Source organism: Trifolium pratense, linkage group LG6, assembly GCF_020283565.1.
Source record: "Trifolium pratense cultivar HEN17-A07 linkage group LG6, ARS_RC_1.1, whole genome shotgun sequence".
NCBI classification, from domain to species: Eukaryota; Viridiplantae; Streptophyta; class Magnoliopsida; order Fabales; family Fabaceae; genus Trifolium; species Trifolium pratense.
This window is the reverse complement of record NC_060064.1, coordinates 29,372,969-29,490,984: the sequence shown is the minus strand read 5'-3', so window position 1 is coordinate 29,490,984 and position 118,016 is coordinate 29,372,969. Positions and strand designations below refer to the sequence as shown.

Sequence of the window (118,016 nt, the reverse complement as noted above, 5' to 3'; positions counted from 1 at the left end):
AATGTCGCTAAAAACATAAAGGATGAATCTGCGAACAAACTCACAGCATCAGTTAATAACATAAAACGGCATACTCAAGCTTACAAATAATGTGACAAAATAAAAGTAACCGAAATACATGTCTCCGGATCTTCATCCTTGAATACCTTGTCATTAATTAAATCAGTAGTTGATGAAAGATGATTGTCAATCTGAAACAAATGAACGCCGCAAAAAACAGGAAAGCAAATGAACACCGCATATAGACCGGAAATCAAACAAACACCGCACGAAGACGAGACACACTGAGACGAAGAAATCACGAAATAAAACAATAAAACTCTAATCTACGTGAAAACCACTTATCTATATATATAATTCCTAAATAGTTCTCCTAACCCTAATCCACTTAGACCAATCAAATTGTTTCATTTAGCCACATCATCTATATTATTATTATTATTATTATTATTATTATTAGTTATTATTATAATTATTATTGTCATCTCTATACTTTTCATATTCTACATTTATATACTTATGCCTTTTTAATATACACTCACTCAAGCTTTTACTTAGCCTTTACTTTTTTTGGTGAATATAATAATTTTTGCTTACTATATTATAATAAGGAGAATACAAAAATACACACTAATTAACTTTGTAACTCACGGTAATATATTTTTCATCTCTTAAGTCACAATTCAATTTTCATCTCTTGGACTCTTCTACCAATATTTTAATATATAGCTTACAACTGTTTTAATTTGTATCCTATTCATATTTTCCTAACTAACCATTACGAATGTTAGAAACAAATATTTTCATCCCCTGGTGCTCAATCATGTGCTTAATAAGATTACCATTTGTTTTTCCGGTTGAATGTGAGAATAGATTTTTCCATATCTTATAATGTGCAATTTCTCTTTCCATTATCTTGCCTCTTCATCTTTTGTGCATCAGGTATAAATACTTATGTTATTTTCTAAAACCATGATTTGTTGTAGTTATTTTATTTTTTGCAAAAATTAACTTTTTGCATAACAAATAAAATTAAGAGAATTTGACATTTTTTGTTTCTTGCAGATCATACATTCAACTTTTGTGTTGCACATCATTTATAGGTTTAGTTAATTGTTACTGTATATGTGTATTTATATTCTATTATGATACAAATTAAATAATATATACTTTATTTTTAATTGAATTATGTAATAGTTGTTTTACTTTCCTTTTCTTTATTTTTTTATTTATTCATTTTTTTTATTGATATACTTATTTTTATAATTTTTGATTTTAGGCTTTGGGTCATCATCTCTTACTCAAACGAACTGAACTGTGAGGTTGATGCTCTTCACATATGTCCCTTTGGAATATTTTTAAAAGGTATGTACCCTTTAATTTTATTACTCCTGTATATATAAATTTTAGATAGTCATTTTGTTACTCATGTAAAGTAAATCATAATCCTTAAACCAATAATATTTCTTCATTTAACCACTCACTTACAATGCCACACCACTTCTCCTTAGAAAATAAATCTTTTGAATTTCGGATTCTCTATTTTATTATTATTATTATTTTGATAATATGTAATGTTTCAGTTTTATGCAATTGTAAAATAAAAATAATTTCATCACACCCGTGCATCGCACGGGTAAGGGTCTAGTTTCAAATAAAACATCAAATAACGACCCAAAACCCCTCTTTTTTTAAAACAAGAAGAATAAAACTCTTTAGGAGAAAATTAGGGCCGACTGTGTTTCACCCAAAACCACCCATCGTAATTAACACAATCTATAGTTATATCTTGTAAAAAAAAAACTTGCCTTCAGCAACACAAGTACTACATCTTTTATATCATAAAACAGTTTATGGAAAGCTTTAATTTAACAAAACATTATTGAAATATGTGTGTAAATCCTATTGGTTATTTACTTATTTTAATGATTTTTTTTTTGTGTTACTATTGGTTTAGTGGTAAAAAGGTTATTGAATCCAGATGTTTCAGTTTCGATTCCCTATTTTAAACTATTTTAAACCGAGACATCATCCATTCATGTTAAATTTTATGAAACCAAAAAAAAAAAAGAATTGTTAGGCCAGACAATACCTTTTAAATTAAAAATGTAGCTAAAATCTTATATATTTGCTTATTCTTTAAAAATGTTCTTTAAAATCTGATTTTCTAACTTAACCTTGTAAGAATTAATTCTATTTGACATTGAGTCTTGTAATTGTTTTTTAGTGCATTGTCCAATTTTGTTGTTTTGGTATTTTCCTTTACCATGGTCATTTTTAATAGATTCATAAGATCTATCTTCTTTTATACGTGTCATTAATTAATTTCAAGAGGTGATAATCTGAATGATGTATTTAAAAATTTGATACAATTCATGATTTGTCTGATTATAACAACTGGGGTATCCTAGTTATTGATAAAGGAGACACCATCTCTTGTGATTGATAAGTCAATAGATTTTTCTTGGACCTTATCTGCATCATTCTTAATCATTTTGGTTGAATCATTGGAGTCTTTCCTTAATAATATTGTTCATGTAATTGATTTTTTTTTTCCCTTAATATTGGAGTCTTTTTTTCTATTAATAAGAAAAAGGTTTGACCATAGGAATATATATAGATCCAAATACCTTGTAGTTTAAGGATAGAATGATTTTTTTTGTTGGATTATAATTGAACAACTTATGTTTTGACTTCACCGAATCGACTTTAAACATATTTGAAATACAGAGTATGAGCTATTTGATCTTTATCAAATGTGTGAGATTTATGACTACTCCTCTAATTTGTGATAGGAGAGAATTTAATTGCATAATTTTATTTATTGGACGTGTTTATAGTTCCATGACTCCATCTATATCTTTTGACATATGTAGCATCGATATTTTAGGTTAAAAGTATGTTTCATATCTGACACTGACACAATACCGATACATGTAGTTACATTCAATTACTTTAATATTTTAAAATTATTACCGGTATCTTGAAGAAAACAAATTGCAGGTCTTATATTGATTATATCTCTTTTGGTTAGTAAATCTCAAAGTTTTTGGTTGCTTTCTTTCTCATTTGATTTATTGCATCAATACTCAAAAGACCTAACTTTGCCAAATTGTATAAATATTGATGGAAAGTGTATTATAGAACAAGAAATGGTGAAGACATGAGACATGTCTCATAATACCATCAAGCCAACTATATAATAGAGGTGGCTAAATTGAGTGCATCCCAACCCATAAATTCATTTGTGGGTCCCACAACAAACCAAACATCCCTAGTTATATTCTCTGAGTTAAAGTTGGTTGTTGTATGGTCATTTTCTATTAGCAAGATTAATTAGTGTTTGTCTTCAAAACTTGATTCCAAGCTTAGTTCATGAATTTGGGTCCACTGTTTTATTGAAAAGATCATTTACCAAATTCATACAGTTTTGAGGTCGGAGGGTCCATTAAATGATATGTTTTTAGCTAATTGATATGGAAACCGAATATATTCAATGTACAACTGTGGCGATTAGTCTTTAGAGTTTTGTGTAATTTAAATGAACGGTAAATTCTGACTTTTAACGTTTTTGTATACGTAAACTCAAAATTGAATTTGGGACCTAGGTTATATTATAAGAGTCATGTGTCATTTCATCGGAGTGTTTTTTGATTGATACGGATAATTTTGACTAAACAACAAAAAGAAATATTCGCTACTATTTTTTCAACTTCTAATATCAATCAATGTATTCATTCCATAATACCATCAAGTTGTGCAGTTTGGATGCATATATTTTTGAATGATGTTTTCTCTCCCAACCCCCCTCAATTCTTTTTTACCTCCTGAATTTCCGTTTTTGTCCTTGGGGGTACTGCGGTTTATACGAACCGAAATAATATGACATGCTGATAAATTTCGGTAACCACTTACCGAAATTTGGGACATTTTGGTTCGCAGGTACCGAAACAATTATTTCGGTAAACTGCTACCGAAAATGGCCTAATTCCAGCGACCAACGTACCGAAATCTATCACATTTCGGTTCGCAGGTACCGAACAAGCTGATGTTCATTTTCGGTGTACCGTACCGAAAACGCTAATGTTCGGTTCGCAGTTACCGAAATGGTCTAATATTTGTCTTCGGTGAATATAAACCGAAGTTTTTTTGGCAAAAACGTTTCAAACCGCAAGGGGCAAAATTGGATTTTTGAGAGGTATAAAAGAAATGAGGGGGTTGGAAGAGAAAACATCTTTTTGAATAACTTGTGCAGTTTATATGCACAACACACTTCCATAAAAATGGAGGATATTTTAATAGTGATGGAAGACTCTGTGCCCAAAAATGGAATACAGTTACACGTACGTTCTTTTGAATCACAACCACTTAGGCGAAATTGGACGGTTCAAATTACACACCTATATATAAAATCAATTATGTACAATTTTAAATGTCAATTTTGGATTAAATATTTAGGACCAGTAATTGTGTGACGAGTTACAATGTCAAATTCAAATTCAATTGCATACGGTTAACTACATCTAAATTGTCCTAGCGGACTATACAATGTATATTTTGACTTTATAAAAAGTTAAATTTTCTAACTTAAAATAAGAATCACCTCGTTCTGATCCAAATGTGACTAATTGCATGCAAATATAGAATTTTACTGCACACAATTTTTATTTTATTTTTATTTTTTGCGGCTGTATAGGGATCCAAGATATGGAGCATTGTGATTTTCCCTTTATTGGTTTGCAAATTTTGCTATTTCATTTTGATGTTCACATGTTTATGTTGCTTTCTAGTACAATTTTGGACTAAATATTTTTTGGCAAATGCTAAATAGTGTCCCCGGGGCACTCTTTAAGCCCTTAAATAATAAGTTTTTTATAGAATTTTTATGGAAATGCGTAAAGTCAACGCATTGAAAATTGGAGTGTTTAATTTTTTAAATAAATTTTTTTTTTTAATGGAATGCTTAAAGAGTGCCCCAGGGACACTCGTTAGCAAGACCCATATTTTTTTCCTATAGTTGATGAGTGTGGCAACTCCACGTGAAATTGAGCTTAGGATTTGGGTATTGCCGAGGATGATCACAAAAGTGATTTGTTACATTTCTTTTCTAAATCATGATTATGATTGATTTAAGATTCTCAACTCCTTTAAGCAAACTATCACTTGGAATCGGAATTGGAATTGCACTTTACCTAGTTGATTTATTATTTTTTTTTTCAAATATGATTTTAGTAAAAATACATACTCCTATGTTTTTTATATTTCTATAAGTGTGTCAATGGTAACTCGATTTTGACTAATTAAGAGAGGCGAAAACTTACTCGTAGAGTATCTCGATTTTGAACACACTAAGCTTTAAGTTCGATTCGTCCACATCAGTTCATAGAACATGGATTCTTGTAAAATTATATTCTATACTGTTACGGAGTTAGTTTTCAAAAAATGTACTATGATTTTCACCGTATTATGAAATGCTAATTAAAATGTCAAATTTTCTACAAATATTTTCAAAAATATATTTGTCTCTAGTTAGAGTGTGAGTTAGGTCTACTATTAGCTGATCGCTTACCAAAAACAATTTGATCGTTGATGTACTAGCACAAGGATCTACAACTTTGCACTATAAATGAGATCCTTTTTTTTTTTTTTTTTGATATCGTTGATGTACTTTCCGTCATAAAAAAAATCGTTGATATACTAGCACTTTGATCTATAACCAGGAACGGATCCAGAAATTGATGAGACAGGGGGCCGAAAAATATAATATTAAATGTTAAATAAGTAAAGTCTAAATTTAGTAGCAAGATGATTAAGTAATGTTTGACAAAAAAATTTCCTTCAAAAAATTGATAGTATAATTTTAAAAGTAGTGTATTCCATTTTTATTTCCTTAATCATTGCTACCGACCTTAAATATGACTAAGAAAGGAGGGAGTATAATCTTTTATTCAATATGACTACACATATATTATTAGTATTGTAAGACAATGAACAAGAGGGGGGGAGGGGCCCAAGCCCCTGCTTGCCCCTGCCCAAGTCCGTCCCTGTCTATAACTATAATTACTATAGTATATTAGCTTTGTATCAATTTTTTTTCACTTAACTTTTGCTTCCATACACATAAATATATTTAAATGCGATTTTAAAACATTTAAATATGTCAACAAATGTTAGTCAAATTTTAAATGCGATTTTTAAAAAATTTAAATATGTCAACAAATGTTAGTCAAATTGTTAAAAGGTTCAACTCATATGTAGTACAACTCAAGACATAAGTAAATTTAAATGCAATTTGAGTCTTAACTCTAATGAGCAGTTGGGATCCAACTATTCAAATTTATTACATTAAAAAAATATTCAAATACATACATAACGTTCTACCATTTTAACATTTTAGTTTTATATTGCAAAAAAAAATATTAAAAATATTAGTTTTACGTTTAATACAAAAATAAATTATTTCGATTTAGATTGTAGTATATCATTCAACTGCAGAGACTATTGGAATCCAAATGGATGAGAAACTCTCTCTAAGATATTTAACATTGTTGCATATCCAAATCAATTTCAAACTCGGAAACTTGATTAAGCTATAAAAGATCAAATCATCTCGTGTTCTTAAATACTAAACTATATATATATTATATTATTATAGAAAAGAAAGGAATAGAAGAAAAAAGCAGTGCAAATAATGAATGAAAATAGGATGCGAGATCCATGGGATATGCAAAAAAAGAAAGTAAAAGAAAAGTTATTATCTCACTCACATCACACTCTCATCATCATCATAGCATGATCCATTCCCACCATACAAACAATTAACTTCTCTTTCACTCTCACCATCTTTCCTTTTCCATTCTCATAAAGTTAGTTTAGTTTAGTTTCCTCTTCTTCTCTCAAACAACAACAAGATCTCAAATCAATTTACAACAAAACAACATAGAAATAGAAACACTTTGTGTTCAAGTGTTGTGTTTGAGTGTTTATGAGTGATGGGTGGTGTAACTTCATCAATGGCAGCAAAATTTGCATTTTTTCCACCAAACCCATCATCATACAAGCTTATCAAAGATGAACTAACTGGTCTTCTTCTTCTAACTCCTTTCCCTCACCGTGAAAACGTTGAAATTCTTAAACTTCCTACACGCCGTGGAACTGAGATTGTAGCTGTTTATGTTCGTCATCCAATGGCTAGTTCTACTCTCCTTTACTCTCATGGAAACGCTGCTGATCTGGGTCAGATGTATGAGCTTTTCATTGAGCTTAGCATCCACTTGCGTGTTAATCTCATGGGGTATTTACCTTACCTCTTTTCACTGCTTTTTGGAATTTCAAGTTTTGATGATTTTTTTGTGTGTTCTTTTTCTGTTTTTGGCTTCTGGGTTTGTGCAAATTTTACTTCTTTTTGGTTTTTAGCTTCTGGGTTTGTGTAAATTTTGCTTCTTTTTAGTTTTTGGCTTCTGGGTTTGTGTAAATTTTGCTTGTTTTTGGTTTTTGGGTTTTTCTAAGACTAAGGGTGTGTTTGTTTCATGGATTCTAAACATATTCCTGGGAATCTAAGGCTGAAAATAAAATTACCCGTGTTTGTTAAAATGGAACCAACAATAGTTCCAAGGAAATAATTATTCCAGGGAAATGGTTTTTTCCCACGTTGCCAGGATTATTAATCCCTTCTAATAGACGCAGGAATATTTTATTCCCAAGGAACAAAATCAGTTATGTATAAAACTACCAGCCTACACCACTATCTACCCACGATTTCACAAATGTTCCCTCTTTCTTTCTTTTATTTTTTTCAAAAATAAAATATATTAATTATTTTAAGAAAAATTAAATAAAAGATTCCTGGGAATTAATAATGTATCCAAACACTTTTTTGAAAAATTTATTCCTTGGAAAGTCATGCCAGGGAAAGTTGTTCCTGGGATTAATTTTTGTAACCATGAAACAAACGCACCCTAAGTATGTAACCTAAGGACCGACTAATTCGAGGGCACTTATCCCACCGTCCACTAGTGGGGGGCCAATTAAAGTCTTGCTGTGTATGGACTAGTCCAACAAAGTGGCACCGGGAGGATTCGAACATGACAGGTTTTTGTTTGGTTTAAGTGGGAAATGAGGATTCATGGGTGATTTGGAGATTTGAGAAATGATTTCTATCGTCTATGTGTTTGGCAGTTAGAAATTTATGGTGAGGTGTATGTTTGGAAAAACAATTTAATTAAGTGGCTATAGTACTATTATTTAAGCTATTTTATAACAAAAGATGTAATAAAGTCAAACTGTTTGTTTTGATATAAGTTGTGATCTGTTTTCATAAGCTTGTTAAGACTGAAGAGCTCATGAAAATAAGCTGAAATCATCTTATGAATGTGTAATAAGCTGTTTCAAGAAGGTCTGCCAAATAGTTTTTACAGTAGATAAAAGCTTAAATAAGTTGATCCAAACAAAATTAGAAAATGGGGTTGGTTTGGTTTTTAATTACTATTTTGGGTGTTTTGTTATTGATTATATATATATATATATATATATATATATATATATATATATATATATATATATATATGATTTTGGAAAGTATGGGGTTCGTCATAAGTTGTCTTTGTATGAATTATGTTGTTGGATTTCATGGATGTGCATGATTAATCCTTGTAATACTATCAATCACTTGTTCTTAATCCTTCATGTGCATGATTATTTGTATATTCTTAATTTTACACACATCTTCAATTTTGTTTTCTGTTTAAGTTTATGTTCATGACACATTAAGAACAAACAAGAGGGATAGTAAAATTGTTCGAAGTTTTTGAGTCTTGACTCTTGATTACCTTGTGTGACGAAAAGTTCTGGAAGCGTTCATATTTTATCTGTATAGTTGACTAGTGGTATTGTTTAGAGTACATATTTGTTGAGCTCGACTTCAAAAGAGTGAAAAATGGTATTTTGTTTCTCACTCGTAAGTTATAATTTCTTGCAGGTATGATTATTCTGGGTACGGACAGTCATCGGGAAAGGTTTGTTTTTAAAAACAATAACATGAATTGCTTGTTCATGTTGCATTGTGCATACATAAATCTGATCGATGAACATTGTTTTGCGTGAAATGTAGCCAAGTGAACAGAATACATATTCAGATATTGAAGCTGTATACAAGTGTCTCGAAGAAAGTTATGGGGCTAAGCAAGAAGATATAATCCTTTACGGACAATCCGTTGGAAGTGGTCCAACTTTGGATCTTGCAGCTAGGTTGCCTCAATTACGAGCTGTTGTTTTGCACAGTCCAATACTTTCTGGCTTAAGGGTCATGTATCCAGTTAAGCGTTCATACTGGTTTGACATCTATAAGGTTAGTATATTGCTTCGATTTCTATTCATATTCATATTTATGAATGCCTTAGTCTAATGAGATGCTACGTTTTGTTTGTGTATGCAGAATATCGACAAAATTCCACTAGTTAATTGTCCAGTTCTCATAGTTCATGTAAGTATGCTTCAAATATGTTGTTTAACCGAAATGGATAAGAGCGAAATGAACAGGAGCATTTGAAGTTGAAACAATGACGCAGATAATTAGTCAAAAAATTAACGGCGACTCTTTTAAAGATCTTACAATTGCAATTATCAACTAAAACCTTCATGTCATTTGTAGGGTACTTCAGATGAAGTTGTAGATTGTTCTCATGGTAAGCAACTCTGGGAACTATGTAAAGAGAAATATGAACCATTATGGCTCAAAGGAGGTAACCACTGCGATTTGGAGCTCTTTCCCGAGTACATCAGGCATCTGAAGAAGTTCATAACAACAGTTGAGAAGTCTCTGTCACAACGATACAGTTTCCGTAGGAGTACAGACCAGCAATTTGAGCAGCCTCGAAAGAGTACAGATGTTTTTGAAGTGACTAGAAAGAGCACTGATCGTAGAGAAAAGCCAAGGAAGAGCACCGACAAACCAGAGAAGGTGAAAAATATGTCTAGTAATGGCGGGGATATGTTGGAGAAATTGAGAATGACATTTGATCATAAGGAGAGGTCTCGTAGAAGTGTTGACTGTCATGAGAAGTCTCGAAAAAGCGTTGATCATCAATTGGAAAAAGGAAGGAAGAGCGTTGACCGACTCGACAGAATAAGGACCGGTTAATTCTAATATTGAAATTATATTCGTGCACACGGGATTGGTCTTTTTTTACTTATTTTTTTTATATTGGTCTAATGGTTGTGTAGCTATACTTTGGCTTATGTCGGATATGATAACTCTTGGCATTGAAGAAAAGGTTTGATGTTACAATGGGTTTAGTTTTCATTCAAATGATATAGCTTCTTTATGTGTTTTGCTCCCCCGTCTCTCCCTCTCCCCCTCTCTATCTATCTATCTGTGTGTGTGCGCGCGCGCGCTTTCTAAACAAAATGGTGGTAAAATCACATTGTCACTTTCATTTCTTCCTTTTATTTTTCTTTCTTAAAAAAGTGAAAAATGGACTTATTGTTAGTTGAGGTACTAAATATGCAACTGCTTATTGTTCAGTACTTTAAAATACTGTATATTTTAAGGTACCAAATATGCAACTGCTTATTGATTGGATGGTTATATATTAAGGTACTGAACAATAAGCATAAAGTGTTTACTGTAATCATTATGGGTTGTGTTGTGACAGATGGTTTATATTTTAAGGTACTAAATATGCAACTGCTTGTAGTTCAGTACTTTAAAATATAAACCTAACCACAAACAAAGTCCACAGGTTATGTCAGAACTTGTGATTTAGTATCATTTAAATAATAAAGTTTTATGTACCACCCTTCTTAAAACAAAATACTAGGATTAAATTGAGGATTTAATTTTGATACACTGATTGTAAAAACGAGTAAAAACTATGATTAAAGTTAAATATTTTTAATAATATGACGATTATGATTGATTAACTGTGTAAAAAATCTTTACATTACTGATATAAATGAAGTAAATCCTTAAATTAATGTGAACATTATCATTACAAAGCATGTAACTTACACAATCTCAAAAAAGTTGCTTTACATTCTCTAACTCAGAACAATAATGTAACTTGCACAATCTCAAAAAAGTTACACTACATTGGGTATCAAAATAAATAATTTGGTTAACATTTTCAAAAATGGGAAATAATCAATGGAGAGATCCAAATGATTGTTTCCTGTATCTAAGTCTATATTGCATCTGTTAGTTACTTGCAGTTGAAAATGTGTGACTTGACATGAACTTCAAATAACAAGAATTGATTTCCTCTGAGCCCGAGTCGCCACAACGTTCTAGGCTTCGACAGATGATTATGATGATTGACGGACATCTATAGCCTGCTTTGTACACGGTTGTGACTGTTATTGCTGAATTCAACTATAGCTGATGGTGGAAGGAGACCTGAGCTGATTTTATACACTGCTGTTATGAGAGGAAACATCTCTACCCATCCACGAGCGGTTAGAACCTCGTAAACCTCTTTCACAGTTAACACGCCCTTCATACAAGAAAATTAGATGAATGAGTAACATAAATGCTATTAGATTTTTATCAATGCAAATTGAACCTATTTATATGTGATTCATTATTTGTGTGTCAAGAAATGTTACCTGCAATTTCTGGCCTTTAAGCATCTCTGCTTCAAGTTCATCGAAAGACCTGTAGAGAAAAGAAACACAGAAATCAAATAGAATTACATCAACTGCATTTCCGTTTATTCATCGAAGCAATGTTTTTAAAACTAGACCGGAGATTGAACCGGTGAGTCCTCAGGGTCATGGTTCAATCGGTTGGACCAACTGCGGTTCAACCTGGTCCAAAATTGATTCAACTAGGTTGTAGTATAACCAGAATCAAAACAAACTAACGAACTAGCCAGTTCTCAATTAAATTGGTCGAACGGTTTGGCTCGGATTTTAAAACACTGCACCCAAGTATTGGGGATGAGAGAGAGAAAAGCAAACCTCTTTCCCCTATTTTTTGCATAAGCCTCAGCAACTTTCCTATTTCTTCCACCCACTGTCACAAATAAGTCATTATTTTAGTCCAACCAAGATAATCAATGAGAAAAAAAAGAAGTAGGATTATGTAAATCATTGTCCTTACTGCATGTTGTGATAAGGTCAGCTACACCACAACTCTCAAAAAAGGTACTGTCCTTAACAGATGGAAATAACAATTTTGAAAATGCTATCATCTCTTTCAAACCAATTCTCATGATTGCAGCCTAAGCATAGTAGAGAACCAAAAATAAGAAACAAAATGAAAGGTGAGAAAATCAAGGACTTTCTTAAATATGATTTTTCTATAAACTTACTTTTGTGTTATTTCCCATTTCCAAGCCATCAATAAAACCTGTCCAATTTGTGTGCAATTTGTCAATCCTATTCATAAAGACTACTCCCTCCGGTCTCCCAGAGATTCTTTTTTCAGGTTCACTAAATAACTATTGTATCCGGTCTATAATATGAACCGGATACATCAGTTATTCACTGAACCTAATAAAAAAATCTTTGCTTATATATGAGATCAGAAATATTATAAAAGAGAGGAGATAGAGAACAAAGTGAAGATAATGTATTACAAACCTGCAGCTACAGCTACTATATTTTTCAAGGTTCCACACATTTCTACTCCTTCAACATCCTGAACCTATATTAAATAATAATGCAAAAATCATAAACATAAAGTGCATCTCAACATTTTACCAAAAACAAAACTACTAAATTATGATTGTATGGTTTTTTATATGTCAGGCGGTGTCACTATAGTTCTTAAATGTGTCGAAAATCCTCGAATGCAGTCATTTGCTAATCAATTTGGTTCTTGAATGTGTTTTTTGTTAGTTTGGTCGTCCAATGTGTCTTATGTTTCTCAGTTTGGTACACAAAATTTCTAAGATGCTCAACGATATTTATGAATTTCGATACATTGGAGGACTAAGATGCTCAAGAAAGGATATGCTACACTCACAGATGTCACATTAAAATAAGGAGTATTGAACAACTGAACCCATTTCTCTGCAGCTTCTTTGTTTTGCCTGTATCCAACTGTTGCCTCACTAAAATTCTCCATGGCAATCTGTTCAAAACAATGTAAAATTAAACAACCAATATTTGAATATAAGGTCTAGATAATTACCCCCTCCGTGATAAAATATAAGCAAAATTGACCTTTTTAGATTCATTGCATAATTAGTATATCTGTTATATTAATTATGCAATGAACCTAAAAAGGTGAATTTTGTTTATATTTTGTCACGGAGGGAGTACATTAAAAAAAAAAAAAAATGTTTGTGTAGTGTCCTCTAGCTACCTCATTAGCTATATTGGCTCCCATTAAAACAGAACAATTGATTCTCAATTGATTGGATATTAAAGTAGATATCAAGCATGGACCTTCCTTTTTAACCTCCATGCCTTTTACAAGGGAAATCCCCTCTGCATCTGTCCTTATTTTCCCAACAAGCCTTTTGCATATTCCTTCCATGAATTGATGTGGTGATACAAATACCAACATATTTGCATCCTTAACTGCATAAATAAATTCACCAATCAAAAGTTTATCACAAATATCTCTCTTAAAACTAAATGTGAACGTCCTCGTGAGCTTAGCTCAGTTGATAGGGACATCGTTTTTTATATGCAGGGGCCGGGGTTCGAACCCCGGACACCCCACTTATCGACCTTGAGTGTAGAATTTCTAGCTAGTTGGTAGGTAAATGTGAACATTAACAAATGTTTTTGGAGTTTTAAAGAATTTAATTGATATAAATATATATACCTGCTCTTTCAAGGTTTGGATCTGCAACAACATTTTTACCAAGCTTTACACCTGGAAGATACTTAACATTTTCCTGTCATGAGGAACATTTTTATTATATAATATTCATTGAAGGAAAAAAAAGAAGAATATATTTCATATGAAATTTTGGAATGAAAGTATATGGTTAGTCCTTACATTTGTTTTGTTGATGACATCTGTGAGTTTCTCCCCACTTGGTAAAGTTTCTTCAAATACCCACATCCTCACTTCATCTGATTAACAAAAACATGCATGAATATGATTAAAATTGATACTGAAAAGATAAATTATAATGGGATTTGAATATGTATCCTTCAAGATGCTTAATGAATCAATTCTCATATCAGAAATTTACTCCATGCAAATAACTATCAATGTTAAGACATCGGATGTTAAAAGGCCTGAACATGCAGTTTTATATATAGAGATAGTTCTTGTCTTAAAAGCTGGTTTTGTAAGGGTGAATTATGAATAATATTAAAATCTAAGATGGTATTAGACTCGGCTTCAGAGATCCATTTGGCTATCTACTATCAAAATTTCCGGTCATGCTCTAGATGTCAGTCCTAGGCGTGAAGGTTGTGTGTTAAGAGTCAAACATTAGATGAGATATGTTTGAACATATATATTTATAAGTGGAGACAATCTTCATCTTACAAACTAATTTTGTAAGGTAGAGTTAGGTCAAACTAAAATTCTAAGACTAATTGGATCTCTAACATTTCAAGTCGAATTGGTATCCATATAAATTGCCAAAACTCTGACAACAACTATTTAAACATTACTTATAGAGGACCAAACTCCTCACCATTTGAACCAACATGAATAGTGCTAAATAGTACGAACTATTTTAACACGAATATGCGAATGCCAATGTATTTTTTGTTATAACTAATCAACAAATACTATGATTTCTTTTACGGAAATCTCACATCGATAAAAATCGTGAGCAGCAACCAATCACATTTATCCCGATTGTTTTTGTGACGAGTTTTCATAATACCTAGTATTTCCTAGCCCGCGCAAAGAAGAAACAAACAATTTCTAAGCACTACATACGGTGATCACTCTTCTCCCCTCCCACATTGTTCACACAGAAAAAAATACACTAACAGAAGATATCTTCCGATAGAATTTTAAGCAATGGCCCGGCACAAAAAAAGTAAAAGAAAAATTACCATGGAAGTTACTCAGCTTGATGGCGTTGGATGCAATAAGCTTTGCCGCAACACTGCCCCAATTGCCACTACCAACAATGGTGACCTTATTCATTATGTTGTTATGGGGGCAGATTTGGACAAGAGCAGCAGAGAGGTACAAAAATGTGTTGCAAAAGAGAAATAACAAAGGGAAAAAAAAAAGCAATTGAAAAATAAATAAACATATATATATTTATTTATATAACGGAGGAAATTATATGTTGCTAGTAATTAAGACTTACACCCATACACGTTTCATTAGAAACAATATTCATGGAGTTAAATGCGGCGGTTCCATAAATCTTTGATGCCCTAGAGCTTGGACAGGATTACGTGGTTTCTGGTTTGTAATAAACCTACCTAATTAATTGTAAATTAAGTATTATTATTTTATCTAATTGTAATTTCCTTATTATTATTTGTACCGGGCCATGGACCAAAAGGTGATTTGTTAAGGCCCAATACAAAGAAAGCCCAATGGGAGCATCTAAAGGAGAAGCGTGAAAACAACCATGAAAAACACATGATGATCCACCATGCCTTGGAGAAGAAGGAAGAAGCTTGGAGAAGAAGGAAAAGAAACCGCCCACTACCCATGAATTCCTCTCCAAGCAAGGCAGTTACTTAAGAAGCAAGAAGAGATTTTTTGCCTATAAATAGGGTCTGTTTCAAGAGAAGAAGGGGGGATTTTTCACTGATTCTAGAGAGGCTCTCATTCTGAGAAACCACCATACTTTCATTCTTGTACAGACACAATTCTTTCAATCTTGTAAAGAGAAAATATTTTTTCCTCTAATCATACTTGTATCCATTATCAATCTTGAATAATACAAACCCCTATGTTCTGATCGAATTCTGACTTATAAAACTCCCAGGGTTGTTGGGATTGAACTGAGTGTAATCACACCATTTAATCAATAATACAAACCCCCTTGTTTTTTACCAGAACATTTTGACGCCCACCGTGGGGCTGCGGTAAAATTATTGTTTCCCAGCCTACCACTCTCTTTTTGAATAAACACGGTGATATTGCTTTGCCGTCATACCAACCTTTCCATTTGAGTTCTGACGATGTCACCGCCGTCGTTGGTTCGTTTGGGAAGTCATAGTTGATTCAACAAATTCTTGTCCTCATGCTGTTCTCTGGAAGCCATCATAGAGATAAAGAAAGACGCCCACAGCGGTAATCGATTGACTCGTTTTTCTGTTAAAAGCTAAGTTTTCTCAACTGTGTACTCTTGATTTCATGGAATCCTCTCAATAATTTTCGGTACCTGTTAATATAATATAACCCCTTTTGCCACGGTAATTGCCTGTGCTTATATTCTATTTAATTTAATTTGATTTGATTTATATATTTTCAATTGATGACCTTAGTATAATTCATGAGTATAATTCATGAGTGGAAATCGATGAGTATAACTTAAATCTAACAGACTAACACAATTATGAAGCCTTTAACAATTTTCCGTCATGGTATATTTTATTGATTTGATTTGTGCTAATTGGCTACAACGGAGCATAGCACTGTGTCTTGTTGCTTCAAAATAAACTATCAACATGTAACTGCCCTTTGTTTTGTCGCTATAATGTTTGTGTACTGGCGTACTTGTTCGTTGATGACTAACTCACTTTAATTTGGTTCATCATCTATTGTTTCTATTTTACTTTGTTTCTTTTATGTTTGGTTTCATGAATCTAAACTCGCCGTCTCGCCAAATTGTTGTCGTCGTCCAATATCGCCATCCTGCTACCAATTGCCTGATGGCGCAACTTCGCTTATCGATTGTTTCAAACGTGGACATCGTCGCCGTCAAAATCATGTAACTGTTTTGTGGAAACTGGAGCAAATTTTGGAACTATGGCGATTTAAGGATGAATACGATGCAATGTAGACCACAACGTGAGAGGTAAAGAGACGTGAGGAGGACAAGTACAATGGTAAACGATTCAAGTTATAAAGCGAACATATACAGATCATCTGCCGGCTTGAACGACCATAATCCAGGTGCCTTCAATCCTTTACTTTCTGTTTTCGACAACTTACAACTATTTTGACGGATATTTGGATTTGTTTTATCTCATTTTAGTATTTTTATCAAAGGAATGATGATAACTTAGAATACCCATTGCTATTGAGCATATGATGATCCATTACTTTAGATTAATATTCATCTATTTATTATTTGTATAATAATGTGCTTACTGTTATTATTATTAATGTCTATTGAGTGTTCTCACTCTTTCAAAATGTCCCAAAATAAGTTTCATGCTCAGGTGCTGCATTTTGTATTTGATGAGATATAAATTTCACCACAAATCTGCGCAATCAAGCCTTACACACACATACAACCAAGTTAAGCATCAGCATTGTCTGTACTTTTCTTATATGGTCAAAATTATCAACACCCTCTCAAGCGGCGATCTTAAAACACAAGCAGTTGGTCATTGTTGCCACTCGGCGAGAAAGAAGCCGCCAACTAATATTTCAGGTTGAAGCATATTCCGCGATAACTACCGCAATGGAGCTCAGTCTTGCCACGTCAAAACATAATTGCTTTTCTTACTAGGCGAGGAGCGCCGCGACAAACCGCCCATGGCGGTATCATTTTCGTTTATTTTATTTTTCATATATTATTATTGTTGAACCTCTAATGTATCAAAGCTTATTTGCAGTAATCATGATTAAGCTGCGGACTCTGAACAAAAAATTATTCAAGATCAACTCATATGAAAGCTCTGAACCAAATGTAAGGTTGAAAGGCCTTGGCGTTACCTGTAAGTCTTACGAGTTGGGTACGTCAGAAAAAGAAAAATTAAACAAGGTTGCAAGGCCTTGGCGTTACCTGTAAGTCTTACGAGTTGGGTACGTCAGAAAAAGAAAAATTAAACAAGGTTGCAAGGCCTTGGCGTTACCTGTAAGTCTTACGAGTTGGGTACGTCAGAAAAAGAAAAATTAAACAAGGTTGCAAGGCCTTGGCGTTACCTGTAAGTCTTACGAGTTGGGTACGTCAGAAAAAGAAAAATTAAACAAGGTTGCAAGGCCTTGGCGTTACCTGTAAGTCTTACGAGTGGGGTACGTCAGAAAAAGAAAAATTAAACAAGGTTGCAAGGCCTTGGCGTTACCTGTAAGTCTTACGAGTTGGGTACGTCAGAAAAAGAAAAATTAAACAAGGTTGCAAGACCTTGGCGTTACCTGTAAGTCTTACGAGTTGGGTACGTCAGAAAAAGAAAAATTAAACAAGGTTGCAAGGCCTTGGCGTTACCTGTAAGTCTTACGAGTTGGGTACGTCAGAAAAAGAAAAATTAAACAAGGTTGCGAGGCCTTGGCGTTACCTGTAAGTCTTACGAGTTGGGTGCGTCAGAAAAAGATACATTAAACAAGGTTGCAAGACCTTGGCGTTACCTGTAAGTCTTACGAGTTGGGTACGTCAGAAAAAGAAAAATTAAACAAGGTTGCAAGGCCTTGGCGTTACCTGTAAGTCTTACGAGTTGGGTACGTCAGAAAAAGAAAAATTAAACAAGGTTGCGAGGCCTTGGCGTTACCTGTAAGTCTTACGAGTTGGGTGCGTCAGAAAAAGATACAACAAAGAAAGGCGAGATTATCAACACCGCCAGAAAAAGCTTACACACAACCAAAGCAAGGCGATTCATTATAACGCCAAATGACAACAGGTATAAAGTTATTCATAAATGATATATAATTATATTTAAAGAGCTAAAGACATTGCAGGTGCAAAGTTAAAAATTTTCAAAGGCGAGATTATTGTCAACACCAGACACAAAGTATAGTGGAAGTACGACTCCGAGCAGCGCCAATTCTTTTTAAATTGCCAAGAAGTCACAAAATAAGGCGTGCAAGCCTGGCAGTACAAAAATCAACTACAACAAAGAAGGGCGAGTCATAATGACGCCGAATCATTTACAATCGCCAAAAAGGCAACAGGCGAGATTGTTGTCAACGCCAACGTAAAAATGCAAATACAACGGAACAGGCGAGACGAATCGCGAAAGACGAAGAGGCGAGATTGGTGACAACGCTAGCTTGAAAATGCAAATACAATGAAAAAAGAGGAAGGGCGACTCGCTAACTTGCTCAAAGTCGCCAAGAAACAATGACAACAATATTCAAAGCCACAAATGGCGTACATCAAGATATTCAAAAGTCATAGAAGGGCGTACAAATTAGCTAAGAAATATCAACAACAAAAGGAAGGATAAGGCGACAAGCAAACGAAGAATATAAGTCGGCAACAAATAGGCGACATAGAACAACGCCGAGGCATAATAATCGCCAAGTGATTTCAATTAAAAGCACTTCGCCTTCCCGAAGCCTCGTGCTTGGGGGGCTGTGTACCGGGCCATGGACCAAAAGGTGATTTGTTAAGGCCCAATACAAAGAAAGCCCAATGGGAGCATCTAAAGGAGAAGCGTGAAAACAACCATGAAAAACACATGATGATCCACCATGCCTTGGAGAAGAAGGAAGAAGCTTGGAGAAGAAGGAAAAGAAACCGCCCACTACCCATGAATTCCTCTCCAAGCAAGGCAGTTACTTAAGAAGCAAGAAGAGATTTTTTGCCTATAAATAGGGTCTGTTTCAAGAGAAGAAGGGGGGATTTTTCACTGATTCTAGAGAGGCTCTCATTCTGAGAAACCACCATACTTTCATTCTTGTACAGACACAATTCTTTCAATCTTGTAAAGAGAAAATATTTTTTCCTCTAATCATACTTGTATCCATTATCAATCTTGAATAATACAAACCCCTATGTTCTGATCGAATTTGAAATTCTGGCACACTAGTATTAAGATGTTGTACTCAACGCTTCACCACTATAGTACACTTTTAATGCGTGAATCAATGATCCAACATCCAACCGCGCATACACAAGGAATAATAAATTAAACAAACTGAAAGTAAATTAACACAGTAATTTGTTAACCCAGTTCAGCATAAGCCTACTCTGGGGGATACCAATCCAGGAGTGAATCCACTATGATAGTATTAGTTTGAAGCCCTCAATAAACCTCCCGTTTATGACTTCTCACCTAATCACCACCCGTGCTATATCCTACCTAAGACACACCTAGGTATGAGAACCTCCGCTCACCTCCTCTTGACCACAGCCACTGTGATCGTACAATACTAGATTTAATATGTGAAGACACACTTCATAAAACACTCACACCACTTCCGTGCTTAAAAGCTTTGGAATGGTATACACACACTATCTCCTTGCTTAGAAGCTCCAGAGATATTACAATGCACAAACACACAGTTCCTAGTCTAGTGGAAAATCAACACAAGACTTAGAACACAATAAACACAATACTAAAACCTAAACTCACGCTTTGTAAGACTCAATTCTGGTTTCAGTGAGTTGAACAAAGGAGTCAACCTTCTTTAAATAACCTTCACGAGCTCAGGCTAGGTCTTCAATTAGGCTTCAATAGCTCAGCATGATTAATGGTTCCTTTCAAGAAATAATCTTTAATTCAAATGTTTTGTTTCCTTAACTTGAAGATCTGATTAACAAGCAACACTTGATCACGAGATCCATTAATAATTATGCGTGACCACGCTCCTTATCACAAACGACCATTTATTGTGGATTCCATATTTAGAACTTAGGCGCGAGATCTCAACATACACAGGCCCGGCCTACTGGATGTGGTATCCAATGTTGAAGCATTGTACCGAACATCTTGCTTATACTGGATGGTGGAAGCATGTAGTTCCACATCAGAAAAGATCACATGTTTTAGCAAAATGAGGCCAACCATACAACGCCAACAATCTCCCCCTTTGGCAATTTTTGGCTAAAACATCCTAAGATTATTTCAACCGTTCTAGAGAGATACACAAACTACCTTTTCTTCAACTCAACGTAGGCACACAGTCATGAAGTAAAGTAGAATAGTTTAACATGCTTGTTTTAATAACCCCTCATATAAAAATAGCATATTTAATATGTATCAATTTAGAACTTCAGAGGCATGCAACAGCGGAATAGTGAACACAACTCGCCTCACAGGAATTTGCCAGTAGAGAGTATAAGATTCTCATAAAAGAAACACTGGGGAAAAATAAATTCCCTCAAAGCTGAGAAAAATAAATTCTCAGGAACAGAAGATGCTTCAACATGAAGTAGCACATTGTGTGCTAAATATTGCTCCCCCTCAAAGGTAGAGTCGAGTACCAAGTTCATCTTACTCCCCCTTAATTCATGCATAGGGATTATTCAGATGATCCAGCATCTGGTGGCACATCTATTGAAGCTGAATAACTACTCCCCCTTTTTAGCCACAAAATAGACAAAATGGGAACTGCATAAAATAGTATCCAAGAGCAGTGCAGATAGTAGCAGAACATAAAGTGCAGACAAAATATTACAAACCATGCACACTAGGTGCTAAAATCAGGGCTCAGCCCACAGACATGCAAAACAACAAAAGTCCAAACAAGGAAACATCAAAGTTACACAGAAGCACTTGGAGATGAATCATTTTCTTCTCCTTCAACATCTGTGTCAGCTTCTTCTTCACCACTAGAGCCATCATCATCTGCATCAGCTGCTTGAGCTGCAGCCTCTTCAACCCTGAGAGCATGTATCATCCTTTCAAACTGCAACTTCTTTTCATCTAGCTCCTTACAGTTAGCTTCCAGCATAGCAATCATCTCCTTCCTTGTCATAGGAGTGTCAGCAGCAGCATTGGATGGTCCAACAATATCTGGCGCATGCTGTTTACTGTACAGCTTCTGATGAATGGCCAGAGGAGTTGCCCTTTTCTTAGCAGACTCATCCTCATGCCTTATATTCGGATGTTGGGACAAGATGATGTCACAGATTAGGGTTGGAAATGCAATGGGTTGCTTGGTGACAGAGGTCTTGGCATGCTGCACAACTTGATTGAAAATATATAGACCAGCATTAAACTTAGTACCAGTACCAATCATATAAATGAGCTTACCCAGATTTGTTGCAATGTCGGATGCATGTGTAGTAGGGACCCAGTTGACAGAAGCAATGCGATTCAAGATGGCATACTTTTGGGTTAGCTTGACAGCTGGTACCTTCTTCTTCTTGGGCCAGGTTTTCACTTTATCAGCTGTGATGGTTCTGCAGACCACATTATCAGACACATCTATATCAGGGTGTGGCTCATCAGAGTTACCCAGGAACCTGTTTATCACACTTGGGGAGAAAGTAACACATTTTCCTCGAACAAAGACTTTCTGAAACTCCTTATCCAAGGGATTGTCACAACCTATAGGAATGTTGACAACAAACTCCCTAACCAGCTTTTCATAGCAGGAGCCTAAGCCCCACACAGTTTTGATCAATCCAGCATCATTGATCAAACTTACAATCTCTTCACATTCCAGAATATCTTTGCCTAGTTCCCTTTCCAGAGTCAATCTTCTTTTGCAAATGATTCCCCATCGTTGAGCATAAGATGGAAGATGAAATGAAACATTGTCACAAGGAAAGTCTTCAATGTCAGGAGCAACAAATTGAGGCATGGCCTTCTTAGCAGACATAGCCTTCTTAGCAGGAGGCTTGATGCTTGAGGCATCCTTTTCAGCTTCAAATTCAGAGTCACTTGATGGTGCACTCTTCCTTTTCAGCACACCCTTATTCTTTTCAGGAGGAGGTATAGGCTTGCTCCATCCTTTCTTAGGACCATACTTGACAGGCTTCAGAGTAGTGTCCTTTGAGTTCTTGGTGACAACAGGGGTAGTGGTAACAGCAGGTGCAGGTGTAGTGGTCCTGCTTCTCAGTCTTCTCCCAATTCCTTTCTGAGTAGGTGGAGGTTGCAGATCTTCTTCAGAGGGGACTTCATCAACATCCACTATGTCCTGTTCTTCATTTGTGGTTTTCTCAGATTCCTCACCAGCTTCATTCTCTGGCTCAGAATCAGCCACATCCTCAGGGGTACTTTCTTTGTTTACTTCCTCTTCAGTGGAAGCTTCAGTATTAGATCCACTGCCAAACGACCCAGTGGCAGTGTTAGCATGTGGGCTAGATCCTCCTTTGGATGCTTCAACATCCTTCTCAGCATCAGTTGGTATAGAGGATGGTTCAACACCGGTTGGAGCATCGGTTACAACAGCCTTTTCTTGAGATTTTTCAGTAACATCCGTTATGACATTCGTGAGAACTGTCATATTCTCAGGAACACTCGGATTATTGTTCACACCAACATTCTCAGCAATATTTTGAGTTTTTCCTAGGGTTTCAACAAAACTAGGGTTTTCCTCTACAGTAGGGTTTTCTTGATTCACCTTTTCAGACACAGACTTAACAGACGATTCAACATTCGCATTTTTGCCGGAGGCAACATCATGCGATTCCACATTCGCCGTTTCAGAAAAGTTCTTACTTAAATACAGATCAGACATGCTTAAACCCCTTTTTACAGGAGATTGGGGTTTCTTCTTCTTAGGCTTAATAGAATCAGACTTAATAGAGGGAGACGATTCACTTACTTTCTTAGACGATTTTGCAGATTTCTTCTTTTTAGAAGTAGTTGCAGGAATACTTGATAAAGGCATCGCATCTACCACAACAGTTGTTCCTTCCTTCTTAGACTTTGATCTTGTTTTCACAGTATCAGCAATTTTGTTTTTGATCTGAGCGGAACCGGAAGATTGAGACATTTTCTCAAAGAATTTGTTGGAGTTTTTAAAGTTTTTGATGATTTGAGATGATGGTTTGTGTTTGCGGATCGCAGCAGGAAGTTCAGAGGAAGTTAAGAGATTTTGAACGAAATAATGAAGATATGAGAGTTGATAGCGTGTAGTAGAGCAGTTATGGAAAGTATTTTTTGTCTTCCCTTGATTTACGTGCGCCAATTGATGAAATTTGGAGAGCAAAACGGTTGCGCGCACATAATGCCTTAACTGCTATAATTCCTCATATAGGCAAATTCCTAATTTGCCCCTAAGCCTTTCAAACTGATTTGCATCTAAAGCTTTGGTAAAAATATCAGCTACCTGTTCTTCAGTTGCAACATGCTCCAACTTCACAATATTCTCTTCCACCAAATCCCTGATGAAGTGATGACGAATGTCAATATGCTTTGTTCTACTGTGCTGAATAGGATTTTTTGAAATATTTATGGCGCTTAAATTGTCACAGTACAATGTTAGAGCATCCTGTTCAACATTGTATTCCTTAAGCATCTGCTTCATCCACAATAATTGAGAACAGCTACTCCCAGCTGCAATGTACTCAGCCTCTGCAGTGGATAGAGAAACACAGTTTTGTTTCTTGCTAAACCATGAGATAAGATTTTCTCCTAGATAAAAACATCCTCCAGAGGTGCTTTTCCTGTCATCTGCACATCCAGCCCAATCTGCATCACAGTATCCCATCAACCTAGCATTGTTGGTGTGGGAATACATTATTCCATAATCAGAAGTTGCATTGACATACTTCAAAATTCTTTTCACTTGTGTAAGATGGCTCATCTTTGGCTCAGCTTGGTACCTAGCACATACACCCACTGCAAAGGTGATGTCAGGCCTGCTTGCTGTGAGGTACAATAGGCTCCCTATCATGCTTCTGTACAGGCTTTGGTCTACATCTACACCTTTCTCATCCTTGGTTAATTTCAGATGTGTGGCGGCTGGTGTTCTTTTGTGTGCAGCATTTTCCATACCAAATTTCTTTATGATATTTTTGGCATACTTGCTTTGAGACACAAATATTGTGTCTTCCATCTGTTTCACCTGTAATCCAAGAAAATATGTTAATTCACCTACCAAGCTCATCTCAAATTCAGATTGCATCTGTCTCACAAAGTGTTGGACCATCGGTTCCGCCATCCCTCCAAAGACTATGTCATCAACATATATCTGTGCTATCAACAAGTTTCCATTCATTTCTTTGACAAATAAGGTCTTGTCATTTCCACCTTTCTTGTAACCTTGGTTAATCAGGAATTCAGTTAACCTTTCATACCAAGCCCTTGGTGCTTGTTTCAAGCCATACAAAGCCTTTTTCAGTTTGTAGACATGATCCGGATGATTTGGATCTATGAAACCTTTGGGCTGTTCAACAAATACTTCTTCATGAAGATACCCATTTAGAAAGGCGCTCTTGACATCCATTTGGTAGAGTTTGAGTTTGAGGATGCAAGCTACACCAAGAAGCAGCCTTATGGATTCTAGTCTTGCCACGGGAGCAAAGGTCTCATCAAAGTCAATTCCCTCCACCTGAGTGTAGCCTTGAGCTACCAGTCTTGCCTTATTCCTTGTTACTGTACCCTTCTCATCAGACTTATTCTTGTATATCCATTTAGTGCCTATGACATTTACTCCATGTGGTCTTGGAACAAGGTCCCAGACTTCATTTCTCTTGAATTGATTCAATTCCTCTTGCATTGCTTCAATCCAGAACTCATCAGTAAGAGCCTCTTTTATGTTTTTAGGCTCAAATTTTGATACAAAACAAGTGTTTGAGATAGCATCAATCTTTCTTCTGGTAGCAATGCCCTGGTCTGGATCACCTATGATTAGATCTTTAGGGTGATTCTTCTGTGTCCTAATAGATGGTGCTTTTGCTGGGGCAGGTGCAGAGTCTTGATCAGATTCATCACCTTTTAATTCAGACTTTTCACTTTGTGTCATCTCATCTGAGTTGTCAGGAGATGGTTCAACATCAGTTTCCACATCCGATGGTTGAGTGGATGGTGCATCATCAATCACAACATTGATCGTTTCCATAATGACTTTGGTTTTTGTGTTATAGACCCTGTAGGCTCTGCTATTCAAGGAATATCCCAGAAATATACCTTCTTCACTTTTAGGATCAAGTTTTCGTCTTGGTTCTCTGTCAGCAAGAATGTAGCATTTACTCCCAAAAATGTGAAAGTGTTTCACAGTTGGCTTTCTTCCCTTCCATAATTCATACAAGGTTGCAGATGTTCCCTTTTTGAGTGTTACACGGTTGTGTATGTAGCAGGCTGTACTCATAGCCTCTGCCCAGAACTGATATGGAAGACCCTTGGCATGAAGCATTACCCTAGCAGACTCTTGAATGGTTCTATTCTTTCTCTCTACTACACCATTTTGTTGTGGTGTTATGGGAGCAGAGAATTCATGTTGGATACCTTCTGCTGCACAGAAATCATAGAATTTGCTATTCTCAAATTCCTTTCCATGATCACTTCTGACCCTTATGATGACAGACCCCTTTTCTCTTTGAAGTTGTACACATAAGTTTCTAAATGTTTCAAAACTGTCTGATTTTTCTCTAAGGAAGTCTATCCATGTAAATCTAGAGAAATCATCCACCATAACAAAAGCATACCTTTTTCCTCCAAGACTTTCAGTCTGCATAGGTCCCATCAAATCCATGTGTAACAATTCAAGTGTTCTGGTAGTAGATTGATGTTGAAGCCTTGGGTGCGCCACCTTGGTTTGTTTGCCTATCTGACATTCTCCACATATTGTTCCTTCGTCTATCTTTAGCTTGGGTAATCCTCTGATTGCTTCTTCAGCTATGGCCTTTTTCATTCCTCTCAGGTGTAGATGACCCAACTTTTGATGCCAGAGTTTGACTTCCTCATTTTTGCTTATGAGGCAGGTAGACATATAATTTCCTTCTTCAGACACCCACAAGTAACAATTGTCTTTGGACCTTACTCCCTTCATTATCAGTTTTCCTTCTTCATCTGTAACAAGACATTCAGATTGTGTGAAGTTCACCTTCATGCCTTGGTCACATAGTTGACTGATGCTAATCAAATTTGCTGTAAGTCCTTTTACTAACAGAACATTGTCTAAGTTTGGTAACCCATTATCAATTAGGTTTCCAATTCCTTTTATTTCTCCCTTAGCTCCATCTCCGAATGTTACAAAGCTTGTAGCATAGGACCTTAGGTTGGCTAGATACCCTTCCACTCCAGTCATGTGTCTAGAGCATCCACTGTCAAAATACCAATCTTGTCTAGATGATGCCCGCAGTGATGTATGAGCTATCAAGCTTACACCATCTTCCTTCTTCTTCCATTCTTTCTTGACATTCACGTTCTCAGATTTGGGTTCAAGTGGCCATGAATTCTGTGGATAGCCGTACAGTTTGTAGCAATAAGGTCTAATGTGCCCTTTCCTACCACAATAATGACACCTCCAATTCCTTCTTTTAGTCCTAGATCTTGACCTGTTGTATTGATGGTGAGGCGGGTGTTGAGGCATCGAGTTAGTCTGGACATGCTGCTTGGGTTTTAACCATGTGTCAGTTCCCTGATGTGTGGGAGGATGAGGAGGTAGTAACCCACCACTAACAGGAAAAGTTTTATTAATGGGGGTAGTGATTGTAGCTTTGTTGTAACCCATTTCTTGATCCACTATCTCGTAATCAAAGCCAATAGGTTTCTTACCAGCACTTTGTTTTAGCAGCATGGCTTGAAACTTTTCTTCTCCTGATGCAAAAACTCTAACTTGTTTTCTAGCATGCTCCAAGTCTTCATTCAGCTTTTCAATCTCTTTGTTGAGAGTCTTAATTATATCCAGACATTCATTCTTCTCAGCCTGAAGTTGACAATTTGTCTCCTTTTGTTTTTCCAAGGCTTTGCAGAATTCATTGCTCCTGATGAATAAGTCCTTATAGGTAGCCAGAAGTTCTTCATATGATGTTTCATCGCATGATTCAGCATCAGATTCATAGACACCTGTCAATGCATTGACAAGTTTAGCAGATTCACCTTCATCTTCTTCTGAATCATCCTCATCTGACCAAGTAACAGCAAGACTCTTCTTCTTCTTCAGAAAAGTAGGGCATTCAGATTTGATATGACCAAATCCTTCGCACTCATGACACTGAACTCCTCTAGATGAAGTACTTTTGTCATCACTTCTGGTCCTCCTTTGACTAGATACAGGTTTGTTGAAGTCAGATTTGGTGCTTGGACCATTGAACTTATTGTTGAAGTCAGATTTGGTGCTTGGACCATTGAATTTATTTCTTTTATCCATCCTCTTCATGATACGGTTGAACTGTCTTCCAAGTAACACCATGGCTTCAGATAAACTTTCATCACTCTCCATATCTATCTCATCATCTTCTGCAGTATTAGAAGTAAAAGCCAAACTTTTGGTTTTCTTCTCTTTTCTTTGGTTTATGCTCATCTCATAGGTTTGAAGTGAGCCTATTAGTTCATCCACTTGAATGTTGGCCAGATCCTGAGATTCTTCTATTGCTGTTACTTTCATGTCAAACCTGTTAGGTAGAGATCTGAGGATTTTGCTCACCAGTTTTTCATCTGATATGGGTTCTCCCAAGGCATCAAATGAATTTGCAAATTCTAAAATATTCATGTGAAAGTCATGAATAGTCTCTTCTTCCTTCATACTCAGATTTTCAAAATTTGTGCGAAGCATCTGAAGTTTGGACAGCTTTACCTTGTTGGTTCCTTCATGTGCTTTCCTGAGTATTTCCCACGCCTGTTTGGCTACAGTGCATCGTTTAACAAGTCTGAACATGTTGATGTCCACCCCATTGAATATGGCATTCAAGGCTTTTGAATTTCCCAGAGCTAGGTCATCCTCGTCTTTGGAATAGTCTTTATTAGGCTTGATTTCACCTGTTACCTTTCCATCCTTATCAATGACCATAGGGGGTTCCCATCCATTTTCTACAGCTTTCCATGTTCTGCTATCAATGGATTTAAGAAATACCATCATCTTAGCTTTCCAGTAGTCATAGTTCTCAGGCCCAGTTAGCAGTGGTGGTTTAGAAACCGTTCCTCCTTCCTTGTCCATCTCACCAGAAATTTCTGTCCCTGAAGCTCACCCTGAGTTTCGAGCAGGGTGCCTGCTCTGATGCCAATTGAAATTCTGGCACACTAGTATTAAGATGTTGTACTCAACGCTTCACCACTATAGTACACTTTTAATGCGTGAATCAATGATCCAACATCCAACCGCGCATACACAAGGAATAATAAATTAAACAAACTGAAAGTAAATTAACACAGTAATTTGTTAACCCAGTTCAGCATAAGCCTACTCTGGGGGATACCAATCCAGGAGTGAATCCACTATGATAGTATTAGTTTGAAGCCCTCAATAAACCTCCCGTTTATGACTTCTCACCTAATCACCACCCGTGCTATATCCTACCTAAGACACACCTAGGTATGAGAACCTCCGCTCACCTCCTCTTGACCACAGCCACTGTGATCGTACAATACTAGATTTAATATGTGAAGACACACTTCATAAAACACTCACACCACTTCCGTGCTTAAAAGCTTTGGAATGGTATACACACACTATCTCCTTGCTTAGAAGCTCCAGAGATATTACAATGCACAAACACACAGTTCCTAGTCTAGTGGAAAATCAACACAAGACTTAGAACACAATAAACACAATACTAAAACCTAAACTCACGCTTTGTAAGACTCAATTCTGGTTTCAGTGAGTTGAACAAAGGAGTCAACCTTCTTTAAATAACCTTCACGAGCTCAGGCTAGGTCTTCAATTAGGCTTCAATAGCTCAGCATGATTAATGGTTCCTTTCAAGAAATAATCTTTAATTCAAATGTTTTGTTTCCTTAACTTGAAGATCTGATTAACAAGCAACACTTGATCACGAGATCCATTAATAATTATGCGTGACCACGCTCCTTATCACAAACGACCATTTATTGTGGATTCCATATTTAGAACTTAGGCGCGAGATCTCAACATACACAGGCCCGGCCTACTGGATGTGGTATCCAATGTTGAAGCATTGTACCGAACATCTTGCTTATACTGGATGGTGGAAGCATGTAGTTCCACATCAGAAAAGATCACATGTTTTAGCAAAATGAGGCCAACCATACAACGCCAACAGAATTCTGACTTATAAAACTCCCAGGGTTGTTGGGATTGAACTGAGTGTAATCACACCATTTAATCAATAATACAAACCCCCTTGTTTTTTACCAGAACATTATTAATAATTAGTTGCAACTTTAGAATTTTGTATTTTTTTTTTGGTTTTCCATAAATTGTCTCTCGGAAGGATCATTGGATTCAAAGTATTCAAATGTTACTCCCTCCGTCCCAAAATATAAGAACTCTTTGACCATTGTACGTATGTCAATACATAAATTTGATTACGAATATCTTTAATTGTGCATTAGTAAAAATTATAGAAATTATATGATAATATTTACATTTATATACTCTTTGAAAAATACGGTCAAAACAAGACATATGAATAATACATTTAGTCAAAAAATATCTTATAAAATGGGACGGTGTGGTCGATAAAAAGTTGGCTCATATTATACAAAAACGTGTGATTAATTTCGTCCGCTTATGCGAGAATTCTTTAGTAGGTAATTTGTAAGTACTTTTGTAAACATCTTTTGAACCTTAAACCACCATGTATTGACCATTATGAGCACTGGAATCGCATAAAATTTTCAAAACAGCACCGCTATATCACACGACAACTAATTTCACGAAAACAAAGAAATTATGTGCGTTCAATATTTTTCCTTTATTGGTGTGGGCCAATATGTAAATTAATCCTACTTTTTTACTGATTTGCGAGTTGACTCGGTGACCGACTCACCGCCTTAATTCTCATTCGCCTATTTTGGTGTCATCGTCACTACCTCTATCTATGCTTACTGTTTAATCTGCTCTAACAACCAGCTTATCATCATCAGTAAGCGTTATGTTGTCCTCAACAGTCAGCAATCCCAATCCATCAACCCATCATTCCTCTGTTTCATCCTGTTTTTGATCTTTTTTTAAAAATATTATGAACTTTTGGATATGTTCCTCCACGAGATCTTTCAAAGTAAGTTCAGAACTTGACTCTGGCTTGTTCTTAATCATTTCCATGACCTCTTGCAACGACACTTGTCTTTGATTCTGGGAAAAACTTCTACCGTTGATTTTACTCTTTGTTGTCCTTGTTGTCCATAAAAGAAGAGAACATATATATAACTCATCTTCATATTCCCTGTTGTCTCAGAATTCAAAACTCAACAAAAGAAAGAGATTAAGACGATGGTGAAGCCAAGGAGAATATGAGTGGAATTGTGGAAGAGAAAGAGATTAAGACGACGGTGAAGCCAAGGAAAAAAAGAGGGTTGATCAAGGTTTTACACTTTGAATGTCTCTTTTCAAAATGCAAAAACAAAAGACTTTTGTTGTATTCATTTTTTGGGTGTAAATCATATATTATTTGAGCGCAACTACAGATATTAACCTCTCGAGTTTTGTGGGATTCAAATGGATGACAAATTCTCCATAAAAGTTTTAACGCAACTGCATGTCCAAACCAGATATCGAACCCAAAATCTTGATTAAGCTAAAAGAGATCTGTATCATCTCATCTAAACACTCTCGGATTGTATTCATTTTTCTTTACAAGATAAATATTTGAAACTTTTGCACAATTTTTAACAAAAGTAAGAGTATAGAGAAAAATACACAAAGATTTATTTAGGCAATTCTCCAATCTAGTCCTCGCTTGTGGGTACGTACATCTGCCCCAATCTTCGAAAAAGATCAAGATATAATTGTATTGATTTTGCAAAAAGTTAAGAAGAAAAGTTTAATACAATACTATACAAACCAATATTGAAAATTTTCACCCAAGTTCTTCAAGATATTTGAATGTAGAAGTGCTCCTTCTTCTTTCTTTGATCCTTGAGCCTACAAGAATCAAATCCCCAACTACATATTATTCTTTGTTACTCCCTTGACATACCCACTTTTCTTGAAACTCCTCTTGGTACTTGCTCTTCAATGCATAGCTTGAACCTTTCGCCAAGAAAACCTCTTGGTACTTATTCGTTGATGCCAATGAACAAGCCTTTTCACATAGACCCGCTTCCTACTTTGTTTTTCAAGACTTTCACCAAAAGACGAAATCTTGATTGCGAGATCTTGTCAAAAACCCCAATTCTTTAATTGAGGTGAAAACCCTAGAGGATTTTGCTCAGAAATTTCCCAAACTCTAGGCCTTATAAATTACGAAACAATTTTTAAAAAAAATTTGGACGTTATCAATCTACAATGAAAGCTAAGCACCCATATGGAATGAAGAAGAAAAGAGTTAATTTGTACATTTGTGAGTTCCTTAATGAAAAATATGCTTGAAAGGTCTATATAATATAAAATACTCTACATCAATGTGAAATATATCAACCATAATATAAAATTCAAAAAAACACACACACACACACACTTGGAGGCAATGCAAACCAATAGAAAGTATATACTACTAGAACATGCACTCACATTGATTTAGAATGCCAAAACATAAATAATGGCAACCTTTTAGAACAAACAAACAAGCATGATGGCTAAAAGGTTGCCATTGTAAACTTAAAGGGTTGTGAACAATTAAACTTAAAGGGTTGCCACTTGTGATACGCCACTACATGCAGCCAAAACGCCAAAAAGAGGATGAACCAGAAAAATATAGTTCGAAAACAACAACACTAGCTACTTCATAATTACATTAATGAAGTCACCTCTATCAAGGATATTGAAAAGGGGCATGATGAAGATTTGGCTACTGCAAAAGGATGAACTTGGTGGCTATGTGGCAGTGATGTTCAATAATGGTGATACACACTTGTCATTGCATCATCACCATTATTGAACATCATTGCCACATAGCCATCAAATTCATCCTTTTGCTCAAGTCAAACCAATCTAGATGAGAAAATGTCAAACCAGTCTATCGGGGTTTATAGTCTAACTTACTTATGCTCACAAGTTAGGTTAGACTATTTTTATAAAGAGAGAAGGGCAAAAAAAAAAATTTATAATCCAATAAAATAAAATTCTTGTGTTTAATGCTGCAAAAATTGATGGAAGCCTATGCTGCACAACTGAATCAAGTGGAGCTCGGATGAAGCGACGAAAAATGTGTGGCTCAAAGCTATTTGTGGTCACATTTTTAAAGACATTTTAGCGGATCATATTGTGTGTGTTTTGCAACTCATTCAATATGGTCTATTAAGGTGTCTTTAAAAATACAACCACAAGTTGCTTTGCGCAACACATCTTTAACCGCTTCATCCGAGTTGCACTTGATTTAGTTGTGCGGCAAAGGCTTCCAATCATTTTTATTAGATTAAGCACAAGAACTTTGAGTATTAGTAAAATGAAAACAATTTGAGAACTTCGAACGATTGAAAAATGAAACAAAATGGATTCTGAAAGCAGAAGACATTGGAATTTATAAATCATAGATAGAAATTATAGCCTATAGTCATAACAAGATTTGATCATGAATGATGTACCTATTAGAAATCTAGAGACAACCGGCGAGAGAGCACAAATGAGAGGGTGACTATTCTCATCGCCGTTAACATTTTATGAATTAGGTTTTTAGTCAAGTGTTAACTGTCTGATAGGATGACCATTATATAGCAAAATGGTTGATAGCGAAGACATCTCATTGGGCTTAACTAAATGACCCAACCATCACGGCCCATTGAAAAACAAATTAAAGCCCAACTAATAATTCATCATCAATATAAGATAGTTTAATCGACAATTTAATTAATTGAATAAGTAATCCAATATAAGATACCATGGGCATAATTCACATTCAGAATTTGAGGAAGAACAAATTAAGGGCAAATTGGCTTAGGATTTTCAAATATTGGGAGGTAAATTATAAAGAGAAACTGCTACAATAATATATTAAAATTGGCGTAGGGCCGTTTTAAAACAAATTGAGGGTTTTCAAATATTGAAGAAGAAAAATTATTAGAATTTTATTTCATCTGGCCTTATTTATAAACAAAAGTTACTTTTTAGATTCATTGAATAACTGATGTATTTAGCTTAAATATGATAAGAGGCAGCGACATTTGGTATGGCAGCAGTTCAATTATGTCGGATCGGATCTAACAATAGAGATGGAGGCGGTCCAACGTTATAGTGAGGACAATCTTCAAATAGCGCTCTAACAATGTTTGGAAGTATCGTGGCCTTAGAAATGTAGTATCGCAGCAGGCAAAAATACTTATAGCCCTTATGGTTATCATAATGGAGTAGTGTTCTTTGCAATCCACACATGTATTAATTGTGCCTCGAGAATTAGCAAAGTCATGCAAGGTTTAGTCTAAATTCACGCAAGGCAATTAAAACTTCAACGGAAATATTTGTACAATCGTAGTCATAGTTAGGTTATGGCCTTATGGGAAGAAGTAAAGATGGTTAATGCATGATAATGGGACTTTCGGGTTAAGACATTTGGGTTATGAGTCGTTTTGCTTAACAATGTTGAATCCTCGCCGAAAATAACAAAAAGGAAGGTACTCTTTTAGATTCATTGAATAACAGATGTATCTAGTCTGTATTATAGTCCAGATACATCTGTTATTTAATAAATTTAAAAAACGCACTTTTTCTTATATTTGTGTACGGAAGTCTCAATTGAAATATCAATTATCAAAACAGTGGATGCACATTAGAACATAAAAATGATGATTGCCTTGGAAAATAGCTTGAATTTAATTAAATAAAGGCAATCGACAACTTCAAGCGAAAGGATCTGTGGTTATTAATACGAAAGGATTTGTGGTTATTAATTATTATTAGTATGTACAAACCGGTAAGTTCAATAAGCTAGCTTATACTCCCTCCGGTTTTATATATACAAGGAATATTTTGGAAGAAAAAAAATTGATACTTTTTATAAGAAACACTTTTTAAATTTATTTTTTTATTAAATAGATAATCTATTTTATACTCTTATTAAATTGTATAAAATGCAATTTATTCCAATATTATGCATTAATTACACAGACACATTCTCAAGGTTAGTTTTGGAATAACACATACATTTTAAAAAATTTAATAAAAAATAAAAATAAAAATTTCTTTGATTTGTGTGTTTTTCTCGATGTGTTCCTTATATATAGGACCGGGGGAAATAGTTTATTGGACTACCTTATAAACTTGTTTTATCTTATGAATCAAGATGTCGTAGTAATATCTTTTGAATTAAGATATTATAGATCCTACTTCATGATTTCTTTGGCTTCCGCTTCCACACTAAAATATGATTATAGTTTTTTTTTTTACTAAAAAACATGATTATAGTTACTAAAAAACATGATCTTCCACCACTATATGATTCACAGCTAGCTCCACCGCGCAAAGGATGCATCTTCTTCTCTTTTAACTTTCACTCTTGTGGTTGGAATCACAAAGTAATGGTACTTCTTTGTCCGTTAGATGTTATTAGTCCTAGTATTAATTTGCTTTTTGATAAAGACTTAAGGGAAGTTTGTTCCTCTATAGTCGGTCCTTAGTTTTTTTATATTCCTTATCTTATAAAAAAAAATGATACTTCTTTGTCAATTAAAAACGATGGTGAAATTGATTATTGACGCTTTCCAATTCCGCAAACGGAGAGTTGTAACACCGTTAACTTGCAAGGGATGTATGTTTCAATAGGAGAATTAAATAAGAGAGATTATTGTTATTTATTAAACTAGAGAGGGGTGTGCATGTCATTTAAAGAAATCTTACGGGAGGTCATTGTAACTTTCCCTATAATCTATTATTCCAACATGTCTTATATTCATTGATTACTACATTAATTCTAATATAAATGATATATGAGCTTGGGGGCTTCGTGTTTTTTTTTGAAGCACGTGTCTTCGTGTTTGATTTTTAAATTAATCCCTTTTGTAGGCTTGGTTAGTATTTGTTACGTATAGTTATAGTTTTTTTTTTTACAAGAATGTATAGTTATAGTTATTTTCATGAGGAATGTTCTTGTTTTATAATTATTATCTCATTAATAATAATAATAATAATAATAATAATAAGGGTCTTGCTAACGAGTGTCCCCGGGGCACTCTTTAAGCATTCCATTTAAAGAAATTTTTTATTCAAAAAGTTAAACATTACAATTTCCAATGCATTAACTTTACGCATTCCGATAAAAATTCTATAAAAAACTTACTATTTAAGGGCTTAAAGAGTGCCCGGAGCGGGGGCACTATTTAGCATTTGCCTAATAATAATAATAATAATAATAATAATAATAATAATAATAATAATAATAATAATAATAATAATAATAATAATAATTCATTTTATGAAAACATCTATCTATCATTGGGATCTACTTCTTTTTTTGGCAAAATATTAAAGGGACAACTTGATCCCACCTTTTGTGTAAAAAAAAAAAACTTGATCCCTCCTTGATTTGCAATTTTGTAAAAAATTGAAAGCCACAATTAGCAATGAATAAGTCAAAAGATCTAAATTAAATTATATCTTCTCATTGGCTCCAATTAAAGCCATTCATAACCACTAATTTGAGGCAAACTCCCAAATTAAGCTTAATTTTTATCTCTCTAATATCTTGCACCACAATTTCCCCTAACTTCCCTCAAAACCCTAACCATATAAAATGATCTTCCCCCACTCAAACTCATTACCACATTCATTTGTTAGTATTTTCTCTAATACATTGTTCATTAGAGAAGTACTAACAACACAAACACAACCGCAATAACAACAATAACAACAAAAACAACAACAAAACAAAACAATGGCTCGTAACTTGTTCGTTCTCGCACTCATCTTTGTAGCCGTTGTTGGCGTGGCCATGGCCGCTGAAGCCCCATCTTCATCACCAAAATCATCACCATCTTCACCAAAGTCATCAGCACCTTCACCAAAGTCATCAACACCCGCAACCGCATCACCAAAAAGCTCACCAAAAACCTCACCGGCTCCTCCTACCTCATCTGAATCACCTGCCGCTTCCCCATCTGACGACGAAGAAGACATCAATTTGGATGCTCCTGTGCCTGGACCTAGCGAAGAGTTCGGTGAGGAGGAGCCCTCAGTCGCGGATGATGAGCCCACTAGTGGAGCTTCATCTCTTAAAGTCTCAGCTGTTGTCGTCGCCGTCGCAGCTGGCTTCTTTGCCTTTTAAGTTGTTAATGAGCTTTTGAAGAAACAAATGTGTTGTTGTAATATTGCTGCACCATGTGCTATGTTGTGCTTGTGTAATGTGCATGATCATATTTATTTAATAATACACGTCAAGAAATTTATAACGTTGAATACGATTTCCATCTATGTTAGTAATACTTTTTTCTTTTCTTCATGTTGTCGCTTTCCATGTCTCTTCCTTCTCATTCTCTTCTTATTCATAAATTAATTGATTAATAATTAAAACTGATAAAGAAAGCTAGAGAAGGTGAGAAGTTTGAAAGCTATAGGTGGGAACCTTCAGTTTAACAAGAAGAAGAAATCATAACTTAAAGCCATTTTTCAATTTTTGTGATATATACTTTTGTTTACCGGAAAACATAACTTAAAGTTTTCCAAAAAATTTACATACCGGAACCGTTCGTCGGGTGAGAAGCCAAATGATAAAAGGGGTAAACTTGGAATTTTTAATGTTTTAAGGGGTAAAGATATAATTGTTGGGGTAGAAAAAAAATTCTTTATTTTATGATGAACATTTGCAAATTGCAAGTAATATATTTGGGTAACCCACTATTCAACCCAATCCAACTCAACCAAATCCGGAAATTAGTGGGTTCATTCAATTCGACTCAATGTTGTAACAGATGATTGTTTTCCTGGACCCAATCTGGAGTGCCCTATGTAATTCGGATTTTAGTTTGGGCTAAATTCACCTCAATTCGGCCCACATACACACCTAAATAGGATGAGGAGTAAATGAAAACCAAGATGAATACTACGGGGATTATAATATTTAGATATTTATATTTTGTTGAATCTATTTTACTGTATTTTTAAATTTGTAATATTTAAATATTTTATGTGTTATGACATTTATCTATCTTAGTTTTTTTTTTTTGACATAACATTTATCTATCTTAGTTGTTTTATTATGTTTATGTTTTATTTATTAATTATTTTTATATTAAATTTAAATTCTTTTATTTAGTTAAATATCATTTTAAAAACAAAAAAAAATGTTTTTTTATATAGATGAATTTACTGCGGTTTTAATCGCCAATAAATATTGTGTGTCAAATTAAAAATGAAAAATAGCTACCGGTGGAAATTTCCGCCACAAACTAGTGTTTAACATACTGTCAAAAAAAAAACTAGCGTTTAACAAAAAATAGATAAACTTATTGACAGATTTTTCTGCCATTAAGTTCCATTACACTTTTCACTTTCGGGCGGATTATTCTACATTATTCCACCAATAAGTTGGCAGATTCTTATGACGAGTTTTGTGGTGCAAATTTCCGCCAATAAACTTATTGGCGTGCAATTTATTAACAAACTAATTCTACCAATAAGTTTGAAGTTATTGGTGAATTTGGCCACTTTTTTAGGGTAAAATTCCGCCCAAAAATGTTGTTTTTATTGTAGCGAAGACACATTTAAATTTATTATATAAAAAACAATTAAGACAAATTTTAAAAAAAATTATTCTTGTAGCGAAGACACATTTAAGAAAGAGATACTGTGAATTTATGTGCACATATAGTAGAATATAGTAGAATATAGTGTTGGTTAGAAGTTGCCTATACTCATGATGTGTGATGTACTCAAGTTCATAATTTTTCAAAGTTCGAATATAGTTCTAATGAAAAACATATACTATAGTATGTTAGTTTACGACGAGTTAGTTTTATCCATATGTTTTAATTTTGTTTGAAATATTTGCGCAATTAATATTTCTCGTTTCTATTCACTTGGTATCTTATGCTCTTGCCGAGCCACCCCTTTCTTTTCATTTTTTTCATCATATTCACAAGTTGCATAACGTATATTCCCAGTTATATGTAGATCTCTCCAAGAGTTTCGTCTTTTCAGTAGGCCCCTACCGGTCATTATTTTGCGACTGTATGATGTAGCTATTATGATTAGGAGTTGTTCGAATAGTTTGGGTTGTATACTTGTATATAGAAGTACGCATGTTGAAGTGCTACTTGTGTAGCCACTATCCTTTCGATTACATGAAAAACTTGGCCTATGATTAATGTTATTACTGTCGGACGTATGTGTATTTCTATGTCAGGATTGCCAGACTTATTATATATCAAGTGAATGTTAGCCAGTGTGACTTAGAAAGAGTCGTGACACTGACACGGACACGTAGCTTTCACAGGTAGCATGTTAGCGACTGCCTTAGTATCGCGTATCCTATACATAGATAAAGCTATGTCAATTGTTATGAACTCGTGGATATGTATATGAATTGAGAAACTTCATCCATATATACATAACATATGAATCATACTTACACAAGTATAGCTCACTAGGTAAAATCAAAATTTCATTGCTTAATCAGGTTGCGGATAACATAGGGAAGAATACCACCATGATCAATATATGCCAGCTCCACCTATAAATTGGGATTTGATCCTTCTAAATAAGTAAAAAAGTGAAGCTAATGTGTAAATTCAATGTAATGTATCTTTAGCTTCTTGTTTAGGATATCTGGATGTATCCTATCAAAATTAAGGTAAACAAAAAATGTAAATGGTTTATGTACCTTTGTGTCAAGGCAAAGCTTGCATGTAAAAGATTTCCCCGTGTCTGTTGCGACATTAACATCTTGACTAGGTTCTATGTCATTAACATTTTCTGGAAGATCAACTGTGAAATGCTCGTGACCTGTCAATTGTAGTGTTTCTGCATCATCGCCAGACTTGAAGCAAAGAGGAACGATCCCCATGCCAACAAGATTACTGCGATGAATTCTCTCAAAGCTCTTAGCAATGACCGCTTTCACCCCCTAAATGGAATATCGAGTCAAAAGAATTTGTAAAACACAAAAGAAATGCAATACATAAAGAGATTAGTAACTAATATAGTTAAACAAATAAACGTTGATTAGTAATATAGACATGTTAGTATAGAATCATTAAACTCATAATTAAATGTAACAGCAAAAATGTCCACAAATCCTAGCTCAAACTGGCAATATGCTAAAATTGCTAGGTCGGACGCCATGACCGGGTTTGAACCCCGGTCTCTCCACTTATTATGTGTTGAATTTTCAATGGCTTGTAATTTCGTCTATCTACCCAAAAAAATATAACAAAAAAATAGTACTATTTTGTAAGGTGTGAGCTCACAAGTAGGAGAGGACCCTTGGCCGCCCAATCTCTAGAGCTTCCAGTTCCATAGTCAGCCCCAGCCAAGATAATGGTGTCCTGATTAGCTTCCTTATACCTCTATAAGTTTTAAAAAAAGAGTTTTTCTAAGTATTCATTTGAACATTAAAACTTGTAAAAACTGAATTTTCATAATGCTTATCATTTATTAAATTAATATAATACTAACCATTGCTGCATCATAGACTGTCAATTTTTCTCCTGATGGAATGTGAACTGTTTTTGGACCAACTTCTCCATTCAGAAGTTTGTTCGTAAGTCGGATATTGGCAAATGTACCTCTTACCATCACTTGATCATTTCCGCGACGACTACCATAAGAATTGAAGTTATTGTGATCTACACCATGCTCAAGCAAGTATTTTGCAGCAGGGCTATCCTTGTGAATACTCCCCGGGGGAGAAATATGATCTGTCGTAACACCATCTCCAAACATGAGCAAGCAATAACAATCCTTTATCTTACGAAGACCTGGTGGCTCCATTGTCATGTTCTTAAAATACGGAGGCTCGTGAATGTAGGTGGAGTTTGGATCCCACGAATAGAGAATTGAACTGGGAACCGAAAGCTTATCCCACATAGGATTGCCTTTTGTAATAGCCTCGTAAATGCTCTTGAACATTTCAGGCAATACATAAGTTTGACGAGCCTATAAGCGCGTAAAAATAAATATACATGTCAAAGTCTAATTATCATTAGATAATATTCAAAGTAAATTAACAATTATTATATTGATCTTGTAACTTAAATATTCTGATTTTTATTTTTTCTACCTCTGAGACCTCTTCATTACTTGGCCAGATATCTGTTAGGTACACATTTGTTCCATTCTTTCCTTTTCCTATTGGCTCTTCATAGAAGTCAATGTCAACCTGAAATGTAAATTTTGTTGAGCTAAAATTTAAAAATAAGCGTTGAGATGATTCAGAAAAAAGAAGTAAGATGTTTTTAAATCAAATTATCATGGAAGAAAAAAGAAGACAAACCGTTCCAGCAAGGGCATAGGCAACTACTAATGGAGGAGAAGCAAGGTAGTTTGCTCTTGTTAATGGATGAACACGGCCTTCAAAATTTCGGTTTCCAGAAAGAACAGAAGCAGCAATAATGTCTGCAAAAGTTTGAAAAAGGAAGATTGGACCAGGGTAGTAGTGATTAGGATAGAAAGTTTAATATATATGTATTATCTTAATGTGTACCATTTTCTGAAATTGCAGATGCCACTGACTTATCAAGTTCTCCGGAGTTTCCAATACATGTTGTGCAACCATAGCCAACAGTGTGAAAGCCAAGCTGATTTAGGTATTTTTGCAGGCCACTAAATAAATTATATGCATAATAATCAAGGTGTGTTCTTAAATATAAATTTGTGCAATGAAAACCGTAGAAAAATGAGTCGGTGTATCAAAAACCTCTGGATAAAATATTCAGTGACAACCCTCGAGCCAGGAGCAAGACTTGTTTTAATCCATGGCTTGACCTGATAAAATATCACATGGAAACAACATATCTAAATGATTGATATATAGTTAGATTATCTAGTCAATCAGAAGATAACGATTGCAGCCAACTGTCGGGTTGAATTTACATTTATTTGTTGAGCTATGAAATACGAACATGGACACGGACACGTTGACACTGATAATTATTTGAGAAAATGACATAATTCAATGTACTCATAAGTGTCGGTGTCGGACACCGACGCGTGTCTGACACCAGAAACCACCTAATCCAAGGAGTGTCCGTGCTTCATAGGTGTTGATTTGAGACTAACCTCTAAACCTAGTTCACAAGCTTTCTTCGCAACAAGGCCAGCCCCAAGCATTACACTAGGGTTAGATGTATTAGTGCAGCTTGTAATGGCTGCAATGACAACACTTCCGTGCTTAAGCTCAGCAGGATGTCCTTGGAAAGAAAACTTTACCACTTTATCCTTTTCTCCTTTTGATATCTCATATCCCTGCTAAAAATTAAATACGAAAAAACTGAGAGAAAAATCAGTTTAACATAAGCAAAAATAAACAACATGGTGGCACATTACACATAGTCCAAAGTATTCAGCCAGTGAACCTCTATGTCAAGACATCACTGTGACTTACAATTTTGCAAAGGCTGCACTCAGAGCTTAACAAAATCACAGTACCACGGTGATTTTGTCAAATCCACCGTGATTCCAAACATGAACTGATATTGATGTTGTTTACAAGATATCAAAATTTTGGATAGGCTCAATATCAACTAACTGAATAGTGAGTTGTTATGGAAGATGATAGTTTATATTGTATATTGAAAGTTCAAAGTCATCTACAAGCTCTATGTTACCTTGAATCCGACTTTGTTGTGAAGACATGCATGCCAATCCGCCTTCATGTCTTTCAAGCAAACTCGATCGTGAGGCCTTTCAGAAAGTATAAAAGTTTGTAATGGGACAAGAAAGAGAAATTACAACAATATAAAGGAATAAACAAGTGGTAAACTCGGTTTAATTTTCCGTTATCATACCTTTTAGGCCCTGAAACACATGATTCAATATCTGCCAAGTCTAACTGCAAATAAGATGTGTATATTCTTTCCTGGTGAGCCTGGATGACAAAAATATTTACATGACTGAAGATCCATAACTTCCATCGTATCATATACTTTTTATCGATACAGAAGATGTTACCTCCTTATAGTCAATAAACAATCTATTTGCACATAAATATGATTTTATCATCGAAATCTGTAAGCAAGCAAACATGGTCAACTAATTAATTATGTGATGGTTTATATAATGAGAAAGGAAAACCATTTTCAAGGAGAAAAAAAAAGTAAAAGAAAGATTGTCTCACTGTCTCTTCACATCTTCCAGTCAATCTAAGATATTCCAATGTGACATCATCTACAGGGAAGAAGGCCATTGTTGCTCCGTATTCCGGACACATGTTTGCAATTGTAGCTCTATCAGGTAACGACAGTTGGCTGACGCCTTCACCTTAAGGCATATTTAAATAGGTTCACTCATATGTGAAAATTGTTAATAGGTTCACTCATATGTGAAAATTGTTAATAGAATCTATCCTATGAAGTCTCATTATTAATTAACTTACCATAAAATTCAATGAACTTGCCAACAACGCCATGGTTGCGCAACATTTGAGTCACAGTCAAAACCAAATCAGTAGCTGTGACACCATCATTCAATTTCCCAAACAACTTGAATCCAACAACACATGGCAATATCATACACATCGGCTGTCATTCAAAAATATATAAGTATGTCAACGCCTTAAGATAAAGCCAAGTTTCGCGGTAGACCACAATCACATGGTGGAAAAACAATTTTCCCACTATGTGTTACTGTGGTTCCATTCTATAACAAAAGATAAAATAAAGTCATTTTTTTCATATAAGTTGTAAGGTGTTTTCATAAACTATTTTCAATAGTTCTCTTAAACAGTCTCAGAAGTGTTTGTGCTTGTAGATAAGCTCAAATAATCTAATCGATTAAGTATTTTGAAACAAACATCATTTCCATACTCTACCTGGCCAAGCATGGCTGCCTCTGCTTCAATCCCTCCAACTCCCCATCCAGCAATTCCCAATCCATCAATCATCGGTGTATGCGAGTCAGTACCAATGACACTATCAGGGTATAGAATGCCACCAGTGTTGAAAACTACTCTTCCAAGGTATTCTAGGTTTACCTACAAATTAAATTTAGAATGCTATATTTTAAGTCCATTTATTTATAACTTAAATTTTGTATTAGTGCAAAGTTCATGAGAAAGATTTTCATTGAAATTCATAAATTCAAAATATTTACTTGGTGGACTATTCCAGATCCAGGAGGAACAACAAGCACGTTATCGAAAGCTGATGATCCCCATTTGAGGAAACCAAATCTCTCTTTATTCCTTTGGAACTCAAATTCTATATTTGCTTGCATTGCATTCTCTGATCTGGCTACATCAACCTGAACTGAATGATCAATAACAAGTTCCCCAGGAATCTGCAATGTAATAAGTCCGCAACAATATTCAATATAACGAAAGTTCAAAATAATATCTGAAATTGAATATTTCCTATCACATTAGTCCTTTTTTGAGTCCATCAAATCATTCTCTAATGTTGGTTTTCGATCACGTTAGTCCTTTTGAGTCGATCAATTCATTCTCTAAAATGTTAATGCATATAACATGAAGAAATTTTTTAAAAAGTAAGTAGGTTGATAAATTGGTTACAAACCAAAGGGCTAATCTTGTTAGGATCACCACCAAGATTCTTCATGGCATCTCTCATAGAAGCCAGATCAACAAGAACAGGAACTCCAGTAGCATCCTTGACAAAACAATCAAATCACTTAGTAATAAAAAAAAATTAAGATTTTTCTTTTCAAATAAAAAAAGACCAACTACTCATGAAAATGGATAAAACCTGCAGCAGAACACGAGCAGGCATGAAAGGAATTTCAGTTTGGTTTTGAGATTTGTTCTCCCAATTAATAATATTTTCAACATCTTTCTGAGTCACTTTAAAGTTGTCACAATTACGTATGGCAGATTCTAGAAGTATGCTTATGGAGTATGGAAGCCTCTCTTCAAAATGCCAAATAAACAACAATTGATCAGCCACACCAAGTTATTCATTAAACACTAAATCTAAGTACTCAGTGTAGTGTAGCAATGACACCACGTCTGAAAACATGTCCGGTGTCTGACACTAACAAGAATCGATAGATATGGTTAAGAAACACTGTTACATATGTTTAATTATTCCATTTTCTAATATTAATTACTACTATGAGTGTCAACATGTCAGTATCGTACGATACTTTTGTTGAGCCATGAGAGGGAGTCTCATTGTGTTGGATCAATACATTGGGCAATGAGCAATTATACAAGTGAGTTGGACACCACATCTTCACCCATAACCTTAAGGCATAGGGTTTATGGGTGCTGCTCTCATTGATATATCTCAACATCCGCATCTGTGATCCAACACCGTGAATTTCTCCCACTCCCCCATCAAGTCGAACCGGGCTCGGATACCACTGTGGGCAATGAGAGGGAGTCTCACTGAGTTGGATCAACACATTGACAAAGAACTCACAAGTGAGTTGGACAATACATCTTAACCCAAAATTTTAAGACATTGAGTTTATGAATTCTCTCACTTATATGTAGTCAGTGTAGCACCAACACCTGAAGGCATGTCTGGTGTCTGATACTAACAAGACACCGATGCATATTAAGAAACACAATTACATATGGTTCAATTGTTCCATATTCTAAGATTGAGTTAAGATCCTCTCTCTTTTCTCTCTCCATTTTCCCTCTCCATTACTAAAGTTTTGAGAGAGGCTCTTGATTCTCTAGGATTGTTTTGGGTGTTGACGTGTCAGTATATCATGTATTTGTGTAAGTGATTCATAGGTCAGTAGAAAGCAAGAGTTCTTAGTTCTTACCAATTCTAGGATCATTTAGTGCAGGCAAACTATAAAATCTTCCATATTCACCACCTCCAGGCTTGGGAAGACTTGTCAATATTCCTTTAAACACATTTTCAGAAGCTAAAAAGGTGGAGAGGATAATTAAACAGGTTAGTATAATACTTGAAAAGATTTGATTTGAACCATGTTAAAAAATTAAAAGTTTTTGAAGCAAATGGACATGTAGAAAGTATGTATAATAATATTATGCCAAGATCATTGTCATACCAAATGTAGCCATCTTTCTACTAAGAGGAGGGGAAATTGAAGAGAGGCAAAAACAACTCAACAAAGAGTAACTATTAAGGAAAAAGGCTTTCATAGATTGAATTTAGAATATATTTTGTCATAGGAGAGAAAGTTATACTACTGCAGAAAAATTATGAGTTTCTATAATTCAATCTTTGACTGAATAATAAAGATTATTACACTCATTCTTGTATACTTGACACCTTGCTATAATCCAAAATAGAGGTTCTCTAAAGTCAACACGTAGTATTGTACTTTTGTTTTTTAAGAATTACACCTATCAGTCCAACAAAGTCATTTTATAAAAAGACTCTTACATTATTAATAGTAGGTGGTCCAACAGATTTTCAAGAAGTACCAATATAATCTTAGAATTTGGGTCGAGTCTAACGCAATTCAATAAAACTGACATGTAATGTGAAGATTGTCGCCACTTATATCTTTAGGTCTTCTTTCATCCAATATGAGACTTTTAACTAGAGCCGTCAAATTTTTCAGTTTGAATCCAATGAATATAATCTACATTCAACAAGAATTTTTCTTGCATGTCCCCTACAACTACAAGTATACTAAAGATCTCATAAGAAAATAACACATAACAAAGCAGCATATATAGTGACATTGAGAGGACAACTTGAGGGCTCAAATAATCAAGTTCAATGTACCAATTTCTATACTAACTCCATGTGCTGTATAATAATGAAATTCTGCTTCACAAGTTCCCTTCCCATGGTAAGTCACTGATTTCATATCTTCATCTCGTTGCTTAATCTGTCTAAAACCAATACAAGTTCTTTCATGGGAAGTTCAGAAGACCCTCCAACCGAAAATTCTTGAACCACTCCATTGATTTCAATCATGCTGCAGCCCGGGACCTTTGTTTCAATTCCTCTTTCTTTCATTAAATTCCTAATTCTTTTGGCCGCATCGAACTTACCAGCTTTGGCATATATATCACATAAATTCATATAGAAAGCATGATTATGAGGCTCCAAATCTATCAAATGATGAGCTACCTTTTCTCCTAACTCTATATTTCCATGCATCTGACAACCACCAAGTAATGCACCCCATACATAAACATCTGGCTTCATTGGCATGCTTCTTATGAGAATCATTGATTCATCGAAGAGCCTAGCTCGACTAAGAATATCAACCATGCAAGCATAGTGATAAATTTGTGGTTCAATCAGGTAATCATGTTTCATTACATCAAAACACCACCTACCTTGCTCAACCAAACCGGAATGAGAACAAGCCGACAATAGTCCAACAAATGTTACATGATTAGGCTTTACTCCAGCTCTTTCCATCTCTAAAAAGCAATCAAAGGCTTTCTTTCCTAATCCGTGAAGAGCAAACACCGATATCATTGCTGTCCAAGCCGAGGCATCCTTCTCAGGCATGTCGTTGAAGATCTCAAGAGCTTGCAGCACATTCCCACATTTGCCGTACATATTGACAAGTGCTGTTCCAATTACCACATCACATTCTATATTGTTTTTTCTTAAATATGCATGCACCCATCTCCCATGGTCTATAGAACCTAGTTGAGAACAAGCTGAAAGGACACTAGCTATTGTAATCTTATCCGGTTTAACAACATCATCGCCACTCAAAAACTGCATTTCATGGAAAAGTTCCAGTGACTCCTTCGCATGGCCGGCTTGAACCAACCCTGTAATAATCGAATTCCAAGTTATAATATTTCTTCTACTCATCTTTCTAAACAAATCCAATGCCATGTCAACTGCTCCGTTTCTCAAATATCCAACAACCATCGAGTTCCAACTGACAATATCTCTATGAAACATTTCATCAAACAACTTCCGTGCATTATTCAACAACCCGAAATTCATAAACAAACTAATCAAAGAATTCCCAACAAAAACATCATTCAAAAATCCAAACTTTAACACTTGGCCATGAATAACTTGGCCAGTAGTAGCACCACCACATTGCCACCTATTGCAACCCTTTACAAGGAAAGGGAAAGTGAGGCTATTCGGCGCAATTCCATTGTTAAGCATTTGCTTATACAACACCAAAGCCTTAAAATAATGTGTATCATCACCTCCTTCTAAGGATCCATATGCTCTGATCATAATATTATACGCGCGAAGATCGGGGTTATTGATCATGTAAAAGACATTGTTGGCATAGGTGAAAGAACTATAATTCGAGAAAGAAGAAAAGAAAAGTAAACGGGTAATAAGATAATATTGGTCATTGGTATATAAATTTGGAGACTTTAGGATTTTGGTATGAATAATTTTGATTTGTCTAAGGTTCTTGCATTGTTGAATCAAACTAGAGAGTTTATCTTTGAGATTGAGGCTTTTAGATTCCCTCAAAATTTTGACATCAAATAATGTAACCATAACAATGCAACAAACATGTAAAACGAAAGTAATGTTGTGTTGTGTTGTGTTGTGTCTAACAATGTAGTGCTTGTGTTTGTTCAAAATTCAAATACAAATCAAACATTCCTCATAAGTTATAAAATTAAAAACTCTAAACAAACCATCTGAACAGAAAAAAAAAAAAAAAAAAAAAAAAAAAAAAAAAAAAGAAGAAGAAGAGGGAAATACTGTTTTTGTGATGAAGGTTTTAAATAGCAGAGACGGTCAAAATTGTTTTGCAATTTTGGTTGTTACCGTACCGCGTTACGGTATGTACAAATTTTATTAAAATTATATGTACTATAATAGAGTATGTACAAAACAACTTAAATTAGAGATAAATTTGAAGTTTTAAAATAGGTAAGAAGCTAAAATGAGATTGTATTCTCTAATTTATGTTTGGAGTTGTACTAAAATTGTGATTTTTCACCACCAATATAAAAAAATCTGACGCTGTGAGAATATGGAGATGAAAACATGCGATTTTATTTTATAGAGATGAAAATTAAAATCCACTAATTTTACTGAAACGAAAGTGTCTTTTAACACTTATAAAAATAGTGATTGGTTCAAGATATGTTTTTTTATATGTAGTATTCCTGAAGTACTTGTTAAACATACTAAGACCATCTCTAATGGTGGGTACTTATTTTTTTAAGTACTAGTACCTAATAAGTACTCTCATTGGAGCAAAACACAAAGAGTACCTAATAGGTACTGGTTCTACAATAAGAAGTGATACCTATTTTATTTTTGTGGGTCCCATTTATAATGATGCATAATTATTGGTGGAATGTGTTATTGGTGGGACCTATTTAAAACTTTTTAAGAGATTTGGGTTGGAGGGATTGAGTACTTATTAGGTACCATTATTAAAAAATTATAAATATGTGATGTGTACATGTGGGGTCCAGTTAAGTACTCAAAAATGAGTATCTTCATTGTGGATGCTCTAAAAAATGAATAAATGACAAAATTAATTGTGTTAAGACAATTTTTTACACTTTTAGGGCCTTGAATGAACCATTTTGAAAACAAAATTTTCATATTAACATGTTTAACGATCACTCTTCAACATTTTCCTTTTTTTTTTGTTAGTGATGTTACATGTCTATGGCTCACCAAATTTTGAGCTCATAGTCTATAGCTTATAAGTTTATATGACAAAAAATACATTTTTGGTAAATGTTTTTCAAAAAAAACTTATAGTTTATTTTAGTAGATTATAGCTTATTTTTTAAATATTATTTCAAGTAGCTTATAATTATAAATTATTATTTTTTCTTCCAATTTTATCTCTGTCATCTTACTTATTTTTCATATCTTTTTTATTTCATTTCATACTTATAAGTTAGTTCAACTGTTAATTTTATCAAACAATACAAATTCAATCAGTTAGTTTATTCGCTATAAGATAAAAACTAATTTATTTCGTTATAAGTTCTTTCGCTATATACAAACTTATCAATTATTCGCTATTTTTTATCAAATTAAATTAAAACTTTAGTTAAATTAAAATAGATACAGTATGTCATCTCATCTAAATACAATACTATTTAATATTTTTTTTAATTCTTTCTTTAAACAATGTTGGGAGTCCCTAGTTAAATAATTGCAACACATGGCAATTAGGGCTGGGCATCGGTTCGGTTCGGTTCGGTTTCGGGCTCAAACCTTAGAACCAGTCGGACCGATGGGTGACATATGCATAACCATATCGAACCAATTAAATACTCGGTTTGGTCGGTTTATGGTTTCTCGGATTGACTCGGTTTCGGTTCGGTTCAACGGTTTAAACCATTTTTTAAAAATTTTGTTTTTCTCAAATTTTTAATTAAAATTGGCCCAATATAATTGCCGGTTACTTGTGTCATTTTTTGTCCAAACGTTTTTTCCCCAATTTCAGGGCCTTTAAACTTAGCCATATTGTTAGCCCATTATTTTCTATTTTTTTATCCAAATATCTTGTCTAAATCTTTGGTCTAAATTTTTAATTACTTATTTTTTTTAAATGATTATGCTGTTAGTAGCTATATGCTTGATAATAATTAATAATAATAATAAATTAATAACGGTTCGGTTTCGGTTTGCGATGGTCTGAAACCTTCCAACCGTAAACCACCCATTCAATGCCTTAATATCCACGGTTTACACAATTCCAATCCGCAGTTCCACAGAAATCAACCCGAATACTCTGTTTCGGTTTGGGTCAAACGGTTTCAATCGGATTGGGTCGGTTGTGCCCAGCCCTAATGGCAATGTGTTGTTTGTACTGACGCAGCTGGGTTCACACGGATAGTTGAAAAAGGTTAAAGAAAAAGTGATAAAGGGGGGACCAAGCATGCAGACAAATTCATCTATCAATATTCAATCTTGTGATATTCTTGTGAATTGTCCCCTTCAATAATACTGTACTTATCAAAAATTAATGTCACTAATAATAAAAGGGTCATGCTAACTAGTGCCCCCGGGACACTAGTTAAGGATACCAAAAGTAGTAATTTTTTCATTGAAAAAATTATTTTTTATACTTATAAAAAGTAGAATACACAAGTTCCAATGAATTTATACCTTATTTAGCTTCTTAACTAGTGCCCTAGGGGCACTAGTTAGCATTTTCCATAATAAAATAATTCTTGCATAGTCACATAGGAAAAATAATTACATTGAGAAAATAATTAAACAATATTTATTTTTCAAAATATTAAATAATACTTCATTCGTCTCAAAATAAATGACCTAATATTAACGTATTATTCATATAATTTACTTTCACATATTTTTCAATAAATATATACATGCAAATATAAGCATATGAGATAGATATTATTTGATTTGTCTCGATGAATATTTTTAAAATATATAATTTTTATAATTTTTAAGGATAAATAACTTAAAATATTATTAATTAAGGTTTCACATTGACAAACATGAATGCAGTCAACTAGATCATTTATCTTAGAGCGGATGGAGTATGAGTGATTATATTTTTATGACCACATAAAAATTATCCTTAATATAATATGCTAATAGATAGATGTGAACATAATTCAATTAAGAGGACATTACTTTTACACGCAGAGTAAAAGTTTGAATTTCAGAGATTTAGTTTGAATTTCAAACACTTCATTTATTTGCTTTAAAAAAAAGTAGAATTTTAGCTACTAAGATACTTAAAAAAAATACTAATAGCTAGGGCTGAAAATCAGTCGAGCTGAGCCGAACTCGACTCGATAGGAATTGGTTCAGCTCAAAACTCGACTCAAGTTCAACACGAACTCTTTTTTCAGCTCGAGCTCGGCTCGTTTAAAGTTCACGAACAGTTCAATTCGACTTGTTAGGTTCAACTCATTAACTTAAATCACACGATTTCAAGTCAATTTTTTTGTCAAAATTTCAAAATTTGATCTTTAACCTTTTAGACTATTTTTTGTTTAAAAGAAAAGACAAATATTAAATTAAAATAAAAGTCATCCCAAATGTATAATAAAAAGTCTTTTGAGAAAAAGAGAGTTTAAAGGAGTAAATTGTTTTTTTGGGTAAAAGGAGAGTGGGTAATAGCCATACATAGGAAACTGAAAAGTTAATTGATATGTACAGTTAATTTGTATAAGTTCTTGTGTTTGATTGCAGGCTAGTTTTATATCCTCGTCATTCTTTATGTTTGTTGTTGGACTATTTGACTCGAAAGAGTAGTTTTGCTTACTACCGCTGCAAGGAGTTGTTGGTTCGTGGATCTATTGTGTGTTGTCAGTTCATACGTTAGTCTTTAAAACCTCTTGGTTAGTCCTTCAAATGTTCATGTATCATCTTTTTTTGCAACTTAGTTTCGAGCTCTTGTGATTGCTTTTTGTTTGTTATAATGAACTAGGGGTTTAATCCACTAGTGCTGTTTTAAATGTAATAATTATCTGATTGGGCTGATTTACACTTTTTATGTGGACTTACTAGAGAGAGAGGGTCTTGTAAAATATTTAAATTAGTTAAAGAAAGAGTGAGAAAGAGAATTATAGAGGGAGAAATAGAGAAATATATATGGGGAGAGAAAAAGCTCAAATTGGTCTTCGAGAAGAAAAAAACATGAAACTTATTTGGTCTTTTATCCATAATCTAAAATGTTAATTAAATTAGTCATTTTTATGATAGTTTGTAGGGACATTTCAATCCCAATTAAGGCCTATTTTGATTAACATTTTAGATTTTGGAGGATTTTTCATTTCTTAAGAACCATTTTGGTATCCGTGATTTTTCTCACGACCACTTGGAGTATGTACTCTATAATAAAAATCTACAAACAATTGTATCTTTTGGTTATTTAGATACTCTCTCCGTCCTAAAATATAAGTAAAAGTTGGTCAACACAAGTGAATGTATTTGGTCTAAATCTTTAACTAAATACATCAAGTTTTTTGACTCATTTTTCCTTATATTTTGAGACGGAAGGAACATGTGTTTAACATATTTTCATAAAAATTAAGTTTTGTGTAACGGAAACTTCTCAACAACTACGATAACTTTTATCCTACTAGATCATTTTTAATGGGTAATTTGTCTATAATATGAAAATTTTAGGGTGCATTTTACTTTTGGATCTTGCTAATGTGTGCTCTAAAAACACATGTTAAAAATCTAAAAATATAATTTTTGTATTGAAAAATACAGCACTTTGACTTTTGAAAAGTGAAATGCATAACTTTTAAGAAGAACCTTTTTATATTAAGTTTCTTACTGTATCATGTTCCCTTACGGCACATTTTAACTTTTGTCTTTACCTTTTAGTTCACCCCAGTCCCCACCCACATACCCCCACCCAATTTAAGAGATTAGAACAATTTAACATATGCCACTCAATTTAAGAGAATTATTTGCTAGATACCTTTGTCCCTAAATATAGGACTTCAATGATAAAACACAAAGATTAAGAAAATCAATTGTAGTATTAAATATGTTGATAATTGATATTCTTTTTTACAATTTTATTCTTTAAAGAAGAGGATGAGTTAATATTTTTTTAGAATATTTATTACAAATTGTAGAAAAATATATTCTATAATTAAATGTATGTTGATGAAGAAATAATTAATGCCTTTAAAAAATTATGTTATAAAAAGAGACAAAGAAAAATCTCAAAATAATCTTATCTTATATTTAAGGAAGAAGATAATATTTTGAAAAAAAAATAAATAAACAATTAACAATTTTTGCAATTTAAAAAAAAAATAAATACTCCCTCCGTTCTTTTTTAAGCGTCGCTTTTGACCATTACACATATGTCAATGCACAACTTTGATCACTAATATGTTTAATTATCTATTATAAAAATAAAAAAAAAATTATATTTTAAAAACATTCGTGAGACAAATTGAACAATATTTATTTACTAATATTTAATTTTATATAATAATAAAAATTTATAGTCAAAATAAATTACTCCATCCGTACGATAATATATGTTACTTTGGGAAAAAAATTTGTACCACAATATATGTCATTTTATATTACGAATCAAGCATTTAATGCTATTTTTTCTATTATACTTTTAACTATTTATTACTCTTTCTTCTTTCAATTTTTCAATTTATTTTTTCCATACCATAAATAAAGGACAATTTTGTAAATCAACTCATAATCACTTTTTTCCATATAACATTAATTATTTTTTTTAATATGTATAAAAATGTCAAAACGACATATATCATGATACGAAAGGAGTACATAAATAGTAATACACAATAGTCAAAACCAACACTTAAACAAATAGAATATTTAACTATTCAATCAATCAATAGAATATAATAAATAGAACAAACTCAAAGTTCAAAATTTGACATTACCAAATAAATCATATTCATAGGTTAGACCCATGATTTTGTTAATTGAAACCATGATTTATTATTATTATTATTAGTAAGAAACTACTTCTTCCGTACCACAATATATGTCGCTTTGACAGTTTTACACATATTAAGAAAATAAGACATATATTATGACACGAAAGAAGTACATAAATAGTAATACACAATAGTCAAAACCAACACTTAAACAAATAGAATATTTAACTATTCAATCAATCAATAGAATATAATAAATAGAACAAACTCAAAGTTCAAAATTTGACATTACCAAATAAATCATATTCATAGGTTAGACCCATGATTTTGTTAATTGAAACCATGATTTATTATTATTATTATTAGTAAGAAACTACTCCTTCCGTACCACAATATATGTCGCTTTGACAGTTTTACACATATTAAGAAAATAATTAATGTTGTATGAAAAAGAGAAATTATGAGTTGATTTATAAAATTGTCTTTTATTTATGGTATGAAAAAAACAAATTGAAGAATCGAAAGAAGAATAATAAATAGTTAATGATATAATAGAAAAATAACATTAAATATTTTATTGGTAATATAAAACGACATACATTGTGGTATAATTTTTTTCTCAAAAATAACATATATTATGATACGGTGGGAGTAATAAATATAAAGGTCTTGCTAACCAGTGCCCCCGGGGCATTAGTTAAGGAACCAAAAGAAGAAATAAAATAAAAGTTGTGCATCGAAAACATCAAAATATAAATTTTTGTTGTATTGACTACACTATTTCCAAGTAAATATTTCTAAATTTGAATCTTTAACAAGTGCCCCTGAGACACTATTTAGCATTTGCCTAAATATAAATAATTTAACACAAGAGTAAGAAGATGATGAGAGTAATCTAGACTACCATTGAGGGATTGCCAATATATCACCTCACCTCATCTCTTCCATAAACGAAATCCAGATAACAACATAGAATCCACTCTTCTACCCAATCACAACATCACACGTGTCAAACAAACCACCCATCACATCATCACCTCATAGGTCAGTGTCCCTCCCAACAAAAGTCACTCCTCCCTTTTTCCTCACTTTTCTCTCCCCTCCCCCCCTCCATTATTATTCCACTCTCTTCCTTTCTCTTCTCTTCTCTCTCTCTCACACACACAAAAAAAAAAATACTAGTAGTAATTGTTGTGTTTGAAAGAAACTAACTTTGTTAAATTCATATAGTGTTTGTGTTTTTGTTTAAGTGAGTGATGTGTAACAAAAATAGTACTACTACTCTTTCTACAATAAAAACAAGATCAGTTACTATGAAGAAAAAAAAGAAACAAATTCATACAAATTCATCTTCTGTTTCTCCATCTTCATCTTCTTCTTCATCTTCTCTTAAACCAAACAAAAGAAAAAACAGAACAAAAAGAAAAAAACCAAAATATCTTAGTCTCAGATTACAGCTTTCACAACAACAAACACAAAAAAGTGAAAAAAACCAAAAACCAAAAAAAACCAACAAAAAAACCCAACACCAACAAAAGCAACAACCTCAATTGAATCATCATGTTTTCAATGATGATCTACAAACAGAGCAAGACATGCAAGAAGAAAACAACGTGGCTTTACTTTTCACATCTGACGGTGGAGCAACATTAAATGGACTACTAGAAGACGAATCAACGACATTAACGGCGGTGACAACAACGGAGGAAGAGGAAGAGTCTTTATCAGTGATGAGGTGTCCAGAGATGGAAGGGTTAGTGAAGAAAGCTATGAGGAAGAGAAATGATGAAGAAGAGAGTGAAGAAAGATGGGTTAGTTATTCAGAAGTTGTTGAAGAGACGAAGAAGGAAATGATGGAAGAAGTGAATAGTTGTATTGGGATTGAAACGATGTCGTTTTTGGGGTCTTTGTCTTTGAAATTGGATCATGATGGTATATTGAATGCTTGGTCTGATAAAGGTTCTCTTTATGTTGTTGATGCTGCTGCTGATGATGCCCCACAGACTGTTCCTGATTTGTTCAATGCTTCCTCCATCCTTCCCAATGTAAGTAATTTTCTTATCTTCTTTTCAATTTTGAGATTTGTTTAGTTAGTGTATGTTTCGATCCACGGTGAATTTGACGAAATCACATTGCGATAGAACTAGAATGAACAATCTTGTGGTATAGTTGTTGATCATCGTCATTTTGTTAAACTCGTCACAAATTGAAACAATACACTCATTTGTTAATTTTATGGTAAATTTTTAGGTGTAGTGTAGCCTTATGACTTCATGAAAACTTTGTTTTGGTGGAAATGAATTTTCATGAATTAATTTGTTTCCAACATTTTTTAGTTAATGTTGACTTTAATTCTTTAATTTTCCTTAGAAAAAATTAATTAATCACTATGAAGACAAATCATTGTTTTGTGAGTATTTTATTAAGTTATGAGTATGGACCAAAATTAGATTGTGTCATAGAGTTCTTTAATATTTTGTGATTGTGCATGTGACATGTATTTTATTTCTTTATTCACTCTTTTGTGCATATTTTTAGCTTGAATATCTCTATTTAGTATAATGTTGTGGTGAATAGGGGTCCTTTCATTTTGTCACCGACAACTTTTATTTTCTAGGTAGTAACTTTTTGGCATGGGGTCTGTTTGATTGGGATCTTTATTACATAACACGAGGGAGCCTTCTACTTTTTTATGCCCTTATTTCAATGGGGCCATTTGGTTGTGATGATACTTGTGACCTCTCTTTATCTTTGAGTAGGAGCCAACCAGCTCAGAATTTTGGGTTGGTCCTAAATCGACCTTAAAAAACCGGTTTATCAGGTGAAAATTGCCTTCACATAGTAAATATATTTTCAGGTTATCTCTCGATCAATGTGAGACTCTTAATGTGACCCATGTTGGCATGGTTGGGTATTGTTATGTTTTTAGCTATTCATTGTTACTAATTAACAATTAGTGTTGAGTCTCATATATAATTGAGGGACATCCATCATGTTCTAAGTTGATTTTATAGGATTGAGTTATGTCTAGACCAAATTCTAGGAGAAGCAATTCAATAGTCAGGGCAAGAAATTTATGGATTTAATTTGATTTTCTAAAACTAATTAGTGCGAGACAGATGATGATAGATATTTGAGTCTTTTAATGATTTTGACAGGTTTTTATTATTGGTTCATGCGATAAATTGAATTGCTATAGACTAGTGAAATTCTATTAGGTGGTGGTTTTGCATCAATTTAGGAATATATATATAGACTACATGTTATTATCTAATAGTAATAGTGTTTGATGAAGCTGTTTGGTTTTAATTTGGACAGGCAATGTGGGATGGTTATGGGTGTGATGTTAATGGGAACACATGGAAAGTTCCTGATGGGGTTGGAGCTAGCAATAACAATATGAAGGTGAAGGAAGAAATGGGTTGGAAGCTTGGTCAAAGAGAGGCAAGTTTGTTGAGATACAAAGAAAAGAGGCAAAGTAGACTCTTCGCTAAGAGGATCCGTTATGAAGTTCGCAAGTTGAATGCTGAAAAACGGCCTAGAATGAAGGTACTATTCTAAACTTCTATTGCTACTCTATTAGAATTTCGATCCAATTCTAAGATCTGATGAAAAGAGTTTATAAAGAGTAACATCTCATGCATTAATGAGACTAGTGTGATTGTTCTTTGAGTTGAAAAAGATTATTTAGTTCTTTGTTGTTGTAGACAAAAGTACAAAACATGTGATCTTCTTTCCCATCTTTTGAATTTTAGAGGTTAAGTTCATAGTACATTTAATTCAATCAATGTGGTATATTCCTTACTATGTGATACAAAGGAGGGTAGATGGGAGGTAGTGGTTTTAGAGGGTAAGATCATAGTACATTTAATTCAATCAATGTGGTATATTCTTTGATGTCATGTGTTGTTTGCCGGATAACCAATGTTAGTAGTTAGTAATTACTACACTAGATACATCAGATAGTAAACATTTTCTTATATTAAGGACCGGAGAGAGTAGCATTGTTAGTTTTTGCTAAAAGTGGAAATGGAACCCCCGACCTCCTTATTACTCCACTCTCCATCTTATCCACCCCAACCACAAAGCATCATTATAACTCCCGACTAAGTCACCATTCTACTAGTACTAGACATGATAGTATCAGGATTGATACACAATTTTTACATGAGTTTCTTTTGCCACCCTATGAGTTTCTCGCGCACAACTTAAGCAGCGGGTGATGTTTGAGAAAATGGTAGGGCGGCAAAAGAACCTCTCTTTTTACATTAGTATATTTTACTAGTCTTTAATGACCCTGACCCCATTGATTACACAAAAAAATGGGTCATCTCCTGTCTTTTTGGGCTGAGTTGGCCATCCTCTTTTTTGTGGGCCCGTTGGTTCTTGGTTCCAATGTCCAATTGTAGGCAAAATAGTAGTAAAAATTAAATGTAGAAGTGTGGCACATGTAACATGTGGTTGATTTAGTAGTAAAAAAGTGGTGTTTGATTATTGAGTATTGACAATGTATGAAAGAATTATGATTGTGAAAAAGAGCACATGTCATGTTGGTACATTTTGCAATGTATGATCAAAACAATTTTTTGAATTGAAAGTATTCTTGTTGGTACATTTTGCAGGGACGATTTGTGAAGAGGGAATGAAAAAGTGTAGAGCGCAATGGACTGTTGTTTACGACGTTTATAATGTTGGAGGGACTGGAGTTAGAACCCTGAACCCGGATCATACCTCCAACTTCAACACATTGGGAAACTCATGTAGGTAGTGAGTTGTGTGACAATATTAGACACTGGAAAACAAAAAGTGTAATTAAAATAATTTAAATGAATGAAACATTCTTTATCCTCTTGTTCTATTCTAATATTGTAAATAAAATTAGTTTTAATCAATCTTATATAACTCCAAATTTTGTTTGTGAAAAAAATGAGCACCAAATATGTAAAATTAGTTTTCATTGATGCTCGTTATCTATTTATTTTGGTCAGTTGCTATTTATTTTATTTGTTTGTCGTTTATTTTTTATCAAGTAGCATAAGTGAGATGACTGAGGTTGGAACCCCGGCTCCATGCATATAATATATAATGCAATGTCTCTGCTAACTAAGCTAAGTTCATGAGACTATTTGTTTGCCGTTTTAAATTATTTCTTAAGGATATATATGTTGTAATTGTGCTTGTACTGCTGTTTGATTTATAAAAATTTAATCAGATGTTTATGTCCAAAATTAATTTGAGTACTGTTTCAAATAAGATTATCTATGGTAAAAGAAATTTAAGGGAAAAAACAAAATGTGACCGAGAAATATACTGTGTAAAAAACTAAAAAAAAAAGATACTGTATACTTCATTTTGTACCAATTTCTTTTAATAATGATTTTGTACCAAATATTGAACTACAATTTATTTCAATAATATATTAATCATTACATCCTTGAAAAGGGATTTGACGATTTTATTTATTCTCCTTGCAAATTTGTGATGTAGCTGTAACCATTTGCTTCTCAGAAATACCAGCATTACACATATTAGCAAAGGCTCTTGAGTATTTTCTTCCATAAATTGATAAGTTACCACAATGACTCTCATAAGTTTTTATCTGCATATAAAAAATTAGGCAAACATAAACATTTTATTATGTAATATATATTTCATCTAAAATCATGTACTTTGTATAGTGTAAATCAAATATCCTCCGGTATATATTAATTAATTTCTCAAGTTTTGTAGGACTAAAAAATGTTTCTAAAAGTTTTAATGTTAATGCATGCGTATATTCAAACTCAAATTTCAACTCAGAACTTACGAATTTTTTCAAACAATCCCAATCATCAACAAGAGGTTGGCCAGATGAACGAACATGAACCATCATGGTAGAGCCTTTCTTTTCTCCAAACAAAATATTGCTTATTTGATGGACATTGTTGTCTACTTCTTTCCTATGAGCAATTTCAACTTCTAACTCTTTTTGAGCTTTTAACTTATCTTCTGAATTTGAAGCCTTTTCCAACTGAAACAATTTTAAGATAATATTTCTCAACTTAATTAAACGGTACAATTAAAATTAAATATAATTCTATCCTAAAAAAAAAAAAAATTACCTTGGTCTTGAGATAAATTAAACGAGTATCTCTTTGGCTAACAAGTCTTGTTGGAGTAGGAGAATTGAAGTTATGATTAACCCTAGTAGGGTAGAGAACATAATCATGTTCATTAATATTAGTAGGGTGTGCACCAATGTATGTAAGTAGAAAATCATTGCTCATCTTTAAATCACCATATTGCATAACATGAGAACGTTCGCCACGTTTGCGAGAAATCAATGTTCTCCGACGTACCTGTGCATAGATATCTCAACAAATATTAAATTGAAAAATATATTAAGGTACCGTTTAGCTTAGCTTATTTCTGACTTTTTACTCAATATTGGGCCAAACGGTAGCTAGTATTGAGAAAAAGAAAAAATATTTGATACTTACGTTTTCATATTGTTGCTTCAAAGTTTCTTTTGTCATGTCATTTTTATCACTGCACCATTAACAAAAACTTATTAGAAAATATCTCCCACAAGAGAGGATGAACAAAAAATTGAAATTATTAATGGAAAACTAATATATTAATAAGAGAAAATTTTAGTAAGCACAAATAAATGGTACCGAAAATACTCAACCCGAAAGAGCTAAAATAAAAGAAAAAGAACAACTGTTAACACAATCTCACAAGGCTGAAAGACCAAAAACTCCGTCAACCACACACCACCAAAACTCAACGAACAACAACACCTAGCTAATTCACACTTCGACAAGGGAAGAAAGGAAGAGAGATTACAAGTTGGGCGACCAAGAGCAATCTACTTGTCAAACTGAGTCAACTTAGACTCAGAACCACATTCCACAGAGCCTACCAATTTTTATCATGAGCAGGAACTACCAATATTTTTACTAAGGAACCATTTTCATAAACAGAATTTCACTCAATCCACCAATTGTCCGGGGGTTCATTTATCAAGTAATCCCCGGACAAATATTAAACCATAAGGAGTTTCAAATAAACTAGACAATATAATAACTTAAATAATCTAATTAATAACTAAACAATACCTATCTTCCATCCATGAAATGCTAAACACATCTCCTAGACAAGTTGTTGAATACTCAGGTGGTGATGGAGGAATTGTGTCATCACAGTAAAATCCCCAACTATCCTCTGTTGCATTGGAAGCTGTAATTGCATAAATGTTTATATCATTTGGAAGAAGCCCTTCAAACATGCTTCCAGATTCACATGCTTCCAAGTATATCACCTTTTTTAACAAAATCATTTCATTAATAAACTAGACTATGAATAAATAATTATAGTAATTAATGACCAAAGTACATGTACAATATATAATCAACAAATTCTCCATTCAAATTTCAAAATGGTGTCTAAATAATTTGACTAATTATACTTTTAGAGAATAAAAATAAAACAATTTTATTGGATGAAAACATCTTATTTTTATAAATAATCACATGATGACTTTCTTTTTATAAATAATCACATGAAAACATCTTAAAATGTTAATTTGTGCCCTGAAGACACATGTTAAAAGATAAATATGGAAATATTTTCTTAAAAATTGTGTATTAATTAATGTTTTCACAATTAAATAATTTTATATTTGTCTTTATAAATCAGCAGAAATAAATTATTTTTGTTGAGTAATTTATCACAAAATTAATTATTCTCTCTCACTATATGTACATCTATTGATGAATTAATTTTGTTGTTCATCCATACAAAAACAATAACATTTAAGAAAACTAACCATCTTTTTGTAGGATTTAGCAGCATGTTTCTTCTTCAATGCATCTATTAAATCTTTGGCATTAAGAGTGCCCCCATCTTGCATTCCTGATAAGAAAATAAATAGTTTTGCCAAAAATGTAAAAAATAAAAATGAAAAAGGAGGACTAATAAGAGCAAAAAAAAAAAAGAAAAAGAAGTTAACATGTATCTTACAAAAACATGTTAAGGAGGTGCAAATGTAATATTTTTTTAAAACTCGTACATTCAACGCTTTAAATATAATTTTTTGTATTATTGAATGGTAATATCTAGATACCTTAGTCCTCATCCTCATCCCCACGATTTTTTTTTTCCATCTTTGGGTCTCCAAGCGGGACAATCTCCATGAGATCCCCATTTACAGATGAAATTGACATCCCTAACTATTATCGTATGCAGTTTTTTTCCCAAAATGATTATTATTTTTCTCCATAAAAATATTCTTTTTTTTTTCGCAAAAAATAGAATAAAAATATTTAGTCCCACTTGCCTTGAGAATCACGAGCTTGTGGTACAAGTTTTTTTTTTTTGTTTACATCTTGTGGTACAAGTTTTATCTAGTCTGATTTTTTCCAAAAAAAGAAGTTTTTATCGTAAAAAAAAACATTCTTTCTTCCAAAAGAAATCAAAAGGACTATACACTTAAATGTGAAATATGGGCCCCTTTTAGAATCTCTCAATTGTTAACTAGGAATATACACTTGCACATTGCAAACGATGCCAAAAACATGCATGTCTCCTTATCCCAACACCCTCCAAAGAACAAACAACACAAATTGAGGGCTCTAAACTTAAATATAAAACACCTCAATCTAAGATCCCAACATGGAAATGCCTTAATTTCTTTTTTATTATATGAAGTACCGATAAAAATTAACACTAAATATTATGTTTATTTAGTATCGGCTCAACCAGTTCAATGATGGTTTAACTGATCCAATCAGTTGAACCATTATAAAAGTTACATTGATTTGATCACCAGTCCGATTTTTAAAATACTAGCTTTTAAGTATATTGAATAACTCATGCATATAATTTATAGATAAAATATATAAGTTATTTAATAAACTAAAAAAAATTATAGTAGAGATCAGATATATAAAATATTATTTTATATATTTATTGTATTGTATATATATATATATATCAAAGAAATAAATAACAAACCAACTAGTTACTAACCAATTATGCCTGGAGCACCATGATCTGTGTAGTAAATGAAAATAGTATCATTTGGTCCACTTTCTAACACCTTACCACTGCCTCCTTTTACAGCACTTTTATTACCACTAAGCACTGCATAGAAGTTGCTTGCATTTCCTTCATTTCCAATATAATCCTGCAAAAGTTTCATAATCCATGTTTTTATATAGTCATAAATACTTATAATTAATAGAGATCAATGTGTGAAAAAATAATTAAACTTCTAACAACTTAATCACATTAGAACATCTCTCTTTATCTAAAGAAAGTGAGGTAGGGAGATACAAAAAATAGATAAGAATGTTACCATAAAGTTTATTACACCATCACTAAATTTTTCATTTCTTTTTAAATTATGTTTTGTGTCTATCCCTTTAGGAATGACTTTAGCTTGCTAGTAAAAGTTTTACCTTACAATCTAAAATTGGTTAACCCACTTGCGGTTGGTCTAGTGGTGGTGGTTTGGATTCTTGGAGTATGCTCCTCTTAAGGTCTCAGGTTCGATTCCCTCTTGTGCCAATTTCGGTGGGCTAAGTCCATACAGAGAAAAAAGAAAAACTTTGGCTTTAAATGGGGTCTCTGCAAATCGGCGGTGAGACTGGTCCCAGATACCAAGTTTTCGGAAAAGAAAAAAAAATCTAAATTTTTTTGTAACTTGATATCATATTTTTGAGTGTTAATTTTAGGGGAGGATGTCTTGATGATTCGAAGTTTAACTTGAAGGTAAGAAAAATCAAATAAAAAAATTGTTTCTTCATTAAATATGTATATATTCTTCCGAACAATTCATTCTCCCGTAGAGAAATTGATGTTATTTAATTAATAATTTTCTTCTAATTATTTTTGTAGAAAACTCTCAAGAAATTGTTTCACTAAGTTGATTATTTTAAAAAAATAAATATAAAATCTTAGAAAACTACTAAACCACAAGATAGATATTATATATTATATAAATTTTGTATACCTTTGGAACTCCATGATAAACATCTGAACCATTTGGATGATTAATTAAAACACCTGGCCTAGGGTTTTCTGGATGATTGGCAATGTCATCATACATGAAAACTATGATATTTTCATCTTTAAGACCACCTCTTTTTAATATTTGATATGCATGACAAACATCAGCTTGGTGCCTATAATTTTCATAACCATAAGACCCAGAAACTAGTAATGCCCATTTCTTCCCTATTGTACCATGTCCAAAAACATGATCTAATGGATGCAAACTTTGTAACATTCTTATAGTTGCACTCATCCATATTAATGCTATCAATTCAACACAATATTTGTTCTTGTGATTCATTTTTTATTATTGTACAAGATATGTTTGTGAAAGAAAAATAAAAATTTTTAGAACAACTTAAGTGTTTTTTTCTTTTCAAGAGAACAACTTAAGAGTGATACATCTTAGTGTGTAACCAATTCAACATGTATATATATTGTATTTAGCAAGGGTCGGTTCAAGGAGAAGACAAGTGAAGTGCCTTAAAAAATACGCATACGTATACATATATTTGAATAAAATTATATATTATACTATAAAAATCAATATTTACATTTTTAAATTGGAAGAGAATTATTAGAATATTAATGGAATTTAGCCAATTTTTGAGATCCGTAAACTAGTGGATTACGTAAGGAATCACAAATTTTAACTTAGTAGAATATAGCCAATAAAATAATATTTGCAACAATGGCACCTACAAGTTTTTTTGAACAAGCAATGGCAACTAAAAGTGTAATAATGAAGAAAAATGGTGTAACGTTCTCTTATAAAAATGCTCCCAATTATGGTTTTATACCTTTATACCTCTAATTTCTCTATTGATGAATTAAAATAAAGGTATAATAGGAAGATAAGATGCAAAAATACATTTTCTTAATTTATTGTTTTTTTTTTCTTTACCACTAGAACACACTATTGTTTATTGGACCGCGTCGCCTATCTTTTCCTATCCCTTACCAGCTCACCTATAGAACCGGTTCAATTATTATTTTCTATTTTATTTTACAGTTATTATTTTCTATTTTGCTCTTGTAATCTTAAGATAGCAGAATCTTAAGATGATGATGATGATGAGTATATGGGGTTTATGCAAGATCTGTTCAGGCGTTTAACGCACCATTCATATTTTCTCGCCGTTTAGGCGTATTTTCTTTTCATGATTGACAAATTCATGGTTTTTAGGGTTTATTAAAAATTTGGGGGTTTTGATTTTGTGTTTAGAAGAATATTAAGGTGAAATTAACATAGATTTATGATATTTGGAGGTATATTTGAATAGACATTTTTTTTATTTAAAGAAGATGGTGAAGATTCAAAGGAAGAAAATGAAGATTCAAAGAAGATGTTGAATGTGTTCTTCATTTTTCCATATTTTTTTTTATTTTCAACAAAAATATATCTTAAAAAATATTTATCTGATGTGGCGTCTTTTTTTAATAAAAAATGAGAAAAATGACCTAAATGTATGTTTTATAAGAGATAAAAGACCTAAACGTTACGGAAAAAAGATAAAGGATTAAAGTGTTACAAATAAATAAGGTAAAGAATTATTTTCTGTTTTATTTTACAGATATTATTTTCTATTTTGCTCTTGTAATCTTAAGATAGCAGAGTCTAACTAGAGAAAAAGGAAGAAAATAAAAGAGAGTCAACGAAGCCATTACAAGATTTTCTTTTGTTAAAACTTAAAACCTTCTTTATTATTTTTGTAGTTAATTAACATAAACAAAGCAAGTGGTGTGTTTTTGAACAGGCATAACCGGTTGCCAACTCCAGTGTTTTAAAATAAAATTGACGTGAACCAATAGATAAAAGAGTGTTTTATGGAGTGTGTTAGAGTTAAAATACAACGAAATAATCACTTTTCTTAAAAGTTAAAACAAACACACCCTTAAGCCTTTGAATCCTAACAACATCGGCCATGGCAACAAAGACTTCCCTATACAAATACCTACAAATTTTCTAGTCATCTCTACTGTTTTTATTTGCCCTTTGCAAAAAAATATTTTTAATATTGCATGGAAGCTCTTTTTTCAAATGGTTTATTTGTACGCACACAATCTTAATAAACCCTTTCTTAATTTTTTTTAAAATTTTTAAGTGTCAAAAACTTAAATATTCATATTTAGTTCACCGGTAGTTAAACAAAATTAATTTTTTGCAAGAGAAATTTTTATAATATGAGTACTAAACATGATTGTCGTAAAAAATTCAAAAATTTTAAATGATTCACATGAGTTGATCTAAAAGTATGAACCCAAAAATGTGACAAAAAATATTTGAAGACCAAAGCTATATGAAATTTTTATAGGGATTAAAAATAAAATTTAAGAATATTTAATTATTTATAGAGATTATTTAACCTTCGGGGAGGGAGCGTTCAACCGACAAAAAATGCCCACCCGAATGTCACCCAAACTCGAATCCGGATCTCACAATTATGTGAGTTTAGTGTCAGTGGATTACAAAAAAAAAAAGGTATTTAATAAAAGTGTTAAAAAAAAAACTTGCTTCACTCTAAAACACTCAATAAAATAAAAAATTCTTGACCAAATATGACAAAACATTTAATTAAAAGTTAAATATTTTAATAAAGTAAAAACTTAAAAAAAACTGTTATTTTTATTTCCTAAAATTAGTTTATTGCATTGCAGCACTAAACCCAAATAAAAAATTGTTAATAGTCAATAATAAACAATAGTATGAATGAATTCAAAATATGAAGCGTTGGCTATGAATCAATCAAATGATTCTGATTCTTTTTTTTTTCTGTGATAATACAAATAAATTATAAAATTCTCCATTCATAATATTCTTCTCATTTTTCAGCCTCAATAATTCTTTCAACTGTCTCACCAAAATTCAATTTTTAAGTTGCAAAAACCCAGAAAATGAACATTCTTGATGACCCACCTGTTGTTTTTCTACATTTTGTTCATTAGGAACAAATTGAAGAACAAAGTTTGTGTCTTTTTGACAGTTTATCTTCAAGTGGTTGGAGGAAACTGTTTTTCAGTTTCTGGGTATTTTTGGTTTCAAATCTTTGTAGTGTTTTTTTGTTGTATAGATCTGAGTTAATGGAACCCCCTTCTGGATTTTGTGCTTCACTGTTGAGCTTTATCCATTTTCTTCCTTTCTTCATTGGTCTTCTTCTTTTAGGAACCATCAAAGGTTAGTGATAATTAATTGCTTAGTTTGTGTTTATTTGGATAATCTTTGTATAATTTACTTGTGAACTTGCAACTTATAACTTAATTTTAACTTTTTGCAATACTAATGGACTTCTTGGCATTTGCTTTTATAAATTATCTGTTAAAAATACTACTATTGATTTTGCTTTGAATTTTGTTTGACTTTCTTGCATGTGTTCCATTTTGTTGATAGCAGCCAATACATTTTCAATCATGATTAATTTTCATGTTTTGTTTCTGATTAATCTTTAGATTATGTAGCACTGACACATCACATTGTAGGCTTGTCTCGACACGTGTAGTGTAGCACAACATCAACATATGTGGTTACATTTAAGTATTTCATTTCCGAAAATTATTACTTGGTGTGAGCGTGTTTGTATTAGTGTCGTGTCTGATGTCTGTTTCATTACTTAATAGATATTAGATTTGTTGACAAGGCAATATTGTAGAAACAAAGAATTTTGAAACTGAAAAATAAAGGAACCTATTTGAATCACATAAATATAGTAGTTGATATGTTCCGAGACAGAATATATAGTCAATAGGTTGTTATGTGTCATGCTTACAATTCCTGAAGAGAATTAAAGTATTGGATTCTGGTTGAGAATTACGATTGTGGTTGTGGCATATACCAACACATACATGAACACTAGACACGGCACTGAGAAAATGAAAGCAATTGAATGTAATTACATGTATCTGTGTCACACACCAAACACGTCTTTAATCTGAAGTGTCCGTGCTACATAGATTGTGACCCTTAGTTAGTACTTAGTACTTACCATTGCTCCAACTTCTAATCACTTCAGGCCTCATTCTCTTCCCATTGACATGCTTAATAATGACAATTGGGAACTCTGCTATCATAATTGGACTCTGGCCAGCACATGTCATTTGGACTTATTACTGTGTTCTGAGGTGCTTTCCTTGACTACACTCTTTCAATCTATTTTGTTGATGTATATGGTTAGCAAACAAACTCGTAATTACTTATACTGATTCATTTAACACACAGAGCTAAACAATTTGGACCTCTTCTGAAGCTTGTTATCTGCGTATGTGTACTCCCAGTGCTGTTGATTTCATGGCCAATGGTCGGTATCGTTGGAAGTATTGTAGGTGGAGCAGCCTATGGATTGCTTAAACCGATATTTGCTACTATTGAAGCTGTGGAGGAAGGAAAAGATGACAAACTTTATCACTGCTTTGCTGTATGTTTTATTTTTATGTCGTTAAAATGCCGTTGTTTCTGTTTATCTTGTTGTCATTCATTACAGAAATTTCATACTGCTTCTCAGGATGGAACTTGGAGCACTATAGAAAGGAGCTTCATGGTTGTCCGGGACTTAAAAGATGTTTGCTTTCTTTCTTACTTCTCGGTTATGGATGACCTGCGACAAAACGGACCTCCTAATAAATACTATGAAATCAGGTATTGTCATTGGGAACCTCTCTGTTTATGTTATCGTGTTTCTAAATTTTCCCTTGAAATTTCTTGTGTTTGTGCGCGTCCAAAATTTTATACTGCATGATCAATTGGCTGGTAGAATTTTTTGATATGCTTTAGCCCGTGTGATGAATATGGACGCTTAACCTAGTTGTATTTTGTGTTTATAAAGATGCTTTTGATTGAAAGGGTTAATATTGAAAATCATGTCTAGCAGAGGATCATAGTGAAGTACTTTCCTTTGGTTCAAAGCTCCACTTTTTTTTCTTTATTTGCTGGGAGATTGTTTGTTTATTAGACTCTACATCTCCCATTTATCAAACTTTACACACTTGCGTAGAGATGATATTGTTGATATTCCCACATTTGATAAGATATGACCTGAGAATGTATTTATAGGTGGTAGGCATCCGTCAGCTTACAAGTCTATTTTGTAGGATTGAGTTAGGTCCAACCCAATATTTTTATTAGAATTATCCAAGATTGGATAGTTCACCCGCTACTGGACTACTCACTCTAGATGTCTAGTTCTGGGCGTAAGAGGGGTAATTGATAACCCACATTGGATGAGATATGGCCTAGAAATGTGTTTATAAGTGGAAGACATACCTCACCTCACAAGTCAGTTTTGTGGTGTTGAGTTAGACCAACCCAACTTTTAAGAGATATATGATCTTCACAAGTTTTTTTTTTGGTTGATAATAAAAAATAAAATTTGAATAGCGCCGTCTGTGGGGATCGAACCCACGACCACGTGGTTAAAAGCCACGCGCTCTACCACTGAGCTAAGACGGCTTATGAGTTTTAAATTGAGAAATGATCTTCAATAGTTTGTTAATTTGGGATACTGTAAATTGTGAGTTTTAAATTGAAACCAATCAAATTTCATTTGGCTTAAGTCTGAAAAAGCAATATAGTTTCACAAACTATTGGTCACTTTGACATTTTGCATTTAATCTTTTGAAAATCTTGCCATTAAAATCCAAAAGAGGACACTACTGTTCAATGTTTCGTACTTTCTATGTGTTGGTCTGGCGATTTTAATCATTTATAATTTTCCTGCCAAACTTGATTATAGTAATGATTAAGAATGATATACATTTCTTTTGATGTAGAAATTGAAGTGTGGAAACTTTTATAACCAAAAGTGATTCTCTATCATTAAATGATCAAATCTCTGCCAAACTTTTCCTTTTCCTTTTGATTGATTAAGATATGTCTAAAACAATATTTACGATGAGTATTTATTGATAAAAATGTTGAAAATAAATTAATTCCTATATTTTGTGTGTATAAGAGTATGTTTTGCTTACTATTTTGTTATTCATCTTCTACTACTATTGCCTGAATATAATTCGCCGACAACCATTTTTTACTTCTCATAAACCTTATATGACCATTATTCTGAAACAAAAATTAAGTTCACAAAGGTGAAGCATAGTGGTGTTGCCTTTGAGTAAAAATGAAAAAATGAGAGCTCAGATTTACATTTTTTCATCCAATATTTCAGGATAAGTGATGTTACCCAACACCACAAATATTTTCATCATAGCTCTCAATTATTGCACCAGCCGGGAATCGAACCCGGGTCTGTACCGTGGCAGGGTACTATTCTACCACTAGACCACTGGTGCTTTCATGTTATCATTTTTGACAATATAATATATAACTACGTTACGCTGCTTTTTGTGTTCATTGTATTTAGTATATAATAGATTAACATGATATGTCCCGTGAGCTTAGCTCAATTGGTATGACATCACATTATATATGCAGAGGGGGCCGGGATTCAAACCCCGGACATCGCATTATAACATGAAATTATTCAACTGTGCATATTTGAAAGAAAAATAAATAATTTATGTCTCTGGTTATTAGTAACTTAAATGGGCATGGCAATATGTGGCTATGAAAAGGAATGACTCGTACTACACCATGTTGTGTAAACTTAGATGACTTATACTCATGATCTATTATATAATTTTATTGAATTTCCTTTATGTAGGCTGCTGTATCTTCCTGGTGCTTTTCTAGCCGCAGTTATTGGAATGTTAGTTGATGTGCCAGTAATATCATTTATTGCCCTATGCAAAGGACCTTACATGCTTTTCAAAGGGTGGCACAGATTGTTTCATGACCTCGTTGGTCGTGAAGGCCCTTTCTTGGAGACAATATGTGTACCTTTTGCAGGTCTTGCTATCCTTCTGTGGCCATTGGCTGTTGCTGGGGCTGTTTTGGCATCCATTTTAGCAAGTTATTTTCTCGGTGCATATGCTGGGGTTGTTGCTTATCAGGTAAATTCTTGTATCTTTCCACCTTGTATTTTTGTTATCATATCCAGTTATGGTAGATTGGTTCAGAGGATAGGAATTAACAAAAGTAAATAGCTGTCGTAGCCGCCCCCTAAGTGCTATGAAAAACCTCATTGGGTTGCGGTTATAGTGCCCCCAATAGTGGCCAAATTCAAATAGCGATAGCAGTTGTAGCAGCCGCTACAGTCTTGGTTGTCAGAAGTGCAAAATTGCGGTGTGTTCCCAGAGGAGGGTGGAGGAGCAGCAGGGCGCCGCTGCTGGAGTCACCGATATGTTGCTTATAAAGGGTACTTCTGAAGTAGAGGGGGGTCACAGCTCAATTTCACAGCACACCAAAGTGCTGTCAAATATCAGCCGTGGTGAGCCATGGAGGATTACAGTGGTAAATTTTTTGACAACCGCCATAGCTAATTTGTGAAGGACAGCAATGCCTTGTGATTTTATGGTGGCTTAAAATGGTGGATTTGTTGCTATCCTCACAATTGATGACACTGGCGCATCATGAGCATAACAGTGAAGGCAACTTGAAAATCCTAAAACACCCTCCAAAATGGACCAAGTTAAAGTGTTAAGTATTTACTGTTCTCTGTGCATATAGTATTTAGTTGTGTTTAGATGCTACCATATATAGTACAAACATTATTTTTTGTCAAGTAAACTATTATGAGTATGGAGATTTCACAAGTTTAATAAAGCTCTCGAGTCGACAACCTTGCATCAAATATTAGGGTCGAAAATGATTAAATAAATACCACCTTAGGCAAGGCACTCTTTGTAGTAACTGAGCTGATTCATTTAAAATGTGGCGGTATATACTGAAGGCTTGGTGTCCAACCCTACTCCAAGACAGCTGTTAACCGTGAGCAATTGAGGCTTAGCCATTCTGTTTTTGACAGATATGATCATATATCGTACATGTTATTTAGTTTTTAACTAGCAAGTGATTTGAGAGATAGGGTTATACTTCCTTTTGTATTAATCGTATTCTTTCGTTTTCATCCTATAATAGTGGAGGTAAATGGATCCCTAGTTTAAATACAATAAAATGGTTTTCTATCAAAACCTGACTAGTAGTTTATGACACTCTCACGTTGATTTGAACTGTGTTTATTTCTTCTATGAAATGCAGGAATCTTCATTCAAATTTGGCCTTCGTTATGTTATTGCAGCTTTGGCCCTCTATGATGAATACAGCAATGATATTCTCGACATGCCAGAAGGAACCTGCTTCCCTAGGTTTGGTTCTACTTCCCTGTATTTATCACAAGACACAAAGTGATGCCTTTATTTAATGTTTTTACACTTTTTCCATTTGATAGGCCTCAGTACCGGAAAAATATGGATTCATCAGTAAGAGCTTCTGGCTCAGTTTCCGTTTCAAGACCTAACTCAATCCGAAGGGCTCCCTCTCGCTCATCTTCAATAAAAAATAATATTGTTGAGTTGAAATCACTTGAGGTATTCTTCATAATATTTTGTGTCTCTTGTTGCATGACTTGGATATCACTGTTGTTCTTTTGGATGTTTCTCTTTTGCTGCTCGCGATCTGTACTAATGAATATTGTTCGTGATATGTGTAGCTGTTGGACGGTTTATTCAAGGAATGTTGGATTGTAGGAGAAAAAATGATTTCTGAAGGTCTAATTACCGGAAAAGACATAGAAGAAGCGAAATCTGGTAAAGGGAGTAATGTTATTAGTATTGGGTTGCCTGCATATTGCCTACTCCAAGGACTTTTGCGCTCCGCTAAAGTCAATTCCATGGGTATATTGATAAGTAAGTGGAACTGTTGTCCGAGTCTCAATATTTTCTTTCGTCTATCTCGCTCCCGTGTCCTCTTTTCTTCTCTTTTTCTGATTATTTTCTCTTAACAATCTTTAACCATTTTTATTACTTGCTCAATGTAGATGATGATACTGAGCTAACTCTCTCAAACAGACCAAGGGAGAAATTTTTTGAATGGTTCCTGAATCCCCTTTTGATCATTAAAGATCAAATTAAAGCTGAAAATCTATCTGCCTCGGAAGAGGACTACCTCTGCAAATTAGTTCTCTTGAGTGGTGATGCAGAGAGATTGAAAATATCAGGTGTTGGCCCGGCTCCGGAATCTGAGGTCAAGCGTGCTGAAATTGAGGCATTGGCTAGAAGGTACTTTTAAACCAAATGCTATTTAATTAAGTTTAAGGGTTATAGGTTTGTAGTCCTTATAAAATTGCATAATTTTCAAATTTAGTCCATACAAAAATTTAATCAATTTTTATCTCCACCTTTAAAAAAAAAGGTGCTTTTAGTCCTTGAGATTTGAGTTTATCTACCGGCATAAGCACTGTTAAACTGTCTGGCTTAACTTTAAAAACAATTTATGTCATAGCTATAAGATTTTTCAACTTATTTCCATAAAGACTCCGTGATAGCTTATGAAAACGGCTTATAGTTTATACGAAAACAATTTGATTTTATTTATCTTGTTATAGAAATAACTTATACATAAGCGCTTAATGAAATTGTTTATCCAAACAAGACCCAAAGGAACTTTATTTTTTATAAATTGTGGAGACAAAAAATGTATTTTTTTTTTTTTTTAGAAAAAAGTATGCACTTAAAACATAGATAAGTTTTTCTGTCCAATTTTGATTTCATTTCTGTTACATAGGCTGCAAGGACTCACCAAATCCATGACAAGGTTCCCGACCTTCAAGCGCCGTTTTGATGATCTTGTAAAGACATTATATGAAGATCATGCTGAGAAGCACGGACCGCCACAACCAACAATGAATCGATCAAAGAGTGCCTTTGGTCGGTTGATTAGTTTGAAATCTGTCAGGGGGGCAAGAACTTATGGATCTAGTCAAGGGTCACAACATATTGTACGAGATGAAGAAAATTCTTGATACGGATACCTTGTATATTTGTAACTCAAAAGATACAAAATTTCTCGAAACATCGTTGCCAAATTTCTTGGTCCAACAACCAAAATCGAAAATTTGTCTCCTTAGGTTTGGTTGTTATTGTTGTTGTATACAAAATATCATGTCATAGGTGATTTGTTCATTCTCTTTTGATCATTGTATTTGATGATAACTCTAATATCTGACCATGTTTTTTGCTATGTACACTTGTTAATTATTGATACTGAAAAATGAACTGAAATGTAAACATGTTTGAGCAAAATGAATTATAACATTCTCATCAAGTTTATGTTTCCTATCTTGAGATCAATGAATCTACTGAGAAACTTAGCAAGAAAGAAATGTCACCCTTTTTGCTTGTTTTAGAAAACTTGAACTTAATCAAGTAGCTTTTGAATTTATTTTTTTAATTAGGGACTGATTTTTACTATTCGAACAGAACCTCCAAAGTCCAAATCATAGAGCCAGCCCTAGACATATGAAACATTCGAAGGTTGTCACTACAAAAACGAAATATACACTTTTTATTCACTCCACGAGTGGCTCTTTCCATATATATTTTGAACTCAACTTCATTCTCAATCAAGTGTGGCATGACCGTCCAACCGCAACAAATTCTGACTACAGATATAACAGTGTAATAGGCTATAACGGAGCGAAATTTAAACAAACTGTTATTGTTCAGCAATATGCTATTTATTTAGTTTAAAGTATTGTCAAATAACGATTATAAACTGTAGTACTTCGACAAAGCAAAATTTGAACAAACCTTTATTTTTCGTATTAGTTTGGATTGACAACAAAGCTGTTTTCAGCACAGCAAAATTCCATGTCTTTCCAAGTATGTGAATCATAATAGTAACTCCACAGGAAGTGTTACATCTCTATTTTTCTTAGAAAATGGAAGTAAACATGAGTATGATTCTTTTATCTTCTAGGCTAAGGATACAAAAAAGCTCAAGCTGCAATAAATAAGAATGTACACAGGTTGCAAAATATTTTGACTATGCTAATTTCAATGTACTAACTTATGGACTTTCTTGTGTCTGTGTGATAAGGTTCGAATCCGGAATCCCTGCTGTAAAGGAAGCACACATCTACACAGTAACCAATATCAGCTGTGGTCTAGATTACACAATAACAAAATCAGTTATTCATAATCTTTGGCAATGATTTAGATCAGATTGTCGAGATTAAAAACTATGTGACACAGTTATTGCAGCAAATCCGCTTCCGATGAAGTTCCTTTCTATCATGGTTTACTTCTCCTAGGAACATGAGCCAGATTGTAGAATTCAGTCAAACATTTTTTTTAACTTTCACTCTAGTATTTTTATCTGTAGGAGGAGGTCCTAAAAAACCTACATCAATGGTGGCACCGTGAGTCTTAGCGGATTTCAGGATCGCATCATAAGCTTTCAAAGCGAGAACAAGGCCTTCATTCCGAGCTCTCAATATAACTCATATGCAAGCCTTGGCTTTCCATCATTTGCAAGTGCCTCAATCAGCATTTCATAAGTTACCTCATTGGGAGCGATGTTCTGAACTTTCATTCTGTGAAACCATTCGTACGCCGCACTACTCATACCATTTCGTGCAGAACTGCTGATTATTGCGTTGTACGTCACTGTCGTTATCTCAATTCCTGACGTTACCATCTCCTTAATTATGGTGTCAACTCTACTAAAATTTCCTTGTGCAGTGTAGATTGAAGCCATGATTGTGTAGTTATACACATTTGGTTTAACACCAACCTTGAGCATATGGTCCCACACACGGAAGGCTTCATCGTAGAGTTTTCCCTTTTCAAGAGCACTCAATAAAGCCCCATACGAAATTATAGTCGGTTTTACACCATTTTCCACCATTCTTCTAAATATTTGCACAGCTGCTAAACTTTCTGAAGCCTTAGAACAGGCTATAAGAACTGTATTCCATTCATTACTTCCAGGTTTTAAGCCTTTCTCTTCCATCTTGTTTAACAACTTTACACACCATTTCCAAAACCCCCTTCTCTTGCCGGCACTAAGAAGAAATTTGAAGTGAGACATCACGAGTTCATGCGATAAGTTATTCGGCTGTGGTCCTTTGTCCAATAAATTTTCATATACCTCCAAAGCTGCCCACCACTTTTTCGCTTTCCCCAACAACCAAATTGTATGGTTACAGACCGACAAGCTGATCTTATCGTATTTTTCTCGTATCCGAATGTACAGCTCTTTCACAACAATGTAGTGATCTTCGCGAGTACAAGCCCACACAAGTCGCTCAAGTTCCGCACGCGTCAGTTGAATCCCAGCATTATCCATATTAATAAGAAACCTCAATACATTGCTGCTCTTGTTTTCAGAACTGACGAGCCAACATCGCATTATCTGATAACAAACACGGACCGTAAACCTCTCGAGCTTTTTGAATTCTTTCTCCCAATTTTCACCATCGTCATCTTTTCCTATTTCACCTTGTTTATATTTTTCTCTAAACTCGATAAAGAAACTCAGAGCTCCATTGCCATCTTCCATTCTCCGATACGCCTGTATTACCTGAGAATAGGATACCGGAGACGGCGTAAGGCCATTTCTATTGATTTCCTTGAACATATCGAGAGCTTTTTCACCTTCTGCTTTCTCAATATAAATCGCCATCAAGGTATTATATGTTGCAACATTATAGCTAATACCATCTTGAGCCATTTCATTCAAAATATCTTCCATTTCAGCAAAATTTTCACACTGCTTAACTACACCTAACATACAATTATATATGAAAAGATTAGGCGCAAAAGAACCATTAGTCTCTATCTTCCTCTTCTTCATCCAATCAAAAAGAACCATCGCAGATTCCACTCTCTTTTCTTTACCAAACCATCGAATTATAGTCGAATAAACCTGAAGAGGCAAATCACCCTTATCCTTAAGAACCTCCTCCACATCCTTCACAGTCTTAACACTCTGCAAGCTATTACCAAGTTCTCTAACATCAATCACATCTTTCTCACCTTCTTCCTCGCCATCATCATTACCGCCGTTCATTTTCTCTTCATCATAACTCTCCTCATCTCGATCTGAATTCGAAGAATTCATCATCAAAGTGTTTACTCCCTCAACAACAAAATCATTATTCTCCTCAACTAAAGGTGGAACCAAATCTCCAACATGACTCTTATTATTATGTTTCAAAAATGCATCATATTTAGGATAACCTAAGAAAAACCCACATCTTAAATATAAATTTAAGTGTCTAGAAAACACAACACTCCCATAATAACTTCTTGTACAATGTAAAACATTAACAGAAACAAAACCTACCTTAAGTTTTCTTCTTCTGTTCAAATCAGTAACATAAGAAGAACTAAGAGGAACAGAACATTTAGAGGCTAAGGTGTTTAGAGTTTGAATCATTATGAGAAATTTAGAAGCAAATAGGAAAAGTCATAGCATAGTTCTTACCTTTTCTATAGTTGAGAATGGGGAGTTGACATCAGTGGAAGAATGGAGAGTTGTGGCCGAAACGTATGCTCACAACCATTCTTTAACCAAATGGATAAACAACAGTAGAAAGTACAAATAATGATTTTTTAAAAAAAGGCAAAATTACAAAAATCATTTATCTCATTTATTTTTAGGGTGTGTTTGGTTTGAGAGAGAGAGAAATATGGAAGAAAGAAAAACATCGATTACAAAAATCATTTATCTCATTTATCTTTTAGGGTGTGTTTGGTTTGAGAGAGAGAAATAGGAAAGAAAGATAAACACAGATTTCTTTCCTATTTCTCTCTCTAAAATCAAACACACCCTTGCTCCGTTTGGTTGAACTGAAAGAAAGACGAAGGAAAGAAATTTACGGATTTCAATGAATGAATTTGAACTAACTTTAATCAAAGTTCATCCATTGAAAGCCGTAATTTTCTTTCTTTTTTCTCTTTTTCCACTCAACCAAACAGACCAATGACTAGAAAATTCACCTTAAAATTGAAAAATAGAGTATCTGGGATTCAAATCTCCACTCATGCATATATAGTGTGATGTCCCTACCAACTGAATTATGCTCATTAAGACCCTCCTAACGTATTTTTGTTGCAACTAAATTTATAACTCTAAAGACTCTTACATGCATTATATTTTCTTAGTTTATCAAAATTAATAATATTAATTTTACATTCTCTAATTTGTTAACCATAAACAAATTTTGATCCAAAATACATGTTATAATTTATTATAAATTAAGTAGATAAAATTATTACATATATTTTACAAAATAAGTAAAGTCTAACAAAAAATTATTCCTACCGAAAATTTAATTTGAGTTCTTCCAAACAATTGTTCTTGGAGAAACTTATTAATTCCTTAAACCTAATATCTTGGTTATTTATGGACAAACTTTGTTACGACGGAATAAGTAAATAATTAATACTCATTTGTCCTGCAAGAACTGATCATCGAACCATATTAAACTGGTGGTAAAAACAAAAAAAAAAATACTCATTTGTCCTAAAACTTGAGTTCTTTTAGAGTTATATATATATATTAAGAAATAATAAATATTGATACATTAAATCATTTTTACCCTTACTTCATTAAGAAAGAAAAAATTTATTTAATAAATACTCTAGCTTTTGTAAAGGTAAAACCGCAAAATATCACCAACAATGAATCGATCTAAGTAGTAATGAATTTGATCCTCTTAAACACGTGGTTAGAAGTTCAATTTCTGATTTACGCAAATGGAGAAAATTTGGTTGAAAAGAAAGAACATACCTTATGTGTCACACAAATTCCTCAACAAAATTAGTTATCATTAACGAGATGAAAACTTCTTATCAATATCATAAAAAAAATTACTAAATATCATTAGTTTTTGTATCTTAGTTTCTTAAAAAAATTAAAGTTTTGAAACAAAAACTAAAAAATTAAAAGACGAAAAATTTAAGACGAAGAGAGTAACCATTTGATTTACGCAAAGGCACATTGTGACCACGAGCCACTCTATACCGCCATAGAAGTTTCACCAAAATTGAATGCAGCTTATAATTCGCCACATCATCAACCACACTCCCAAAAACACGAAAACAAAAAATAAACCACAAACCCTTTTCCAAATCCCCAAACTACCCTCACAAAATCACCAAATTCACAACAAAAACCACCCTTTTTATTAACTAACCAACCCTTTCATCATTTTCTTCTTCTTCTTCCTCTCACATCACAATCACTCAAACTCATTTCCACCACCGCCACGTCATCACCACCACCACCACCACCACCAAAACCACCATCAATGGCTTCAACAATTCTCAAGCGAGCTATCACCAACATCTCATCAACTTCCTCAACCTCCCGCCTCATTCTCCTCCGAGCCCACGCCTCCGAAGCCCAAGCCCAACAAGTAACCCCGAAAGCCACTTCAACAACCACCCTCAAAAAATTCCAAATCTACCGATGGAATCCCGATACTCCATCAAAGCCAGAACTCAAAGAATACGAAATCAACCTCAAAGAATGCGGTCCAATGGTTCTCGATGCCCTAATCAAGATAAAAAACGACATCGATCCGAGCCTAACATTCCGTCGATCATGCCGTGAAGGGATCTGTGGTTCATGTGCTATGAATATCGACGGTTGTAACGGACTCGCTTGTTTAACGAAGATTCCATCGGAAAATTCGAATACAACGATTACTCCGTTGCCTCATATGTTTGTGGTAAAAGATCTTGTTGTTGATATGACGAATTTTTATAATCAGTATAAGAGTATTGAACCGTGGTTGAAGAGGAAGAATCCACCGGAGGAAAAAGGGAAAGAGATTCTTCAGAGTAAGAAAGATAGGGCTAAACTTGATGGGATGTATGAGTGTATTTTGTGTGCTTGTTGTAGTACTTCTTGCCCTAGTTATTGGTGGAATCCTGAGTCTTATCTTGGACCTGCTGCTTTGCTTCATGCTAATAGGTAACATGGTTTTTTTGTTGTTTTGGATTTTGAGTATGGTTTTTGGTATAGGGATTGATTTGTGGTAGCATAGGAAGTACATACAAGGATATACATATAGGATTTCATGTTTGTTTTGTTTTGTCTATGTGATTTGTTTGTTATCTATCTATGTTAGAATGTTAGAATTGAATTGGAATTTGGAACTTCACTTTGTGCTAATGATAATCACAATCTAAAACAAGGGTTAAATATGTTTCTAGTCCCTACAAAATCATGTTCGTTTAGTCCTGTTAAATTTTAGATGGTTGCTATTTGCCCCTCTGAATCGGTCACACTAGAAAACACACTACTGCAAGATACACCACTTAAAGATATCTCCCGGTATATTGGGGGGGGGGGAGGACATCATAATATTGTAGTTTGTAAGAATAATCCTTATTTTGAATTTTTTTTACAAAAAAAATATATATTTTTAGTCATCAAACTAGTACCTATAAAATGCAAATAAGGATTAAAAGTGAATAATTTTTTTTGAGGGTTTAAACTTAAAAGCGCGTGATTTTGTAGGACTAAAAATATATTTAACCCTTAAAATAATAGAAGTGATTAAATGAAACTACATGTGTTATTAGTGTTGTGTTGGTGTCGGGCACTGACATGAGCAAGCAAGCTCTGAAGCACTGACATGGACATTGGTATTTGATGGCGGTAAAAATTTAAGAAAATAGATCAATGGTTGCTCTTTGCCACCCCTAACTTGTTTAAATCCCCCATCCACCGGAAGATATCTTCCGGTAGAGCAATTTTACTGGGCGATATCTTTTGGCAGTGTAATCTTACTGGGAGGGAGTGCTTTTTTCTAGTTTGAGCAATGCTGCAGGGGGAAGGGGTGAATAGCAACCATTTGATTGAATGTAATGCATGTATTGTTGTCATGTCGGTGATACTTATCTCACACCACACATGCCTTTAATCCGAATCTGGAGGTTGGTGCTACATACAACTTTAATTTGAAAAATCGGTGCTTCATAGCATGTAAGACATTGGACACATTCAATTTTAAAAGTCTTTTGCTCGATTTTCTGTTTGGTTGGTTTATGTATACCTGTTATCTATGTTAAAAGTTCATTTTGTGCTGGTATTGTGGTTCTGCCATGTTCGGCGTATCCATATGATATAGTGACAAATAGAAAGCTTTTTCTCTTGTTATTTTGGTTTGGTTGTAATAATCAAGGGTTAGCATTAAATCTCGTAGAAGATACTTTCAGGGCATTACTTTTCTTTTCATTTGGCAGCTCTTTATGAAATCTTGTAGAAGATACTTTCAGGGTTTGATCTTAGAGGCACAAAACGAAATAGGTTAATTAAAATATGAGTTTCAGAGTCTCAATATTTGATCAATTACTTTCTCTTGTAATTTCAATAAGACTATAATAGGGCTCATGAGTTCAATCCTTCTGCGATTAGTACAATGTTGAATTGAGTGTCTTCTTTGTTCCTAATCTAAGGAGCAAATTGCTTCTTCTCCATTGCTCTGGCATCATTATTATTTGTTAAACAGCTATGCTATTATCTTTTCTTGCTCAGGTACTTCCATACTGCAATGGTTTTATTATTCGCACCATTACTCCAATCATATTTCTGTGATTTATTCTCTCTAGAGTTTCTCTTATCACAAAATATGTAATTCTATGATAGAAGGTGTAGTTTGGTCCTATCTCAAGTGGTTAATATAAGTGTCTATTTAAGTTGGCATATCCTGCAAAATAACTTTGAAAAATAACCTTTCATTGTTTTTTGATATCTTACTTTGTAATCAGCATTTTACTCTCTTCATTTTGTACATTTCACTTGATCCAAGTCTCTTGGTATGCTGTTTTTCATCTTCCACAAGCCTATAAACACGTCGTTCCTCATCTTTGGCGTCAAATGACTTTGTATAGACCTTCAAAAGATATAATTTTTGCCTCGTTCATTCCCTTTTTAATATCTTCCTTATTTGCTAAAACATTTTTTATTTTCATTTCTAAAATATGTCTAATAAGAAAATGAAATACTAAGAGATGATGCATTTTTGAAAATTCTGAAAACAATTTTTTGTCATTTTCATTGTTTTCAATTTTCAAAAAATGCTCACGATTGTTCACTTCATGAGTCTATTTTCTCCTTGTTAGCAAAGCAAAATTAACACAATTTAGAAAATGAAAAAAAAAGTTTTAAAGTAAATGCAACCTAAAGTGTCAAACTTTATCATACTCTCCCTTCTTATACTAACCTTTGCTTTTATGCTTTATCTCCATACAAAGAAACTTATATGATGCATGCTGTGCTGTCAAGGCCAACCCAACCATTAAGTGGGAAGGAAGCCCTTGCTTTAGGCTCCAAAAAATGTTTTTACTTGTTTTTATATATAGGGAGTGACTCTGGTGAGAACACTTGGTTATTATGTGAAATGTGAACACCAACTAATAATCGTTAGATTGTAACTAACTCAACCAATTATGGCTCTGATTGCTTTTTATTAAAACAATTACCCGTGCTCTTCTTTGGTACATCCCCTGCTACCTATAGTTGCTTACATTTGTTGTTTGTTTTTATTCTTCTCCTCAATCCCAATTTTAAATCCTTGATGCTTGAAACACTTTTATTCTTCTCCTCAACCCCAATTTTAAATCATTGATGTCTGGAACACTTTTGTTTTTCTCCTCAACCCCCAATTTTAAATCATTGATGTCTGGAACACTTATCTCAATCCTAATTTTGAATTGTACATGTGTCTGAAACATATTGTGGCTTTTTATGTTAATCACTTGCCCAAATTAAAGATTAGATGTTCTTGTAAACCTACCTTGTAAAAAATACAGAACAATGCAATCACACACAACATATATAAAGTATAAAAATTAATCTGATAGAAAAATAGGAGCAGTAGTTATTTTGTGAAAAATTTCCAGGATGACACTGGAATGTACTGGTCACGTGGTTGCTTTTTAATACAAAACAATTGGACTCATTAATTTTAATTGATCAAGATTTAATGGCTATTATTGAATGTTCTCATTTCTCACAATAACAAGTTGTTCTCACCAGAGTAGTTATGTAATATTAACAGTAACTAAATACTGTAATAGGCCACCCAGGTTTTTGTCTTGTTTTTCTTATTATAACTTTAAGATTGTGGTGACTGGATTAGTTGTTTGCTTGATTCTCTTTTCGTTAGTTGAAATTGAGGGGATGGAGGAAAATTGGTTAGAGAGGGGGAGAGAGAGAAGCTTGGGTTTAGAAAGTATTTATCATTCACGCTCTTGATTTTCTTAGGTGAAATTTAGGGGATGGGTGAATTTGAGGGAATTATGGTTCTTTATTTTTATTTGTACCCATGTTGTTGCAATAAAGAGAGTATGCCGGAGTTAGATCTACATATTTTACTTGTACAGAGACCACTTGGGAGGTGAGGAGATTTCCGTTGCTAAATTTTAGTTTGGGAAGAAAATGAGGGAGGTCGATAAAATAGAAATTTTCTTCTTGGCCAGTGTGGAGCTTTGCTTTTGAGCTTCTTCTTGTTTTGATGAATTTTCTACTATTGTAATTCCTCCCATAGGCAGAGACAGTCCTTTCACTATTTTGTTCCCTCATTGGCCAAGTTACAATCTTGGGACCCTTTTGCTTATTTGGGGTTGAGTTAGGTCCACTTCATTCTTAATTCAAATATGATTTCAGAGCCTATTATGTTTTTCATGCAAGGTTTTGTGTTAAGACCCTGCCTATATTTTTACTTATGAAGACTTGGTTAATCATCCTCCCTTGAGCAAATTTAGGGATTTAGATCTAATTCATTCTCAAAATTCTATTATTTAGCAAGTTATCATTAGCTTTAAAATAAACAATGCACATTTATGTAGTATTTACTTGATTTATTTCTTTAGAACTCTTCCTTCATCTTTACATTCACTTGTTTTTTTGCACAATTCTTTGGTATAATTGGTTACCATACACATCTGAATTCTGCCGGCATTATTGATTAGTATTCCAAATTTCCCATGTCTTTTATTATTTGTCTGAAACTTTCTTCTTAAGTTAACCAGACTGGATATCGTGAGACCTCCAAATCATGTTTCAACATTGTTGAACAGGATGATAAATAAAAAAGTAGATAGTACTTATAAAGTTGAAAAAATGTAAAACATGAAAACCGGTTCAATAACCAGAGTGCAATGTAACCATGATTAAACCAACCGGTGAACGGGTTGGTTCAGCCTGATATTCCTATGTTATTTAACCTTTTGACCAAATTAGTTTGTCCAACAGTAATTGTTTTAAGGCTCATGATGTGAGAGGTATTGGCACTTGGCTTTTTTAATTGTTCTGTTACAGCTGATATATTGTCTGTGACGGAATTTTGCAGGTGGATAAGTGACAGTCGTGACGAGTTCACTAAGGAGAGATTGGAAGCTATTAATGACGAATTCAAGCTCTATCGCTGCCACACCATATTGAACTGTGCTCGGGCCTGTCCAAAGGGGTTGAATCCTGGAAAACAAATCGCACACATCAAGTCTAGTCAGCCAAAAGCTTGAATTGAAATCCAATTATTAAAACTCTGTTTGCATTTTAGCGTTTACCAACAAATTTTATTCATTCAAATGTGGGGATTAACTTAGCTGTATTTCTTAATAATAAAACCTCATCCCCCTGTTGTAAACTTGGCTTTTCAATTTATACTGCCTTTTTTGTTTTTGAAATAAATGTTAAATATCCAACAGAGACCCTGAATGACAGTCTTAAAAGATTGAAAATAACAGTATTTTGAAGTTTAATTTTTCTGGTCATTTTCTACCTTTCTGGGATATGTTTGTTTAAGATATGTGCTTTATGATCCCAAATAAGACCAGATCTGTCTTGTTTTTCTAGATTAATCTGATTCATGTTAGGATTATGGGTAGTTGGAGTGTATAATTGTTTTGCCATTGATGCCCCCTATTGTAACCAAAATTACTTGAATAAGATCTAGACCAGAATAATATTGAATATGAAGTGTTTGCTCATAGAGTTGATGTGAGGGACTTGAGTTTAAGTTAGGTAACAGTAACACAACTTCAGAATGACCTATATCTAATCATAGCATTGAACATGGGATTAATGTTCAAGGTAGCACTCGACTTTCAATGCTTAAGATTCAACAAAGAGCAAGAAAAACAAATATTCATACCTTATTAAGATTCAATTTATGTTTATTTTCACTTAATTTTGTCATAATCACCTATAGATCACTATCTCAGCCGTTGAAATGAGATAGGACTTGAATTTTCACTTAATTTTGAACTTTTTTATTGGTCAATTAGCTTAGTGGCTCTCTTACACTTTAATGGTATGTTTGGATTATAAAAGAAAGTGGAAGAAAGGAAAGTGAGAGGAAAGAAAGTGAGATGATTTTTTAGTATGAGTGAAAGTGTAAGAAAAGAAAGATACATTTATCGGTAAATGACGTAACTATCCCTATCATAAAAGGTTACCAATTTATTTGTTTTCTTTATACTAGCGGCCAGACATGGCGCGTTCCGCGCCTGTCTGTGTGATTCATATTTTCTACTATGTAAATTTATGTTGAAGATTATTCTAAATTTTTAATATTATCGTTTTTTAATGAATAATTGACTTATGGAAAACAAAAAATTAAGTCACATAGAAACATTAAATTAAATATAAAAAACTATTAAGTGAAAATGCAAACATTAGGAAAATGTAAAAAAAAAAAATTAATTTCTTTTGGAGTGGTATATCAATCATTAGAAAAGTAGATTGTAAAAAAAATTAGGAAGACGTGAGAAAAATTAAATATAGTAATTGGAGAAAATGAAGTTTACATAGTTTAAAGATTACATTGCAATTTCGATGATTAATTAGTCATGGTTAGATCAGAACATGGAAGATATAGTATTTTTTTTTTTTATCAATTTTGAAATAAGTTACAATTTTTTTTTTGAACAAACAAAATTACAAATACTCATTATTTCCACACCAAACAAAGAAGAAGTACTACCTATTTATTTGATTTGAGCAATTTGGTAGTCGATGGTGATGTTTGCTCTTCCTCTTATATTGGTGTTTCCATGTACAACTTTGCAAATTAGATTCAAGTGATTAAAAACAAACAATGAGAAGAAAAAAGAAAGATAAAATATGCAAGTGACAAACCTTATTTAATGTTCGAAATGTTAGATTCAAGTGATAGAACGTCCTTGACAAATTTGTAAAAGATATGTAGTAGATGTGAAATTGTATAATGGAAAGGCTACACCGAATAATGGAAAGAATGCATCAAATAAGTAGGAATGGAAACAAATGATAGTGTGAGAATTCATTAAGAAAAGAAGCATGAATGGAAAGGAATAGTATGTCGGTTAACACAAAATAAAAATCGATGGAAGTTTATTTTATTTTAATTTTTTTTAGATGAACTAATGGAAGTTACTTTGTGGTTGTGTTTGTGGATTTATTTGGTGTGAAGGGTATATTTGGAATAAGAAAAATCCAGCCAAAACTCATCTATCCTTTATATATATTGTTATAGATATAGATTATATATTATTATTATATTATGGATAAAAGTGGAACACCAACACTTTCATCTTTCCTCCTAGTTGTGGACGGATCACTTTTTTGAGTAGGTCTCGTGTCAGTTTGTTTCCTCTCAGTTTTCTGTTGAAACAAATTGTGAAAAGATTTTCGGTTTGATTGCTTTCTATCCACTAACAAGCTTTATACAATGTGAAATTTATAGAAGAGTTGTAATTTGAACTTGTGAGAAGAGATTGATGAGGTTGTTACAAAAAAATTGGATCTTAAAAACTTGGTACATTCTTTTAAAGTTCTACAATCAGTTGAAAAATAATTGTCTCCACACCAACTGAAAATTTCAAGGGACCTTGTTGTCAGTTAAATTAAATACCAATACTCTAACTATTCCCAGAAGAGGGCTCATGAATAAGGTAGAGTGATTCATGAACAATAAGTTTAATATCAGAAGTTCCCTACACTTCTGTGCACTAAAATTGAAGTCTATTCCAAAAATCTTGCACTTGAACTCCTCATTCAGATAACTCATAACTTGTAAACTGGTTCAATTCCAAGGAGATAGAAGCAATGTCTCATCACAACAAGTGTTGCTTCACATAACAACAGTCTGCTAGTTTCCTCGGGCGACCCAACAACCTGAAAAAAAGGCATTCAAATTAATATTACATCAAATAGAACAAGGGCATTCAAATTCATACATGGAAGAAATATATGCTTCGGATACCTGACAACTAGAATAAAATTTCTTTGTGAAGATTTCGGACAAATTGTATAGGTATTCACACAATACATTTGGTAACAAATTCGAGCATGACTCCACAAAAACCTGAAAGATATAAAAAAAATCATGTAAGTACATATATTTTTTGAATTGTAAAATAATACACAAATACACGTATAGTTGCCTAATGACTCTTCTTATGGACATTGGACACGGATTAACAAAGTATAGGATTATAGGATGCTAGGTATAAATCTCAGGAAAAAATGTTTCACTTTACCTCCGTAAATTGCAGTAAATGAAGACCCAATGTACGCTCGTCTTCATGTTCCAACACCACAGTTCCAGTCTGTCACGGGTTAATAAACAAAATATTAAGCATATAAAATTGGCATCAGTTGATTTTTAGCAACCATATTATTATGCATGTATAAATAAACACAAATGAAGTACAGAGTCATACGACAATCGTGATAGATTAGCGCTTAATTGACTCATATCAAGTCAACCATGATCTACTCTAGTATAAAACCTAACCACAATACATATATGTTTAACATTGTTTTTTTTTTTGAAGAAATATGTTTAACATTGTTAAATTAAGCATATGATACAAAAAGTGATTAAAATACTTTTTTCAACAAATCTATCATGGAAATTAGAAAAACTACCTTTTTTAGTTCTTCTATGTCTTTACCAGATTTCCTGATAATGGAACAGATCCTAGCATGTGCATACAGCAAATAAACTGCGGTATTTCCCTGTTGGAAAAAAAGGTTAGAAAGGTGAGACACTTATAACTTTACATTAGTTTTTTTACGGGTGATGAAGAATGCACTCAACATTTCTTAAAAGATGTTAAATGTTAATTAGCAGTTCTACAGCAATTATTGTAAATTGGAGCAAAATTTATAGCTTCAGACTTCATAATTAATGGTTACAAACAAGCTTTTCTATTGTAACTTGACGAGCATTTGAAAACAGTATATGCACCTTGTCATTAAGCATCTGATCAAAGTTGAAAGTGTAATTTGTTGTTCGATTGATCTTCAAGTCAGCATATCTGCAAATACATCCAAGGAATGAAAATGATGAGCAACAATTTTGCGGCTCATTCAGCATTCCAAGAACAAAGACATAAGAAGAAAACAGGAATACTTTAAAGTCACACCAAAACCATATGTAACGTCATTTGATAAAGAACTTACTTAACCGCCCCATATCCAATGGCCTCTGATGTTTTCTCAATCTCTTCCTCTGACCAATCTTTAGCATTTTCTACATGACATAGGACTTAAAAGGTTAATTGTCTAATGCACAATATCAGTTTCAGACCTAAAACAAACAGAAACTCTGTTTCTTTGATTCTGGCTTGCAGGAAGGAAGAAATAAAAAGTGCAATAGGTAACTGATATTTACCACGTTCAAGAAGGGCATCTTTAGCCCGCTTTTTTGCCTCATCAAGTAAATCAACCAATCGAACAGTCTCGCTGCTGCGACTCCTAAATCGCTTTCCATCATCACTAAGAACGAGACCAAAACCTACATGAGTGCATATTGGATATTCATTTTCGTCTTTTGGAAGCCACCCTGCACGCCTGAAGGCCTGATAGATAAATCAAAAGGCATGTCAGTCAGGCTATTAAACTCATTAGAATATTATTATCAGTAGCACTAACCATATATCAGTTAATTGGAAATACCTTAAAAAGCATGTCAAAATGTTGCCACTGCCCAACATCTGTAACATATATATTCCAGTCCAGCTTTTCGACATTTAGACGATACCTACAAGTTCAAATGGCTAAGGTAACTAAAATTGTTTATTTTCCACAGTAGATCTATTTCTACGTTCCATACTCAAATAAAAATACAGACAAATAGATGTATACCAAATTTTAAACAAAAAAAGTGTATATATAGAAACAATCATAAAAACTCTTTCCTACCAAAGGCCAGTTACACGAATCACAATATCCTATCACAAAATCAGTCTGATAGCAAACAATTAAATCTAAATGCTTGTTGACAATAATTAATGATACATTTTATTGGAATACCCTTTGGCCTTGACCTAACCAACTCTTGTACTCTTTTTATTAGCACTTCAATATGTCTTCTACTTCAATACCGAAACTAAGAAAGTTCATACCACAAGGTGTGTGACATTTAAGATAAACTAATTTGACTAAATAATAATAGAATTTGAATATTCATGTGAGTCACATCACAAGTGTCGAGAAGATATCCAAAAAACTAAAACTAAAAACTAACCAAAGTGATGCTAGATCGGTTGAAAAGTAATTGTAGCCACCATCTCTTTTCACGGCAATTAGTGGTATGTCCACACCCTCAACAAATATCACACGAGCACCCTCACTGTCTTCAATCAGCCCTAATTTCTCCAGTTTCTCCAAAGTTGGTGGGATATATGGATTAAAGAAGCTTTCTGGCTGTGGCCAAATACATCACCAATCACACATCAGTACAAAGTAAAACACGCCATTGCTAATCAATAAAATAAAAATCTGTAATGACTGCTAAAATAAATTCAAGATATTTGATCAATTTCTTGCTACAATGCATGCATTATCCAATTTAATTGCTACAGCTACACTCACCGTGACCAAATCTATTGTTGCAATGCAACAATAGCTATATACAGGAAATCAAAGGAGTCATAATAATTACATTAGTCTAGTTGAACTAAGAACAGAATTCAACAGAAAAAACCAACAAGCTTATGAATGAGCAAGATATCACATAGTTCCCTATTGCTAATTCAAGCAACTAGCCAAACTTATGGCTGTCACGGAACAAGGAAGAAGACACAAAAGTTACTACATAGAATGTGGTATATCTGGCTAAAATACATAATCAAAGCCACACCAACATACAAAATTTCGACAAAACCAAACATATATAAGGCACACATAGAATTCTAAGATGCCCAACATGAAAGTACGAGAAAAGAAAAAGATAAGAAATTCCTCATGGGAGATACAAAAGAAATAGAACCAGTACCATTTCCTCCAAACGAATTCCAAGGCGTTGATAGACCTTGTTAAATTCAGTCCTGCTAATATCGCAAATTTGCTTCCATGCCTTGAGATACTTTGGATCCCCTCCCTGAAATCAAAATTCAGGCATACAAAAAATGAATAACCAATTCCTTGTGACCTCGCAAATAGGGGGCAGAAATGGAAAAAAATGAAGTAAAATTTACCTGGAGCTTGACCACTGACTGCTGTGCATTTAACTTAAAAGTAGGATCACTATCAAACTTCAATTTTGAGGCCTTATAGAATGCCTAAAAATGCACCAACTCCAAAAATTTCAGAATAATTAAAATAATTTTGCATCGAAGCTAAACAACAATGAAAACATGAATATCTTATCCATAAAGACCAATAAACATTGTCACTTCAAGGTTGATTATTCATTTATACTAATAATAACTACTATCTCTGTATCTGTGGTCAAGCAATCAACCATAGGCCTGAACATTTATTTCTGAATTCTCACACTGACATTTTCCAATTAAAAAAAAAAAACAAAAAAAAAAAATGGAAATGGAAGTGTTGATCTGATTTACAGAAAAAACTGTTAGGTTAAAAAGTTTATTCGCAAACACAGTATAAAAGCAAACCTGACAAGAAAATCTAATACTTATCTTTTAAAGGCTGTTGCCAGTTTCGTGAGAAAGTAGCAACTTATATTATCTATTTAGGTTCCAGTGTATTTGCAATTGTAACAACTTAACTTCTAGATATCTAGAAATGTAATGCATAGTTTTTATTTACATTTAATTCAATGACAACAAGCATGCAGCTGGTAAACAAAAAACTGGTATGAAGTTAATTTCCAAATGTTATCTTACCTGTAGATCTCCAATATCAGATTCATTAACATCGTCTGGGTTCGGATATTTCTCAAAGAGGTACTGAATGAGCATTCCGAACTGCAAAATCAATGCATGGATTTTAAGCCATATGCTCCAATACCAAAATAAGATTATTCAAAAAATAATGTTCTATAACTCAAGCAAGTATGTCATGAATAAACATTGTTAATTTGGTCGCAATTGAAATAGTTCATCATGAAGGCGATTAGAAAAACTACTTACATACATCAGCTATTGGTCCCAAACACAACTAGAAGAAAACCATATCCCAAAGATAAACTATATTAAAACACAGGGAACTAAATAGCATAGTTTACTTTAGAGATTAAACCTACCTGAGTGCCCCAGTCACCGATATGATTTCGGCGGATCATACATTCAGGCTGGCAAAATTCAAGCATTCGTGCCAACGTGTCCCCAATAATGGTTGACCTCAGATGACCAACATGCATTTCTTTTGCTATATTGGGTGAGGAAAAGTCAACCATAACCCTCTTGATTGGAAGGCGAGGTGCCCAGGAATCAATACCATCGGTAAGCATCTTTTGTACGCTCTGCAGGAGGAATATTTTTCTGTTAAGTGCATAATCGAAAAAACACGCGCTAGGAGCACACTACAATTAAATTTTGGAGACATGCATATGCACAATATATACTATTTCTAAATTAAAACTACAGGTATAAATGCATAATGCAATCAATCACCTGTCCTATCCACTTCTTTGATAAGACAACATTCACAAATCCAGGACCAGCAACAGAGCACGATTCTATCATTTCTGATGGAGGAAGATTTTTCATAATGCCCTACACAAACAAAAATACATTTAAATTAGCTAAAATTAACAAACACAGTTCAATTCCAAAATCAGTAATTCATAAAAAGGATTTAAAAAAAAAATCAAACAAAGAAAGGGAAAAACTAAGGAAATTATCTCTGATTATACCTCTCCAAGTGAACGTGGACTTTTGAACTCCTCTTGCTTCCCTTTAATCTTAGCAAAAAGACTCATTGCATTATTACTGCACCCAGAATTCAAAAAGGAAAATAAAAATAAAATTTAAGTTACAAATAAGCTTCTTTTGCCAATATACAGTGCAACTAAACCACTAAGTGGTTGTTCAGATAAATAACTTAATTCAACACTTATGTATAAGTTAATTTTATTGCAGAATGTAATACAAAATCAAAATATTCTCATATAAATCATAAGTTGTTTTCATAAACTATCTTATAGAACTTATAGAAGTCATACTTTGTTTCCATAACCTCTCAAATAGTCTCACAAGTGCTTATATTAATTGATAAACTTAAATAATTCAATCCAAACATACCCTAAATCCATTCCACATATCTGAACTTATCAAAGTCATAGGCTATTCAGATTTCAGAGAGCTTATCGAAGTCATTAGTTGTTGCCATAACCTCTCTCAGATAGTCTCACAAATGCAGATGGCAGTAATGTATACAAACGCAAATAAGTTAATCATAAGCTCTCTCAAATAGTCTCACAAGTGATTATGTCACTAATGTATATTTGAATTGGCTTATTTTTGAGCTTATGCAAAACAACTTATACAAATAAATAAACTTTTATGTATTATTCATAAGCTTGTCAAGGTAGTTTTTGAAAAACACCTTATGAAGATACAACTTTCGATAGTGAGAACTTATAAATTAACATAAAAACTTATTTATTAGCATAAGTTATATTTCATAAGCTCAAAAATAAGTTAATCCAAACGGTTCCATAAACTTAAATAAGTTAATCATAAGTAGTTTCCATAACCTCTCTCAAAAAGTCTCACAAGTGCATATGCCAGGAATGTATATAAACTCAAATAAGTCAATCATAAGTTATTTCCATAAGCTCTCTCATACAGTCTCACAAGTGCTTATGCCAGTAATGTATATAAACTCAAATAAATCAAACCAAATTTTCAATTTAACATATATTAAAATAAGTTACCATTGATAATCAGCATGTTTGACACCATTTTTTGCAATGCATGCATCAATCAAAGGAACTACTACTTCAGGTTGAGTAGGAACAGTTGCTTTCAGAGCTTGAGAAAACAACTTAGCCAGTTGTTTTCTCACACTTGCAGGACAATCTAGTTCCTGTATACAAAATCACATAAACAAACATCATCACCATTTCATTACCCCAAAAAAATAATAAAAAATAATAATAATAATAATAATAAAACTTACGATGAACATGGTTGATAAGGAGAAGCAACGTTAGGCGAATCTGTGAAGAAAGAATTTTCCGGCGAGTTGAGGAGATTCAGTGTGACTTTCCAACTTGTTTTGCGATACAATTTCAGAATCAGAAATAAAGCGGGTTGCGTTGTGTTGTGTTTAGTGGAATGGGCTTGGGCTTGGGCTTTGTCATAACATTCCGAAAGCTTCTTTTTGCACCTATCAAATCACCAAAATATCCCTTTTGCTACTTAAGTGACACCCGCTATACATGAAATTTTTAAGATTTTATATTGTTCTTTTTTTAAATAAAGAACTGTGTTAGCCCATATACATAAATTTTTCAAAATTTTATCTTAAAATGAGGGATTCTAAGTCAGACGGGGCAATACTAATGTGTAGAGCATCTTGAATGTGATCTATTGTAATAAAATCCGCACATATATTTTGTTCCCTAAAAACATACATCGGTGTAGGGGTGAGGATTGTCTCCCGTGACAATCCCACTGGATATGGTCCAGTGTTAATCCAAGCCTTCCATTCCTTTTTTATGATTGTACTATGTGGAAACAAAAAAAATTGAATGGCCAAGATTTCAATGAAGAAACATTTTACGGGAGAGAATCACTACCTATCGGTGTAGTGCTACCCGTCCCATTGTTAATAAAATAAAAAATAATATATAGTATAATGTTAACAAAAATATGATGATAATAAATTGATTTTTCTCATTAACCGAATACTTCCTCCGTCCCACAATTAGTATTATATTTGTCTATTTCACACGATTATTTTTTTTGTAAACTAAGAGCATGCTCCACTAAGCATCAAAATTGATCCAAAACATCTCGGCTAGGTTCATATTCTTAAACAATATTAATCATTTGCCGCACACTCATAAGGTTGATATCCTAATTGGTGTAATATTAACTTAGAATATGAACCTAGCCGAGGTTGTTGGGTCGTCCGAGAAAACTAGTAGACTCTTGTTATGTGAAACAACACTTGTTGTGACGAGACATTGCTTCTAATTCTATCTCCTTGGAATTTAACCGGTTTACAAGTTATGAGCTATCTCAAAATGAGGAGTTCAAGAGCAATTTTTTTGGAATGTACTTCAATTTTAGTGAACTTGTAATATTAAACTTATTGTTCATGATGAATCACTCTACCTTCTTCTGGGATATATGTTTGTTTAAGTGGTTTATGATCCCAAATAAGATCAGGCTATCTGCCTTGTTGTTTTTCTAGATTGATCTCATTCTTGTTAGGAGTATGGTAGTTGAATGTATATTTGTTTTGCCATTGATGATGCCTCCAATTGTAACAAAAATTACTTAAATAATAATATCTAGACCATATGAAGTGTTAGCTCATATAGTTGATGTGATGGCTTGAATATGAAGTGTTAACACAACTTCAGAATGACCCTTATATATAATCATACCATACATAAAATTGTGGACATGTGAAAGGAATTTAATGATTTACATAGCAAAAATATAAACTGCTTAATTGCTCAAAAACTTTGAAACCATATATAACTTGATACACTGACTAAACTTTACATATCATAGATATAACCAACACAAATCATGAAGTTGTTAGTAGTATTTTGGCTTATGGTTTTCATGATTTCTTTTGAACATGGGATTAATGTCCAAGGTAGCACTCGACTTTCGATGCTTAGGATTTCTCGCAGCATTCAATCATCTCAATATGTTACTATAATAGGTAATGTAGCCAAAATGATACAAATTTTTCCATTTATTAGCTTGTCATTCTGGCAACTGAGTGTCACACATATAGTCAATATTGTTCGCATAAGTAGTAAAAGTTTATAATATTACTCGTCTTTGCGACAATGGGTGTTTCAACAAAAAAACGAAGAAAAATACATATTTTGTCCAATAATCAATGTATAGATCATTGTCTCGGCTGTTAAAACGAGATAGAACCTGAACTTCTACCTAAACCTGTATAGATTCCGTTGATAATGAGAAGTACTTAGTTCAAAAGCTGCATATTCAAATTGAGGAAAGCGAGTCCAAAGAAAGCTTCAAAAGTTGCCATCATGCAGTACAGAAGCATCTCATATTTGAACTTCTGGTTGTCTCACCGCTAAGAGGAAACCGATTAAAATGATCATGTGATAAGAAGCTTTTGTACTCCATGATTGCAACTTTTGAAGCTTTCTTTGGACTCGCTTTCCTCAATTTCATGCCTGATTCAATTGAATATGCAACTTTTGAATTAGGTACTTCTCATTATCAACGGAATCATTGCTAACCTCATGATCTATATAATCAATCATCATCTCTTTTGGGGTACGACCATATGGTGGCTATTTTGTCTTGGTATCATGGCTCGAAAGCTTACTTCAAAGGTGAAAGTGCCGCCGCCTCAGAACACTACTGTGACTGTGACGGTGTCTCCCAGAAAACTACCATAGAAGATTAGAGCACATGAAACACTTATCCACTCTAGCAGTTGTATGTTATCCATATTCTTTTTAATGCTACAATGTTTGGCAATATTGACAAGTACAAAAATGCATATTCCTAACTTTTAACTTGAGATAGACAAATGATGTTTCTACTTTCTACAGGATGCAACAATGAGTGTGACACTGCATGCTGCAACTGTGACATCAGAAAACACCCACCACTCTGTGTTCAATGCTGTAAAGAAGATCCTTCAGAGGCAGTAACTAATAACCAACAGTTGGACCACAATATTGTACACTAAATTAGTTGATGCTATTGCATTTTTTATTTATTTTTCATTTCAACTTTATCAACAAATACACACAGTAAGAATTGTATTGGGAGTATTTCTTGTCTCTTTGAAACAATACAAGCTCTTAGGCCATTGTGAAGAAACATGTCAAAGAATGTGATTGGCATTATCCATAATATGCTAAAATGCTAGAATGTGATATTTCAAATAAAAGGCTAAAATGTTTACTGATTTTTAATTTGAATGAACATTCTACTGATTTTCTGATAAAGTTTTTTTAAACTTAATTATTGTCCAAAATGTGTTGGCAGAAAAAGTTCATAAAATAAAAGTAAAACAATTAAAAATAGAAATATTTGAGATGACGACAATTCTTGGATTTATGACATATTTTCATGGAATGGAAATCAAGCAAAGAATGCAGAGAAGTAAACACTCCAATGAACTCGTGAGGAGAAGCTTTGCAAAGAAGATGGAACTGAAAAGATGTGTGATGCGTCAAAATAACTTTACACCACACAATAATTAATTAAACTCACATCCTTCCATGTATGTGTAAAATAACTTTACACCGACGGTGTAAAATAATTAATGCATGTGTAAATAACTTTACACCGACGGTGTAAAATAATTGATGCATGTGTAAATAAAACTTTACACCGACGGTGTAAAATAATTGATGCGTAAAACAACTTTACACCGACGGTGTAAAATAATGCATGTGTAAAATAACTTTACACCGACGGTGTAAAATAATTAATGCATGTGTAAAATAACTTTACACCGACGGTGTAAAATAATTAATGCATGTGTAAATAAAACTTTACACCGACGGTGTAAAATAATTAATGCATGTGTAAATAAAACTTTACACCGACGGTGTAAAATAATGCATGTGTAAAATAACTTTACACCGACGGTGTAAAATAATTAATGCATGTGTAAATAACTTTACACCGACGGTGTAAAATAATTGATGCATGTGTAAAACTTTACACCGACGGTGTAAAATAATTAATGCATGTGTAATAAAACTTTACACCGACGGTGTAAAATAATTGATGCATGTGTAAATAACTTTACACCGACGGTGTAAAATAATTGATGCATGTGTAAAATAACTTTACACCGACGGTGTAAAATAATTAATGCATGTGTTAACTTTACACCGACGGTGTAAAATAATTGATGCATGTGTAAAATAACTTTACACCGACGGTGTAAAATAATTAATTAAACTCACATTATTGGATGATGCATGTATAAAATAACTTTACACCGACGGTATAAAATAATTAATTAAACTCACATAATAGTAATACAGTTGCTATTTATTCAAAGTGTACCCACAAATTCATGTTAAGCACCCCTAAGATACAACATAACTACTCTTTGAAGTGTCTAATCTTCCTCTAATCAGTAATCAGGCTTCAATAAAGCCATGTTTAAATTATTGTTATAACTTATAACTCATCAACAAAATAATAACAAGAACAAAACTCATCTATAAAACAAGCCCCAGGTATATAATAAAGTTGTGGATATGACATGGACCATCTCATTCTGATAGCAATAACTTAGGATGATTAAAAACAAAACAAAATGTTGAAATTATATATTTCTTGATAAACCAAGAAATACTACTGGTGCCGAAATCTGTACTCTAGTATCAGCAATATCGATATCATGACCACCTTCAACAAGGCCCCACCTGTCCACCTGAAATAGCAAATGAAGACATTTTCATCTACTAAGATCATGTTACCAAATTAAGCGGGAAGAAAATAGTAGGAATTTGATTTGACGCGGTAACTGTGTTGTCAGCCGTCCGATTTAGATCAACGGCAGAGATCGTTTAACTGTGTTATAACTGGTGTGTAATCTAAACAATCTGATCTCAAACCAATGCATGTGATTGAATACAGCATGAAACTGCGTGTATCTACCACAACAGCCGATCCAGGTCCGAGCTGTCCAGCCGAAAAGGTTTCTAACATAAAAGATGTTGAATGCCCTCACTCTCCTCATCATTGCCCCGATATTCCCTCGTGTATTCTAACAACCAACTACATCATACAATTATTCTCTAACTTTCCTATTCAGCTTAAATTGTTGGGCTTAGGCCAAAAGTTAGAGTCCTATAATTTACATTTATGTTGCATACTTCAATATTCAAGCAGAAGGATTAGAAGACAAAATGAAAAGACAAATGTATATGAATCGTGTTATAGATTTATTTAGAACATATATCCAATCAAGTACCTGTAAATCTTCTTCAAGTCTAATAAGCTCAATTGCTTCCTCAATTTGCAATTTCCCCTGAACCAATGCAATGGCAATAGTTAAAGACTGTGCTGATGCGGCAATAGCGTCAATTGCGGCCAATTCACAGTCATCTGTTTTCTTTAGACGGTTCTCTATAGCCATTACAAGACCATCTTCTTGCTTTCCACCGAAAAAGCTGGAGTAAACAACAGGCTTAAATCCAAATTCGGACTCCAACCAGCGTAGCATAGGATCAATTTTCTCAATTTGGCGATCTGCAAGGATAATAGAATAGAACTTCATATTAAATTTCACACACCTTTCTCAGAATCAATGAAATGATTCTTATCGTCAAAAGCTTTTGTCAACAATATTGCAGTAATTTTTTTTATCACTTCAACAGATGAGGTAAACATCAAGACAGCTTGTGAAAAATATAATCACAACAATAACCACATCCAACCAAAAAAATTAACTAATCTTCATGGTAAATTCTTTTTCAGAGACATATATACATAAACTAAAAAAATAATTCAATACATGCATTATAGCACATTATTTGCATGAGATCAGACGTCTGTAAAGAAATATCACGGAAACTTAACACCATACCACGTACTAAACTTGTCAGTTCATCGTCATCAGGAGCACGGCAAAATACTAAATCTTGATTAAATTTCTTCACCAAATTCTCAATAATTTTGGGCCTTGTTACAGGAACTCTTTCCATGGCAGTGCAAGCAAGTCTCATAAGAGGCATTGTGAAGGGTCTTATGCCATCTATTTGCTACAATAAAAAATCAAACTCATTACATACTTTTGATACTCAACTCTAAATGATACTTCTAAGCATCCATAACAATATTAAACAGAATATCAAGCTTCAAATCAAAGACTGTTACAGTATTATGAATGATACTCACCAAATGCATGTTTTTTTTGTATGTAAGGTAAGAAATGTAAATGGAGATTTTCATTCTAACACACATTACTTTAGTATGTTTGGATGAAAATTAATTTTGCTTACAATCATCAGTTTGGCAAGAAGTAATAAAATATAGCTTTTGTTAAGGTCTAAAAAAAGGTCCACGACTACAAATATGCCAAGATATTAATGTTTTGGATGTCTTCGCGACCCTGACTGCAGATGCACCTGCAATATTTGATGATAATATTCTACAATTTCAAGTATTGAAACTGCAATTTAAACCCTTGACTTTTCTATTAAGTTCAGAAATTTCCCCTAAACTTCATGTCAAACTTTGGTTTTAGAGATATTGCAAAAAGCAGCTTTTATGTTAAATTACGCTACATTCTTTTGGTAAATCAATTTCACTTGTGTGCAACTGTAGATAGTAATCCCTCGCGCTAAAAAAATGAGAACCATTTAAGAGATTGAACTCCTCTAACAGATTCCATTTACACCTATCGCCTATCAGAGATCGAACCCAAATGATCAAGAGACCCTAATATCTACTAGGTCAAATACATCTAGGGGTCTTTAAGTTTAACGTTTGTAATGATTAGTCCTTTATGCCTTTAAACACCAAATTGGTCATTTCAGTTTGTAAAAGATTACATCATCGGTGTAATTTTACTTGCTTAAAAAGGTAATAGTCTAATATGTTACAAACCCAAAAGACTAATCTGATACTTAAAAAACTTACCAATTTGTTACAAATGTTAAACTTGTATGCATTTGACCTATCTACTACTTGTATTGTTGGTAAACTACCTGTTATCCTAAACTTGTTTGGCATCAACAATAAAAACATCACTTCCACTCAACCCAAAACAGTTTTACAAAATCCATATCATTCAAAATCAAGAAACAAACCACTCCCTCCGGTATCAATTATAAGCAACATTTTACTTTTTATGTTCATTGAATAACTAACGCATTTTCTTACTTTTAGTATCACAGTGGATATGCTAGAGTAACAGTGATCCCCGTGATTTTGCAGAATCTACACTCAAACTACCCTCTATAGCTTCCAGCTTGTAAAATCACTATGGGTCACCGTAATTCTAGCATACCCACCGTGATACCAAACATACTCCCTCCGTAACACTTTATAAACAAAAATGCACTTTTTAGGTTCATTGTATATTTAATGAATCTGGTCTATAGTACATTTTTGCTTAAATATACAGTGAACCTAAAAAATACATTTTTGCTTATAAAGTGTTACCGAGGGAGTACAGTCCAAGTAGGTTCATTGTATATTTTTCCTATGGTGGATATGTCAGAATCACTTGCGGAATCTACACTTAATCTACACTCTATAGCTACAGGCTTCTGCAAAATCATTGTGGATCATCACAGTGATTCTGACATAGCTACCGTGATACCAAACATACACTCTGAATAGAGGAAATACAAATTAACACAAAATTGACAAAGAACAATATAATCATACTTGATATTCCCATTCAGCAGCAATGGCCTTAGCAAGAGAAAGAGTAGGAAGCTTAAGTGGCCTCTTAGCAGGAGTCTTCAAAGTTCTATAATCAAGCATAACAGTCCAACCATTACCATCATCTGCTTCTCTCGTCTTCACGTCTTTATAAAACCGTTTCCCAACAATAGCTCCTGTCATGAACGACATCGGCATCGTCACCGAAGACGACGGTTTCTTCCTTGTCTTCGCCGGTGTTTTCATCTGGATGCTGTCTCCCTCCGATGAGAATGTGAAGGACGATGACTGCTCTTCGGCGGCGGCGGCCGCGGAGCTCAAATGTCGGACGATCTGGTGACATGAGAGTGTGGAGAGAAATTTAGGGTTTATTGATTTAATGGAATTTTTTATTAATGAGTGAGCCATTTTTTTTTTTTTGCACACAGTAACAACTTTTGTTCTTCAGAAGGGTTTTTTGTTTACGAGAATCTGAAGAAACAAGTTACGATGATAAGAATGAACAAAAGAAGAAGAAGAAGAAGGGATCTGGATTTACCGTAGTCTCTTAAACTGTGCAGTCAACAACACTGCAGGTTTCCTCCGTTGGATTGATCCAGGATTCCCGGTGTAATTTATTTCGGGTGCAATCTCAGGTTCCCTTAAAGATATTTTTTGTTTTAGATTGATCTTTACTTACAGAAAAAAAAAAGCTTCGAATAGGTTCCTTAAATTTTTTTTTGAATAGGTCCCTTAAACACATCTCCGTTAATCAGTTTGGTCCCTAAAAAAATATTCGAATAGGACCAAATTGATTAACGGATATGTCTTTAAGGGTGCAATTTCGAATCTGAGGTTCGAATCTCGGCCACTATAATAATGTCTCTGGTAGGGATGCTAGAGGGAATTCACTATCGTGTTGTGCACATTTAAAACGACCTTGATTCTTTCAAGATCTGGATTATCTGCAATCAGAGAACCATACAGTCTAGATCTTATGATTGAGATCGAGCGGTGCATATTAAAAACTCAAAAAATAAATAAAAACAATATATCATATCAGACGGCTGAGATCGCCCCCTATAGTCACTATTTCACTATAGGGAATCCATTTTCATGGGGGAGAGATAGTATTCGGCTGAGATCGCCCCCTATAGTCACATGTTAGAATGTATGATATCTAAAATTTTAGTTAAATTGATAGTATGTTATAATATCAAAACTATATCGGTAGCTTTATATATCTCACTTTCATATGCAAATACACTACAATTACAAATATGGATTGATCTAACAGCTATAGAGTTGAGTTTGAACTCAACTACAAGTGGTGCGGCAAGTGTTTTTTTGTTATTGTGCGAGAAAGAACTCGAACTTCTTCTCAACCAAATTAATGACAAAATATTAAAAGTCTCTTTATACGTGGAGCTGACTACCTGGATCAACTTTTGGCGAAACATGATCAAAAAGTTGTAAAAATTGTTCAAAGATGGCAAAGTTCAAATTTGAGTGCTCATTTGGTGATTGTGATGTGCTCGGTGCCTTTTGGCACATATTTTCTTGCTTGGTACTTCACTTTAGGTCATAATTGACCTTTAATTTTTTGGTTAATTTTCGAAATTATTTATATTTTGACCCTTACATGCTCTGCAGGCCATAAGTTGGGATGTAAATATCAGATCGAAGTGTGTGAGTATTCGTTAGAAATCTAAGAAGTAGAGCTACAATTATCATTTCGAACCCAAAGCCCATTTCAGACATAATAATGGTAAAAAAATACGAATATCTGAAGTAGCATTGGCAAATGTGAATTTAGGCTACTTGTTTTTAATGGGTCAGCTAGTTGAAGTCTTGATTATGTAATGCTTAGAGATTATATCATTATACATATATAAAATTGACTAAAATAAATAATTTAAGGATAACAAAAAAATTCATATACACGATATCCATGGCTATGGATAAAATCCACCATAACCATAAAACAATTAGCTTAACATATACATGGTGATAAAATAAATTGATATGTTAAATACTCATAAACAATTGCGGCCCTGAGCACGGTCGAGATGAACGACCGTCCAAGTCCTCGCATTTAAAGAGGCACCATATATTTAATAGTATGTATGATATGTATAAATTTTCGATTATCCCAACTTTATTTTAATAGTATTATAAATAGTTTTTGAAATACTTATTTTTACAAATATACAAAAAAGGATGAGAAGAACGAAAAGAGAAAAATATAAAAGAAAATACGAAAAAAAACAAAAGAGAACAAGGAAATTATTATGTATGTATTTACAAGGAGAATGAACTTATGTTGCATATAGTAGTTGATCTCGGGGTTTTTAATTTGGTGATTGATATATGGATGATTCTGATAGTTATATATCTTTTGACAATCTGATAGTTATATATTTAATACACGAAAACAAAACAAAAACTCAATTGTATATGATTTATTGATACTCAAATTTAAATATTTTAATTTAAACATCATAATATATTGATGGTGTCGTACATGTAATTGGTTGGTGGTGTTCTTGATGGTTGATATGTATGACTCTAAAAGTTTTTTTTTTTTTTTTGTGACGAATCCAAAAGTCATATATTTTATTTTACCAAAATCTAAAAGTTCATATCTAACACATGAGAATGAGAGAAAATAAATTATTTATTATTTATCCAATATTATTTTTTTTAATAATTTAAACGTCATGGTATTTTTTTTTGTGTTTGTATCATTTCTTTAATTAAAATTTGTCACATTTTAATTTTTAAATTAAAAGTAAAATTCTCAATTTTATTTCAAGTTCGAAATTAAATTCCCAAACAAAAGTATCCGAGTTTAATATCATAAATATGTTATTTATAATTTAAATAAATGATAAATTTTAAATTTTTTTTTTGAACTTTTTAGTAGAGATCCAAATTTAAATTAGGGTTTAAGTCATTAGGATTGGTCTAGTGGTGAGAGATTTGGGTAGTATGTTGTAGGTTCTGAGTTCGTTCCCCAACTCATTGTAAACAAAAAAAATTTAAATTAGGGTTTGGACTGGCTCTAGTTTTCATATTTATAATAACATGGTAAAAGATAAACAAGTCAACAACGAATATACATGTTAAGTTTAACTCAGTTGATAAGAATATTACATTAAGAGTCGAGGTTTAAATTTCATATATCGACTTTTTAACGGTGAAATTTCTACAAAAAAACATATAATTAGTCAATTTAGTAAAAAAGAAATATAAAGTGATTTTTTTTTTTTTAACAAAAAAATATACAGGGGTGTGATGTCAATATCTCTTTTTTTGTTGGTACATATATATGATGTCAATATCTCTATTATGATGTCAATATCTCTATTATCTAGTGAAGTGTACACTGCATATATACCCCACACGTTTGACCTTGAAAATGTATATTGACTCAATTTTGTGATAAATCCAATCTTCATATTAATGACTATCACGTAATTATAGATCATATACAACAATATCACAATTATAGTAAAAATGTATACAAAAAAAAATACACTCCTTTTGTCACAAATCCTGGCTACATACAATTCCTCATTCATACCTCCCACCCCCTCAAAAATAGGAAAAAAAAAAACAAATTTTTTTATTAAATTTTTTTGTTAAACAGTTTCTATATATATGGGCTATGTAGTTTATCAAAAATCTTATATTTGAGATAGTGAGTGCACATAAAAACTATATATATTGGGTCCACATCTTAATAATATACATTACAATATTATTTGAGATTGAGTTTTGTGAGAAAAAAACTTGAGCAAAGAAAATAAAATCATGTCTTCTTCTTGGAACTCAGTTCCACTTCATGTCTCATATGAAGTTTTGGGTTGGTTTGCTTTTGTTTGTTGGTCTATTAGTTTCTGGCCTCAAGTTATCTTGAATTTTCGAAGGAAAAGGTACATAAAACAAAACTTTAAATTTAATTAATAAATATGATTGTTATTCTTATTATATTTTATTTTTTGTGAATTATAAAATTTTAATATTGTTTTTGTTTTTGTGTTTTAATTAGTGTGGTGGGGCTGAACTTTGATTTTGTGTTGTTGAATCTGACGAAGCATTCATCATATCTTATATATAATGCATCTTTGTACTTTAGTTCTGCAATTCAACAACAATATAGAGACAAATATGGTCAAAAACAGGTTTGTGAATTTTTTCTAATACTATGCAATTTTGTTTCCTTATTATATACGGTATATGTATGATAAATTGATGATTTGTTTTTTATATCTTGTAAAAATTTATATATTTGGGTTTTCTTTAATTTTGAATATGTTTATGATGATGATCAATTGATCATGATGAATTTGCAACTTGGTAGTGTTGTTTGAAACTATGATCTGGTTTCGTGTTTATCAAAAAGATGTGTGTGGAGTGGAGAGAAAGAGAAAGAGAAAAAAATTTAAGAATAAGATGGGTGTATGTATTATTTGGTGTTGTTGAAAAGTCAAAGAAAGAAGAAAGAAAAGGAAATTAATGATTTTCATGGTTACAAAGTAGGCATAATAAATAAGGGGTTGAAAAGGAAAGCTCTAATTAAATGCACTGACGGAATAAAATACTGTAAGTCATAATAATGGTCAATAAAAATTGAAATATATCTGTTTGACAAAAAAAAAATTGAAATATCTAGTATTAAAAAACAGTGCGGCATGATTATGTTCCTAGAATTGATAGCATTAACAGTGAGTGTTGAGTGTTAGTAACTCTGGTCCTTATTATAAAAAAATTGTTTTTAAGATTCGTAGAATATTTGATGAATTGGTATATCTAGTTCATAATACGATTTAGATACATACAATATTCTATGAATCTAAAAAGTAATTTTTTTTTTATAATAAAACTAGAGGGAGTAATAAAAACTGAAAAATATTCTAAGTAATGCGACACTAATTATTATTTTTTCTTTATTGTAATTTTAATTAATACTACCTCAAGATTCTAATAAGTAAGAGAAAAAGTTAAAGTTGAGTCAATGGAAATTGATGTATTTTACTTTTATAAAGAAAGAGATCGATGTATTTGATTTAAAATTTGTACTAAATACATTAATTTTTATTGATCAAATTTTTTTCTTATACTACCTCCGTTCCTTTTTAAGTGTATTTTTTAGAATAGTAACACAAAATTAACAAAATGTATTCATATTATATCCTTATTTTAATATTTTTATTTTTTGCACACACTTTCTCTTTTCAATAAATTTAATATATCATGTGAAAAAACAAAAAATTAATATTTTATGTCACCCAAAAAAATAAAAACTTTAGTTTTTCAGAAGTTGACCCTTTTATTTTCTTCTTAACTCTTTTGATATTTGCAGATGATTCCAGTGGCAGCAAATGATGTTGCTTTCTCAGTCCATGCTGTTCTACTAACAGCCATTACATTGTACCAAATTGCAATCTATGATGTTAGTTCAGTTTTCCTTTTCATTGAGCTTAATTATTCTTATTTTCATCATGAATTTATGCTAAGTGTCATAGTTGATGCATGTTAATGAATAAGTTTGACCAGTAATATTTTTAGTTATCTATTATTAAAATTTACAAAAAGTTAATATTTAAAAAATATTCATTAAGACAAATCGAATAACATCTTATATGAGAGTACAATATTTGACATAAAAAAATATGGTTAGGGTATGTTATATGAACAACGCACATAGTCAAACCGCGACACTTATTTTGTGGCGGAGGTACTAACAATATTTTGATTATTTTGATGTAGCGTGGAAGCCAAAAAGTATCTAAAATTACATGTGGAATCGTCATTGTTGCATGGACAGCAGCAGCTGTGTGTTTCTTTATAGCATTGCACAATCATCATTGGCTATGGCTTCTCTCAATTTTCACGTATGTTATCACTTTTCATTTCTTGTGTGTTTAATTGCAATATTTATAATAATTTTTGATGCATTATGGATTATGGAAGTTTGGTTTGGAACCTTTTTTTTTTCTTCTGCTTCTGACTTTTGTTTGAAATTGATAAACTTGCAGTACCATTCAAGTTTCTATGACTGTCATAAAATATATTCCCCAGGTTAGAGTCAATTTTAATTTATGTAATTTTATAGAATTGTATTTATGTTTCTATGTTCCTTTTTTTTCTTATGCTAACCATAAATCTTAATAATCTCTATTGTGAAAATAGGCCGTGATGAACTTTATGAGAAAAAGTACTGATGGATGGAGCATTGAGAACATTCTACTTGACTTTTCCGGAGGGGTAGCTAACTATGCACAAATGGCTATGCAATCCATTGATCAAAGTAAGTAATATCCTTTACTAACTTATTATCTTCTAATTGTTTCAAAGCTATCAAACACGAACACTTTTCAAATTAGACGCGCCCTGGTGTCAGACACGTGTCGGTATCTAACACCGACATACAGTGACACTTATGATTATATTAAATTATATTATTTTCTTGAATTATTATCCGTATCGACATGTCAATGTCCGTGTCGTGTCTGTGATTCATAGTTTGAAAGTGGCATGATTTTAAAAATTTCATCTTCGTTTTTCAGGTTCTTGGGTGAACTTCTATGGAAACATAGGGAAACTATTGTTATCCTTGGTATGTAACAGCGTATCATTATTTTAATTTTACCTTATGATTTTATTTCTACTTTATGAAATATTATAGATTTCTAGATACTAAATAATCACACCTTTTTAAACATTGCAGGTGTCTATATTCTTTGACATCCTCTTCATGATCCAACATTATGTGTTATATCCAGAAAGAAAACGCAAACCAGAGACACCTACTGATGAAGCCAAATCTTCTGATCAGCATTTGGCTGAGAATGTCTAATGACCCTTTTTTTATAGAGTCTCACGAGAGAGTAAAAATTGTATATACTTTTACTGTGAATACTATAATTTTTGTTTTGATTCTTGATATGATAGCTTTTGCATATTAATGCAAAAACTGCTGAATATTGTTGATCTTAGTAATGCCTTGATAACTCTTTAAAATACTCAATCATTAGCCTAAGTTATTTGAAGTATTGACTATGACGAGGGGTATGATTAGGACTAAGTTTGGGGTATAAACTTGATTACTTGATTGATGGATCATGGCAGATTTATGATGGGACACCACATGGTTGGAAAAAAAAAATAGAATAAGTTCCTGTGCCAAATCTGGAGGAACAATAATATATATGTGTGAGAGTTCCTGTGCCTAAAACTGGAGGAACAATGCTGTGTAGGGTGCTCCATTCGGAGTAACAGGTTGGACTCATTACAAGTGAGATCCCGTCAGGTGAAAAGGTGGAGTAGCACCTAAAGCATAAGTTAAAATGAATTTAAGTGGTGTTCCCTGCATGCTAAAAATCAAAAAAGCCTGTGAAAATCATGAAAAGCTATAGTTTCCCCCCTTGCTGAAATCTGAACCCAAACTCTAAGTTATAAGAGAGAAAAATGTGGCTTAGTATTTGATTGAGTAGTTTTGGAGAAGGATCCTGGCATGTCTTTGGTCATCAGTAGTAGGCAGTACACACACACGCAAAGCTGTTGTTGATAGTTGACATGCAAGAGTTATATCAATTTTTGTAATGCAATCCAATGTTTGAACCTTAAGATCTGATGTTTTAGTATCAATAAAGTGAGTATCTTTTAATGGTCTATGCTATCTACCGCATTACCTGAGGACAGGCAATGATTCAAGTTTTGGGGTGTGATAATTATATATATATTTTTTGAACTTTTTATTAGAGATCCAAATTTAAATTGATCTATGCGCCTCTGCTTTCCCCTTTTAGTAAAAAAAAACTCTTCTTCCCCTTAAAACAAATTTTCTTACTCTGTGAGGAGTGAGGACCTAATTGTGTGGAGTATATTAAATCATAGTATTGGGACAAGAAGAAGTGCAAAATTAGTGGGAGATATAAATGTTGGAATAAAAGAAGGCAAATGCTAAATAGTGCCCCAAGGACACTTGTTAAGGATTTAAATTTAGAAAGATTTACTTGGAAATAGTGTAGTCAATACAACAAAAGTTTATATTTTGATGTTTTCCATGCACAACTTTTATTTTATTTCTTTTTTTGGTTCCTTAACTAGTGCCCCGGGGACACCGGTTAGCAACACCCTAGACATTGGAATGCTGTTCTTTTGCAAATGAATTTGAATAAAAATTACATTATACTAATATGATGTGAGTGGAGAGATAGAGAAAAAGATTTAAGAAAAAGATGGGTGTTATTTGGTGTCTTTGAATAGTCAAAGAAAGAAGAAAGAAAAGGAAATTAATGATTTCATAGTTACAAAGTACCCATAATAAACAAGGGGTTGAAAAGGAAAGAGGAAAGCTTTAATTAAATGTAGTGTCAGAATAAAATACTCTAAGTCATAATAATGGTCAATAAAAATTGAAATATATTTTTTACATACAAATTTTATAAATCAACTCATAATTTCTCTTTTTCATACAACATTAATTATTTTTCGTGTAAAAAATATGTGTAAAAGTGCAAAAACGACATATAATGTGGTACGGAGGGAATAAATGGTGCGTCAAGATTATTATTAAAACAGTGCAAGATTATGGTCTAGAATTGATAGCATTATGACACTGAGTGGAAATTTAAAAAAAGAAGAAGAAGAAGAGATCGATGTATTTGATTTAAAATTTGTACTAAATACAATAATTTTTATTGATCAACTTTTTTTTTATACTACCTCCTTTCCTTTTTGAGTGTATTTTTTATAATAGTAACACAAAATTAACAAAGTTTATTCATATTATATCCTTATTTTAATATTTTTATTTTTTGCACATATTTTTTCTTTTCAATAAATTTAATATATTATCTGAGAAAACAAAAATTTAATATTTTATGTTACCCAAAAAAAATAAAAACTTTAATTTTTCAGAAGTTGACCCTTTTATTTTCTTCTTAACTCTTTTGATATTTGCAGATGATTCCGGTGGCAGCAAATGATGTTGCTTTCTCAGTCCATGTTGTTCTACTAACAGCCATTACATTGTACCAAATTGCAATCTATGATGTTAGTTCAATTTTCCTTTTCATTGAGCTTAATTATTCTTATTGTCATCATGAATTTATGCTAAGTGTCGCGGTTGACGCATATCAATGTATAATTTTGACCAATAATATTTTTAGTTATCTATTATTAAAATTTACAAAAAGTTAATATTTAAAAACTATTCATTTAGACAAATCGAATAACATCTTATATGTCAGTATTTGACATAAAAAAATATGGTTAGGGTATATTATATGAATAACGCACATAGTCAAACCGCGACACTTATTTTGTGGCGGAGGGACTAACAATATTTTGATTATTTTGATGTAGCGTGGAAGCCAAAAAGTATCTAAAATTATTTGTGGAATCGTCATTGTTGCATGGACAGCAGCAGCTGTGTGTTTCTTTATAGCATTGCACAATCATCATTGGCTATGGCTTCTCTCAATTTTCAAGTATGTTATCACTTTTCAGTTGTTTTTTTTTTTTTTTTTTGTGTTTAATTGCAATATTTATAACAACTTTTTTGATGCATTATGGATTATGAAAGTTTGGTTTGGAACCTATTTTTTCCTTCTTTCTGACTTTTGTTGAAATGATCAACTTGCAGTACCATTCAAGTTTATATGACTGTCATAAAATATATTCCCCAGGTTAGAATCAATTTTAATTTATGTAATTAATTTACTTTTAATTTCTTTCATACAAATGCCTGTGATATTCTACTGTGATACTAATAATAAGTATAAATCAATGCAATGTAAAATATTCTGATAAGTAACACCGACATTTCAAATTAAATATTTGGAAGAATCACGATGAACCACTTTGATTTTATCAAAAACTACACTCTTGAGCTTCGCAAAATCACAGTACCACCATATTTTTACCAAATCATTGTCAATCTATACACACAAATACAAAGAGCTATTTATTACTTTGGTTTAATGTAATTTTTTAGAACTGTTTTTATGTTTCTATGTTCCTTGTTTTCTTATGCTAGCCATGAATCTTAATAAACTCTATTGTGAAAACAGGCAGTGATGAACTTCATGAGAAAAAGTACTGATGGATGGAGCATTGAGAACATTCTACTTGACTTTTCTGGAGGAGTAGCTAACTATGCACAAATGGCTATGCAATCCATTGATCAAAGTAAGTAATATTCTTTACTAACTTATCTTCTAATTGTTTGAAAGCTATCAAACACGGACACTTTTCAAATTAGACGTGTCCACACGTGCGGTATCTAACACCGACACAACAGTGACGGTTTGACACTTATGGTTATATTAAATTATATTATTTTCTCAAATTATTACCGGTATCGTCATATCAATGTCCGTGTCGTGTCTGTGATTCATAGTTTGAAAGTGACATGATTTTAAAATTTTCATCTTTGTTTTTCAGGTTCTTGGGTGAACTTCTATGGAAACATAGGAAAACTATTGCTATCTTTGGTATGTAACAGTGTATCATTATTTTAATTTTACCTTATGATTTTATTTTTACTTTATGAAATATTATGTTTCAAGATAAATAATCACTTTCTTTACCATTGCAGGTGTCTATATTCTTTGACATCCTCTTCATAATCCAACATTATGTGTTATATCTAGAAAGAAAACGCAAACCAGAGATATCTACTGAATTTGATGAAGCCAAATCTTCTGATCAGCATTTGGCTGAGATTGTCTAATATGTAACATTATGGAAATTGCTATACTGTTAGTTCTAAGGAATCTCGATTCACTCCGATCACAGAACTCATTATGTAACATGTTTTATAGTAATATAACATTATGCATTTTCATAGTCAGCGCGTAAATGGAAATTACTGGAGTAAAGATCAAACGATTAACATTTCGAGTTCTTAGTTTTAATGCAATTTATTAAAATGAATGTGGTAATTCACCCTCGTAATTTACATTTCGATTTTCATCGTCAAGACTATAATTCTATAACTTATTATACAACAAAGTTTGGTGAAGCTTCCAATGAGAAGTTTGAAATACATAACAAATTCAAATCATATCTTACTCATTCTACGTTGCCGGTGATGATTGATTAGAAGGCCTGGCAAGGTGCACTTTGATTTGATCTTCAGGATCGATTGAATATCGACATTATGAAACAAATCATGTCTCACACATTCTCTGGTGGAGACTCGTCAGAAGGCCTAACAAGGTGCTCTCTAATTTGATCCTCATCCTCGCCGACGGTGGTCACCAATTTGGTGGACTTTTTAGCAGGATAAAGAAGATAATGTTGAATAATGAAAATAATGTCAAAGAATACAGATACCTGCAATTATGTATGTATATTCCATTAAAAAAAAAGTATCAAAAAAGCCTCAAGCAGCCATGCCTGCATAATCTAATAAACACAATCAACAATTTTATATTAGCAGTGTCGACGTGTCCGTGTCATGTCACGTGTCCGTGCTTCACAGAAATAGAGTAGCATATTTCTAAGATTAGAATAATTATATCAAAATAAAACAGAATTAGAACAAGAACAATAACATTATGTCAAATAAATGGAACAGAAAAGGAACAAACAGCTATAACTTAAGAATGAAGCAAAATTATGCTTAAAGAGAGTTTTCCATACCAGAGAGAGCAACACTTTTCCTATATTCCCATAGAAGTTGACCCATGAATCTAGAAAGATATGATTTAAAAAATATCAGTTAAAGTAATCGAATCAAATGGCAAGACCAATCAATCATAGAGATGAGTCCGTGCAAACGAACCTTGATCTACTGATTGCACAACCATCTGTCCATAGTTTGCTATTCCTCCAGAAAAGTCAAGTAGAATGTTCCCAATGCTCCATCCATCGGTACTTTTCCTTAGGAAGTTCATGCTTACCTATATTCATAACACAAGTTAAATTGACATATAGAAGCTGCGAATTAAGTCTAGTTCACCAACCTTTACATTAAGAACTAAATATTTAAACATAATCTTCTTAAGTTTATATAGTGTATTATTACAGATTCCTTACTACATCAGTTTATCAACAGAAGAGTGAAGAACTATGCTAGTGGTATAGTTCAAATTTGAGAAACAGTCTCTTTGGGGACACGAAGTTTATGTCTCAAAGAAATTTCGAGTCAGTAGCATCGTGCAGCTAGCACAATGCCAATCATAGAAAAATGGTGCTTCAACCAATACAGATATAGAAAAGGTTCACCTTTACTCATTCCAATTACAAGAGAAAGGTTCAAAGAATTGGATTCACCTTTACTCATTCCATTCAATTTGTTTCCATAACTAATAATTTTTTTTTTCTCTACGAAAAAGAAAGGTATAGTATTAAGCTTAATTTGACTACAAGGACTTTTGAGAAGAACATGAGAATAGTTTGAAATGCATTTAGAAGCACAAACAATAAATTAGGTTCGGTAAGGAATTTATTTTTGTTAAAAAAAATGGTACTCGAAACAATCATCTGCATAAAAAATGAAAACAAAATAAAATTCTAACGAAATCCTAACCTGGGGAATGTACTTTATAGTAGTCATAATAACTTGAATTGAGCTGCAACACGATCAAAATAAACGTTTACATGTTAAGGCAATTAAATATTTTTTCGTACACTATAACAAGGGCAGGTCGAGCCTTTGAAACAGTTTAAAATACATAAGATTCCAAACTTTGCATTACGATGCGACACTAAGCAACGAGCCATATCAAAAGAAAAATGCAATTGTACACCTTACATGTCAAAATAGAGTAAATAATGAAATGTTCTGAGATGTAAGGAAGCATGTCTCGTAGTGGCAATTGATAAATAAGATTTTAAGACACAACATCAATTCTTGTACCTTATAACTATATGCTGAATACTACCCATATGCAAATCACGGAAATAATTTCCCGTGGCAAATAGTTTATAGACTTAAAGTATATGCAAGGATATTACTCACAGGACACAAATGAACGTCCAAAAGCATAAAACTGATTTAATTGACCAGAGAAGTAGAGAGAACATACTTGAAGATGCTGAGAAGCCAAAGCCATGAATGATTAGACAAAGCAACAAAGAAACAAACTGCGGCAGTCAACCAAACAATGGAGACAATTCCAATACAAGTTTTGGACAGTTTCTGACTTCCACGCTACAATGAATAGTTACCAACTTCAGAAAAATGGAGAATTCGGTCATATAGCAGACCATAAAAACAAGAGCAATATTCAGAACAAGAAGTAATGTCATTTTTACTTCATAAATTGCAATCTGGAACAATGTAATGGCTGTCAGCAGAACGGCGTGGATTGAGAAAGCAACATCATTTGCTGCCACAGGTATCATCTGAAATAGATAAATTTAACTATAAAGTTTAATATTAAGTCCTCAACATTAAAAGACATTATCGTTTCCACAACATGCAGAAAAAATTGTCCCAATTCATAAATAGAACAAATTCCACAATTATTGTCCTAGCAAGTTCCATAATCACTTCCTTTTTAAAAAAAAATAAAATGAAGTGCATTAGAGAGCAAAGAATACCTACATTGGCAATAGTTCTAAGCAGGGTTTTAAATTGCAGCAGTGGTCGTGCACGATCCTTTACATTGCAAAGAATCTTAGTTAAATAAGGTAGATGCACCTTTAATAACGGTTGTGGAAAAATTACAAAATTAGGATGTTGCTGCCCTGATCACTGATGCACTGTCACCAAGTTTCCTTAAGTTTTAGTATATGTTTGAATAGAGGGTTCTGAAAGGGACAGTTATTTTTATTTTATTTTTGTTTCAAAGAGCCTAGCAGCGAAACTCACAGTAATTGCAGATAAGTGCGATAGTGCAGGTTCGAATTTGACCCCTGGCATATCAAATGTCCTTCAGCCGTCTATCATTTGAGTTAGAACCAAATGGTCCGTTTTAAAGGGATAAAATAGTGGATTTTCTTTGGATGTGCATATCCTTTAAATTCATGTGTTTAAGATTTTTTTAAAAAGAGTTTAACGGTGAGGCACTGTCAGTGTAAATTATTTTTACACTGATGTCCAATGAAAACTGATCAAATCGCAACATAAGCCCATTTTATAGAAATAATTACCACACACTTAATTGTTATTGCACTTCAATGTAAACCTGTTTTATACTGGTACTGCATGTCCTATTTTTTCTTGAAAAATTGAAAGAATAGTATATGGTATAATAGATGATCATATAAGATTTGAATCACACTAAATGAAAAACATTTGTTTAGAGAAATAAATGTATAGAAAAAAGACCAAGTCTACGGTGCTCAAGTGAGACAAGTCTCGCACCATGCACAACCTTGTTTTTATCATTGGACTAATATGTCACATCAAATTTCATTGATCCAATGGTAAAAACAAGTTTGTGCATGGTGCAAAGTTTGTTTCACTTGTGCGCATTAGACAAAACATAGAAAGAATAGTATTCCCTCTTATAGACCAAAATACCAAATACATCGATCATTCAATGAACCTAAAAATCAACTTTTTTATCTTACAATACAGACTAGAGGAAGTATAATAGATAAACATATAAGATTTGAATCCCAAGAAAATATTTTGATCAATTCAAGGATTCACCTCTCCCAACAAATATTTTTCCATCCAGCCAGGAATGGAACACAAGACCAAATAGTTAAATAACCCAAATATCTACCACTTGTGCCGCATGCATGTTGTTATTGTGAAATGAAGAATTTAGGAATATATATATATATATATATATATATATATATATATATATATATATATATATATATATATATATATATATATATATATATATATATATATATATATATATATATATATATATATAAAAATATAAAAATAAATTGATAAAATTAGAATTGAAAAGATTGATCAAGTTACTTACTAGTAACTAACCTGGTCAAAACCGTATTTCTGGAAATATTGTTTCTGAATAGCAGAGCTAAAGTAGAGAGAAGCATTGTATATAAGATATGAACTATGCTTTGTTAAATTTAACATGACAAAATCAAAGTTGAGTCCAACCACACTGAAAATTTCAAAATAAAAAATAAATAAATTAATTTGAAATAGAAGAAGTGAGAGTAATTAAATTGAAATAGAGCAAGTAATTAACCTTTTCCTGCGAAAATTCAAGATGACTTGTGGGTAGAAACTGATGGACCAAGCAATAAAAGCGAACCAACCAAGAATTTCGTAAGTTACTTCTAATGAAACTGAATTCCAAGAAGCCATTTTCTAATCAAACTGATTTTCTTACAAAAGAAAGAGTAGAAAAGAAACTGTATTTGTGTTGTGTGTCAACGGAACCTTTCTTTGGTAAAGGATTTCAATTGTTGCGTAACTAACTCTTCCAATTCTAAATTCGATAAACTCTTTTTTCGGATAAAAAGGATATAAGAAAATGGTGGGAATTTCAATGCTTCTGTATAAAGGATTCTCGATTTTTTTTTTATAAAGAAAATGGTGGGAGTAAATTTATATTAAGCAACTGTTTGGATTAAATTGATTTATTTTTGAACTTATTCGAAACAACCTAGGTAAATAAATAAGTTTTCCAGTATTATTATAAGGTTTTTAGTGTAATTTATGATAAAATAGTTTATAAAGATACTCTCTCCGATCCTAAATATAGGAGAAAATCTACTTTTTAGATACATTGAGAATCAGAAAATCTACTTTTTAGATATATTGAGAATAAACTTATAAATTAACACAAATATTTGTTTATTTACATAAATTATTTTTATATACTAAAAAATAAATCAAATCCAAAAGGGTCTTTGTATATTTTTTTTTTTTTACAAATTTGATTAATGTAAATGGTTATTCCCTCCGTAAAAAGTAAAAATTATTTTTTTAGGTTTATTGTTTAATGAATGTATTTGATATATATTATAGACCAAATACGTTAATTATGTAATGAATTTAGAAAAGTAATTTTGCTTATATAGTGTTACTGATGAAGTATATATTGACGAAATACATTAATTAATAAGTAAACAAAAATTTGCTTATATTTGAGAGAGAAAAAAATTGAAAAAATTCATGGTTGTTTTAAGAAAAATTCATTGTTTTTCTTCTCCGAGCTATAGCTACACACGTTAACACGACACGAGTAATTGGTTCATCTCAATCAAGGATGAACGAATTGGGACGCTATTGTGGGCAGATTCAACCTGTCAGCAAAATTGTTGTCAAGTGAGTAATGTTAACCAAGGCTAGCAGGCTCACCACTCTTTTTTTTTTACACAATGAAACCTAGCTATAAATACATTTCATTACAGATTGATTTTAGGAAATTGCTTATCAAAAAAAAAAAAAAAAAAAAAAAAAAGATTGATTTTAGGAAAAATGGTCTCCATTAATCTATAATTCAGGCGTGAGTTAAATAAAGTCTAATAAAAAATTGTTAATATGAGAAATCAAAGTTAGTTCTCGTGAACGATTAGTTTTAGGGGAATTTATTCGGTCCAATTATATAATTTATTAATATTGAATACATATAGAGATATATATCAATAAAAATATGAAAATTAGTTAAGAATATCGCCATTTTGGAAAATTATGAGCAACATTATTTGCATTTTTGCCCACCTTATTACACGTTCTCGAGAACGAACCATCTATGTTGCATTTTAGTAGCATTTGGCCATTCGACAACGATCTATGGATTTAGGTAATACTGCATGTATCTTCTTAGACCATGTACAATGATGTTGAATGAATGAGGATTCTCTCAATTTGAAAAATAAATTGAGGAAATAATGTTTGCCTTTTAGACCATTGGATTATAAATATAGGATAATATTTATATTTAAAATAAATGATGAAAAGTTGATTGATGGTTGTGATGTAAAAATTGAGGAAAATTGAGAGGATTCATTCTCGTGTTGAATGGGTATGTTGAATGAGTGTTGAATGATTGGAGAGGGTGTTGAATGAGTGTGTTGAATGATGTGGAGGAGAGAGGTGTTGAAGGAATTCAACATAGTTGAAAGCACATGTGCAGGACACATGCGCATTTTGATTACCAAAATTCATGATTTTTTTTTTGTCTATAAATAGATACTTGATTCACTACAAAAAAAATTAAATTTTGCGACGGTTCTAGAGGCTATTAGCGGCGGTTATGAACCGCCGCAACACCACATCGCGACGGTTGTCCAATGGCGGCAAATCCTGGCGTCGTCGCCTTATATTGCGACAGTTTTGTCAACTGCCACACAAACCGTCGTAGACCTTTTTGCGTCGGTTAAAACCGTCGTCATACGCAA

The 118,016-nt window shown here is 33.0% G+C and overlaps 15 protein-coding genes, 2 non-coding genes and 1 pseudogene across 19 annotated transcripts; 6 read left to right on the top strand and 12 right to left on the bottom strand.

The window, feature by feature from the left end:
• The first annotated feature begins 6,673 nt into the window (after window positions 1-6,673).
• On the top strand, window positions 6,674-10,322 carry LOC123889928 (alpha/beta hydrolase domain-containing protein 17B-like). Of its 3 annotated transcripts, none has more exons than XM_045939449.1 (5): window positions 6,674-7,294; window positions 8,978-9,014; window positions 9,110-9,346; window positions 9,434-9,481; window positions 9,660-10,322. In XM_045939449.1, exons 1-5 carry the CDS (start codon window positions 6,993-6,995, stop codon window positions 9,669-9,671), a joined length of 636 nt encoding a protein of 211 aa, XP_045795405.1. In that variant the 5' UTR covers window positions 6,674-6,992; the 3' UTR covers window positions 9,672-10,322. The 3 variants fall into 3 exon arrangements, with proteins under 3 accessions (XP_045795405.1, XP_045795403.1, XP_045795404.1); XM_045939447.1 differs by having other exon boundaries at window positions 6,677-7,294; window positions 9,650-10,322; XM_045939448.1 differs by lacking the exon at window positions 6,674-7,294 and adding an exon at window positions 7,966-8,191 and having other exon boundaries at window positions 9,650-10,322.
• Window positions 10,323-11,054: 732 nt separating this feature from the next.
• On the bottom strand, window positions 11,055-15,067 carry LOC123890544 (glycerol-3-phosphate dehydrogenase [NAD(+)]-like). Its single transcript, XM_045940182.1, has 11 exons — window positions 14,974-15,067; window positions 13,952-14,028; window positions 13,775-13,847; window positions 13,307-13,524; window positions 12,965-13,072; window positions 12,580-12,643; window positions 12,309-12,346; window positions 12,098-12,218; window positions 11,956-12,010; window positions 11,602-11,650; window positions 11,055-11,489 (listed from the first exon to the last, which is right to left on the bottom strand). Exons 1-11 carry the CDS (start codon window positions 15,065-15,067, stop codon window positions 11,322-11,324), a joined length of 1,065 nt encoding a protein of 354 aa, XP_045796138.1. The 3' UTR covers window positions 11,055-11,321.
• A 6,408-nt stretch (window positions 15,068-21,475) lies between these two features.
• LOC123892072 lies at window positions 21,476-23,659 on the bottom strand. Its single transcript, XM_045941920.1, has one exon. The coding sequence runs from the start codon at window positions 23,657-23,659 to the stop codon at window positions 21,476-21,478; it is 2,184 nt and encodes a 727-aa protein (XP_045797876.1).
• A 12,892-nt stretch (window positions 23,660-36,551) lies between these two features.
• Window positions 36,552-36,941, top strand: LOC123892071 (classical arabinogalactan protein 11-like). Its single transcript, XM_045941918.1, has one exon. The coding sequence runs from the start codon at window positions 36,552-36,554 to the stop codon at window positions 36,939-36,941; it is 390 nt and encodes a 129-aa protein (XP_045797874.1).
• Window positions 36,942-38,963: 2,022 nt separating this feature from the next.
• Window positions 38,964-45,700, bottom strand: LOC123893094 (aconitate hydratase, cytoplasmic-like). The gene is made up of 20 exons (XM_045943015.1): window positions 45,563-45,700; window positions 44,533-44,693; window positions 44,344-44,436; window positions 43,922-44,107; window positions 43,641-43,802; window positions 43,206-43,350; window positions 42,948-43,090; window positions 42,782-42,838; window positions 42,619-42,698; window positions 42,439-42,514; window positions 41,891-42,076; window positions 41,529-41,596; window positions 41,316-41,434; window positions 41,106-41,227; window positions 40,893-40,991; window positions 40,289-40,768; window positions 40,081-40,179; window positions 39,495-39,737; window positions 39,244-39,344; window positions 38,964-39,142 (listed from the first exon to the last, which is right to left on the bottom strand). The coding sequence occupies exons 2-19, from the start codon at window positions 44,554-44,556 to the stop codon at window positions 39,276-39,278; spliced, it is 2,451 nt and encodes an 816-aa protein (XP_045798971.1). The 5' UTR covers window positions 44,557-44,693; window positions 45,563-45,700; the 3' UTR covers window positions 38,964-39,142; window positions 39,244-39,275.
• A 196-nt stretch (window positions 45,701-45,896) lies between these two features.
• On the bottom strand, window positions 45,897-48,391 carry LOC123893095 (pentatricopeptide repeat-containing protein At5g66520-like). The gene has a single exon (XM_045943016.1). The coding sequence runs from the start codon at window positions 48,214-48,216 to the stop codon at window positions 46,582-46,584; it is 1,635 nt and encodes a 544-aa protein (XP_045798972.1). The 5' UTR covers window positions 48,217-48,391; the 3' UTR covers window positions 45,897-46,581.
• A 6,751-nt stretch (window positions 48,392-55,142) lies between these two features.
• Window positions 55,143-58,956, top strand: LOC123891278 (zinc finger protein CONSTANS-LIKE 7). Its single transcript, XM_045941118.1, has 3 exons — window positions 55,143-56,113; window positions 57,387-57,617; window positions 58,691-58,956. The coding sequence occupies exons 1-3, from the start codon at window positions 55,325-55,327 to the stop codon at window positions 58,712-58,714; spliced, it is 1,044 nt and encodes a 347-aa protein (XP_045797074.1). The 5' UTR covers window positions 55,143-55,324; the 3' UTR covers window positions 58,715-58,956.
• Window positions 58,957-59,433: 477 nt separating this feature from the next.
• On the bottom strand, window positions 59,434-64,407 carry LOC123890217 (vacuolar-processing enzyme-like). The gene is made up of 8 exons (XM_045939783.1): window positions 64,066-64,407; window positions 63,081-63,237; window positions 61,879-61,964; window positions 61,169-61,371; window positions 60,548-60,596; window positions 60,170-60,406; window positions 59,875-60,078; window positions 59,434-59,667 (listed from the first exon to the last, which is right to left on the bottom strand). The coding sequence occupies exons 1-8, from the start codon at window positions 64,405-64,407 to the stop codon at window positions 59,524-59,526; spliced, it is 1,422 nt and encodes a 473-aa protein (XP_045795739.1). The 3' UTR covers window positions 59,434-59,523.
• Window positions 64,408-66,762: 2,355 nt separating this feature from the next.
• Window positions 66,763-74,256, top strand: LOC123889869 (uncharacterized membrane protein At3g27390-like). The gene is made up of 10 exons (XM_045939378.1): window positions 66,763-67,281; window positions 68,114-68,222; window positions 68,320-68,515; window positions 68,603-68,736; window positions 70,757-71,045; window positions 72,193-72,299; window positions 72,383-72,521; window positions 72,644-72,839; window positions 72,971-73,211; window positions 73,717-74,256. Exons 1-10 carry the CDS (start codon window positions 67,188-67,190, stop codon window positions 73,952-73,954), a joined length of 1,743 nt encoding a protein of 580 aa, XP_045795334.1. The 5' UTR covers window positions 66,763-67,187; the 3' UTR covers window positions 73,955-74,256.
• Window positions 69,475-69,546, bottom strand: TRNAK-UUU. The gene has a single exon. It is a non-coding gene; the product is annotated as a tRNA-Lys (tRNA).
• LOC123893363 lies at window positions 70,226-70,306 on the bottom strand (annotated as a pseudogene).
• On the bottom strand, window positions 70,315-70,385 carry TRNAG-GCC. Its single transcript has one exon. It is a non-coding gene; the product is annotated as a tRNA-Gly (tRNA).
• Window positions 74,257-74,715: 459 nt separating the features above from the next.
• On the bottom strand, window positions 74,716-77,525 carry LOC123889964 (protein LOW PHOTOSYNTHETIC EFFICIENCY 1, chloroplastic-like). The gene is given in 3 exon segments (XM_045939497.1): window positions 74,716-75,275; window positions 75,278-75,426; window positions 75,429-77,525. Coding segments are annotated over 3 exon segments (2,145 nt in total). The 5' UTR covers window positions 77,374-77,525; the 3' UTR covers window positions 74,716-75,224.
• A 1,561-nt stretch (window positions 77,526-79,086) lies between these two features.
• Window positions 79,087-84,728, top strand: LOC123890201 (succinate dehydrogenase [ubiquinone] iron-sulfur subunit 2, mitochondrial). Its single transcript, XM_045939754.1, has 2 exons — window positions 79,087-79,917; window positions 84,305-84,728. The coding sequence occupies exons 1-2, from the start codon at window positions 79,250-79,252 to the stop codon at window positions 84,474-84,476; spliced, it is 840 nt and encodes a 279-aa protein (XP_045795710.1). The 5' UTR covers window positions 79,087-79,249; the 3' UTR covers window positions 84,477-84,728.
• Window positions 84,729-86,734: 2,006 nt separating this feature from the next.
• Window positions 86,735-93,467, bottom strand: LOC123888941 (arginine--tRNA ligase, cytoplasmic-like). The gene is made up of 17 exons (XM_045938108.1): window positions 93,316-93,467; window positions 93,071-93,222; window positions 92,048-92,123; window positions 91,806-91,907; window positions 91,436-91,654; window positions 91,077-91,157; window positions 90,423-90,506; window positions 90,221-90,325; window positions 89,471-89,649; window positions 88,900-88,984; window positions 88,616-88,802; window positions 88,405-88,474; window positions 88,190-88,259; window positions 87,868-87,957; window positions 87,477-87,545; window positions 87,200-87,301; window positions 86,735-87,111 (listed from the first exon to the last, which is right to left on the bottom strand). Exons 1-17 carry the CDS (start codon window positions 93,322-93,324, stop codon window positions 87,001-87,003), a joined length of 1,791 nt encoding a protein of 596 aa, XP_045794064.1. The 5' UTR covers window positions 93,325-93,467; the 3' UTR covers window positions 86,735-87,000.
• Window positions 93,468-97,355: 3,888 nt separating this feature from the next.
• LOC123892866 (ATP synthase mitochondrial F1 complex assembly factor 2) lies at window positions 97,356-101,333 on the bottom strand. The gene is made up of 4 exons (XM_045942748.1): window positions 100,731-101,333; window positions 98,923-99,097; window positions 98,308-98,585; window positions 97,356-97,764 (listed from the first exon to the last, which is right to left on the bottom strand). The coding sequence occupies exons 1-4, from the start codon at window positions 101,133-101,135 to the stop codon at window positions 97,657-97,659; spliced, it is 966 nt and encodes a 321-aa protein (XP_045798704.1). The 5' UTR covers window positions 101,136-101,333; the 3' UTR covers window positions 97,356-97,656.
• Window positions 101,334-104,165: 2,832 nt separating this feature from the next.
• LOC123889786 (cystinosin homolog) lies at window positions 104,166-108,386 on the top strand. Its single transcript, XM_045939280.1, has 8 exons — window positions 104,166-104,644; window positions 104,761-104,893; window positions 106,075-106,164; window positions 106,482-106,606; window positions 106,751-106,793; window positions 106,905-107,022; window positions 107,282-107,331; window positions 107,443-108,386. Exons 1-8 carry the CDS (start codon window positions 104,523-104,525, stop codon window positions 107,569-107,571), a joined length of 810 nt encoding a protein of 269 aa, XP_045795236.1. The 5' UTR covers window positions 104,166-104,522; the 3' UTR covers window positions 107,572-108,386.
• A 3,225-nt stretch (window positions 108,387-111,611) lies between these two features.
• Window positions 111,612-116,195, bottom strand: LOC123889785 (cystinosin homolog). The gene is made up of 8 exons (XM_045939279.1): window positions 115,856-116,195; window positions 115,636-115,768; window positions 113,985-114,074; window positions 113,756-113,880; window positions 113,257-113,299; window positions 112,510-112,627; window positions 112,368-112,417; window positions 111,612-112,058 (listed from the first exon to the last, which is right to left on the bottom strand). The coding sequence occupies exons 1-8, from the start codon at window positions 115,972-115,974 to the stop codon at window positions 111,900-111,902; spliced, it is 837 nt and encodes a 278-aa protein (XP_045795235.1). The 5' UTR covers window positions 115,975-116,195; the 3' UTR covers window positions 111,612-111,899.
• Window positions 116,196-118,016: the final 1,821 nt, after the last annotated feature.

Bases quoted from the DNA above. Each gene is read 5' to 3' on its own strand.
- LOC123890544 (XM_045940182.1), bottom strand. From the start codon at position 15,067: ATGAATAAGGTCACCATTGTTGGTAGTGGCAATTGGGGCAGTGTTGCG. The intron at 12,219-12,308 runs GTAAGTTTATAG...TACTATGCTTAG, and splicing joins AAATGGGAAATAACACAAAA to GCTGCAATCATGAGAATTGG. The intron at 12,011-12,097 runs GTAAGGACAATG...TATTTGTGACAG, and splicing joins TGACCTTATCACAACATGCA to TGGGTGGAAGAAATAGGAAA.
- LOC123893094 (XM_045943015.1), bottom strand. From the start codon at position 44,556: ATGCCTGCTCGTGTTCTGCTGCAG. The intron at 44,108-44,343 runs GTTTGTAACCAA...ATTACATTGCAG, and splicing joins CTAACAAGATTAGCCCTTTG to ATTCCTGGGGAACTTGTTAT. The intron at 42,699-42,781 runs GTAACATCTTCT...TTTGTCATCCAG, and splicing joins TGTTTATTGACTATAAGGAG to GCTCACCAGGAAAGAATATA.
- LOC123892866 (XM_045942748.1), bottom strand. From the start codon at position 101,135: ATGGCTCACTCATTAATAAAAAATTCCATTAAATCAATAAACCCTAAA. The intron at 98,586-98,922 runs GTATGGTGTTAA...TTATCCTTGCAG, and splicing joins ACTGACAAGTTTAGTACGTG to ATCGCCAAATTGAGAAAATT. The intron at 97,765-98,307 runs GTACTTGATTGG...TTGCTATTTCAG, and splicing joins GACTTGAAGAAGATTTACAG to GTGGACAGGTGGGGCCTTGT.
- LOC123893095 (XM_045943016.1), bottom strand. From the start codon at position 48,216: ATGGTTACATTATTTGATGTCAAAATTTTGAGGGAATCTAAAAGCCTC.
- LOC123889928 (XM_045939447.1), top strand. From the start codon at position 6,993: ATGGGTGGTGTAACTTCATCAATGGCAGCAAAATTTGCATTTTTTCCA. The intron at 7,295-8,977 runs GTATTTACCTTA...AATTTCTTGCAG, and splicing joins TTGCGTGTTAATCTCATGGG to GTATGATTATTCTGGGTACG. The intron at 9,482-9,649 runs GTAAGTATGCTT...TGTCATTTGTAG, and splicing joins GTCCAGTTCTCATAGTTCAT to GGTACTTCAGATGAAGTTGT.
- LOC123892071 (XM_045941918.1), top strand. From the start codon at position 36,552: ATGGCTCGTAACTTGTTCGTTCTCGCACTCATCTTTGTAGCCGTTGTT.
- LOC123888941 (XM_045938108.1), bottom strand. The intron at 91,158-91,435 runs GTAGGTTTAATC...TTGATTTTGCAG, and splicing joins TCGGTGACTGGGGCACTCAG to TTCGGAATGCTCATTCAGTA. The intron at 88,260-88,404 runs GTAAGTTCTTTA...ATGTATTTGCAG, and splicing joins ATTGGATATGGGGCGGTTAA to ATATGCTGACTTGAAGATCA.
- LOC123889869 (XM_045939378.1), top strand. From the start codon at position 67,188: ATGGAACCCCCTTCTGGATTTTGTGCTTCACTGTTGAGCTTTATCCAT. The intron at 68,223-68,319 runs GTGCTTTCCTTG...TTTAACACACAG, and splicing joins ACTTATTACTGTGTTCTGAG to AGCTAAACAATTTGGACCTC. The intron at 68,516-68,602 runs GTATGTTTTATT...ACTGCTTCTCAG, and splicing joins AACTTTATCACTGCTTTGCT to GATGGAACTTGGAGCACTAT.
- LOC123890201 (XM_045939754.1), top strand. From the start codon at position 79,250: ATGGCTTCAACAATTCTCAAGCGAGCTATCACCAACATCTCATCAACT. The intron at 79,918-84,304 runs GTAACATGGTTT...GGAATTTTGCAG, and splicing joins GCTTTGCTTCATGCTAATAG to GTGGATAAGTGACAGTCGTG.
- LOC123889786 (XM_045939280.1), top strand. From the start codon at position 104,523: ATGTCTTCTTCTTGGAACTCAGTTCCACTTCATGTCTCATATGAAGTT. The intron at 104,645-104,760 runs GTACATAAAACA...TGTTTTAATTAG, and splicing joins TTGAATTTTCGAAGGAAAAG to TGTGGTGGGGCTGAACTTTG. The intron at 104,894-106,074 runs GTTTGTGAATTT...TGATATTTGCAG, and splicing joins ACAAATATGGTCAAAAACAG to ATGATTCCAGTGGCAGCAAA.
- LOC123889785 (XM_045939279.1), bottom strand. From the start codon at position 115,974: ATGGCTTCTTGGAATTCAGTTTCATTAGAAGTAACTTACGAAATTCTT. The intron at 115,769-115,855 runs GTTAATTACTTG...TGAAATTTTCAG, and splicing joins TTGAATTTTCGCAGGAAAAG to TGTGGTTGGACTCAACTTTG. The intron at 112,628-113,256 runs GTTAGGATTTCG...TTATGAATATAG, and splicing joins CTATAAAGTACATTCCCCAG to GTAAGCATGAACTTCCTAAG.
- LOC123890217 (XM_045939783.1), bottom strand. From the start codon at position 64,407: ATGAATCACAAGAACAAATATTGTGTTGAATTGATAGCATTAATATGG. The intron at 60,597-61,168 runs GTATTGTTTAGT...TTAATGGTGCAG, and splicing joins ATTTCATGGATGGAAGATAG to TGATAAAAATGACATGACAA. The intron at 60,407-60,547 runs GTAAGTATCAAA...ATCTATGCACAG, and splicing joins TGAAGCAACAATATGAAAAC to GTACGTCGGAGAACATTGAT.
- LOC123892072 (XM_045941920.1), bottom strand. From the start codon at position 23,659: ATGTCTCAATCTTCCGGTTCCGCTCAGATCAAAAACAAAATTGCTGAT.
- LOC123891278 (XM_045941118.1), top strand. From the start codon at position 55,325: ATGTGTAACAAAAATAGTACTACTACTCTTTCTACAATAAAAACAAGA. The intron at 56,114-57,386 runs GTAAGTAATTTT...TAATTTGGACAG, and splicing joins CTTCCTCCATCCTTCCCAAT to GCAATGTGGGATGGTTATGG. The intron at 57,618-58,690 runs GTACTATTCTAA...TACATTTTGCAG, and splicing joins AAAAACGGCCTAGAATGAAG to GGACGATTTGTGAAGAGGGA.